The sequence below is a fragment of the Brassica rapa genome, chromosome A01 (assembly GCF_000309985.2).
Source record: "Brassica rapa cultivar Chiifu-401-42 chromosome A01, CAAS_Brap_v3.01, whole genome shotgun sequence".
NCBI classification, from domain to species: Eukaryota; Viridiplantae; Streptophyta; class Magnoliopsida; order Brassicales; family Brassicaceae; genus Brassica; species Brassica rapa.
The window spans coordinates 17,165,716-17,285,651 of record NC_024795.2 but is presented as its reverse complement, the minus strand read 5'-3'; the positions used below and the strand labels follow the sequence as shown (position 1 = coordinate 17,285,651).

The 119,936-nt window shown below is 36.8% G+C and overlaps 10 protein-coding genes, 2 non-coding genes and 2 pseudogenes across 16 annotated transcripts; 8 read left to right on the top strand and 6 right to left on the bottom strand.

Annotated features, from left to right (window-relative positions):
• Positions 1-5,904: 5,904 nt before the first annotated feature.
• On the bottom strand, positions 5,905-7,700 carry LOC103847630 (transmembrane emp24 domain-containing protein p24delta4). Its single transcript, XM_009124719.3, has 4 exons — positions 7,410-7,700; positions 6,493-6,705; positions 6,290-6,366; positions 5,905-6,208 (listed from the first exon to the last, which is right to left on the bottom strand). The coding sequence occupies exons 1-4, from the start codon at positions 7,620-7,622 to the stop codon at positions 6,064-6,066; spliced, it is 648 nt and encodes a 215-aa protein (XP_009122967.1). The 5' UTR covers positions 7,623-7,700; the 3' UTR covers positions 5,905-6,063.
• Positions 7,701-29,880: 22,180 nt separating this feature from the next.
• Positions 29,881-43,396, top strand: LOC103847631 (UPF0057 membrane protein At1g57550-like). The gene is made up of 3 exons (XM_009124720.3): positions 29,881-30,070; positions 30,168-43,261; positions 43,358-43,396. The coding sequence occupies exons 1-2, from the start codon at positions 29,996-29,998 to the stop codon at positions 30,249-30,251; spliced, it is 159 nt and encodes a 52-aa protein (XP_009122968.1). The 5' UTR covers positions 29,881-29,995; the 3' UTR covers positions 30,252-43,261; positions 43,358-43,396.
• On the top strand, positions 40,491-41,210 carry LOC117126775. The gene has a single exon (XM_033275852.1). The coding sequence runs from the start codon at positions 40,491-40,493 to the stop codon at positions 41,208-41,210; it is 720 nt and encodes a 239-aa protein (XP_033131743.1).
• LOC103847633 lies at positions 42,868-44,383 on the top strand. The gene is made up of 3 exons (XR_004456898.1): positions 42,868-43,261; positions 43,358-43,882; positions 43,983-44,383. It is a non-coding gene; the product is annotated as an uncharacterized LOC103847633 (transcript).
• A 132-nt stretch (positions 44,384-44,515) lies between these two features.
• On the bottom strand, positions 44,516-47,180 carry LOC103847664 (annotated as a pseudogene).
• Positions 47,181-55,311: 8,131 nt separating this feature from the next.
• Positions 55,312-55,417, top strand: LOC117129117. Its single transcript, XR_004452699.1, has one exon. It is a non-coding gene; the product is annotated as a small nucleolar RNA R71 (small nucleolar RNA).
• Positions 55,418-56,975: 1,558 nt separating this feature from the next.
• Positions 56,976-71,928, bottom strand: LOC103847666 (ABC transporter A family member 12). Of its 4 annotated transcripts, XM_033289061.1 has the most exons (8): positions 70,162-70,277; positions 59,642-59,699; positions 59,062-59,401; positions 58,895-58,974; positions 58,660-58,792; positions 58,438-58,557; positions 58,222-58,346; positions 56,976-58,140 (listed from the first exon to the last, which is right to left on the bottom strand). In XM_033289061.1, the coding sequence occupies exons 1-7, from the start codon at positions 70,176-70,178 to the stop codon at positions 58,234-58,236; spliced, it is 861 nt and encodes a 286-aa protein (XP_033144952.1). In that variant the 5' UTR covers positions 70,179-70,277; the 3' UTR covers positions 56,976-58,140; positions 58,222-58,233. The 4 variants fall into 4 exon arrangements, with proteins under 4 accessions (XP_033144952.1, XP_033144950.1, XP_033144955.1 ...); XM_033289059.1 differs by having other exon boundaries at positions 56,976-58,346; XM_033289064.1 differs by lacking the exon at positions 70,162-70,277 and adding an exon at positions 64,581-64,795 and having other exon boundaries at positions 56,976-58,346; positions 59,642-59,710.
• On the bottom strand, positions 61,804-63,633 carry LOC103847668. Its single transcript, XM_009124751.3, has one exon. It carries the CDS (start codon positions 63,591-63,593, stop codon positions 62,886-62,888), a length of 708 nt encoding a protein of 235 aa, XP_009122999.2. The 5' UTR covers positions 63,594-63,633; the 3' UTR covers positions 61,804-62,885.
• Positions 70,235-72,035, top strand: LOC103847634 (ABC transporter A family member 11). 2 transcript variants are annotated; one of them, XM_033289052.1, is made up of 5 exons: positions 70,235-70,508; positions 70,603-70,834; positions 71,032-71,393; positions 71,486-71,581; positions 71,662-72,035. In XM_033289052.1, the coding sequence occupies exons 1-5, from the start codon at positions 70,296-70,298 to the stop codon at positions 71,989-71,991; spliced, it is 1,233 nt and encodes a 410-aa protein (XP_033144943.1). In that variant the 5' UTR covers positions 70,235-70,295; the 3' UTR covers positions 71,992-72,035. The 2 variants fall into 2 exon arrangements, with proteins under 2 accessions (XP_033144943.1, XP_018511308.2); XM_018655792.2 differs by lacking the exon at positions 71,486-71,581 and having other exon boundaries at positions 71,032-71,111.
• Positions 72,036-74,757: 2,722 nt separating this feature from the next.
• On the top strand, positions 74,758-75,837 carry LOC103847669 (uncharacterized protein At4g02000-like). Its single transcript, XM_009124752.1, has one exon. The coding sequence runs from the start codon at positions 74,758-74,760 to the stop codon at positions 75,835-75,837; it is 1,080 nt and encodes a 359-aa protein (XP_009123000.1).
• A 9,270-nt stretch (positions 75,838-85,107) lies between these two features.
• On the top strand, positions 85,108-89,497 carry LOC103847670 (calcium uniporter protein 5, mitochondrial). Its single transcript, XM_009124754.3, has 2 exons — positions 85,108-88,722; positions 88,804-89,497. The coding sequence occupies exons 1-2, from the start codon at positions 88,363-88,365 to the stop codon at positions 89,326-89,328; spliced, it is 885 nt and encodes a 294-aa protein (XP_009123002.2). The 5' UTR covers positions 85,108-88,362; the 3' UTR covers positions 89,329-89,497.
• A 4,608-nt stretch (positions 89,498-94,105) lies between these two features.
• LOC103847635 (UPF0057 membrane protein At1g57550-like) lies at positions 94,106-96,749 on the top strand. Its single transcript, XM_009124722.3, has 2 exons — positions 94,106-94,194; positions 94,303-96,749. Exons 1-2 carry the CDS (start codon positions 94,120-94,122, stop codon positions 94,384-94,386), a joined length of 159 nt encoding a protein of 52 aa, XP_009122970.1. The 5' UTR covers positions 94,106-94,119; the 3' UTR covers positions 94,387-96,749.
• Positions 94,251-96,041, bottom strand: LOC103847636 (annotated as a pseudogene).
• A 7,975-nt stretch (positions 96,750-104,724) lies between the features above and the next one.
• LOC103847671 (uncharacterized protein At4g04775) lies at positions 104,725-105,213 on the bottom strand. Its single transcript, XM_009124755.1, has one exon. It carries the CDS (start codon positions 105,211-105,213, stop codon positions 104,725-104,727), a length of 489 nt encoding a protein of 162 aa, XP_009123003.1.
• Between the last annotated feature and the right edge of the window lie 14,723 nt (positions 105,214-119,936).

Here is a 119,936-nt window from a genome sequence, read left to right as displayed (position 1 = left end):
CTTTTGTTAGAATATCAGCTCGTTGCTCGCTTCCTGCTATGTGATGAACCTCGATCAAGTTGTTGTCAACACATTCTCTTATGAAGTGATATCGTCTATGAATATGTTTGCTACGACCGTGGAACACTGGATTCTTGGTGAGAGCTATAGCTGATTTATTGTCAATGTAGATAACCACTTTTTCACACGATTTACCAACTATCTCACTAAGAAGTTCTTGAAGCCAAATAGCCTGCTTTGCTGCCTCAGTTGCTGCCATGAACTCTGCTTCACATGATGATAGAGCCACTGTTTCTTGATTCTGAGAACACCAAGTGATTGGTGAGTCTAGAAAATAAAAAACATGACCAGTAGTACTTCTCCCATCATCATCATCAACGTTGTGGCTTGCATCACTGTAGCCACTAAGTTTCGAATTAGTTCCCCTTTTGAAAGTAAGACCATAAGAGCGAGTTCCCTGCAAGTAGCGAAGCACTTGTTTCATCGCTGCTGCGTGTGAAGTTCTTGGCTCTGCCATATACCTACTCATTACCCCAACTGAGTAAGAGAGATCGGGCCTGGTGTGAAGAAGATATCGGAGACACCCTACGTTTCTCCTGTATTCCTTCTCATCTACTCGTCGTTCTTCACATGCCTTAGATAATTTAAGACTTGGATCCATTGGAATATAGACCATGTTACAATCTTGCATTTTAGTTTCTTCCAATATCTTCTTAGCATATCTCTCTTGCTTCAAAGTGATCCCTTCAGCATGTTGATCGACCTCAATCCCTAGGTAATAAGTGAGCTTTCCTAAGTCACTCATCTCAAACCGTGCGGACATCCCTTTCTTGAATTCAACGATCATCTCCAAACTTGTTCCTGTTACTAGGAGATCATCAACATATACGGCTACAAGAAGGAGATGCTCTTTATTTTGTCGTCGATACAGAGCCGGTTCCTTGGCGCACTTGACAAATTTCATCTCTCCAAGCACTTTATTTAACTTTTCATTCCATGCTCTTGGAGCTTTCCGCAACCCATAGAGAGCTTTGTTTAACTTGTATACTTTGCTCTCTTGTCCTTTGACTTCGAAGCCTTCGGGTTGTGAGACAAAAACTTCTTCTTTTAGATCGCCGTGAAGGAATGCGGTTTTGACATCTAGATGATGTACTTCCCATCCTTTTGAAGCCGCCAAAGACAATATGAATCGAACTGTTTCGATGCGTTCAACTGGCGCAAACACCTCATCAAAGTCAACTCCGTGGCGTTGAATGTAACCCTTTGCCACCAACCTTGCTTTGTATTTGTTGATGCTTCCATCGGAGTTTCTCTTCAACTTAAAAATCCACTTTAGACCTATTGCTTTGCTTCCAGCAGGAAGGTCTGTCAGATCCCACGTCCTGTTCTTTACTATTGAAGCCATCTCGTCTTCACAAGCGTCTCTCCAAACCTTCTCTACCCTTGCTTCCTCAAAGTTCCATGGTTCACCGTTTACGCTCAGTAATAAACGTTCTCCTTCAACCTCTGCGAGGAGAATATAATCATCTAAGTAGCTTGGCTTCTTAGTCTCTCTTTGTGATCTTCTTAATCCAGGTTCAGTGATCTCATCATCATCTTCTTCCTGTTCTTGATCGAGATCATGATCCTCTGCCTCAAGATCCTCTGTTTTTACTATCTCACTGCCGCTAACTTCTTTACGAGGTTCATCATTATTTTTCTCTTCACATCTCATCTCATTATCTCGATCAATCCCATGATTTCCATATTCTCCAAACTCGACATTGAGTGCTTCTGTACTGTCTTCTTTCTCGCAATTCTTCCAATCCCATCTTTTACTTTCATCAAACATTACATCTCTGCTAACCACCACTTTCCTATTTATTGGATCAAGTAGCCGATAGGCTTTCGATCCTGGTTCAGTACCAAGATGTATCAGTAGACGTGATCGATCATCTAACTTTCGCAAGTGACCTTTCTCAACTTTGGCATATGAGATGCATCCAAAAACGCGAATGTGATCAAGTCTTGGCTTTCTGCCTTTGTACGCTTCGTATGGTGTTTTGTCCACAAGCACCCGTGTGGCTACTCTGTTAATGATGTATGTAGCATGCCTCACTGCTTCCCCCCATAGGTAATTAGGCACGTCCATATGCTTCAGGATGCTTCTGGTCATACCTAAGAGTGTTCTGTTTCGTCGTTCCACAACGCCATTTTGTTGAGGAGAGTATGGGGCCGTGAGCTGTCTCATGATTCCATTGGTTTCACAGTAGGATTGAAATTCATTTGACACAAATTCTCCTCCTCTATCACTCCTGAAAGTTGTAATAGTTGTTCCTGTCTCTTGCTCAACGATTGCCTTGAATTTTTTAAACTTCTCAAACGTCTCTCCTTTCTCTCCAAGAAGTATCGACCACATATACCGAGAATAATCGTCAATAAGAACAAATATGTACCTCTTCTTTGATGGTGTGATAGGTGTTATTGGGCCACAAAGATCTCCATGAATGAGTTCAAGTGCTCTCTTAGCTCTAAAAGACGTTGCCTGTGGGAAAGGATGCCTTGCTTGTTTCCCAAGTAAGCAGCTTGAACATGTGTCTTTCTCGATTGCTATCTTAGGTATTCCGTCGACAAGTTCTTTATTGATCATTGATCTCATTGATTCTCTGCCTATGTGCCCCAACCTTGCATGCCACCTTGCTGACTCACTTAGTATTGAGAGTTGCAAGCATCTCTCAGTGACAATGTCGATGATAACCTTGTATAAGCGATTTGGTGATCTCTTTGCTTTCGTAATCAATTTGCCGTCCTTGTCTCTGAGCGTGAGGTACTCGTCTCTCATCCTGACATCACAACCAGCTTCCGTAGCTTGCCCGAGACTGATTATATTACTTTTCAGGTCTGGTATGTAATAGACATCGGCCAAGAGCTTCTTTCCTCCATCTTTGCTGTAAAACAATATTGAACCCTTGCCTTTGATATCAATACGCGAGTCATCACCAAACCTTACTTTTCCTGTGACAGACTCGTCAATTCGTTTGAAGTACTTGCGGTTTCCAGTCATGTGGTTACTTGCCCCATTATCTAGATACCATACATTATCTTTGCTTGCCTCGAACGCCTTAGGATTGACATTCTTCTCATTAAGATATACGACCTCTTGTACCATTAGTTCTTCTGCCTCTAGTGTGCTTTCATCCTTGGTCTCAGTAGTCTCTTGTAACTTTAATAAACGATCAGGGCAAGTAGATGCATAATGACCATAATTATCACAGCGGAAGCACTGAATCTTTGAGTAGTCGAAAGTCTCTTGGTAACGTTCATTATATCTTCCTCGTCCTCTCCCGCGATTATAATAGCGTCCACCGCGTCCACGGCCTCTATAGTTGTTATTGTAGTCGCGGTTTTGTGAGTTTGAAGCAGGCTGAGACTCGTTATTTGCATACATGAGTTTACTCTGTGTTTCCTGTGTTTCTTCTTCTTCTTGTACTCTTTCTTCATATGCTTTCAATCTGCCGATAATATCTTCGAAAGTTGTAGTTTTGAGGTCAAGTACTTGTTCTAGTGATGCAACGATGTGTATAAACTTTTTTCGTGGAAGACTAGACAAGAATTTCTTCACAAGTTTGTATTCTTCAATGTCTTCTCCTAGAGCGGTTGATTTCGATGAGATTTCTGCTAGCTTTCCAACAAAATCATCAATAGATTCATTGTCTTTCATCTTCAATCTCTCAAAATCAGACATTAATGTCTGTAGTCTCGCTTCACGAACGCGGTCTGCTCCCATATATCGTGATTTAATTGAGTCCCAAACCTTTTTCGCCGTATCTAGGTCGCCTACTTGCAGCACAAGTGTTTCTGGTATGGACTGAAAAATCAGGGCTGTGGCCATGTCGTTCTTTTCTCCGTTATCTGACTCATTCTCCACTGCATCCCAGACTTTATGTACTTTCAGCAAGAGTTTGATCCTTATTGCCCAGACTGTGTAATTAGTTGTCGTAAGCATAGGGCACTTTATCGTGGAGGAAGAACCTCCTCCTTCCTTAGGTTTCGCAATAACAATGCCCCCCATGATGATCTCTTAAGTGTTTCCTGTAAGCTCTGATACCAAATATAGTATGAGTTTCTCGATTGTATATGCAAGACCACAATAATAAGAATTTGCTCTCTTATTAATCTTAAGGAAAATCCTCTCAAAACCTTAAGCTATCTTTCTAACAATCTTAAAACTCACAAGGGATGCAACAGCTTTGCAACTCCTTTATATAAGACTTAGATATCTCCTAATCTTATTAGTAATAGCTTTTATAGATATTTCCTAATCCTCTTAGTAAACCATATCTCGGTGGGATTAGGTTAGCTTCTTCTTCAAGCTAATTCAAGCTTACTCCAACAATTGTATTTGTTACATTGTTTACAAGTATAAAAACAAATCAATTGCCTAAATGCCTATTCAAAGAGGGAACCAAAACACAAGTTAATAAGGCCAACAACAATAGTTGCCGAGCAACAATCCTTGTATTGGTGAAGAAGTCCACTCGAGATTGTCCACATATAAAGCTCCAAAGCGTGCCCAGAAAAAGTTGTAGAACTCGTTTGAATTCATGATTGTTGTCTTTGAATAGATTTGTTTCATATTTGGATTAAGATGTAGAACTCGTTTCACTATTCTAAAGTATGTGTTCAAATCAAGTTAGGATAAATAGTGTATAAGTCGTTTTACAAGTATATTTTTTGTTTCAGAAATTATAATGAATAATAGTGAATAAGAGTTCAGCATTTCTACTCAACCTTAAATCATATAGGGTCCAAACCCTATACTCTAAATCAAATAGGGTTCAAACCCTATACCCTAAATCAAATAAAGAGCGAATAAGAATTGTGTGTTTAACAAGTTAGAATTTTGTATTTAACAAGTCAATTTTAGCGTTTTGGAAATTATAGTTTAACGTATATTAAGTTATAGTTTAATGATTTCGAAATACAAATTAGTGTCTTGGATTTTTGTGTTCTTATACATGTTAGGGTTAGAGTTTTAAGGGTTTGGAGTATAGTATTTAACAACTCGATTTTAATGTTTTTAGAGTAACACCATTTGCGGTTTATACCTGCTTGGAGGCACCCAAAAATTTAAAATACCTGACCCGAGACCCGGATCCACACACCCCAAAAACTTGTGAATTGTTGTCATTTGCTGAAACAAAAGAAACCAAACAATAGAGAAAATGGGATTAGGGTTCTTCCTTGGCAAAATCTAGAAAAGAGGATAACTTAGGAAACACGAAAATTTAGGAAATTATTGATTTAAAATATATTCTCTTAACACATTTTAGAGAGATTTAGGAAAAATATACATTTCGAATCTGGCAGAACATACATTATGTTGTCCGAGAATATAGAAAACATGGTAAATTGTGTAACCCGGCTGCGGTAGGATAGAGTATTTTGGTAGATAAAGTAATCATACTTTTGTAGAGTATTGGTACCTGGGCAGATTTCGTGATTTCGTCTTCGTAGATATATTGAAAAATAATAGTTAATGAAATCTACTATAGTTCAGAAATAAAAGAAATGACAGCCGATTTATTCTACGAAGGTAGAATTATAAGCATTGGTTGATTTTACGTTCTACAAGCTTATCCATGTCGTTAAACAAATCTACAATCTACGAGCTTGTAGACAGTAGATCATGTTTTCTGCCATCTATAGATTAAAATATGAAATTGTGTTTTACAAATATTTAGTCAACCAAAATATTTTTTATATGATTGTCTCTTGTTTATCTACATTTTATATATTTTTCCATATTTTTATGACTCTTAAAATAATTGACATGAATTTTTAAAGTTGACCAGGGTATCTAAATCCAAACCAGACCAAAAAAAGATTTATGGTAAAAAGACAATGTAGTTGTTTTTCTGTTTCGTTTTGGCAATTTTTTCATATAAATATAACCCGAGACAAAGTACAAGTTAAATAGGTGAACAAAATTGTACACTAACAGGTTCGAAACAGAGTGTAACAAGAAAAAAAAAAAAGCAAATGAAAGTGGCCTCTCTAGTACCCACGGATCACCACTCTCATTTAAATAAGCTTCTTCCTTTCAAAGTATTGCTTCAAGTACAAAATCTGTAAACCAGTGACTAGAATGCAGATGCCTAGAGACATTATACTGTACCATGCGACTCGCGAGTTTGTGTTTTCACTCACAATCCTCATGTCTGCTTCTCTGCAATGTGTGAAAAGAGAGAAAAACTTTATTCTGATTCCTCTATAATTTCAAAGAATATAGCTTTTAATTAAATATTACCTGTTTCTGAGGTATAGTAGGTTTTCATGTATGGCTTCAACTGCAGCTTCGAGTTTCCTAAGCTCCAGCTCCACACCCTACGATTTAATGCATAATAATGCTTCGTATAGAGACTTAACTTTATTCCACAAACTTCTCTTCTAAGTGTGTTGAATATTTTTAAGTGCAAATTGCAAAATTTTATTGGGAAATGGAGAGCTGACCTCGATCTTCTCTTTTCTGGCAATGGAGTCCCAATCCTTGGCCGCGATTCCAGTTTTCCAGTCAAGGTTGATGCTGATATCGTTGTTGCCGTGACTATTCCCTACAGCCTCAAAACAGGCCAAGTAGGTTCCTGATTCTTGGGTTGTAAACGCAAACTGACCATGCGTAGCGTTTTCACTGTGGTGCAAAACGCTGCCATATGGTGATGTAACCTACAATACAAGATAAGAATTTCTGGTCAGTTTCCTAAATTCATATAAAACATGTATGCATGCATCTGCTTTGTGCCCGTATTCATATCAAATATGACTAAACTTTCTACGATAACCCATCAAGCTATGTGGTTGCAAAAAGAGTCAATTGCTACTAACTAACTAATAGAACATATGAAAGTGATATTTTGATGAGACATAAGACATAATAAATATCATTCACATTTGCAAGCAAATAGAGAGCACATTGTCGTCACTAATCATCAGTTCCAACTTCCAAACATATTCACTCTTTGATAACGAAAATCGTTAACAGACCAATCTACTAACCAAGTCAAAATATGTTGAGCTAGCTATGCCCAAGAGTGCGATATATCAAGAATTGATGAATATACATTATATTCACAAAACGGTCTCTTTGCACAAACCTTGTGACAATATGATTCTCTTATCAAAATCACATAGAAATCTCTTTTCATACATTAGTGAATCAGCTATATGGTTTTGTTCCATTACCTTAACAGTAAAAGCACAACTTGAACAATCAAAGAACATTAACGCCAAATCATTAGCATAAACGTTTTCAAGATAAGGAAACTTGAATCCGAGCAATTAATTCATATTAATAGATAGAGAATTCAATGAAATTACTTCAAAGCACAGAGTTCGTCGGACAAAATGATCCGAAAATAGAAACGAATTACCTTGACGGAAACAGTAGGGAAGATGGAATGTTCGTCGGAGATGACGAGGTAATCGGCCAAAACGACGACCTTGCTCTGGATTTCCTCCGACACGCACTTTGTTCCGGTCTTGGGTATGTTGAGCCACACGCCTTCGCCGACCGGAATTAGCTCCGGCACCAGAAAGGAAAAGAGAGTCGAGAGTAAGAGCGTTGTCGCAAACTCACGCCGCATCTTCTTCTCAGATCTCGCTTCTGGTTCTTCTACCAACGAGATTTAATACTAAACTCTTTCAAATATAATAATGAAAAATTATATAACAAAATACTCTAAAACTCTTTTAGCTAAGCTACTCAGAATATTGTTAAACTTTTTATTATGGACAATTCTTTCGAATAATCAATTTTAAATTTTTGTCACAAAATAGTCTTCAATAAAAAAAATGATCCGAAACTATATAACCTAAGTCTAGATTAGTTAACACTAATATATAAATGTATTTTTACTTTTTAATTAAAAACTTTTTGGTTATTCTTTTTATTGAGAGCTATTTTTGTGATAAAAGTTTGAAAAAGGTTATTCTAGAAATTTTTTTTTTATAATATTCAAACTATTTACTACCCAATTTAATATTCAAACAATGTTTTTTCATTTAATACACTTAATTATCCTTTTAATAACATAAGTATGCTCATTTTAATAATAAGTTTCTAAGATTAAAAAAATAAATCTTAAAAATTTCAACTTTATTTTAAGTTTAAGAATAAAAGTAACAAAAGTTTGGATAATCTTAATTTTTTATCATATTTATTTAGCCTGAAATTTAGTTTGTTTTGTAAGTTTAAAATTATTTATTTATTTTATTCAAAATTAATTTTTATAAATTTTAAAATATTATTAAAACTTAAGTTACTTTATTTTAAAAACTTAAAGTAAAATTTGAAATTTTTTATATTTATTTTTGAATTTTAGAGACTTTTTAAGTTTTGTTTGAAACTTATTAATATTTTTGAGTAAAATTAGCATAGTTGGGGTAGCAAAATGAGCACCAATTTAAAAGTATCTACACTATTAAAATAAAAGTCATGACTTCTTTTATGTATGATTTTTTTATTTGGACCATTCCTTAATTTTTTTATGTAATGTATTTTCTTAATGCTAATAATATAAAATCTTTGTAACTATTTTAATCATAATATCTTTTGATATCTTTTCATTTAGTAATATAATTTAAAAATTGTAAAAATTTGTTAAAAAGATTTTGACAAGATCTTAATTACTAAGAAAATATTATTATACATTCAGTTGTCGTTTATAAAAAAAAATATTTTATTGATTTATTAATATAATTTATTTTCAAAAATAGAAAATAATATGTTAAAATAATCCGTTGGAAAACAGAGTAACATACTAAAATATATAATACATGCATAAAAATTAAAATATATTAATTTTTATATATATAATAATGTATTATCTAAAATTAATAAACATAAAAATTACTAAAAGTTAATCCAACGCTTTAAAGTACGGATCAAACTTTAGCATAAATTAAATAAAAATAAATTTGAAATATGATGTTTTATGGATATATTAATTAATTTAATAATCAAATGTAAATCTAATAATATATATATATATATATATATATAATAAGAAGCGAAAAATACATATGACAGTTTGAAACAATTGATTTATTACGATATGTAAACTATAAAATTATTTTATGTTAAATAGTTATATAAGCATTTAAATATATGACTAGCCTTAAAAATATATACCACTATTGATGTAAAACAAACATATATATATAAGCAAAAATAAACATCCGCGTAGTTACGCAGATCCAAATCTAGTGTGTATTAAAATGAGAGATATATTTAATTTAGGTATTAAACCGAATAGCAAAAAAAAGTATGGGTACTAAAAAATTTAACAAAATTTTGTTGGAGTATATTTATGGAATTTTTCCAAATAATGATAAACAAAAAGTCAAAGAGATGAAGTTAAAAACTTCTTTTTTTTCATAAGTTGGTTTCATTTATAAATCTACCCGAAGTACTAAGGTTAGAATAATCACACCTATAAGGCAATAGACTAAATATCCACGACATCAACAAGATCAGAAGAACCATAACCCATCCCCAATGGACTAATTGGATATCTACTTCTAATTGGATATCTACTTCTAACACATCAATCCAAACTTTAACTGCATTAGGTTCCAAGGGAACAAAGTGAACTGTGTGTTCTTGGTTATCTGAAGCCTAATGTCCTGCTGCAACCACCTGCTTTTTCCTGGGAATGGACATCAACTTGCACTTATGATCCTCTTTGGCATCATTTTGACAATGACGCTACACTATTTGCAAGACAAACCTGTTTATGTCAATGCAAGATATACAACAAACAAACATCTACTTCAACCATATACTACAGACTTTACCTGAGATCTTCGAACAGGAGACACGCCTTGAGTATTCTTCGGAATAGCTTTTGGAGAAAGTGGGTACATTGGACATTTAGAACTTGGTGGCGATGCCGTAGATGTACCTGGTGTTAGAGATTTGTTTGTAGCAGATTGTGATACAGATTTGATTGCAGTTGATGCTTTAGGAGATGTACGGCTTGGTGAATCTGTGGTGATTTCAAACACACACTTACTGGCAGGCCATGCGACAAATGCATCACATAGTCCCGAAGGTATGTCATTTCTGGTCTAGGTCTCCATAAAAATGTGTCAGGTTCATGTACCACATCCACAAATACATTGTCTGCATTTGGTCCAAGAGGAAGACGATCAACCTATGCTTTTGGTTCTTGACACTACCAACGGCCTTCAGCAACAACTTCGTCAATACTTGACCACGGTGATAGGAGTTTGCATTTGGTTAAAGAATTGGCCGTTGGGGTCTACCATACACTTGTAAAAGACAATAAAAAATATGTTAATTAGAACAAGTGAGACAAGAACAACAAAGTAAACTGTAAAAACATTCTTCTGGATTAGATATCTTACTCCTAGAGGAATGTCTTCAGAATACATCATCTGGTCTATAAAAACGAATTTATTGACATACTATGCAATCATCTCGCTGACCTCTTGCTCAACAATGCACATACCGGTTGTAGGCCTCCAAAGAAATGCAATCCGATTTGATTGCAGTTTCCACCAATACTTTAACAGCAAGAGGGGCTAAGGGGATGTCATTCACAAAGTTTTCCGGTTCAGATGAAATAATATGGCCTTCAGAAAAGTTTTCATCAGAACTAGACCAATCCACCAACACACACTTAGGTTGTGATCTTGTTAAAAATCGACATAAAAATATTGTTTTTTAAATGCCAGTAGTTACTAACCAAGTAACATTGAGGATTAATGTAAATTACTTACTTTTGCTCTTGCAGTAAATTACTTGCATATTGATCCGAGAGGTACTCTCCAATTGGAAGAAACGGAGTCGTTACTTTGCGCTGAGCACAAATTTCTCTTGCACAGGGAATATATCATAATCGATTACTAGTAGTAGCGATAATACCGCCTATCCAAGGTAGATGCTGTTATACATATGAATCTTGGAAAAATCAGGAAATCTATTCGGGCCAAGGGTTGTATATAGCACACTAGATGGGTTTGATGGTTTAATGGTAGCGAGGAATACAAGAGCAAGTCAGTCTCCACTTAATTCAGAGATAGAGGCTCTCATTTGGGCAATGGAATGCATGAGGAATCTAAGGCAGTTTTCTGTTACATTTGCAATGGATTGTTCTCAGTTGGTGAAGATGGTTTCAGAACCAGAAGAATGACCAGCCTTTGCAAGTTATTTGGAAGACATAAAGTTTTTGAAAAGAAGTTTCAATAGTTCAGAGATCATTCACATTCACGAACGCATATTTTAAGGGCGGACAGTCTCGCACGCAGTGCCAGAAAGCAACCGTCATTTTTTTTCATATGGATACAGAGCTATCGGTTTGGTTTGCAGAGTCTATATGAGTCTATTTAAGTTGCTGACTAAAAAAAACTACATTTTTACTTTATCACATGTATGCAAAATATATCAAATAATATATAGACAAAATTCAAATCTGGAAAGTTTAAATAATATATAAGATCCTAAAACAAAATATTTATAGAGTTTAAACTATATATCTAAAAAAAATTTAAACAAATTAAGATCTATATAAATTAAAAAAAAATTATCTTAGTCCTTGCATTACTAATTTATAGAGTTTTTACCGTATTTACCATTATTTTATAATTGAATGACCATAATGCCGATGATCTTCACCTGATCTCCCCTGCTGATACGACAGTACAGAATGGAGCATCTAGGTGAAGATCTTTCTTCCAATGTCGAAACGAGCTGCGAGCCACACCGTATATGTCAAAAAAGCTCTTACGAACATCAAGAGAAATATCCTTGTATTTTTTTCAGTATTTCTTCCCTCTCACAATCTTTGAAAATGTGTTTGATTGGTTTTTCGGATTGATCGTACACCTAATGTATATTTTTCTCTCATAGATTCTTTTTGAGTTGTGGTGGTAAGTTTCGCTCAATCGAAGGTTTTTTTATCCCTTTCTCTGTTTCTATTTGCAGTTTGATTCTTTCAAGTTATAGATCGTTTTATTTGAATTCACAAAAATTCCACTTTATACGACTAAGCATAAGAAGACGGTGACCGGAGAGGTGATGATCTATTGAAGTGCATCTATGAGCTTTTGAAGAAGAAAGGCCCAGAGCCCCTGGTATGTTCTGATAGCAGATTTCTTGAACTGGTGCATGTAAGGTGTACAGCCAAACTTATACATGATAGTTCATTGTGAAACTTGTTGATCGCGGAAAAACTCTAAATATTTTAGTTAAATGAAAATGTTTGCTACAACAGGCCCATCAAATCTCTATGGACGAGAACATTTTGCCCATGACAGAAGTATGTCAGATGTTGCCATAGACCTTGTCATTTAATGGTTGATCAGTTTTTCATGTAAGAATTTTCTACTATGCCTCACTTTTAAGGGACATTGTAGAGTCAGTACCCCATGAAATGAAATTTGTTGAAATTGTCTCATTAATTCAAAATACCAGTGCTACCCTTAAGAATTGGCAAGCTAAAGGCAATGATACTAAATGGCAGATTAGCGGCAAGCCTTCAAATGGGATCAATGGCAAGCTAATGGGAATGATACAAAACTTTCATTTAATAACAAGACATTTGTTCTTCTTATTAATCAGCTTTCGCTCCCAATACTTGATATACCATGGATTTTACCACTTTTGACATGTTATATACGTGGTTTAGGAGTTGTTTATTATCTTTTGGAGTATTTTTAGAGTATTTACAGGTTCATGAGTGTTTTGGAGATATGTGGTTATTTTGGAGCATTTTAGAGATAAAGCTATAAGAAACTTGTAGTTTTCCATCGAAACAGTACAAAGTCGACATTCAGAGTCAAACATCGATCGACTGACATCTCTTGCCGTTGATCAACAGCGAAGCGCACAAGGCCCGACTTGGTTCCCAGTCGACTTATAGCCCAAGTTCCACCTTAATTACAGAAATACCCCTGGCCGACTTTAACCTAATATGTATGTGCTCTGCCAATGTTTTGGGCAACACACGCTTTCATATTTTATCTTTTCACAGCAAAACATATTTAGGGTTTTTAGTAGTTTGGAGAGAAGATCCAAGACTCCTTCAGAGCTTTGTATCTAATATTTGCTATGTTCTGCTTTGCTATGTCTGAGTAGTTTCCTTTATTAGATTTAGGGTTTAAAGTAAGGTTATGTGGGATTAGCCCAAACTATAGATACGCTGAGGTGATAAATGTTTTCTTCAAGGAATTGTTTGTAATGCTTGTGTTCTAGAGTAGCTAACTAGAACCCTGAACTTAGGATAATTAGACGCACGTGACAACATAGTCTTTTATCTGAATTAATTCCCTTGATCTAGTATTGCTAGAAATAAGCGACATCGGATTTAGTTAATACTAGTAAACCTATCGAACAGTTCGCTAATGCTTGCCGAGGTAAACATCGATCGACACTAATCTCATAGCATCGATTGACGTTCGAACCGTATCAGCAAGCGACAGTTGAGATATTGGACTTAGTCAAAAAAAAATTTTCGCATGCGAAAGCTGGAATAATTATTAGAATTCGAGTTCTATGATTTTTTACAACCTCAACCAATCAATCAATCAAGTGAACAACTGTCTTTTTCACCCTTGCTCTTTATTAGTTACTCTGTTTGCCTAGCTTAATCTTAAACTGATTAGGATCTATTGTATGTCATAGCTCCTTGTGGATTCAAACCCTAAGTACTACGACTGAACCTCTTATTTGAGAGAGTACAAGTCACTCATTGGGGTAATTTGAATGATACCAATACACTTTCTTCACTTTGTTACTCTCTTAAACCTTTTCTATGTTGGTTCATAGTGTTGTCTTATTTTGAAAATCTTGTTCTTCTTTCGTTGAACCATGTCGTTGTCTACTGTTGTGTGTATTCTAGGTTTTTAGTGACTAGGAACATATAAAAATATAGTCTCATGATGATTTGAAGATAAAAAATTCATGGGTTATTAGAGACCGAAAGATAAAAAAGATGATTTAAACGAAGATAATTCAAGCTTCAATTGTGTCCTCATGGGTTATTAGAGAAAGAGAGATAATCTCTTTTTTTCATTTAATGGGCTCCATCCCTCAAATGGGCACTAGTCACATGATTGTTTGGATGGAAAAAGTAAACAGCAAAATAACATCTCGCATACAGCAGCGTGTATCCTAATAGTCTGATAAAACCGTGAAATGCCTAAACAATGTCATCATTTCATTAGACATGCTCAATCCTTCTAATGGGCACTAGTCATATGATTGTTTGGATGGAAAAAGTAAACAGCAAAATAACATCTCGCATACAGCAGCGTGTATCCTAATAGTCTGAGAAAACCGTGAAATGCCTAAACAATGTCTTCATTTCATTAGACGGGCTCAATCCCTCTAATGTGCCCAATTCACATGATTGTTTGGATGGCAAATGTAAACAGCACAAGAAAATGAGAAATCATTTCGAATCTCGTCTGTCGCGTTTATCCTAATTATCTAAGAAAACCGCAATGGCATCCCTAATTTAAACCGCTCACGAGTTTTGAAAGGAAGTTATAAAAAAGAGAAGATTTTTAAATCTTGTCTCCTCTCGACTGTCTCCAACGGTTCCCACGTGATACTAGGTATAACTTGTATTTCGTTTGCTCCATGTTGAAAGAACTCTGTCTAGTTGGTTTGTTGATGTCGTTTATTTGTAGGTTTTGAAAAATGGTTAAGAGTAGATGGTCAAAGCATAAGATTAAGAATTCTAAGAAACTAAAGGGAAAGACACCCCCTACTCTCCCTGAGGAAGAAGAAAGAGATACGTAATTGGTCGCTGCGAATGATAAATTAAACCCGGACCCTGTTGAAGAAGAAGAAGACGTGAATTTGGCTGAAGAACAATATGGAGATGCAAATTGCGTTGAAGAAAAAGAAGAGGACGTGAGCTCCAGTGAAGAAGAAGAAGACGCGAACTCTGAGAAGAATTCTGTTGAAGAAGAAGGAGAGATAGGATCTGAGGAAAGGTCGAGTCACGAGACTTTGGTTGTTGATGATATTCAGTCCCATAAAGAACAAAGAGATAAGGATGAGGGAAGAAGTAGCCGAACCTTAAGAACTGTGGAGACACTAGTTTTAGTAGTTCTATGTCATTCTCTTAGTTTGTAAAAGAAATTGGTATAACTAGAGATGACTACTTCGTTTTTCATAGGAAGAAATGGTAGTGATTTATATTAAGTGGGGTAATCGGACTAAAACTATGCTGATATGTATCCATGTTCCCACTGTTTGCCTGTTGTAGGATTCGGAGGATGAAAAACTTGGTTCTCTTAGGTTAGTAATTATTATTTATGAATATATTTGGTTGACTTTCTATGTTTAGTTAGTCTTTATTCATTTTTAAATGAAGGACATTGAGTGCATTTTAAGCGCTTCGACTGATGAAGAAACTTTACTTGTTCGAATAACAGAAAAAGATGACGTCGATAGTAAGCATGATGTGGTTGTTGATATTTGGATGAACTAGCTTGGTAAAGGATATACCATAAGGTTTAAAGGGCTGTTCGACGAAGACGTGGCTGCCCGAAAAGCCCATATCATTGAGAATGATGTGAACGAGACAAGATCCACTATTGGAACACCAGAGATCATGGTAAAGTTAAATATATTGGTAGAACTAGTTAATGGTAAGGACAGGAAATGGGAGAGTGGACAAAAAGAATTTAGGGGTATGCATGAGACTCGCTGCATTGGAAGCTTATGTGAAGGAAGTAGGTGAGAATCACCTTAGGATGTGAAGAAGAGGAATAAAAAAAGGAAAGAGTGTTAAAAAGGCAGTGCACACTAGGATGACAACCTGAGAATGCTAAAGTCGAGGTCTAAGAAGCAAAATTGAGATCCTTGTAAATAGTTTAAAACTTGATTTTTCTTGGTAGTTGAAAGTATGGTGAAAAAGTCATACTACTACTATAATCTACTACTACAATGATTATCTCTTTGTTGTTTTATGTTTAAAACTTATGTTTCTTGTTATTGGTTGATGTAAAACTTATTTTGTTGTTTCTTATTTGATGCTGTACTACTGGTAAAACTTAACAATTAAGGAAAACATGAGAACACCCACCAGTTTCATAACATAGATATGGAAACACACAAGAAATTCAGGAAATCCTTGACCAATTTCTTCAACTCTGCAATCTTTTCACTCATTTGTTCAATCTTGAATTGTAGGTTAAAGCGGATCTTGACCTCGTCATGAGCCTCTTTTTTCAAATCAGTCACCTCATCTTTGAGTGCATAAAGACATCAAATTCGTAAGTGCAAGACAACTTATTCATTTAGCACAAATCGATTCTAACCTCAAACAATTTGTATAAAAATGACTGCATGTTTGATCAGATACCTGAATGGGTAAGAGGCAAGTGTCTTTTGACCAATACTCCCAAGATGAGCCTGCACATTAATCTCAAAAATGAGGTCAGTAGAAGGGTATGTCACATTGTATATGTTGAGTTGTGGGATGGATGGTCATGTTGCTAAGCTGAGGCTAAGTACATGTAAGTATATTCTAAAAATAGTATTATTTGACGTGGCTTGAAACACAGTAGAGGTGATGGTGGTGCTCTATAGAAAAGGTGAGTTCTCGTGTGTTCAAACCTCCCCCATGCGTTCATTCTATGTTTTGTTGAAGGGCAAGTAAAAGATAAGTCCAGGGAGTTGAAATAGCTGGTTTTTACGGGTTTTTACCATGATATAAGTCCGGTTTTAGAGTCTCATATATATATGTTTGGAGTCTCTTTAGAGTTTTTTCAGGTTTAGGTATGTTTTGGGAAAATTTGAAGAATTTGGAGCTATTTGAGATGCAGAACTGTGCAGATGAGCCAGAAGTTTTACAACGTGTGGAGGACTTCCTACCGATAGATTTCCCTCCAATTTGGTAACAAGATATCAAATTGAGTTAGCTTTCAAATGCTACCGGTTTGAGATCGATCCATCATTTTGATCAAGCGTTATCCTTGTTTTTACTGACAAGTGGTCTGTCTGACGCGCGAGATGAAGCTGTCGAGCTTAAAGCATGGTGTATTCAGGCATTACCTTGGTGTCTAATGACACCCTCCCAATCTTCTCCCGACAATTTTTATCAACTTTCAAAAATTGCAGTTTGGCCAAGAAATTTCTATTTGTTTATAAAAGTGTCCAAGTCGAGTTTTAACTTATATTTAATGAATCTAAGTTATTTTTTACGGCTATGCTTTGTTTTAGATTTGGAGAGAAGATCTGAACTCCTTAAGAGATTGATTTTAACTCTTTTTGATTATTATTTATGCAATCTATTCAGAATATGTCTTGCCCTTGCTTGATCATATCTATGTAGATCGACATTTTAGATCTAGGTATTTCTAACTCTTAATGTCAAATTGTTGATTGATTGTTTGATTGCTAGGTTTATTCATAGAATTATACACCATGATTTTTTTATCACACTAGGATCTATAACTAGAACCTAAAATTATAGGAAAATTGAGAGACAAGAGAGTGTACTCGACTAACATAATTGAATCCCGCTGAGCTAGATATATATTCGCAGAAAGAGCTGGCCTGTAATTTAGTTGAACAATATCAATATGACTTATTCCTTGTTTGATTCATCCAATTCAAAATGAGAGTTGGTATTTGATTAGATTTATGCATCTGATAGTTTATAGTAGCGAGAGTTGGATAGTTTACTATTTGAATTCGAGTTTTGGAATTAAATCTAATTAAACCATTGACATCGATTGATTTATGCTTTTGAATCTCTTTTTGATAAATTCATGGATCTAGGCCTTTCTCTTGATATTTACAACCGTTTAGATCTTTTATTTTGTTTATTGCTTTCTTATTGTTGGCTTAGCTTAATCAGAAACCGATATGCTATTGCGTGATCTTGTGTACGTGTGGATATGCTCTTCAAGTACTACGATGACACTCTTATTTGAGAGAATTGCTTGAGGTTAATTTGAGAATATCACAAATATACCATATTATTCATGGGAGTGGGTCTCAATCCAATTTCGGGTCTTCAATAGAGTTATTACACAAGAATAGATAATCTATATTTGTATATTAACTCAAATTAGGAATACAGAAGCGGAGGAAGGTGTTACTTCTCTAGTCCATGTTCATACAGATGGGGACATTCAAAAATAGAGATCTTTGTTTCTCCTCTGCTCCGCATCTGGGGCAATTATTATCACATCTCATAATATGACGTGTTAAGTTCCTGGTCAAAACTAGGTGTCATGATATAACTCTCCACATAAGATGAAAAAAAAATTCAGTGGACTTTGATATTCCAAGAGAAGACTTGAAGTTTTTTGATGCTAGGTTCTGAATACATCACACTAGTCATATTGGTATATGTCGGTAACTCAAATCAATTTGACTAATGTGATGTACTCAAATATTAAGCAATTTGACTTAGTGTACAAATTATAACTAGATTTTGACCCGCGCTTTTAAAAGCGCGGGAGTGAATTTTGGTTAATTTTTTTTGTAATGAAGATCACAATTTATATACAAAATCTATATATTTGAGTTTATGAAATTTTATGTTTAATTTTATATGTGTAATTTATTTTAGTTATTATTATTAGCTGGGATATAATTCTTAGAATTTCGAATGATTTAGATTCGTGTTATGGGTAATATTTTTATGTAACCCATTTCTTTAACTTATTTTGCTGTAATTTTATTTTTAAAGAGTTACACTGAAATAGGATGATATAATCCTCTCATACTGATAAAAATTTATCTAAATTCTTTTTAGTAAAAATTATTTTAAGATTATTTTTCAACCAATTTTAAATTATATATATATATATATGTTGTTTACATATTTCATTAATAACCCGCAAAATCATGAGTTTATTTAGTTATTATAAGTAAACTAGGTGTTTTGCCCGCACATGCGGACATGATCGTTTTACTAATAATTAGTAATATTATTATGATTTAAACATCATGATAACTTATTCTTTATATTCTTAATCATTTTACTTCTTTTTGATTTTTATTTTGATCTACGTTTTCTTAACACAAATGAAAGCTATAAAACTATGAGGCCAGAAGAGCATAATTACATATCAAATACTCCATAAAATAAAGTAAAGTAAGAATATGAACTTTTGGTCTCTCTTAATCTATTTTGTATTTTTGAACCACAAATATGAATTAACTTACCAAAAAAAGCTTTAAAACACACAAAATCCAAATAAGAACAAAATATGTAAATAAAAACTAAATTTTGATTATAATTTTGAAGATTAAAAAAAAAATTGAGATAATGATAATATTTCATTGGTTTACTTGATCAATATATACATCGACTTATCTTAATATTTCATAAGTTTACATTTAATAAAAGAAACAAGGGGAAATTTTATGTTTACTACTTTCATGGTACCACTTTTCATCTTTACCATCACTAAATGGACATTTTCAAAAATATTTTCTTCATTAAGTGGTAAAAGACTCTCATGCCCTTGTTCTTTATATAAAATAAATATTTAAAACATCAATTCTAAATCCTAAACCCTAAACTTCAACTCTAAACCCTAAACCATCAACACTAAACCCTAAACTATCAACCGTAGAAAGTAAACTCTAAACCCTAAACCCTAAAAAGTTAATTCTAAACCCAAAAATACCAACCCTAAACCCTAAACCTTCAACTCTAAGCCCTAAACATAAATCCTAAAACCATGAAACATCATCTCTAAACCCTAAACATCAATTCTAAACCCTAAACCCTAAACCTTCAATTCTAAACCCTAATCCCTAAACTTCAACTCTAAACAATAAACCCTTAAACCCTAAAAATTAACCCTAAACCCTAAAATATCAACTCTACACCTTAAACCTTCAATTCTAAACCCTAAACCCTAAAATATCAACTCTAAACCCTAAATCCTAAACCTTCAATTCTAAACCCTAAACCCTAAAACATGAACTCTAAACCCTAAACCCTAATCCTTCAATCCTAAACCCTAAACCTTAAAACCCTAGAGTTGATGTTTTAGGGTTTTTTTTTTTTTAATATATATATATTAATTAACGAAACCAACCCCGGAGGGCGTACCGGAACAAGACCTCTGGTTAGTCGATGAAGAAACAGTGAACGTTGAAAATAGATTGGGCTTATCGCTAAGTACATGGGAAAGTAAATGAAATAAACAGCGGAAGGGAAAGATTTCCGGCTCGAAGGACCAGAATGGTCACTCGTCATCACCTGAAAAACGCGGCCAACGACACCGACTTAGCCAAGGCCAAGCCGAACACTGTATCTTCATATCCTTTTCAAAAGAGGCGCCGACACACAGATTCAACCATCACCAGACACTACTTTCACCCGTCGGACCGAAACCGTGGAAGTTGAAACAGACCGCACCATCGGGGTTACCGCCTTCCTCAAATGGTCCATTTTTATGTCCAAAGCTCTAACCCGAGAAGGTGCTACCCTCCTAAACCGCTGTCCCGCACCACGGAGATTCAAGAAGGTCCACTCCATCAAACTAATAAGAGGCTCATTCACAAAAAAAAAAAAAAAAAACGGATCCAAGATAGCAGCAGCGCCCAATACCAATAGGCTCCTTAAGACCTGAAAAGCTACTAGAAAGCAACACTATTGATGTAGGGAGCGAGACATCAGAACTGGGATGTGATGCAGCCAACAAGCAGAGTCATCGAGGAAGGGACATGAAGCCGGAGACTACCCAAGCTAAGCCACCACCTCACTGCTTGCCGTTTCCGAGAACCAGAACGCAGCTAGCTTCATATCGTCAAACTGTCGCAGCGATGACAAAGCTACGACCCCACAAGGAAGCACATGAGCAAACGCCAAAGAAAACTTACCGGTAGATTCTGAGGCGGACTGAAAAAGGACACCGAATAGAGACATTGCAGATGAGAAAGAGGTCTCCGGAACCGCAACGACGTGGCCATAGACGACCAAATCGGGACGCAGCCCATTGAACCTCCACACGCCAACACTAGAAGCTCTAGCACGCACCAGAAACCCCCTAGGAAGAGACGCACCTCCGAGATGAGAGTACCTCCAGAGCTCTCATTACGCCGGGTCAAAAGATAAGGCTCGCCAAGACGCCGAGGAAAGCCACCAACCTGGAAACCCAACACCGCACCTCAAAACCAGACGACGACGGGCAGATCTAACGATTGAAGCCCAGATCCGGAGGAGGAACCGCCACATCTCCACACGCGCCACTGTCTTGTACGAGTGAGTTCAAACGGAGATGGAAAAAGAACCCACTCTAAACCCTGAAAAGCCGACCCCTTCGACCCGTCACCGCATCTCCAGCCTCGTAGTCACACCGGAGAGCCAAACTGAAGAACCCTAAGGAACGAACACTCAACCGGTAAGGGGGATATGAACTCGATCCGTAAGGAAAGAGAACTGATGGTATGAACGGTGACACTAAGGGTTACGGAATAGCCCAAAGATACTACCAGACTTCGATCGTTGCCGGATGTGACGCACCGGTCCAACAAAAGAAGGATCGAAACTTGGAGATAACCTCACCAAGAAACTAAGAAATGTTCTAACAAAGAACAAAGAGAGTTAAAACTCAAAAAGAATGAAAGCAAAACGAAATTATCTTATTCAGATCTGATGGTTACATTATATAGAAGTTCTAGTCAAAAGACTTAAAGAAAAATGTGGGAAATCTAAACATAGAAAATGATAAAATTGACCAGATCTGGTCAAGGCACGAAATCACACTTTGACTAGCGAAAAACCCTTCAAATTCCGTCCAGGTTCATTGCTTCCTGAAGCATGTCCTGCGGACTGGGCCAGTACACAAGCAGGACAGTCCAAAGTAGCCAGTTTTGAAGTGTCACGGCCTATCTTGAGTTCCACTCGTCCGAATCCAAATCTGTCTCGACCGTTGCTCTTAAAATGCCAATCAGTACGGGAAATACGAGCTCCAGTTCGGTGAATTCGATCGTCTGGACATGGGTATTGATGAAGCCTCAAACTGGACATCCGGGCGGTACATGTGGTACTGTCCAGAAATGTATAGCAATGACCTAACTCAGGATCCGTGCGTCCGAATGCGATTCCGTCTCGACTGTTCTTCATCAAATGGAAAACAGGACGGTGAAGACAAAGTCCAGTACAGTGAAATCGATCATCTGGCCATGGTTCCAGCCAAAGCTCCCATCCGGATGCATGTGGGACAGTCCGGTCAGTCTGGCCAGTATGGTGAAAATCATGAACCTCGGTTGAAAACTTCAGAACGTCCTGATCTTCATGCTGGTTCGGCTCCATGTACTGATCCGTGGACCGCGGTCTATCATTCCCTCTTTTTTCAAAAGGATTTGTCCTCAGATCCAATGTACATATATCAAAAAGAGATAAATCAGATACAAAGGAATTAAAATTCAAGGGAAATTCAGTAAATGAATAGAATGGACAGAAACTTTCTTGGAGTTTTGAAGTCATTTTTATCAAGGAATTCCAAGTACTTTGGCGTCCATTGGTGCTTGCTCTCCTTAGAAACTGATCATGCTTATCCTGTTTATTCAAAGCTACTAGAGAAACCACATCAAATCTGCCAAAGAAATAATCAAAGGGTTTCTCTATCCTTAAGACATCAAAATCAGGATCCAAGCCTTTAGGATAATCATCAAGGACGTGGGCAAGCATTAAGCAAGTAAGCTAGTTGCCAAAAATTGATTTATCAATCTCAAAATCAGGCCAAGGTGAGAAACTGTTATGGAAATAAAGAGACAATGCAAAATTTGAAAAATTATCATCATGAACGAAATCAAATGAATTCTTTGGCCTAAGCAATTTTAGTTCATGCTTTTTCCTACACCAAATCTCTTTCAAAGCACAGCTCAATGAAATCAATTCATGAAAAGGTTTGAGTAAAACGTTTTTCAACCAAGTAAGAATATGTTTTCTTTTTGAAATTCTCGGTTTCAAAACATTTTCATGAAGAGTAGAGGCAATCAACTCATGATCCTTACAGTGCTTTTGGTTTAGACAGGAGAATGACCGAGGAAACACCTTTGGTTCATGGAGGATCGGTTTTGGCTCAGATCGATTCTTTCTGGGGCATGAATCTCCTTTAGAAATCTGGTACTCGCGGATAGATGGACTGAAGAACCTCCGGTTTGGAAAATTCATAACTTCTTCATCCGTGAAGCTTTTCATGCGATTCCAAGCCTCAGTGAATCCTTGATGAGTTGGCTTTCTTTTAAAATTGTATTCAAGACAAAAGACCTTCGGACTGTTGAGATATCCGTCTTTGACTGAACCTCTGTCGCTGGCACCAAGGTAGCCGGTTTGAACAACAAAGCTTCTCCAAATCTGAGGTTGTTGGGCACGGCCAATGCTTTCATTCAGAGGCTGAACCTGTCTTTCCTGGATACTCAAAACAAACAAGTGCTCTTGAAGATCAGGAAGCAAAGGGGCAGGAGTTGTGCCGGGATCAAAGCATAGATAATTCTCCATAGCAATGGATGTGATGCTTGTTGCTTCATCAAAGACTGGACCAGGTTCGTCCTCCTCATCAAAGATAGGACCTAGATCATCATCCAAACATATCCTAGTGTCAAGACATGGGCACTGATGTGGAAAATCCAGTGGCTCTTCCTCAAAAACCTGTGGAGACAAAACAAGACTACTCGGAAGCTCCGGTTGCAAAACAGTTAGTTCTACAATAGCTTGTTCATTATCAAGATTAAACTCAGTTTCAAGAGAAGGAAGATCACAATCTTTTTCACAAAACATCAAGCTTTCAATTAGCTCTTCATCAGATCATCAAAAATGGGTAGAGAATCTGAAAAATCTTTAAGTTCTTCAAAATGGTTTCCAGATTCACCTTGGGCTTTCTTACTGATGAACAAGGATGGCTCAGCTACTGGGGCACGTGTGGATGTGCTCTTCTTTTGGCTCTTGCTGACGTCCTTGAGGGCTTTGTCCACACCCTTCACAAAGTTATCACAAAATTGTTGGACATCAAACTGAAGCAATCGCCTTCTTGGATCAGATTCACCTTTGGATGTATTGACATGCTCTTTGCTCCACCTGTTTGGTTTCTCCTGCACATCAACAAACTCATCAAAAGTATTCAAAGCATATTTAAAGGAGGTTTGAGAGACAGAAAGTCGTGGGTGCTTCTCCTTGTTACTTTTCCTTTGAAGACCAAACATCATAACCTGAAAATCTCAACACAAAAGTTAGGAAATAAAGCCTCACTCTCTCAAGTGTTTTATTCTCACCTACTCAAGTGTTTCTCTCAGATTTAGGTGATCACACACAAGTTTCTACTCAATGTTCTAAGAGAACAAATCAAAGAATCCCAATGGGCAAATCCAAGCAAACACGGGAATTTTCTCAAGATAGAAAGATAAGAGATTTTGATTTTTTGAAATCCGTTTTAACCACCTCAAAGGCTGGATTTCTCTTCAGCCAGCAGGCTTTCTCTTCCACCACCAATCCACAAAACAAACTTCGAACTTTTTCTATTAAATATATATTTTTTTTTGAATCAAATCGTAAATCTTTTTTTTTATATATATATATATATGGATGGTAATGAGGGGCCCGGATTTAAGAAAGGTAGAAGAAGAAGTGTTTGAAGAAGATGGAGAGATGAGAAGGTGGAATGAAATAGAGTTACCGGAAGAGTGGCTCTGATACCACTTGAAGAACCCTAAGGAACGAACACTCAACCGGTAAGGGGGATATGAACTCGTTCCGTAAGGAAAGAGAACTGATGGTATGAACGGTGACACTAAGGGTTGCGGAATAGGCCAAAGATACTACCAGACTTCGATCGTTGCCGGATGTGACGCACCGGTCCAACAAAAGAAGGATCGAAACTTGGAGATAACCTCACCAAGAAACTAAGAAATGTTCTAACAAAGAACAAAGAGAGTTAAAACTCAAAAAGAATGAAAGCAAAACGAAATTATCTTATTCAGATCTGATGGTTACATTATATAGAAGTTCTAGTCAAAAGACTTAAAGAAAAATGTGGGAAATCTAAACATAGAAAATGATAAAATTGACCAGATCTGGTCAAGGCACGAAATCACACTTTGACTACCGAAAAACCCTTCAAATTCCGTCCAGGTTCATTGCTTCCTGAAGCATGTCCTGCGGACTGGGCCAGTACACAAGCAGGACAGTCCAAAGTAGCCAGTTTTGAAGTGTCACGGCCTATCTTGAGTTCCACTCGTCAGAATCCAAATCTGTCTCGACCGTTGCTCTTAAAATGCCAATCAGTACGGGAAATACGAGCTCCAGTTCGGTGAATTCGATCATCTGGACATGGGTATTGATGAAGCCTCAAACTGGACATCCGGGCGGTACATGTGGTACTGTCCAGAAATGTATAGCAATGACCTAACTCAGGATCCGTGCGTCCGAATGCGATTCCGTCTCGACTGTTCTTCATCAAATGGAAAACAGGACGGTGAAGACAAAGTCCAGTACAGTGAAATCGATCATCTGGCCATGGTTCCAGCCAAAGCTCCCATCCGGATGCATGTGGGACAGTCCGGTCAGTCTGGCCAGTATGGTGAAAATCATGAACCTCGGTTGAAAACTTCAGAACGTCCTTATCTTCATGCTGGTTCGGCTCCATGTACTGATCCGTGGACCGCGGTCTATCACAAACTCCACCAAGTCCGGTCGCGAATCCGTCGTTAATGAAGCTCCTCTTCGAGGGTGACACACATATCGGGTGGAAAACGAGAGTGAGGACAAAGGAGCAAAGAAAAATAAGCAAAGGGGGGAGAGAAGCCCTCCGGCGGCGGCGAAACGGAGGCCACGCGCCGGAGGCAGGCACAGATCTGACGAGAGAGAACTTAGAGCGAGGAAGGGTTAGAGAGAGACTATGTAATTTTGATGTTTTAGGGTTTAGATTGAAGGTTTAGGGTTTTAGGGTTTAGGGTTTACGTTAAGGGTTTAGAGTTGATGTTTTAGGGTTTAGATTTGAAGGTTTAGGGTTTAGGGTTTAGAGTTGATGTTTCAGGGTTTAGGGTTTAGAGTTGATGTTTCATGTTTTAGGGTTTAGAGTTGATGATTTAGGGTTTAGAGTTGATGTTTTAAGTTTCGCTTTAGGGTTTACATTTGATGTTTTAGGGTTAAGATTGAAGGTTTCATAGTTTAGGGTTTATAGTTGATGTTTTAAGTTTAGATTAAATTCATGTTTTTTTGTCAAAGTTAATTCAAGGTTTATAAATGTTTTTTATCCTTCATTAAAGATGAGGGTAAAATTGATTAGTGTAAACATGAAAAGTGGTACTTTGAAAATGGTATTTTTGGCAATTTCCCAAGAAACAATAGATAATGATAGTTTTATTATTAAAGTTAATTTATGGTTAATAATATAATGATAATTCTAATTATTCGTTCAAAATATATTTACTTATAGCCGTTTTAGAAACTAAACCATTAAAGACATGTTACATAGACAATTCTCTAAATTTAATATCAAAGCATATTTTTCTTATAGATTTAACAGTAATAAAACATACACATGAAATAACTATTGAAGTAATTCGGAATACCTAATTCATAATTCCAAATTCCATGTAACAAAATCGATTTGATTCTAGTATTTCAAGAAAAACATAGAACTCCAACTATAAAAAACAAAATATCAAAAGTACATAAATATAGATGTCAAAAACTATAATTAAGATAACTTGGAATGAATGAGAAAATTGAAACTATAGAGTTTAAAACATCTTACATCATATCATATGAAAATAAGAATTGGTCCTAGCTTTTATAAAATAATTATAATTGTAATTCCAATTCGAAAGTTTGATATAGTAATGGTATTTAAATTAATAAATTAATAATTTAAGCTAAAAACTAATAAAAATCTTGTGAAAGTTAAAATAATTATAATCATAATTCCAATTAGAAGTTTTGAAATATTTAATTTATATTATTTATATTAATAAATTAATTAGAAATCAAAATATTTATATTGTTTAAATTAATAAAATGATGATTTAATTTGAAAACTAATAAGAATATGACAAATAAGAAAAATTAGCTAAATTCATTGAGAATGTGACAAATCAGCAAAATCACTTCATAAATAATAGTATAGATATTAAAAATCATTAAATTTTATGTTTTTTCCTATGAGTTGAGTATATTTATGCAATTATGGAATGTAATTATTAACTAGGGGAGTCGTGTATGTATATTTATGAAATGATAATATTTATTCACATAAGATAATAATGAAAATATCTTGGTAGTTAAAATTACTTTTCGTAATTTTAGTTAAGATGTAAATGCAGTGGAATGGATATAAATCTTATATATTAAAACAGAAGTCACAACCTTGATTCATGTGTGATTTTTTTTTTTAAAATGGACCTAATGGATATATTCCTAAAAAGTCATGTTACATTTTATCTCTAATCTTATCATTTAAATTTTGGGCCTAACAGAAATTTTTATTGGGCTACCAATAATTGGATTTAAACAATAAATGATCTATTGGATTTATAGATAGTAGAAATTAAATAAATATAATTTAATGTTATAATATTATACCTCCATATGTTAATTATTTAAATATTTGTCGATGTTAACTTTTAAAATCATCAAGATTTTTTTTAAATAACAAAAATCATATTATCTAACAATGATTAATCTTTACTACCTTAAACCAATGAAAATAAATTTGAAACTATAGTTTTTATTTTAAAAATTAAACAAAAACTAAATGTTTAATTATTTACTCGATAATATAAATCTATGAAGCGAAAATTTTAATTTTTTAAAAATTTTCTAAATTTGTAAAATGTTACAATATTTTTGAATATGACAATAGAATAATATTTTATTAATCTTTATATATATAGTTACGATTTTAATAATGAAATAATAATCCGAAAATATATATATATAGAAGAAGATACAAATACATGTGAATGTTTGAAACAATTTATTCAATGAAAAAAATATACCATAAACTTATTATGTTTTAAAAATTTATAGACACATATATATTATCATAACTTATTATGTTAATTTTTAAAAGTATAAAGATTTTTTTTTAAATAACAAACATCATATTATCTAACAATGATTAATCTTTGCTACCTTAAACCAATGAAAACAAATTTGAAACTATATATTTTATTTTAAAAATTCAACAAAAACTAAATGTTTAATTATTTACTCGATAATATATATAGAAGAAGATACAAATACATGTGAGAGTTTTGAAACAATCTATTTAATGTAAAAAAAATATACCGCAAACTTATATGTTTTAAAAATTTATAGACACATATATATTATAATATATACCAATTTAGAATTGAAAACAAAATGTTTATATAAAAATAAATGAAAACAAAAACTCGCGCGGTTGCTCTGGTGGAGATTTAGGATATTTTAAAATTAAAGGGATGTCAAAAAACGTACTTCAGTTTTAATGGTATAGATTCATGGGAAATTGCACTAGATAGCAAAAAAAGAGATATAAATTAGGTAGGTGGTAAAGGTACTGTACATTTTGAAGTAATACCAAAAGTGTCCCTAATACTATAAGAAAAGTAAATTAAAGGACATGTGTTTCACTTACTTGCTCGCTCTCTTTGTTTGACCAACTCAACGCTCTCTTTCTCTTCCTCCTCCTTTCCTCTCTTTTTCATTTTTGTTTATTAAAATGAATAATCCCAACCCCCATTTCCAAATCCATCATCGACCGTATTCCTCCTTTTGAATCGTTTTCTTAGTTTAAGCTTAAGCGCCATCATGGATGTGTGTTTCTCCCCCATTAGAGTCACTGGTACCACCAGCAGCAGCAGCAGCAGAAGAAGTAGTAGTCAGACCAACAACAACAAGAAGAACCCTAAGTCTAATAATATGACTCCTCCTCCTCCGGAAAACAACAACGACCCTCAACAACCACCAAGCGGAGAACCGGGTCCGTCCCTTGCGGGAAGCGTACCGAGTTTGGATACGCCAAAGACTTCCACGAGCAGTATAGCATCGGGAAGTTGCTGGGTCATGGTCAATTCGGGTATACTTACGTTGCCATCCACAAATCTAACGGCGATCGTGTCGCCGTCAAAAGGCTCGATAAGAGCAAGGTATTATTATTTTCTGCGGTTTAGAGATTTTTTTTTTTTAAATGGGATTCTTTTTGGGGATTCTCTTTCCTGCAAAAACCCAAAGAGATTTGATACAATTCATATTTCAATATATTGTCTCTCTGTAAAAGTAAATCTCATTTCTTAGTTCTGTCTGAAAAATATATCTGCAAAATCTCATTATTTGACCCCTTCCGGATCACCAAAACTAATCTATGTAAAAATCATCGTTTTATATCTAACAATAATAAACTATTCCAGTAACATATATTTGTAACCGGTTATTTCCGTTTTCTAAATGCAATTTTAGGTTTCGGCCGCCATTGAACATATATCCGGTTTTAATATCTAAGTACTTCAAGTATCTCAAATGTAACCGGTTTAGTTCATAGATTATGCTTCCTCTTCACTTGTAATAAAAATCAATTTTGTTTTTCAATCCCGGTAGCAGGTCATTAAATACGTCTCAGTTCAAAGACAGAATTGGCAAATCAACACAAAAATTACTTGGTTCTGCAAATAATTAAAAAAATGCATAGATCTGCAATTACCACGCTGAATTTTGATTTCTAGCTAAATAGGCCTAGATTTATAGCCAAATATTTTTTCTTTATTATAAACTTTTATTTGATCATCTCATTTCTTCGACCACGAGAAACGGGTGGTCGCGTTGAAAACGAAAAGGGTATAATAGGGTAGTTATTGGTATTTAAAACAGCTCCTTCACTTTAGGTATAAACAGAGGACCATATACAGTCAAACTCAGTTTCTTCCCTTATTAAACGGAACCAATATATTCCTATTTTCTTGCTTATTAACAGAAAAAAAATTTACAAAGGAAAAAATATACAAAACAAAAATTACAGAAGAAGAATGGGGAGTTTCCTTGAAATTCTTTGTGCAGTTCTCATACCTCCTGTCGGTGTATTCCTCAGATTTGGGTGCGGGGTAATATGTTTTTCATACATATATCACTTATATTTAACTTTAATTGTTGAAGATTCGAATCTCTTTTTCTTAACTTTTGGTAATACATTTTTTGCAGTTGGAGTTTTGGCTCTCTTTGCTCCTGACGTTCTTTGGTTTTATCCCTGGAATGGTATATGCTATATGGGTTCTTACTAAATAGAAACCAAGGATTTTTTTTTTTTTTTTAATATTTTCTTTCCATTAAAACAATTTATCACAGGTTTTCAGATTGTCGTAATATGTACTCAATCAGTTGTTATCTTTGATCTCTCTGTAATCTAACAATAGTTTTTTTTTGATATATTAGTAAAGTAAATCCAAGCAATTCCCAGAAATGCTATGAATATCTTTTTTTTTTTTAACGTCGAAAGACTATTCTATTACTCAAACTTGAAGTAGTCTGGGTAACCAAACTGGAATAGAACAACCAATAAAATGTACTCTCTATGGAAGGATCTAGCAGTCTTAGCTAAAAAATCTGAAATATGATTACGCGCTCGTGGAACATGAATGATATTGAAATCCAGGAAGCATATCTGTAGCGTCTTTATCCTCTCAAATTCCGTTACAAATCTTAGCGAAGCCTGAGGTTCCTTTATCATTGCGATCAGCTCATTACAGTCTGTTTTGAAACTCTGACATGTTGAATGATGATGCATATTCTCCATCGCCCATCGCAGCGCTTCTACTTCCGAATGCAAGGCTGATTCACGTCGAGTGAAATTTCTTGTCCCCATAAGTTGAAAGTTCCCACCACTGTCCATCAAGACCCATCCGCATCCACTAAAATGAGCAGTGGATGTCCAAGATCCATCAATCAAGCATATATTACCCAAGCTTATGACTTGAGGTTCTTCAGTATTGTTATCTTGTATCACTGGTTGTACCACTTCATTAGCATCAAACCATGCTTGGCATTCACTTTCTGCAGGTCGAACTAGCTCAAAAGGATCTCTATCTATCCCTCTGAAAAGTTTGTCATTCTTACCCTTCCAAATATACCAGATTATCCAGGGATAAGGATCCCTATCTTGTTCTGGCTCGATAATATTGTTTTTTTCTCCAGAATATGTAGTCCATATTTGTGTAGACGCTTGGTACTGAAAATATATTTGGGCTTGTTGGAGTTGATGATAATGACCAAACTTGGAGAGCAGACGGACACTCGAATATGGCATGGGTTACAGTTTCTTCTGGTTCTCCACATCGTGGGCAGTAGTTGTCACACCTCATATTGCGTCTTGTTAAGTTCCTTGTTACTGCCACATGACCAATTAACAATTCCCATATAAGATGACATATCTTCGTATGCGCCTTTAACTTCCAAGCAAATGCTTGAAGCTTAGTGATACTTGGCTCCAAAACTTCCTTGTCTTCCTCTGTCTTTAATAAATTCTGAGCCACCCAATATCCTGATTTAACCGTATATTGGCCATTCCTTGTGTAGTTCCAGCAGAATGTATCACGACGATGAGTTGTGCTTATGGCCAAACTTCTTATGAGTGGTATATCCTCAAGATTGACATAGCTCTCCAATTAACCAACATCCTACTCCTTCAGTTGCTGATCAATGAGATCACTGACTCTCATATTAGGATGCACAACTGGCGCTAGGGGGATAGCAGGTCTCGTAGGGGTCGTAGGAATCCATGGGTCCTCCCACACCTTGACTTCATAACCTGAATATATCTTCTGTCTGATTTCCAGCAGTAACAACTTCCTTGCACAAGAAATGCTTGTCCACACATAGGATGGACTGCTAGCAGAGTTTAGTGGAGACCGGATCTGTAAGGTTGTCATTCATTGCTCCAGTGATCGTCATAGGAACCTGAGCTAGTGCCTCTTCAATGTCCTCTGGATTTGATGATTCAAAGATCTGCCTAAAGTAGCTAGTAGCAATGGCTACTAATCTTTCTTCATCCTCAACTAAATTTCCATTTGCATCTAGGAGCTGTGTGATTTTATTCTTTGCTCTTCTTTTCTTTGTTAAGTCTTGAATTTTTTTTGTATTTATCTCTCCTTCTCTCAGCCAAAACACCCGACTCTTCTGTTTCCAAAACATTACTTCTGCTTTAATAGCATCAGAGAGTTCCTTCAACGCTACTGTAATTTCCTCAGTTGTAGCGTTATCATCTGCATATAAACCCTCCACTAATTTTGCTGAGTTAACATTATGTTGTTTCCTCCATTCGTTCATGGCTTTTCTGCAACTGGAAATATGTTCTATAATACTCGCATTGGGAGGGAGATCAGGAGATTTCCATCCCTCAAGAATAACTTGCATCAGCTCTTCATTATCCAACCATCTTTTATCAAACTTGATTTTTTTTATCTCCTCATTGGCTTTATGAGTATGTCTACACGAATCGGACGATGGTCCGATCCTCATAACCTCATATACTTCACAGTCTAGTGGGGAAACTTATCATGCCAATCTGCATTTCCGACTGCTCTGTCTAAGCGACATCGAACAGTTGTTCCTCCTGCTCTCTTCCCTACCTGATAGACCATGGATTTTACCCACTTTTAGTCATGCTGTATAAGTGTTTTAATACATATTTACTAGTATATAGAGTCTATTTAGAGTATTTACAGGTACATGTACGTTATGGAGAAATATGGTGATTTTGGAATCTTTTGAGGTGCAGAACAGCACAAACGTGTCAGATGTCTAGCTATGGATGGAGACCTTCCCACCGATATATTGAGCCTATCTATTTAAAAAAGCTATAGATTTGAGTTAGCTTTCCAATGCCACTGGTTTGAGGTCAATCAGCATCCTGTAGCAGAAGTTATACATATTTTACTGAAGAGTGGTCAGTCTGCCTCACGAGAGGAAGTTGTCGAGAAGAGGAACGTATGTCGATCGATGCAGAACTCATGATATCGATCGATATGGATGCCAGAATGCGGGCCGAGCATATTTTATGACCGACTGAAGCCCAGAAGCAACCCCAAATTACCATAATACCCTTGGACGACCAGAAATCCTATTTATGTGTTTTGTAAGCCATTATTGACGGCTAAACTTTATTTTTATTCATAGTTCTAGATTAGGAGACAAGGGAGGAACTCCTTCAGAGTCCTCTTGGAACTCCATTGTTTTGGTTATCTATTGCATTTTCATCTATTCATCTATGATTTATGTGACAAACATCATGCATGAGTAGATCCACCTTCTAGGTTTAGGAATTTCTAGGGTTTTGAATGAATTTCTGAATTATATGATTGTTAGGATATCTAAAGATCTCTACATCTGGATTGCTTGTAATACTAGGATCTAGAGTAGTTGGAAAACCACGAGAGTGTGACTAATTGCTTGAACCTAGAATCATAGGACAATTGAGAGGCCCGAGAGTGCAATCAATTAACGGAACCCAAATCCTGCTTGATAAGATACCTAGGCGCATTTGAGAGTTGGTCTAGGAATCAGTTGAACATAATCGATCATATCGATAACGCTTGCCTAAGGCAGTGTCGATCGACGCATATACAGTAGCATTGATCGACACTCAATCCGTAGCATCGACCAACGCTCATACCATAGTATCGATCGACGCTCGATCTGTGTTAACATGCGAGAGCTGAAACACTGAACTTAGTCAATACATTAGAGTCACAGCGAGAGCTGGTTGTCTTTTGAATTAAATATCGAGTTCTAGAATCAATCCTTAGCATCTATAGTGTAGAGTTCTAATAACCTGAATGAAACCCTAAGTCTAGTAACCATCCTTCCATCAAACAACTCTTTGTCAAGCTGAACAATTGTCTTGTTCAACTTGTTTACTGTTTACTGCTTTGCATATCTTTATTTACTGCTTTAAACCTATTAGTCTAGCTTAATCAAACTGATTAGATTTAAATGGTTCCTGAGCTCCCTGTGAATTCGATCCCTAAGTACTACAACTCGACCTCTTATTTGAAAGAGTATAAATCACTCCTTAGGGTAATTTGAGTGATATCACTACCCAAGAAAGCATGTCCCCCGTGAAAGGAAACTCTAGCATCCCATAGTCATTAAGCATTTGCTTAAAGGGGAGGAATGAACTATCAGGACGTTGTATCCCTCCTTCTTTCTCATTATGACCTGTGATTTCATTAAAATCTCCTATCATGAACCAAGGTCCATTTTTTGTTGTTGAGAAATGCGTAAGACGTTTCCAAACTTGATCTCGTTTTTCTAGTACAGGATCCCCATAAACAAACGTCATATAGACTTTTATTCCATCAATTTTTATGAAATTGATAATTTCTCCAAGAATTTGTAGTCCAGTAAATTACATTGTCTTTCTACTCGATTTTCATTGTGTTTTTCGTATTCATTTTCTGTGAAGAACTGATTTGAGACTCAAAAAGTGTCAGTGTATTTGCTTCTTTTCTCGGATAAATGTTTGTATATGTTTTCCAAAATTCTGTTAATGTTACTTTCTCTTTTCAAACTGTACATGTTATTAATCATAAAAGTAGCTGAATTATTAGAACAACACCCAATTACATTTGCAAGATTTGAATAAATCTCTTTAAATAACTGAACGTTAAATGGATATAAATGTAGGAAAAACAGAAAAGTTGTAAAAAAATTGAAACTAATAAATCTTATAATGTGTTCTAAGAATTAGGCAAAGGTCATTAAATGGCGGTCTACCAAGGGCTATTAGTAGAGATGTCAAATGGGGTTAACAAAGATCAAATCCAAATGATTTGACTATATTAGACCCAAAAATAAAATTATGAATTGGATTGAAATTCATTAACTCCAAATTAGATGAGCTAAAACTATTTGGACATATGCGTCCAATAAACCTAAGAATATAGAGTTTTTTAAGTTGAGAAAAAAATTTAAAAAATAAAAATCAGAAAATAAAAAAAAAACATTTTTCCCACCAAATTTGGAAAACTATATTTTCCCACCAACTGTAAATCACATTTTCTGCCAAAACCATAAAATCACGTTTTTCGAAAATTTTGTAATAGCCTATTAGTCTTTCGTTGAATCATGGTAGTGTGGTGTTGCAACAAACTGGTCATGTCTTATCATGTTAACCATCTCAGGAATGATAATCTTATTGAAGAATAATGTTTTTCAAGTTTATTACTTCTTTCTAAACTCTTATATCCCGACTTCTTTTTTCAGTGGAATGCTTGCAATTAACTTTGTGTTGTTGATGTATGTTCCATTCTTCATGTATCCTTTTACGGGTATGAAAAAGGTTGACACAAATGGGAAGTAGCACATGATATTTTAAGAGGGCAAAACAATAACTCAAGAGTAAGATCATTCATAGCCCCGTCTTCGGGGCCCATGTCCATGTGCTACTCTATCTAAAATAAAGGAAAGCCTAGGGCTGGACCTGCTGTTCCAAGCGAGTCGTTAGTGCTGTTGTCAAGGCGTCGAGGCGGGCTGCTAGGGTTCCCACTGTGTCGCCAAGTTGCTGTATGGAGGCTTGCGTAACTTGCGTCGACACGTGCGTTGCCGTCTGCATCTCGACAATTAGGGCTCGAAGCTCAGTGAATTCTGTTGTGGTTCCTTCAGGGAGCTGTTCCCGATTGTCACTACCCGAACCTCCTGTTTTCTTTGTCATTGAAAACGAGAAATTATTTCCCAAAACGTACTGATTCTGATACCAACTGATAGAGAGCGGAAGCTTAAGTAACAAGTAACCTAACAAGAACTTGAAAAGAACATGTGAGATCAATAGATTCTTGGCGCGTTGATACTCTCAACGAAACAAGAAGGTCTTTTGATATTGACGATACTCTCGGCAAGATCAAAATAGGGCTAGAGTACTCCTCTAAGTGCTTTTGCAAGCTCTGTATAAAAACTGTGGTTTTATTATTCAAAGTAAGGTGGTTCAATACAAGCTTAGAGATTGCTATTTAAACTAAACGAAAGACCTAATGCTAGTCCGAAAAGGACGAAAGAAATCCTAAACAGAAAAGGAAACATAAAACTTAGAACACAAGTAAGGCCGTTATGTATAGAGGCCCAACGTAATGACGGTGCGCTGCATCACCCATAAGTAATTCCTTTTTGAAGCTTATACAACAACAACTTTATCAAGAGCCGCACTCGTCACTAGATGGACATAGACATGCGGTTTCAGTTTATTCAGTTATTTCGGTTCATGTATCTTTTTGGGTTCACCCACAATCCCACCGAAGTTAACTGGAAATTCCCGCACCAGTTTCTATTAGAATTCGACAGTTTTAAGTTACAAATCTGCAGATTGCAAATTCAAACATTATCTCTCGTAGTATAACATACATATGTATTAATGTATATTATATGCTTCTGAGTTTGGTAATGGTTAAAAATTCAGTCAACTGCCGTGTTCTTTGTCCCTCAACAAAGAAGTTTTGTGAAGTTTTAGATTCGATGATTCTTTGCAACGTATGAAAGAAAACCTAGCCTCACTGAGGAGCAGGCCAGCGGAGAACATCATGATGAGTGAACATTGTTAAGAGGATTTTTTTTACACTGGTTAATTATGATGTATAATTGATCAGGTGTCTCTGTACCTATACACCATTCTTTTTATTATTCGGTATCTTAGTTATTATTGTTATCCGCTGATGATATTGCAATTTTGTAACAAATGGATAAGATCTTTTCTTTTATACGATTTTATATATATCATCAAATTGTTTAGTAAAGGATGTGTCCTTTTCCGATGCACCTTTTGAAAAAACCTCTTTTAATTTCAAATGATGGATGCTTTCACACGCCTCTCTTAAAAAGAAACACATTTTCATATATGCTTTTTTAATTTCTGAACGACACAGTCTTTCACACTTTTCTTTTGATTTTTGAAATATGCACATTTTTAGTAAGTTAGAAATTCTTAACTTGAGAAAGAAAGAAACAAGAAAAATGGAGAAGCGCTTAATTGAGAGTGAGAATGACAAAGAGAGAGATCATCAAATTGTTTTAGCAAAAAACGTATCCTTCTCTGACAAACCATTTAACACACTTCTTTTTATTTTTAAATGATGCACCTTTTCATACGCCTCTTTTATTTGTATTTTAAATGATGACTTTTTTCATGTTCTTTTTAAAAGACATTAGAATTTTTAACACATTTTACATATAAAAATTTATGAGTCTATTAGAAGTCTATTTTTAATGGGTAACATGTTTACCACTTTCATCCTACCACTTTTCATTTTTACTACCACTAGACATTCTTTTTATAAATAAGAAACTATTTCCTTATTAGAAAAGATCTTCTCCTCTTCTTAGACTAACAATATATTTTCATAGAGATTTTATATTTTAAGGTTCAATTTACTTTGTAATCATCTTTGTAATGAACCTTTAAATCAATAAAACCTCTTTTATGTTCTTTTTCCATTTGATTTCATTTCAAGATTCTCCTAAACCTCAAAAAATCTAATCACTATCATTAGATTTTTTTTATTGTATTGATTCAACAAAAATCACCAGCATAAACACCATTTTGGATCAAACAAACTTGAGGTGTTTGTGAGTAAAAAATTGCTCTAGAATAAGAGCTCTGATGAGATTGAGTTAGAAGAAATGGTTAGAGTAGCTTTATTGTGTTTGAATGCTCGTAGAAAAAAACTTTTTTCCTGGACATAGACCAAAGAGGTCAAAAGTTTGAATGCTCGCAGAAAATGGACTTGCCGAGAGATGAGAAGCTTCTTTAAAAATCAAACAGTTAAAAAACTTGAAAAAGAAGATGTTTATGTTCTTGAATCTGACAGCTTCATGTTTCTCTTCTTTTCATTTGTATAATACGTAAAATATAAGGTTTTTTGTTGGTAATATTGTCTCTGTAATTGTGTAGGTTAAATTATTATGTAAGAAGTTTTGATCTATTGTATTAAAGAGTTAGGGTTAGATGATACTTGTTTTCTTGAAATTCAAAGTTCAGCGTTTAGAGTTTCAAATTTGAGAATGCAACTTATTATATTTATACCACATAAACTAAAAACAAAATAAACTAAAGTACCAAATATGCATTAGCTTTTTGACTATTGAGTTGGGTACGTTTACAATTGTTTTGTCATTCTTTTCAACTTACGAATCCACAAAATTAAATTCCAATTTGCCAAACGTTTAAGACCATTCAAATAAATGTGTTTTTGCCGTCGGGTGGCCGGTGGCTCGTCTTGACAAAAGACAAAAACAGAGTTTAACCTAGATCTCGTCGGGTGGCCGGTGGCTCGTCTTGCCGTCGGTCACCCCGCTGTTGTTCTTCTTTTCTTTTGTTCGTCCTTCTTCCTCAGTCTTCTCCCGTCAAGATGTGTGCTGCTCTGGGATGGCTCAAGCTTCTGTGGAGTTGCTCGTAGTGCTCCGTTTTAGGGAGTTCAGGCCGGATCTGGAGTTGCTGTGAGGCTGGTGTCGAGGGCTGGGTGCAGAGGGTCGTCGCGGTTGGGAGATTCTTACTCCTAGCTCCAGATCTGAAGTTCTGAGCGGATGGGTGTTGTTGCGGTGGGGTTCGTGAGGCGTTTGAGGACGGCGTCAATCTTCTCCACCAGTCTTTAACTCCATCATCTTAGGTCTTTTAGAAATTTTAACGGTTGCTGGTTGTTGAATCTTGGAGGTTTATGGTTCGTGGTCCGTCGAAGGTCGTGGTAGAGACCCTTATCTACAGCGGGTAGGCGGTGGTTTGGTTCCCGTTTGGTTAGATTTGTGGTTTTTCTGTCGCGTTGGCTTGTCTGTTGTTTGTGGCGACGAGCAGCTTTGCCGCCTTCTGTGTGGCTTGGAAGCGAGGTGTGCTGCTGTTATGTGGTGGCGCGTAGGATGCTCTAGGCACGTCTAGAGTTGTTGTGGCAGCGCGTCGGACTCTGACTCTGATTCCTCGGTGTTAAAACCAAGTCATCAGTGGTTCAGTCCTTATCTTCCTTTCAGTGTCTTGGCGGTCTTAGAATTTCGGTAGTACCATGTTGGTGCGTGATTAACCTGTTTGAGAAGATTATTTCCCTGGTCCTCATGGACAGAGCGAGTGCGGAGCTTTTGGTGATTGGAGTAGTGTTCTTTGGTTCCTGGGCTTCGGTGGCGGCTCGCTAGAGCTTTTTCTTCCTTCTTGGTGGTCTTTAGGCCTGCTTTTGGTAGTTTTGGCTCTCTCTTCTTTGTGCAGGTTCCGAAATTGTGGTGTTTGCGATCCTCTATCTCCATCCTAATAAGAGTACTATTTGGTGTTTGAGGCGTTGAGGACTGCTCCACTCAGCAGTTGGATCTTTTCTCTATGAATTTGTGCGCAGCGGCTCTTTCAATCGGCGGTTACCGTTGGTGGAAGAGCATAATTCTCATGCGGTGGTGCAGAGTCGCGATCCGTGCTGCAAAGGTCCCCGCTAGATCGGTGCGGTTGAAGCACAAGACCAAACCTTTATCCGGGATCTCCGGTTTCGATCGGGCGGAGTTGTCTGTTTTCTTGTGCACCCATCAGGTTTCCAAAGGGTGTTTGTAGCTGTTTGGGTTGTTTGGTTTGTTAACTTTGGTTAGGACCTCAAAGAAGCTGCAGGAGCGCAGATGGTTTTTGAGGGCTGGACTACTCTCTGTAGCTTGCGGTAACTTAGAGGGACTGAGCTTGGCGACTTTGTGGGCAGTTCATTGCAATCACGTCTTGAGAGTAGGTTCATTTGTTTGTTTTGTAGTCTTCTCCTCTTCTTCTTCTTCGCTAATTGTTATGTTTTTCATTTATTTTTAGTAGTTGTTTAGTTTTCATTTTATCTTTTTTTTTCTGCTACCAGTTTTCATTGTAACTTCTGTAAAAAACAAAAAATCGGTAATATATTTTAACATGTTTACCAAAAAAAAATAAAAAAAAATAAATTTGTTTTTTTCTAAATAATAAAATTGTAAAATATAGTTAAATTTCACGCCAATTTATCTCTATTTATTTTAAATTTAAATCAATGTTACTTTTAATGATAAAAATAACTATTTTTATTTTTAAAGTGAATTGGTGTATATTTCCTAATAAAATTAAAATACAAATATAAAGATATTCAGAGATGATATAATGTATTATTAATTAACTAAATTTTTAGTCGTGCTTTGAAAGGATATAATTATTTTAATTTAATGAAAATAAACATTAATACTTGAAAATATGTAACTTTTATGTGTATAATTACTTTAAATTTAATTTAATAGTATACATAATACATGTAGTTTTAAAATTTAGATAATTATTAAATAAATTTAAAATGTAATGTATGTAAAACTATATAAACTATATAAATTTTTAAAAGCTCTTGGATTTGGAGGAAATTATTAAAATTGAGGGATATCGCTTATCACTATCTCAAGGTGGACATAAGGGATGGAAGAAGCTGCCACTTCTGGTTTGATGATTGGTTGGGAAGGGGTCGCTTGTTAGATATCACTGGAGCTGCAGGAACTATTTATCTTGGAGTCCAAAGGCACGCCATGGACAGTGACGCGGTAACAACGGCTGGATGGAACATACGGGGTGGGAGAAGCAGACATTTTCAAGAGCTTCACAATGTCATAATGGCAACAAACGTCCCTCAGACGGAGAGAGGCAGAGATGTAGTGCTATGGAGGCACGGAGATGATGATGACAGGGACACTTTTTCATCATCTAATACGTGGGATCAGCTTAGAACAAAGCGCACTAAAGTAGACTGGCACAGAGTGGTGTGGTTTCCACAAGGAGTGCCACGCTACTCTTTCATCACCTGGCTAGCTATAAAAAATAGGCTATCTACTGATGATCGCATGAGGCAATGGGGGATGATCCAAGGTTGTGAGCTATGTGGGGAAAGGGATGAGACAAGAGATCATTTGTTTTTTGCATGCCCATATTCATACACTATTTGGGAAGTAACAGCGCGTAAATTGATGGGCTCTGGTGTCAATCCGGATTGGCAGTGGACAATACAGCGTTTGGAGACAATGGGTACAAAAGGAGTTGATTCATGCATTGCTCGACTCCTATTTCAGACACTCATCTATCACATATGGCGAGAGAGGAACGCTAGGCGCCACCAGCAACCTCGAAACTCCATAGGACAGATGCGCAGGCTCATAGACAAGGCTATGAGAAACAAGATATATTCCCTCAAATATCAGCCAGAGCACAAGCTAGGAGGAATGTTAACAAGATGGTTTGAAATCACACTTTGATTTTGGTCTTTTATAGCTTTAGCAAATAGATAACCTCTTAGAAGGCTCCTCGTTGTACATAACAATTCTTTTTGATTAGATCATTAAATTTGAAATTTCATTAAAAAAAAACTATATAAACTGAAAAAAAAAATTGTACATACTTCAGTCACCAATTCATCTCTCAAACTTGATGATAATTTAAAAAAATAAATATAACTATATTAAATTTATTAAAACCCCATTTACCTTCCTTATAAATTAATAAAAAAAATAATATTCTAAATCTATTTAACTTCCTTATAATTAATTTCAACAACTTCCAATATATAGCGATTTATTACCTAAAATACAGCTACTTAATCCTTATTAAGACTAAAAAAATTTTACTTGCAAAAAGATAATGGTTTATTCTGATCATAGCTGTTGAATACACATCTTGACTCTATTACATAGATGTACGAAATTAGCATATATTTTATAATTGGGTATATAATCTTGAGATATACGAACTCCCTACACATAATTAACATGTAAAGACGATAAAATATAGCTACTTAAATTAGAATCAAGATCAAAAACTCTATATCTATGTTCAGATCCATACACTCGAATTGAGCATAAAATTTTATCGGGTTCCTAATATTGTTATTTGAACCAAACCAAGATAATAAACCCTGTTAAACCCAAAATTAAAAATAACCAAGCCATTACTATATTTTTTGAACCAAAAAAATCTATAATCGGACCATAATCAAACCAAAAACCAAAAAAATACAATCTTAACGCAAACCGAAATTTATAAATTATCATCAAATTATAATTTTTTTTATTAAAAAAAGATATATATATATATATATATATATATATATATATATATTAATATAAATAATCCCGCGCAACTGCGCGGGTTAGAATCTAGTGTTTTTCTTAAAAGACCATTGTTCTTTATATTGGCCCGTAATAAAATAAAAAATTTGTCAAATTATTAACACATATAGCTCAGTCTATTCCTTAATTTATTTTCTTCATGTTTGAAAGAATTTGTTTTTAAAAGATATTTGTTTTTAACTTTGAGGAACAAATTGACCAAAAAATCATATTCTCTATTTATTTGGTTCTTTAAATGAAAATTGTCAATTATATTCCTTCATACGGTTCTAACAAATTAAAATTTAAATAAATTACTAAAAGAATATTCTAATAAAACATGATTAAATTATCATAATAATAATTAATATTTTGTCAAAACACCGTCTCATAAATTTTAATCAAAAACATACAACCATAATTTCCTACCTTAAATATCATTTCACAATATTTTCGATATTATGAATTGCATGCAAACAAAATTAGTTCTCATATAAGGAACATTTTGTGTAAGCATGTTGATTGTTCATTTTAATTTGTAAGCATATTATATCAATCTGGTCTAACGTCCAACTAAATATAGTTTGACGAAGAAAATGACCACATCTATAATAGTAAATCTAGAGAATAGCAAATAGCCTTCGAAATTTTAGCAAATCTCTTTTACTATTCATCCATGACCATAAATTTATATAAATTTATCGGACCATTTTTCGCTTTAATACCTAAATTTAGGCTTCATAAACATCTATATAATTTACTTCTCACAGAAAACACAATCATATAAAACAAAACAAAAACAAAAAAAAAAGATAATAATCTCATCTACTTTTCTCTTCTTCAAAAATAAAATGGCAAAAAATTCATTAGCCATATATCTAATGTTACTAATTGCATTGAGCACTGTTTATGAAACACAAGGAACATTCTCATTACCTCTTTACTTGAAGAATTTTCCAAAAGTAGGCCAAGATTTTGAGTCTTTCGCTTACAAAGGTATGAAGGATTTCATGGGAGACTTGGAAGGCAAATGTCCTGAGACCACAGAGTTTAAGGATTTTTTTGTAAAGCTAAAGGATTACATGGCATGTTACAGTTCGACATCACCCGGGTCAAAAGATCTCCAAGTTGAGCTGTCAATAAAATCTGAGAAACTATACAGGGCTATGTCTGCTTTTAGTGGAACTAAAGGGGGAACATCAGTAAGTTTCACTTAGAAGTTAACATTGGTATCGTACGTTTTCACAATTTAACTGGAAAAGATTGTGTTGTTTAATTTTGTTCCCTTTTGAGGATAGGAGGATTCATGGACGCTGGTGGATGGCTTATTGTCAATGGGAAAAAGTTTGGTTGAGATGAAAAAGAGCGGTTCTAAGGAAATAACTTTTGAACAAAGAAAAGAAGTTATTCAATCTATGGTGAACTGGACTCGAGGAATCGGTCTATTCATAAAGAAGGTCTCTGAGAATAAAGGAAAATCTATTGATTTATCATTGTTTGGAATTGACTATGACACCAATGTGTCTTCTCCATCTGAGAGAGCTCTTTACGAAACACAAGGAACGTTCTCATTGCCCCACTACTTGAAGGATTTTCCAAAAATGAGCAAAGACTTTGAGCCTTTTGCTTACAAAGGTATGTCGGCTTTCATGGGGGCTCTGGAGAGTAAGTGTCCTGCCACAGCAGAGTTCAAAGATCTCTTTGTAAAGGTAGCGGACTACATGGCCTGCTTCAAGTCAGGCATCAAGGTCGAAATGCAAGAGAAATCCGTGAAACTCTTTAGGGCTATTTCTGTATTGGATGGTACTTACGGCGAAACATCAGTAAGTTATAGTCCAATATATTAACATTCATATGGTACCCGGGTATGTTTTCTATATTAAAAAAAAAATTGTGGTATTTTTGTTTTCTTTTTGGCGATAGGTGGATTCTTGGAGGATGGTCGACGGTATGTTGTGAATGGGAATACTTGTGACTGAGATGAAGAAGAATGTTTCCCAGGAGATAACTTTTGAACAAAGAAAGGAACTGATCGGGGCTATGGTGAAATGGGCTCGAGCTATCGGTCTACTTGTTAAGACAGCCTCCGAGAAAAAAGGACAATCTATTGATCTAGCATCTTTTGGAGTTGATTATAGCCCCCATGTTGCTTCTCCTATCAAAGGAGCTAACGGTGAGCTATAAAAATAATCCCAGCAGTTTCAATTTTAATTCCAATAACACAAAAAATAAAATATTATTTCATCAAGAAATCTTTAATCAGTCGTACAACATTAAGCTATTGTAAATATAATTCTATATTAATAAAAGATTTATCAAGTCTACTTGTTTCTCAATCGACTACCTTCGATGGTAGTTAAGGTTCATTTTTCTATAATCAACAAAATCTCTATTCTCGTTACTGCTATTGGGACTTGGGAGAGTGTAGTTTAAGAGAAAAACAACTTTATTCACTGTAAAAACCATGCAATCTAAATGTCCCCATAAACTAATTTTAAAACTCTAGCATAATATATTAATCGCTAGATTCATAAGCCATCACGGAATCCCGAACTCGTCGCTGCCCGCGTCCTAACACTTGTGATGGTGGTTCATATAACACCGAAACATTCAGTGGTATGCGCATCTCCGGGGAGTGTCCAGATATGCACATCGATCCAGAACCATCTTGTTGCCAGTACACTTCCACCATCATTCCTCTAGGATTCTCCGCGTTTTCCGTTCCTGGTATACCTAAAAATCTTGCTCCAAAAGGTATCTGCACATACAACGAGTTTATTTTCATTAATAACTAGAACATGTGAAACGTGAATTTTTTTGGTGGAACGTTATAGATGATTTACCTCGACCAAGATGCCTGATTCTAACTCGAGAGTAACCACACTTCCTTCAGCTGTTGCACTTTCTAGTTCAGTCCGTCTTGCGATGTTCAGAAACACTTCTTCTAGAGTTGCAAGCCCAAGCTGTATGTCCGAGATTCCAAACTCAGATTCTCTGAATTGTAGCTCTTCGAAAAAGCCCTATCCATGGAGAAACGATGATGAACCTCATAGACGAAAATCTAAGAGATTGCTAGAGCTTTTAAAGATAGTTACCGCCAAAAGTTTCTCTTTGTCGTGGGAGATAACAAAAGTCATGAAAGATTTTTTCTCTTCTATTGGCTCAACTTTCAGATGCTGCAAGAAAGATATTGTTCCAGGCTCAGCGGCACTACCTACTTAAACAATTGCCAGTTGAAAAAAAACACAACTTAGGCCTGAGTGTACATACCTTCTTGAAGAATCTTTTTAGTGGTTCTGGTGAGGTTCCAGCACCGTTGTTTTTGTTTTCAAGGAAGCTAACTGTAGTAATGAAACCCGTGCCGAAGCGAGATTTTAACCTGATGGAGGTTCCAATGCAGCGGAGCCTGCCTTTAGCCATGATCCCTATTTTATCACCTAAAATATCAGCTTCTTCCATAGAATGCGTTGTTAGTATGATGGCTCGGCCTTTCTTTGATTCCTGTATAATGTCCCACACATGTCTCCTTGTGATAGGGTCCATACCAGTAGTCTACAATCCAAAAAATATGTGTTAGTGTGTGTGTGTGTGTTTATCTTTAAACACCAGAGGAAAGTATCAAGTTGCATGTCATACATACCGGTTCATCTAGAAATACAAGCTTAGGATCACCAATGAGTGCAATTCCAACACTGAGTCTGCGTTTCATTCCACCACAGTAGCTTCCTGCTCTAATTTTAGCTGTTCCTGTCAGCTTTACATCTGCATGTAACTTCTCTGCAATCTGTTTAACCAGAAAGAAAATTCTGTAAGCAAATTATATAATAAAAAAGAGAGGGAAAGTTAAATCAGATACCATTTGTAAAATACATGAATAACTTACCGGTTTGATAGATGCAGGTGGCAACCCTTTGATGCTAGCAAAGAGGTGGAGGTGTTCTTCACTTGACAAAGCATCCCAAAGGATATCAAACTGTAAAATAGTAAGAGTGATGATGAAACAAATCATTTAAGCAGAATATAAAGATCCCTGTGTAAGGAAAAGAGAAGACAATGCAGGGAGAACTTGACCTTACCTGAGGACACACTCCTATCAGTTTACGAATGTTGGACATACCAGCAGAGCTTCTTATGGAATCTCCATAGATAAGAGCTGTTTTAAGTCAAATCAAATTGAACTTACTAATTATTAGTGTTAGAATGGTTTAAAAAAAGTTTAGAAAGTAGCTTCTTGTAAAACAGATCCTTACCATCCCCACCAGTAACTGGATTTATATCAGTTAAACAGCTGATAGTAGTTTTCTTCCATGCACCATTGGGTCCAAGAAGACAAAACAACTGGTCTTTGGCTATATTCATCTACAAACCCTAAACATCTTTCATGAGCCAAAAAGAAATGTAATAATACATTATAAACAACTAATGAGCATTAGGATTTGTTGAATAGTCTTGACGCCTTAGAACACACACAACAGGAATGATTGATTACCTTTACAGCATGAAAAGGGGATGTTTTGGTGCATTTTCAACAACCAAGCTTGGTCGTTCCAGGATACATCTTTGCAAGACCATGAATCTGAACAGCAATGTTAGGAACAACTGTTCCATCCATAGCTTGTTTCTTAACTAGTGTCTCCTCTTCAAGCACATCTTGGTCATCTGGTGTTAAATGATCTACAGGTGGAACTGAGCCAAAGCAGCTACAAATGCTCCCTTCTGAAAAAAGTGTTACATAGGAACATCTTTTGGTTTTACACTTTCCAAACACCCACTTCCTTATTTTCTTGGTAATGAAAGAACATGCATAAGAACTGTAAGAGAGTGTTTACTCGTGTTGTGGGCAAACGCCCATGCTAGTGTATACTTTGTTCATTTCCTTGCATATGTCCAAACCCTGAACCAATGCAGTTCCAGATGAAGGTTTGAGTAGGCTTGTCATCTATGGAAATAAAAAAATACAGTAAAAGATTACAACCTTTTACACTCTATAACCTTTGTCTGTGGAACTGTTTTGGTGAAACTGACCATACTGATGAAGGATGTTTTTCCAGCGCCATTAGGTCTAAGCATGCCGAAGCATTCTCCTGAAGGAACGTCGAGATATAACCCTCTTACTGCCATTTTTGGAGGGTTTCCATCTCTACCTGGATACACTTTTTTTCAAGTTGTCACACAAGATGGCGTGCCCTGGGCTACCTTCATTTCTCAATTGTTGCACCTTTTCCCTTTGTTTATTATCTCATTTTATGTTAATATCAAAGAAACATGGAAAGGCTAAAAAGATGACATTTTAAACAAACCTCCTGAGAGACATCTATTTTTCCCATATCTATGGAGACCTTTTTAGAATCCACCCTCTGCACGGTAGGCTTACTTGGTATAGATGAAGATTTCTTGAAAGGGTTCAAGAAAAAGAAAGGGTGCTTCCCAGATGAGAAAACTTGATCAATATAGAAAGCTATGATGAGAGCCAGAAACCACTCTATTGACATGATGCATAAAACATCACCCATTCCACTATCACTGAGATCTTGCCACTTCATCCCATTTCACCATGAGGCATATTGTGAAAACTCATACAACCCGCGGTAGAGAGAAAAACCAGGATACAATTCCAAGGAAACAATCCATTCCTCTGTAAAGCATATAGATATTATATACCAAAAATAAAGCAGTGAGTAATAAAAATGAACATGGCTTTTATTGTTAAAATTAAGTTACCTGGGAATGACTGATTTTCAAGCATCGTTTGGAAGAGAAAGCTGCCTAAGAGGCCAGTACCGTACACCAATATGTAAGCAACTACTACATTTAATCCATAAAGACAAACAGACCATTCAAATTTTTGAAAACTGGCATGTTTTTGACGAGAAATATAATATGTTATTATTTTACCTGTTGATACCACTCAAATTACCCTAAGGAGTGTTACTCTCATCAAAAGAAGTTCAGATGTAGTACTTAGGGATCAAATCCACAAGGAGCTAGGGAACAATTAAATCTAGTGTTTATAAATTCTAAAGGTTGTAAATGTTTAAATGAAATAGCAATAGTAACAAGCGAGTAATTAATAAATGTAACTTGGTTGGAAATGATATTAGATGCAGGGCCACTATTCAGGTGTTGGAGATTATAATACCTATAGATGCCTAACTGTTGCATGCATGATATATTAGAGCTCATTCGCTTAACTCAGTGATCAGCTGTCGCATGTGCCACTGGTTAACAGACTAGATCTCGTGTCTCACCGGTTAGTATGCAGACAACGAGAGAGTATCGATCGATAGTCTATTAAGACGTCGACCGATACACCTTTGCCAACGTCGATCGATTGTCAGTTGAGGACATCGATCGACGGGTTCTAGCCAGGCCTATGCGCGAGTATGAAATGCCCTACTAAGATTCTAAATTGGCGGTTATCCCTCTCTAACAATCCTAATATGAAAGATAGATGTCAGGATGGGATAACAAGGGTGCTTGAATATGCAATCCTATGATCAAGTTCTAGTTAGCAAGGCTAAAACGAGCAATGAATACAAATCTATCATGAATATCACAACAAGGCAGATCTATAGTTTGGGGCTAATCCCACAAACTTATCTGAACCCTGGATCTAACAGTTGAACTACTCAGACATAGCAAAGAAATTCATATCAATAGAGAAATAGAAACTCATAGAATAGATGAAAAGAAATAGAAACAAGGAGTTCCAATCACAAGTGATCTTCTCTCCCAAATGAAACTTGTAACAAAACTAGATCTAGAAAAAAGCTCAGTTCTTCTGCCGTCAAAACACTTAGGCAGTATATATTCTACTAGGTTAAAAACTCGTCAGGGCATTTTCGTAATTTGGCTTCGCCTTGGTTTTTAAGTCTGCTGAATCCAAAATGTCGCGTCTGGTGTCTCGACATCGATCGATGGTACTTGTGTACATCGATCGATATTAATCTTCATCTGTCGAATCATTTCCTGATATCGATCGTCAACACTGATGCACATCGATGGATTATTCTTCCTCTCGTCGACCTCTAAGTGGTCAGCTCGGGTGAAATGTCCTTTAAGCTCCAAAATGCTCCAAAGTCATAGCTTTACTCCGAAATGCACTTGAACCTGAAAACATACCTAGAAGAGTAGAAAACATAGATATATATATATATATATATATATATATATATATATATATATATAGATATATATATATAGTAAATACTTATATACCATGGATAAAAATGGGTCAAATCCAAGGTATATCAACTCCCCCAGACTTACCCTTTTGCTTGTCCTCAAGCAAAACATATAGGCAGTCTCTCTGAAAGAGGTTTGAAACTATTTGAGAACTTAAGATTTTAAAACATAGAAATCTTTCCTCAACAATTTTGCAACCACATTTAAAAAGTCCTAATCACAAAAGCACGCTATGCAATATCCTAGCTTAGCAACCATTTCTAACATAACACAACTCATCAATTCACGTCTGACATCCCCTCTACTGATTTCATTTCTTAGCATAAATATAAAGTGAATGCTTTACCTTGGGAGTATCGATCATATGATGCAAGGATTTCAGACATGTATCTGGAGCTGCAGCTAAAAGTTAGTTCCTAGTTTCTCTCTCTCTAAATTTCTCTCTTGAGTCAAAGTCTGCTTCCATTGCAGGATCAGTGACCAAGGTTGGACAGGTTTTCATGAATCAAAAATTAATGGTGGTTGCCACCAAGTTCTGTTCACTTCTTTTTGACCTATATCCAAGAGTTCTTTGCGAAAACGAGCCTTGAAGATTGCCGCCTCCAAGTCCCGTTTCGAACTCTTTTATTTGAGTCTTTATGAATCAAGCCTTAATGGTTGTAGCCACCAAGTCCTGTTCAGACTCATCCTAATTAAACAATAGATCTTTTTTTTTTTAATATACTCACTAACTAATCTAGGGTCGAAATTTAGAGAGAGAAAATGTGATAAATAATCTAAACCATGCGTTACCTTCCAGACCTGTCTGAAGAATCCGATCCCATGTATACCAAGCCCCAAGACAAGCAGTTATGTCATGTTTAGTGTTGGAAATCAGCTTTGGTTACTTCATACGGTTCAAGGCAAGTGTGTAGTTGATATGTTGATCCGCTTTAGCATCTTTAGTGCTATCTGCAATCAGTAAATCTAAAATGGTGGTAAAGATTGGTTAGATATTCATGTTTAAATCAATATAAGATTATAGTCCCTATTTTCAATAGATAAGCATAATTTATTTGAAATTCTTTTTTACATAAGAATAAAATAAATTATATCAGTAAATCTTTCCCCAGACTTAAATTACACTGTCCCGGTGTAACTCAACCGGAGTTATGATGAATAGTTTATGATGTACAAAATGTAACAAGTATGGAAGATACATCTGACCGGATTAGATATCGATCGATGTGTAAGTGTTACATCGATCGTCGTGTGGTTGTCTATGTCGAACGATGTCGACGTCTCGTCGTCGGTCGATATTCAGTTCCTCCTACTTGGGTCTCCTAAATCTGAAAGAAATAAAACGAAAGAAATTAAATGTTAGGTAATAAAACCAAAGTAAAATACCTAATAGTGGGTTGCCTCCCACTCAGCGCTTGGTTATTGTCATTTAGCTTGACTGTGGTAGTGATTGGCTATTGGGTGGAGAAGGAGCTGTTTGTTGGAAAGCAAGCATCCACGTCATCTCTGTGCATTCTGGACCAAGATGCAATGAAACTTCTTGTGGCCTCATCATTTCTTGTCCATTTGTCATCCATCTTCTCAAGTACATTGGAGATGTTCTGTAGCCTTTCTTGAACGTTGTCAATGCTGACCTGGTGTCAGCCTATGTTGTCATAGGCGTATGCTGAAAGATCTGTCAGTTCCTTTTGCATTGACTCTACTGTCTTGTGTATCAGCTGTTCGCCGATTGGTATAGACTCGGTGTCGATCGATGCGATTATGTGTTCGTTGGTCGATCTCGGCGAGTTGCCATCGATCGATTTTGCTAGTGTCCTGTCGATCGATGCTGATATCTGGTGTTGAGCTGCGAGTTACCTCTGAATGGCTTTGACTTCTTTCTGTAGCCATTCTGCGTGGTTGTCTAGTCCACTGATTTTGTTGTCGAATGGAAAGTAGATGTCATCGCAGCGTTTTTCAAGTCGTTCCTCCATGGTGTCTAGAGCAGTGTAGATCTTGGATGTGATCTTGTCAACCTCTGCTGCTGTGTAAGGAAGTAACTCCACAGGTTTCTTGCCATCGATTCAAGGCCCTCGTAGCTTGTCGATCGATGCTGATTTTGCCTGCAAAAAAATTTGATTAGTAATGTTCTCAATATCCTTTTGGGCATGAAGTAATTGACTAGACAATTTGTTTAAATCTATCATGACTGGTGATATAAAGCGGTCATGCATATCCTCATAAGTCCTCAGCCTCTCATTCATGGCTGAGACTTTAGCGTCGAGCGATGTGAAGGTACACATGTCGATCGATGTGGCTGGTTGTTGGTCCTTCTTGCGAATGGTGTCCAGATCTTGTTGTAGTAGCTCGATTTTAGTGCTTAGCCAGTCCACGTTGTTGTTGAGAGGGCAGTAAACGTCGTTTATCCTCGTGTCGATGTATGAGACTTCCCATTCATCCCTGTGTTGTGTTGAACATTGTGGTTCTGCAGGGATATGAGCTGTAGGAAGACTGACGTCGATCGATGTTGCATGTGGTGCGTCGATAGATGCTGAGTTCGTAGCTTCCTTCTCAAGTTGCTGACGTAAACTCTCAATTTAGGTCCTCATTTCTGCCATACATCTGAAAAGCTCATTGTAGCCTCTATCCAAAGGCTGATGTGTATCTTCTACCAATGTTTTGAGCTCCTCTCCCAGTTTCTCCTGAGCTCCACAAATACCAAACACCATCTCATCGATTTCATCTTTGGTGTAGAGTTCTGGTGCCAGTCTTGTGAGTGTGAAGGAAGTGGCATGTTCTGGAAGACAGATGTGGCTCTCTTCAAAAAGAGATGCTCTTTCCAGTATTTTCCTGATGTTGTCCTTTGTGACAGGTATCATCTCACCAGCTACGCCTCGTGCGTGTCCACGCTCATCTCTGTAGACTCCATACTCGTCCCTTTGTTCCCAAGTGAACTTTCTGGCTCCGTACATGTCGAAAGCGCGGTTCCCACATTCATACCGTCTGTCGATCGACGTCGGTTCATCCCTATCGATCGACGTTGGTGTTACCCTGTCGATCGATGTCTCCGTTGTACCGTCGATCGATGCTTGCCCTTTTGGTTGGCGTGATAGATCTGGGTTGATCTCTGTTGTGGCGACTCCTGCGTGGTTGTTAGGATCTGTTTGAATGACGTCTGGAGTGCCACGTTGCTGTGAGAATAGGTTGTCAGGTCCATTGGCTACTTGAAGGATGTCTGCTATGTCCTCTCTGGACACTTGTAAAATCCTTCCATCCATTGTACGTGCGTTGCCATCTGAGTCCCTGAAAATACCAAATTCATCAGGTGTTAGAAAATCGTAATCAATGTTTGCATAATCATTCAATTTAGAAATAGAAAGATTAGGGTTTAGAGTAGTATCGATCGATGTAGATACAGTTGCATCGATTGATGGCAGAGTAATTTCTGCAGAACTTGTGTTCTTGAGAAGATTGCTCTTCATGGATTTTCCTGTAGATGTAGAAGGAAGAGTATTCATCTTTTTTGATTGTGTGTTTGCTCTGATGTGTGTAGGTGGTTTCGAAGGTGCAAAACGATTTATATAGGTATCTATAAACCTAGTTGGGGAGGGAATATTCTCCTGCTCCTGAATTTTCGCTGCGGCGCGAATATCGATCGATGTTCCTTGTGGGTGTCGATCGATGTGAGCGGTTGTTTTGCTGGACGAGGGTGGGTATCGACCGATGTGGAGTGCACAGCGTCGAACGATGTTGGAAACGTGTTGGTGAACTTATGTGTTTCAAGTCTTTCATCCTGCAAAGACATTTCTATTGCACGTTCTTTCCAATAATCCTCATCGTATTCCTCGGTATGTTCCTCATTAGGTGAAGTAATTACAGTGTCAACTGCAAAACTTTCATGGAAACCACTGTCTGCCCAACTGCCTATGGAATAATCATCATGTCCTCTCTTGCTTGGAGGTTGGAAGGCAAATGTTGGTAACAATGATTAGGTGAAGCGAAATGGTCAACTGGGTGCATTACGTCGAGTGACGTGTTGTTGCGGTCATCGGTCACCGTTGACACATTGGAATCGATCGATGGAAAGGTTGGGGTGTCGATCGATTCCGAGTACTCTGTTTCGTACTCCGATTCATACTCTGCTCCACAATGGCATGCGCCAATGAAGCCAAGTTCTTTCCCATAATCCACAGAATTAATGACCTTTCTCTTAGGTCGGATGGGGTCGTAGTGGATGTTTGGGTCTATGAGCGTTAGACACAATTTGTTTTTGTTCATGTCACATACAGCTCCTACTGTAGCTAGGAAAGATCTTCCAAGCAGAAGTGAAGAGTTCCAGTTAAGCTCGATGTCTAGGACATGAAAATCTACAGGGACAAGGGCATTACCAATCTGTACCTCCAGATCTCTTATGATACCTCCTGATCGTTTCTCTGAAAGATCCACGAAGGTGAAGGATTCCGTTGAGGGTTCGATGGTCAAACCAAGCTGGTCTGCCATGATCCTAGGGAGGATACTAACTGATGCTCCTGTGTCACACATTGAATGGGGAAATTCAACACCCTTGACTACGCATGGTATTGCAAACTTCCCAGGATCACTCTTCTTCGTCAATGTGATCCTGTGTTTCATCTTCTCTCTGACTTGATGAAACATTCTCCTAATGTCCTCCTCAGTTACCTTTGTTTCTCTGAAGAACATCCACAACCGGTGTGTGAAGTAAGCTTCATCAAAAGGTTTTTCGATTGGGATTCTGAGGACTCGTTTAGTGAAACCATCCATCTCCTTATCGTTAGCTTCCCTCTTAAGGTTTTTAGGAATCTTCTCCTTTCTTTTCCTTAACCTTCTCCCTTCAGATTCTTGTTCTTCTTGAACTGATTCTGGTGAACTATTTAAAGGGTTGGGTTTTGGTTCGGGTGGGTTTGCTAATGGTTTAGGTGGTGGTCTGAGTGCGTTGATGTAATCATTATCGATTGAGGGTAACCGCACTCGGTATGTCAGAGGTGCCTGTCGATCGATGGGAGGTGTGTTGTGACGATCGACGTCGGACTCACTCTGTCGATCGATGGTTGGCTCAACCGATCGATCGATTTTATCATAGAAAGGGGAGGGTGGGTGAGGATGCTTAGCTGCGAATTCTTCATGAGTTAGAATTCGAACCGTATTGCATTCAGTCGATTTTGCAGACGACGTCGATCGATGACTGGAGTAATCCGTCCATCGATCTTCATCATGGTCTGTCGATCGATGCGAGTTCATCGACATCGGTCGACACCATTGGGATCCGCCGAGACTCATGGAGCTTTCGATTTCGAAATCTCCTTCCTCAAGCTTTTCATTTCTCACCACTTGCCAGATATCATCATCTATGATGGCATTTACGTGGTGTTTTCCTTTGTCGGCTCCTGACTCTCTAGCGAAAGCTTCTTGCCTCTTTATAGTCTCGCCCGTCTGAATTACTTGGGTTTCAAGTTTTCTCACCTGAGTCCCTAAGGTCTCGATTTTGGTGTTCAGATTGTTGTAGGCGGAGTCTATCTTACCGTTGAAATCCACGGTGATTTGTTGTTGTCCCAACAGTACTCGATCAAGCATCTCTTCGATCTTGCTTTCCTGAGTCTGAGGTGGTGGATTTTGGTAGTAAGAGTTCGAGTAGCTCTTGCTGTTGTTGAAGGGTTTTTGAAATTGTGAACTTTGGTTACTTCTTTGGCCATTTCCAAAGAAGTTTCTGTTTCCGCCCTGGTTTCCAAATTTCTGGAATCCGGTACCTCCGATGTAGTTCACATTTTCTTCTCCTTCCGTATCTGCTACTTCTCCTTCAGCTGAACAGACTTGCTTCCTAAGAAGCTCGTGCACCACATCTAACTTAGCTCTTACTTCGTCCATCTGTTCCTTCCCGATAGAGGCTACAGACTTCTTCCGTTCAGAGTCAGTGTTTTTGGTGCTGCTGCTGTTAGCAAGGTTTTCGATAAGTCTCACAGCTTCCAACGGATTCCGAGTAGTGAAGTTTCCTTCACTCGCCGTATCAAGGGCCATTTGATACTGTAAGGCGAGACCTCGGAAGAAAGTGCTTAGCAGCTGCACTTCGTTAAATCCGTGGTGTGGACAGTCTCGCTGGAAGAACCTAAATCTAATCCACGCATCTTTGAAGGACTCTCCAGCCTTCTGCGAGAATGTGGAAATTTTGTTCCGAAGTTCTTCAGCGCGCGCCTCATCGAAGAAGTTTCGTAAGAAAGCATTCTTGATGTCGCTCCAGGATGTTAAAGATCCTGTGGGTTGCTGCCTAAGCCAGTGCATCGCTTCTCCATTCAGCGTGTATCTGAAGAGCTTGCACAGCAGGTAATCTTCGGGGACTCCTTCCATCCGAATAGCAGCGATTAGATCCTCGAACCGTTCCAAATGGTCCATAGGATGCTCGTGCGGTAACCCAGAGTAGGGTATCTGCGACACGAGAGTGTAGTATTGAGGCTTCAGCTCGAAATTCTGCTTCTGGATCTCCGGAAGTCGAATAGCTGATCTGTTGGAATAGTACTCATCTGGGCGATTGTAGTCGGCCAGTGGTTTCGATCGAGCGTCCTCATCTACAGGTTGAGCAGCTCCTGTAGCATCAGCATCAGGGATTACAGTTCCCTGAGCATCTATTTTCTGACCTGTTGCATTACGCAGATGACCGGCCTGGTCATACAGGTTTCCGTTCTCGTCCTGAGTTAGAATAATAATGTTTACCATTTTTGACGACACGGTATCGATCGACGTACGCGGTGTAGTATCGATCGTTGTCGAACGATTGGGATCGATCGACGATGATGGTCTGGTGTCGGTCGACGGTTGGTTGAGCGTATCGATCGACGACGAAGTGGTTGCGTCGAGCGATGTGGAACGTTGACCTCTACGGATGGTGCGTTCCAAATGAGCAGGATCGTCTGAGAACAGCAAGTCTTTCTCCTTGTTGCTTCTGGTACCGCTGGGCATGCACCTGAAAAGACAAGAAAAAGATTATTAGAAAGGGGGTAAAGAAAAGAATAAAAATTAATAAAACTAAATCTAATGGCGATCTTCGATCCCCGGCAACGGTGCCAAATTTGATACTACACAAATTACCCTAAGGAGTGTTACTCTCTCATCAAAAGAGGTTCAGATGTAGTACTTAGGGATCGAATCCACAAGGAGCTAGGGAACAATTAAATCTAGTGTTTATTAATTCTAAAGGTTATAAATGTTTAAATGAAATAGCAATAGTAACAAGCGAGTAAATAATAAATGTAACTTGGTTGGAAATGATATTAGATGCAGGGCCACTATTCAGGTGTTGGAGATTATAATACCTATAGATGCCTAACTGTTGCATGCATGATATATTAGAGTTCATTCGCTTAGCTCAGTGATCAGCTGTCGCATGTACCACTGGTTAACAGACTAGATCTCGTGTCTCACCGGTTAGTATGCAGACAACGAGAGAGTGTCGATCAATAGTCTATTAAGACGTCGACCGATACACCTTTGCCAACGTCGATCGATTGTCAGTTGAGGACATCGATCGACGGGTTCTAGCCAGGCCTATGCGCGAGTATGAAATGCCCTACTAAGATTCTAAATTGGCGGTTAGCCCTCTCTAGCAATCCTATTATGATAGATTGATGTCAGGATGGGATAACAAGGGTGCTTGAATATGCAATCCTATGATCAAGTTCTAGTTAGCAAGGCTAAAACGAGCAATGAATACAAATCTATCATGAATATCACAACAAGGCAAATCTATAGTTTGGGGCTAATCCCACAAACCTATCTGAACCCTGGATCTAACAGTTGAACTACTCAGACATAGCAAAGCAATTCATATCAATAGAGAAATAGAAACTCATAGAATAGATGAAAAGAAATAGAAACAAGGAGTTCCAATCACAAGTGATCTTCTCTCCCAAATGAAACTTGTAACAAAACTATGTCTAGAAAAAACTCTGTTCTTCTGCCGTCAAAACACTTAGGCAGTATATATTCTACTAGGTTAAAAACTCGTCAGGGCATTTTGGTAATTTGTCTTGGCCTTGGTTTTTAAGTCTGCTGAATCCAAAATGTCGCGTCTGGTGTCTCGACATCGATCGATGGTACTTGTGTACATCGATCGATATTAATCTTCATCTGTCGAGGCATTTCCTGATATCGATCTCAGCACTGATGCGCATCGATCGATTATTCTTCCTCTCGTCGACCTCTACGTGGTCAGCTCGGGTAAAATGTCTTTTAAGCTCCAAAATGCTCCAAAGTCATAGCTTTACTACGAAATGCACCTGAACCTGAAAACATACCTAGAAGAATAGAAAACATAGATATATATATAGTAAAATACCTATATACCATGGATAAAAATGGGTCAAATCCAAGGTATATCACCTGTACAGTCTTAACCTTTGAGAATATTGAAGAAACTAGAAAGCCAATGGCTATTTGAAGATTTAAGTAGATAAAATAGAAAACGGACTGGATGGTATATGAATTGAGCCAAAAGTGCTTGAGTCCTATCACTGACCCAAATATCACCAAAGAAGCAACGTACAACACGGATATGGTTAGAAAATAGGCATATAATCAACCAATATGGACCATCGCCTAGGCCGTGCATTTTCATCATAATCCTTAGACGTTCTTGTTTCTCATACACCAATGATGTCAAGATCACCTGCATGATTTATAGCTTGTCATTTCACATACAATGGGATAAATTAAAAAAAAAAACATCCAAGTGATTTGTAAGAGAGAACTTACGGGGAACAAAACAAGAATAACCCAAGTGAAGAAAAGTGGGCCAAGCAAAGACGCAATGTCAGTATTCAATCTAGTTGCGTGTTTAGGAACTTCTTTGACAAAGTCAAATAATCCTTAGCCCAGGGCCTTTCAGAAACTTCAGATAAGCATTTGATATCTGCAGAGGCATATGTTACAATGAGAGAAACATGATTGTAAGTGGATGCATGACTTGACTCTTGAAAGTTCAACATGGTACCAGATTGACAGATCAGGGAACTCGGACCAGCTTAACAGGCCCAGTTGAAAACTCGTCCTTGTAGGTAGAGTTATACCAGATGGTCACATTGAAGTTTTTCTTATCCGTACTCATGAGATCATATGCTAATGCAAAGAAACAATGAGGTGGATCCTAAGCATACGCTATGAAGATAATATATAAATGTAATAAGTAAATGGAAGAGAATTTTAAAACCTGCAGCGATCTCATTTGTAATCCCAGCAGGGTTTCCCCTATAACTACCCTTGAAAAGCTCATTATTGAAATATGCAGAGTTATTTCTCCAGAGACACAACCCTTGAACACACTTCACCTCTGAGATATTTAGACACAAATCACTTCAGATCAGTTTATCATCTTTCAAGTCAAACTTTTCATTCGAACATCACAAGAAAGAAGTAAAAGAAAAAGTCACACCTGTCTGAATTTTTTCGAGAGAGAGTGGCCATGTAGAGTTTGCACTGCACAGAGGTTGGATACTGTAGATAGGGAGACCTGGGGCAAGACCTGGATCTGCGTAATTGTCTTTATCTGCTGCTATTGGTGAACCCTAAAATAAAAAAAAGGAGATGGAATGAATGTAGACTCTAGCACTCAAATTCAGACATCTATATATATATATATATATATAGCCTTTAAAAGAAAGACATACCAAGATATTATTAGCTAAAGTAGGCAAGAGGTCGGAGGAATTAACCGCAAAAGATGTAGCAAATATATTCGCGGATATAGCTAAAAGAGAACACGCTTGGGTAAGTTTCACATGCACCAAGGATAAATGAAAGAGTTACGTATCAAACAAGGAAGAGAAGCATATACCTTTACCAAGGGGCTGTTTGTCACCAGTCATAAGTATAGTTACAGGACAAGATCCTCCCATTGTTCCTCTACATGACTTGTCAGGAAGGTCTTTGTAGGGAAGAAAATCGATTTTAACAGAACGGAGTTCATGTTGTGGAATCTGCAACATGGCAGGCAACATTGGAGGGTTTGGGATGGGACAAATACCGCCAAATAATTCAGCGTTACTCTTACAATCACCAGTCATATCAGAGACTCCCTTCATCAGCGCATCGAGCACGTGTTGAATCGCTTGGATAATTAAGCAGAGGAAGAGTGGAACTAAGATGAGCCTTACATTTGTCCATATGTGTTTCCTCTGCATTTAGATTTCCATGAATTTAATAAAACAAAATAATCTTACACCACAATTATATATAATAACCAGGGTTGTCCTGGATATATGGAAGTGAAACATTGGTTTACATCTCAAATTTTAAAATTAAATTATATAAATATACGTTTCCAAATTTGTAAAAAAAAAAAGAAGAATTCATACTACTTTCCTATAAACCTTTAAAATTTCAAGACCGGCCTAATAATTATCAGAGAAACCGACCTGGTACGTTAAGTTTTTCCTGAGTAACGCATTTGCCTGCGTCCCAAAACTTGCCAGACTAGGATCAGCCTGTTGGAATGAAAAACTTTGTAGAGATGGAGAAAGTGTTTAAGTGTTTGAAGAGAAAGTGTTTTGTGTGAAAAAGAAAGCTTTTTATAACTTAAGAAGATTTCTTATTACTTGAAAGTTTCTTACAAACTTGGATACTTCTTGATGATACAAAATGAAGGGAAGTGGAGGTATTTATAGCCTCCAAATTACAAAATATCTTACATATTTTAATCCTAAATCTAGAGAATTCTAGCATAATATCTAAGATTTTTTATCCTAATTATCTAGATAATTCTATGAGAATATCTAGATTTTTATTCTAAGGGGGTGGAGGATAATTCTAGATATTGGCTAAGTTTGGGCTAAGCATGATTAGTGAATTGTTAGCCCAAAATGTGATCCAAATCAAGTTTAACTTTCAACACCCCCTCTTAAACGTGATTTGGTTACTCCTAGTAAGCTCCTCATCTTGATGAAGTCTTCTCGCTTGAGTGACTTGGTGAAGATATCATCTGCTTGATCATTTGTCTTCACATACTCCAATTCCACATCCATCTTAGTAACACATTCTCGAATGTAGTGATAACGAGTGTCGATGTGCTTACTTCGATCATGGAAAACTGGATTTTTTGCCAATGCTATTGCCGACTTTTTATCCACAAAGATCTTCGTTGGCTCCTCTTGTGGTAGGTTCAACTCCTTTAGCAAGTATCGTAGCCAAATAGCATGGCAAACACATGAAGTAGCTGCCACATACTCCGCTTCACAAGTAGAAAGGGTGACTATTGGTTGCTTCTTTAACATCCATGTGAAAGCGGTTTCTCCAATGAAAAACACAAAGCCACTTGTACTTTTCCGGTCATCTACGTCTCCACCCCAATCGCTATCGCTATATCCAACAAGCTTGTAATCGTCAGAAATAGAGTAATACAAGCCAAAGTTGATTGTACCGTTGATATAGCGTAGGATCCTCTTGGCTGCCTTGAAATGAGTTGTTGTTGGATGCTCCATGTATCGACTCACAACTCCAACTGCGTGTAGGATGTCGGGCCTTGTGCACGTTAGATATCGTAAGCTTCCAACCAAACGCTTAAAGAGTGTTGGATCCACACTCTCTCCTTCTTCTTCCTTTGACAACTTGACTCCACATTCCATTGGCGTGCAAACTGGATTTGAGTCATCCATCTTGAACTTCTTAAGTACCTCTTTTGCATAGCCTTCTTGAGTAATGAAGATTCAATTTTCTTCTTGCTTTACTTCAATGCCAAGGTAGTATGACATTAGTCCAATGTCGGTCATCTCGAACTCCTTTGTCATCTCCATCTTGAAATCTTCAAACATAATCAGCTTGTTGCCAGTGAATATCAAGTCATCAACATATAAGCATGCAATCAATATATCATTGTTTTGAGTTTTGATATAAAGTGCATGCTCATATAGACACTTGATCAAGCCATTCTCCTTGAAGTACTTATCAATCCGAGTGTTCCATGCTCTTGGTGTTTGCTTTAATCCATAAAGCGCCTTCTTCAGACTTAAGACTTTGTCTTCTTCTCCTTTGACTACGTAGCCTTCTGGTTGCTCAATGTAGACTTCTTCTTCAAGGTCTCCATTTAAGAAGACATATTTTACATCCATTTGATGTATCCTCCAACTCTTTTGGGCCGCCAATGAAATGATTAGTCTAATCGTTTCAAAGCGAGCAACTGGAGCAAATACTTCATCATAGTCGATCCCGGCTCTTTGACTATAGCCTTTTTCCACCAATCTTGCCTTGTACCTTTCAACTTCTCTTTTAGAGTTCTTCTTTGCCTTGTACACCCACTTTACACCAATTGCCTTGTGTCCATTTGGAAGTGAAGCTAACTTCCATGTATCATTCTTTTGAATCGACTTGATTTCCTCATCCATTGCACTTCTCCATGACTTATTTTCTTGGGCTTTTTCAAAGTTCATAGGCTCGCAATCCGCAAATAGACAAAATAGAGTAAGATTGTCTTGATTTTCGGTTACCTCGTAGATGTCGTGTAGACTTCTAAAACGTGGAGTCCTTTCACTTGAGCTTTCATCTCCTTGAGAACTTGTTGTTGGTGAAGTTGGTGGTGTAGCTGGCTCTTCTCTCGGTTGCTCCACATTCTCTTCTTCAAAGGATGGAAAGAAGTTGTAGTCTTCATTATTTGATCTCCACTCCCATTATCCTTCTTCATCAAAGATGCCATTCTGACTAATGATTGTCTTCTTTGTTTCAGGATTGTAAAGCTTGTAGTCTTTGGAGTTAGCGTCATACCCAATGAAGATGTACTTCTCACTTTTATCATCTAGTTTGCTCCGCTTCTCGTCTGGAACATGAGCATGAGCAATGCTTCCAAAAACTTTTAAGTGCGACACACCGGGCTTCCTTCCGCTCCAAGCTTCTTGTGGTGTCTTTCCTAAAACACTTTTTGTTGGAGAACGGTTTGATAAAAAAACCGCACAAGCAACTGCTTCTGCCCACAACTTCTTTGGTAGCTTCTTACTCTTGAGCATGCTTCTTGCCATCTCAAGTATTGTCCTATTCTTTCTTTCCGCTACTCCATTTTCTTGAGGGTTTCTTGGCACCGTTAACTGTCTTCGAATGCCATTATCTTCAAAAAAATTTCAGAAACTCCTTGGACATAAATTCTCCTCCTTGATCCGATCTCATGGACTTGATCTTAAGACCATTTTCCTTCTCAACATGGGCTTTGAACTTTTTGAAATTTTCAAACACTTCTGATTTTTGTTTCAAAAAATAAACCCATGTTTTTCTTGAAAAGTCATCAATAAAGAGAAGGAAGTAGTTACTCTTACCAAGTGAACTTGGTTTGATCGGACCACATACATCTATATGTATGAGTTCTAGTGGCTTTCTTGCTCTTGTCTCCGACTCCTTTGGAAAACTCATCTTGAATTGCTTTCCAAGTAAGCAACTTTCACACAATTGATTGGATGATTGATGCAAGGTAATCCTTTCACCATTTCTTTCTTGGAAAGTAGCTCTAAGCATCCAAGGTTGAGATGCCCAAATCGAAGATGCCAAAGCCAAGATTCCTCCTTGTAGCATATCTTGAGACATCGTGCAATGTCATTTTGAATGTTTAGGACAAACATTCTATTGTTTGACATCGGCACCTTTGTAATAAGATTATTTTATTTATCTCTTAAAGAAAGGCTATTACTTTTTTAGTCGAATGTCATAACCTTTCTCTAAGGGTTGTCCTAGGCTCAAGATGTTGGTCTTCATGCTTGGAATGTAGTAAACGTTGGAAATGAATTGATGATCTCCATTCTTTAAGCGGATGAGAATATTTCCTTTACCTGTCACCTCCATCTTCGATTCATCTCCCAAAGCCACATTGGTTTTCACCGATTCATCGAGCTCCACGAAAATGCTTTTATTCCCACACATGTGGTTGCTTGCACCACTATCAAGGTACCACTTGTGAACCTCATTTGGTTCATCCTTCTTGTAAGCCATCAATAGCATATCTTCTTCTTTTTTCCTTTCTTCAACATAGTTGAATTTCTCTTCAACTCTATTGTTGTTTGGAGTTTTGCCTTCAGAAGCATAATGTCCAAACTTCCCGCAACTATAGCATTTGATGCTTGATTTATCATACCTTGATTTTGGATTTCCTCTTCCACGACCTCTTGATGAGTTCTCTCCTCTTTGGTTGAAGTTTTCTTCATATGGTCTCCAACCTCGTCCATTTACACCACGACCTCGTCCTCGGAAATGACCGCCACCACATCTTGGATTGCTTTGGCCACTTTCTTCCCTGTAATCAATTCTCATCTTGAGAACTTGCTCCACAATATCTTCTTTCTTCTTCTTCTTTTCTTCATAAGCTTGTAGTGATCCAAGAAGTTGCTCCATCGTCATAGTCTCCAAGTCTTTTTCTCTTCAACCACCGTAACAATGTGCTCAAATTTTGAATCCAATGATCTAAGAATTTTCTCCATGATTCTCACCTCATCTAACTTCTCACCATTTCTTTTTAGGTTATTAGTAACCGTCAAGACTCTTGAGAAGTAATCTGAGATGAGTTCTCCTTCCTTCATTTGTAATGCTTCAAATTCTCCTCTTAGAGTTTGAAGTTGTACCATCTTAACTTGTTCCGCTCCCTTGTAAGATGTCCGAAGCTTCTCCCATGCTTCTTTAGACGTCTTTGCTCCAGCAACCTTCTCAAATGTATCTTCATCTAATCCTTGATAGATTAGACAGAGAGTCTTCTTGTCTTTCTTCCTTGAATCTCTCAAACCATCCTTTTGAGTTTGAGATAGACCAGCATCATTCTCCGGTTCACTGAAGCCTTTCTCAACTATCTCTCACACATCATGTGCTCCTAAGATATCCTAAGACTTCAATTGTCATAGTTGCTCTTTGTGAGCAATGGAACTTGGAAGGGAACACCACTATTTGCCATCTTCAAAAGGAACTTGTAGCTCTGATACCACTTTGTTGGAATGAAAAACTTTGTAGAGATGGAGAAAGTTTTTAAGTGTTTGAAGAGAAAGTGTTTTGTGTGAAGAAGAAAGCTTTTTATAACTTAAGAAGATTTCTTATTACTTGAAAGTTTCTTACAAACTTGGATACTTCTTGATGATACAAAATGAAGGGAAGTGGAAGTATTTATAGCCTCCAAATTATAAAATATCTTACATATTTTAATCCTAAATCTAGAGAATTCTAGCATAATATCTAAGATTTTTTATCCTAATTATCTAGATAATTCTATAAGAATATCTAGATTTTTATTCTAAGGAGGTGGAGGATAATTCTAGATATTGAGTTAAGTTTGGGCTAAGCATGATTAGTGAACTGTTAGCCCAAAATGTGATCCAAATCAAGTTTAACTTTTAACACAGCCATCAATGAAGAAAGAAAAAACGTGGGAGAACAGTAAAACTCTTAAAAATTGAAGATGAAAGATCACAATATATAATCTAATATAAAGGAAAAGAAACAAATAGAACTGCCCAAAAATAGATCATATGTGAAGTACACATAGTTGGAAAAAAAAATCATACGTGAACCTTAAAAATTAGAAAGAAAAGATCGCATGTCCGCAAACCTTTTTTTTTAAAAAAAATGTTACCTTACGTGTGGAACCTAATGCTTCTTCTCGCCTAGATCTACTTGATTCTTGTTCGATTGACTTGAGTAACTAAGCAAGAAAGTACACAAGATTTTGTTACCCAGGTTCACCGCACTCTCTTAATGTGGGAAAGCCGCTATATCTCCTGGGGCTGATCTCTGATCAGCAATCCACTACTCAGCTCGATCTTGAGCTCGGATTACAATCGTAACCGTCAGTCTCTTTACTCTCTCTCTTTCTTCTCTCTATCACTCTGAATCAGCTCGAGCTAGAGTTGAGATAGAACGACTTATATAACGTCGCTATACCACTCTCAACTCACGTGATAATACACGTGACTCTTAGCTAACCAAAACCGGTTAAGCTAAACCTAAATGAGAGACTGACGGTTAGATACTTATATACATACTAATACATGGAAACATATCTTCAAATCTCCTCCTTGTCCAAGTATCATGTATGCACTGACTTCACTTGTTGACTCTTGAAATCAACTCCTCCTGAAACCAAGAAACTTCAGATCTTCTTCTTCTGTTAACTCTTCTTGTTAACTCCTCCTGAGCAAGCTCGCTCAACTTCTTATCTCCCTGATAAACCCACCAGGCCTTATAACTTAAACCAACGCTGCTTAGGTTTCTGTGATTCTGAGAAACGTCAAGGCTTCCCGCATTTTCCCGACTGGTAGAACTTTAGTGTAGATATCAGCAGGATTATACTGTGTTGCTATCTTCACAACGTCGATGATCTTCTCACTGACAAGCTCACGAACAAAATTGTACTTCACATCTACATGTTTTGTTTTCTCACGATGAACCGGATTCCTAGAAAGTGCTATTGCACTTTGAGAATCACAAAAGCCTTTCACCAAGTCTTGTTCAAACCCCAACTCATTGATGAATCCTCTTAGCCACATGGCTTCCCTTGAAGCTTCTCCTAATGCTATCCACTCTGCTTCTGTAGTTGATAACGCAATAGATTTTTGAAGACTCGATCTCCAACTCACAACATTTCCACCAACTTTAAATACCATCCCAGTAACAGATCTCCGCTTATCCAGGTCTGCTCCATAGTCCGCATCACAGTAGCCCTTGACTACGAACTTTCCTTCGTTCGTGTACGCTAGCTTCACTTTAGTAGAACCTCTCAGATACCTGAGGATCCATTTAACTGCTTGCCAATGGATCTTTATGGGACTACTCATGAATCTACAAACCATCCCAATAGCATAAGCCAGATCAGGTCTTGTTCCCACCATCGAGTACATTAATGAGCCCACAGCACTCTGATAAGGAACATCTCTCATGTGAAACTCCTGATCCTTCAATTCCTTCTCAGTCGCTGAGCTTAAACGAAAATGTGCTCCTAGTGGTGTTGACACACTTTTAGATTTCTCCATGCTGAAATTCCCCAACACCTTCCAAGCATAATCCTCCTGAGACACGGTTAAAGTGCCTCTCTCTCTATCACGCGTAATCTCCATGCCTAATATCTTCTTAGCATCCCCTAGATCCTTCATCTCAAACTCCGAGCTGAGTATCTTCTTCAGCTCAGCCACTTGAACCTTACTCTTAGACGCCAAAAGAATGTCGTCCACATATAACAGCAAATAAACATAACTGTCTTCCTCATATTCCTTATAGTACACGCAGATGTCATACTCACTCCTCACAAAACCTTGTGACACAATGAACTCGTCAAACCTCGTATTCCACTGACGAGGAGATTGTCTCAATCCGTAAAGAGACCTCTTTAAAAGACACACCTTCTCTGGATAATCCTTATCCTCATACCCTTCAGGCTGTTCCATATAGATGTCTTCGTCAAGATAGCCGTGTAAAAACGCAGTCTTCACGTCCATTTGTTGAAGCTCCATATCAAAATGAACCACCATAGACAACAAGAACCTGATTGACACATGCTTAGCCACAGGTGAGAATATTTCTTGAAAGTCTACCCCTTCTATCTGTGCATATCCCTTCGCCACCAAACGAGCTTTGAACCTAGGATCCTCAACGCCTGCAATGCCTGCCTTTCGTTTGTAGACCCACTTGCAACCTATCGTCTTCTGACCTTTAACTCTGTCAACTAGAATCCATGTTGCATTTTTCTTCAAAGAAGTCATCTCTTCTTGTTCTGCTCCTGTCCACAACTCACTGTCAGGATCCTCTAACGCTTCCTGATGACTGCTGGGCTCAGGTCTTCCAGCATCCTCCATTATCAAATATGCGAACCCGGCAATCACCTCATCTCCTTCATACGTCTGATAGTCTTTAAACTTTGAAGGTTGTCGTATCTGCCTCTTCTCCCTGTCTCTAACCAACTGGTAACTGCTCACATCTTGTTGACTAGACGTCTCAGTTGCTTCAGTCTGAAGCGCAGCTTTACCTCCACCAGTTGAGCTTGAAACTTCTTCTTGAGTATTAACCTGTTGTTCTTGATCACCTGCAAGATCAAGACTCGAACTTTTATTAGTTAAATCATATGGAACAAGGATAGAAGTACCTGAGGATTCTATCTTGTTGATGTCTTTGTACATCAAGTCTTCTCGAAATATGGCGTTCCTGCTGATGACACACCGTTCATCATCCAACAACCAAACTCTAAACTCCTTTACTCCCTCAGGATAACCAGTGAACACTCCTCTTTTCGATCTCGGGTTCAGCTTCCCTTCGTCTGTGTGCACATACACCACGCACCCAAATCTCCTTAAGCCTGACAAGTCTGGTAATGCTGTAGTCCATCTGTTCAGGAATCTCAAAATCTATAGCTGACGATGGAAGCCGGTTGATGACATATACAGAAGTAGAAGCCGCTTCTGCCCAAAACTTGAGCTCCAAGCCGCTCTCACTCAGAATACTGCGAACCTTGTTCATTATGCTTCGGTTCACTCTCTCAGCAACTCCGTTTTGCTGAGGAGTATAAGTACATGTTCTGTGTCTTACTACTCCTTCTTCTTTACAAAACTTGTCGAATCTCAAGTTGCAATACTCGAGACCATTATCTGTTCTCAACTTCTTCACTTTCCTCTCGGGCTGTATTTCAACCATCTTCTTCCACTCCACAAACTTCTCAAATGCTTCGTCTTTTGTCCTGAGAAAATATATCCTCGACCAATCATCAATAAAAGATATGAAGTAATGACAGCTACTGAGACTCTCTGGTACGTTTGGTGACCCCCACAGATCAGAGTGAACATAGTCAAGTTTCTCTTTGGTAACATGCTTTGCTTGCCAAAGCTCACTTTATGAGCCTTCCCAATTACACAGTCTTCGCAAAAATCGAGACTCGTGAGACTTGACTTGTCAATGCAACCTTCCTTGTCCAGCACTTCTAACCCTTTCTGGCCTACATGTCCTAGTCTGCTATGCCAGAGCCTTGTTGCAGCCATCTTAGCTTCCTCGGAAGACACTTGATTAGACGCCGTAGCAGAGCAAGCTTCCACTTTTACTGCACTGCCTTTTAGAATGTACAACGTATCATTCCCTTTACGTTCTCCTTTCATAATCACTACACACCCTTTAACAATCTTCACAACTCCTCCAGAACCTCTGAATTCACAGCCTTTCTGTTCAAGAGTGCCTAGAGATATGAGATTGCGTGCGATCCCTGGCATGAATCTCACCTCGTGTAGTACAAAGGTAGTCCCGTCCTGATTCCTGAAACGTACAGAGCCAATGCCCTTGACTTCAGTATGACTGTTATTAGCCATTCTGACCTTCCCTGATGCTTTCTCCTGCAGATTGATGAACACTTCCTTCCTTACCGTCATGTGAAACGAACATCCAGTATCAAGTACCCATTCTTCGAAGTCGTTCTGACTCTGAGACAAGTTTACCTCGCACGCTATTAAACCTACCAGATCTTGAGCATCATCTCTAGCCAACGATGACTCAGGCTGGTTTCTCGATTGAGGCTTTCCTTTGTTCCTCTCAAGCCACTTGTAGCACTGTTTCTTGAAGTGACCTTCCTTGCCACAGATCCAGCAAATTTTCTTTCCTTCCGCAGACTTTGACCTTGATCTTCCGTACTTCTTTCCTTTGCTTGAGGACCAGTTCCTATTCTCTGATCTTCCTCTTACGAAGTGACCTTCTGAACTTGTCCGAGACCCTGAAGTGTCCTTGAGTTCCTTCTCCTTTGACTTAGCAGAGCTGGTAACATCTTCCACTTTTATCACATCCCTGCTATATTTCAAGGTCTCCTTCAGCTGATCATACTTCGACGGCAACGAGCTGAGCAGCAGTACTGCTTGTACTTCCTCTGGAACCTCAATACTTAGATGACTCAATTCTCCAACTATCTTGAGGAAATCATCTACATTTTCATCGATTGATTTCCGTCTTGCATCTTGAATCCATAGTGTTGGAGCTGCGCATGAACTCTGTTAGGTAGAGATTTTGGTTGGTAAAGAGTCTCCAGTAATGACCATGTATCTGCTGCTGTTGTACATCTCTCGATCTTCCTCAGAACATGATCTCCTACGTTCAGGAAGATCATATTCATCGCTTTTTCGCAACGCTCCGATCTCGCATCTAGCGCTGCTTGCTTCTCTTTCTTCGCATCAAGATCATCATCATCCGAAACTTCATCTTTAACCTCTGAGCTTGAGGTCTTAGCTTCTAGAGCGTCTTTCTATCCAGATACGCTGAGAAAAGCGTACATCCTTCTCTTCCACAGAGAGAAGTCACCATCTCCATCGAACCGTTCGATCTCGATCTTAGATCCAGTCATCGGTAGCGACATGGATCACCTTCAAGAGCACCTCGAATCTTCAATCGCGATCTCCTCGAAGCTCAACACAGGCTCTGATACCAATTTGTGGAACCTAATGCTTCTTCTCGCCTAGATCTACTTGATTCTTGTTCGATTGACTTGAGTAACTAAGCAAAAAAGTACACAAGAGTTTGTTACCCAGGTTCACCGCACTCTCTCAATGTGAGAAAGCCGCTATATCTCCTGGGGCTGATCTCCGATCAGCAATCCACTACTCAGCTCGATCTTGAGCTCGGATTACAATCGTAACCGTCAGTCTCTTTACTCTCTCGTTTTCTTCTCTCTATCACTCTGAATCAGCTCGAGCTAGAGTTGAGATAGAACGACTTATATAACGTCGCTATACAACTCTCAACTCACGTGATAATACACGTGACTCTTAGCTAACCAAAACCGGTTAAGCTAACCTAAATTAGAGACTGACGGTTAGATACTTATATACATACTAATACATGGACACATATCTTCATTACGTATTTTTAGATATAGAATAGGTATGAATTAACAGAAGAGAAAACGTTCCTTATGTTTTTTGAAAAGTAACAAAAAAATATCTTGATAATGATTTGCAACAAGGCTTACCGCTTCTGTATCAGCATTTCACGGCGTTGTTCAAGAAGAACCTGCTACTCTCATGGAGGAACAAGAGATCTACATGTCTTCAGCTCTTCTCATCATTCTTCTTCATCCTTGTCATAATCTGTATCGAGGAAGCTATGAAGGCGAGCGAAGCATCCTCAAGTGCCTACAAGAACGTCACGGATCCCATGCTTCTGTTTTCGCTGCCTATTCTTCCTTGTGAGGATAAGTTCTTCGTGAAGCTTCCTTGCTACGACTTTGTATGGAGTGGTAACAATAGGCGTCGTGTGACTGACATCGTCTCTGCAATCATGGCTAACAATCCGGGGAGACCAATTCCGACCAACAAGGTTAGGTTCTTATTCTGTTTGGTTCTTTTTAGTTTTAACTTAATATAGGTTCTGAAATGTTTCTCTTGTGTGTGTGCCTGTTTTTTTTTCTCAGGTTCAATCGTTCAAAGCGCCTGAGGAGGTCGATGCATGGTTTATGTCACATGCTTTGCAAGTCCCAGGAGCTTTGCATTTTGTGGAAAGGAATGCTAAAATAATCAGCTATGGAGTTCAGACAAATTCCTCATCGGAGAAAAAACGTGGTCGTGTTGAAGATCCAACCTTTAAGTTCCTTGTTCCTCTTCAAATAGCTGCAGAGCGTGAGATTGCAAGGTCTTTAATGGGAGGTACCATCTTGAAATGTTTGAGCTTAGAGACAAAGTCTCATATTGAAAGTTGAAAAACTCATAACTAGTACTAATAAGTTGAAAAGTCTTCGTCAGTTAGTTTTTCATTACTTTTTAGTTGGAAATTCATAAACGTACATGTCTTCTTTTGACTTTTTTTTATTCATAAACGTACATGTCTTCTTTTGTTATTTCAGATCCAAAGTTTGGTTGGGATTTTGGATTTAAAGAATTTGCACGCCCAGCTATTATAGCTGAAGTTATCTCTGCACTCAAAGTAATGGGACCAATCTTTTTTCTTGCCTTCTCCATGTTTGGTTTTGTTCTCCAGCTCGGTTCTCTTGTTACCGAGAAAGAGCTAAAACTTCGTCAGGCAATGACAATAATGGGAGTTTTTGATACAGCTTATTGGTTATCATGGCTCACATGGGAAGGACTCCTTACGTTTGTCTCCTCACGCTTCTTAGTCCTCTTTGGAATGATGTTCCAATTCGATTTTTTTTTGAAAAACAGTTTCGTCGTTGTCTTCTTACTTTTCTTGCTTTTTCAGTTTACTATGGTAAAATTAAAGATCCCCATCATTTTTTAATTATTTTCCATTGATTTTTGCTGGATTATCACTTAAAACTTATCTATCCTTTGTGTTACTAGATTAGCCTAGCGTTCGTGCTATCATCTTTCATTAGCAAATCATCTTCAGCTACAACTGTTGGTTTCCTTGTGTTTCTCATTGGCTTTATCACACAGGTTTGATTCTCTTGGCTTTAACCTTAGCTCCTCAAATCGTGACGACTTCTTCTTACTAGTTACAATTTCTAAATACTCAGATTGTATCAGCTACTGGATTCCCTTACTCTAACGCTTATCCTACTTCTCGCCGCGTGATTTGGTCACTCCTCCCACCCAACACTTTTTCTGTGGGCCTTAAGCTTCTTCTTGATGCAACTTCAACTCCTGCAAGTTCTGGAATTAGCTGGAGTGAAAGAGCTGTATGCGAAGGGGGCATGTCAACTTGTGTACTTTCAATTGTATGTGGACGGACATTCATAAAACATGTTTCATTAATTAATCAAGGCACATTTGCTAAAACCAACCCAAATATTCAAGTCAAACCTAAAAGTGTACCCCACTTTCAGTCAAATGCAAAACCAACCTAAAGGATAGTGAAAGTACTATTTAATCTTTATGACCAAACAAAAAACAGAAATGTATTTTACGTTTCTATCCTTTAGAAGTCTACACATAATAAACGAAGTCTACATATATATAGGGTCTGACTGGTTCAAACGCAGCGGTTGCGGTTGCGGCTGCGGGCGTTTGCGGATGCGGGTGGTTGCGGTTTCTAGCGGTTTTAAAAGATTTGTACGACTGGTTCTGCGGTTAGAAATTGGTGCGTTTGCGGGATACTTATGACTGGTTAACTACCAAATACAGCAGCGGTTAAATAATAAATTAACAATATTTACATTTTATATAATTATAAAAATATCAAAATCATAATATTATAATAAATATGTAAATTATATTTTCAAAGTTATAGTTTTAAATTTTTTAAATTATAGAAAATATTTTTATTTTTAAAATTTATAATATTAATTAAAATATAATAGATATATTTTAGTATTTTTATAATTCCATTTTAAAAAATTTATTTTTATTTTTATTTTTGTATTTATATGGTTTTAAAAAAAAAGAAAAAAAAATTTATCCTCCCGCAACCGCCCGCAACCGCAAACGCTAGCTGGAACCAGCTTTTGATTTTAAGAGGTTCGGAGCGGTTTGAAGCGATTTGTAGCGGTTTGTATGATTGTTTCGAAACGCTGTCAACCGCTACCAATCGCAAAAGCTGCGTTTGCGGGTAGTAGCGGGAAAACCAATCAAGCTAATAGACTTCCTACGAAGTCTACATTATAGACTTGTTTTGTAGTCTACACTCTAATTTAATCTAATAATTTAGAAGTCTACATTATTGTGATATTTTTAACTAATCATCAATATAATAGATAATATGAATAAATAAATTAAAATTTCATATAATTAAACAATTTTGAAGAATATATACTAATTTGGTTATCATGTGTTAGACAATGTTCATAGTTTAGAAGCAAAAAGTTCTAATATGTTATGCCTTTTAGTGGTTGATTTCATAGGGTTAGATTTTAGATTTTATTCTTTTTTTTGTTTTATTAACTTAAATCTGCATATTAATGTTTAGTAGTTTATATTTTGTATAATTGAGACTTTTTGATTATCAAGCAAAACATTTAGGGTTTCCGATTTGGGGTTTAGGGTTTCGTAGACCTACAATAAAGTCTATTTATCTGAAGACATCCTTTTCACTCTATATTTTGCAATTTTTTTAACAAAAAATCATTATATTTAAACTAAGTTAAGTTCCTTAAGAATAAAAAAGTGAAATCATATATTATAAATATTAAAAAATAAAAAATAAATGTAATAAATCATATATTAAAATTATTAAAATAATAAAGAATAACCAATAATGAAATTATTATAGTAGACTTCCAAAAAGGTCAACTATGTTATAGTAAAATCTACTCCAAAATTTTAATTTTAGTAGACTTCAAACGGAGTCTACTGTGTCGTAAATTTTAGATACAGCTAGCGAGAGAAACTTCAACACCAGAAATCCGGTGGAGGCTATGAGACTGATAGAATATCTAGCAAACAGCAGCAGCACCAAGAACACTGACTATGAGAGGAAGAAGTCTGTTGCATCTCTAGGAAAGGAGCAGATGGACGAAGTTAGAGCAAAGTTAGATGTGGTTCATGAGCTTCTTAGGAAGCATGTCTGTTCAGCTGAAGGAGAAGTAGCGTGCGGGTATTAATTTTCATGTTTATATATATTTTACATAATTAGAATATATTTTTAAAGTTACTTATATGTTTAAATGTTTATATATAATTATTTTAAATATAACAATTTGATAGTTTTCATGCTGTAAATTAATTGATTATTTCAAATAATCACATATATTTGGTATTTTTTATTATATATATTTTAAAATTATTTTTATTCAATTATTATGATCATGATCGTAATTAAAAGCGCTAGATTTCCTTTATCAATATTTTTTATGTTTATTCATTTAAGATAATAACTATATATATATATATAAAAGTTTAAGATAAGTTAATTTTATTCATGAATTATCTAATTTACTAATGTTAACCCGTTCTACCAACATATTATATTTCTAGCATAAATTTTTAATGTTTGTGAAAATAAAATATATTAATTTATCAGTTTAAATTAATTTTATCATATTTAGTTAAATACAATGTTTTATTTTAAAATGATAGATATAACTATAAAATAGTAAAATTTGATATAATTTTTTCTTTTTATAAAAGATAACTGCATATATATATATATATATATTAATGTATATTAACGTTAATTTCATTACTAATTACAAAATTAGTTCTTCATGGCTCAGACTTGTGGTGTTAGATCTTTCAAGTTTAAAAGTGAACTAAGTTATTGATTATTACAAATCTATCTTGGTATATCTCTCTCTTTCCTTGGTTGAGGCGATTTCCGGTGACTCCCATTTGGGCAATTGTTTCTTTTTTTAAGTTTTATTATTCCCCCTCACCTTGAGTGGACCCAATTACCGGCCCACCAGCCACGGTAGTCTTTTAATGTTTTGAGATTCTGCTTTCCTTATTGGCCTTTTCACCGTGTTAACTGTTTCCTTAAATTTCAAATAGAATCAAGTTCCTTCCTAAATTTCCTTTGTCTTCTCGAAACTTTCCTTTTTGGAATGATTTCGCTAAAAATTGTGTCTGAATTTAGCGTAATCAAAGGAAAATTCTCCTCAATCACTGTTGATTTGCTCCCAAACAATCTTCCTCTCCGGCGTACGATTTTCTTAATCTTCGGCGAAGTAAGTACGATCATGGCTGATTCACTGCATAGGGCAATCGGTGCGATGTCTTTGGAGGAGGAGGAACCTCTGGACCTTGGTGATGACCCAAGCTTCAGGGTGTTTGGTGAAAACGAGATGAGTCTGATTGGGCGTCTCTTGAATCCCGAGTGCCAGTCGATGGCTAGGATGATAGACTACATGCCCACTGCGTGGAGAGTGGTGGGGAGAATTCGGGGTATTGCGCTGTCAAGGGACCGGTTCCAGTTCATTTTCCAGAGGGAGGAGGACTTGCAAACAGTGCTAAAGGATCGACCTTGGTCCTACAATCATTGGACCTTGGCTTTGGAGAGATGGACAGAACATCCTGATGAGGACTTTCTAAAGTCAATGATGTTATGGGTTCGTATCCGGAACATCCCTGTCAATTTCTTTATGACAAAGACGATGTTCAAGCTTGCTTCTGAAGTGGGATTGGTGGAAGAGATCGCTTATGATCCTGAGATCTCCCATACGAAAGAGTATATCAGGGCCTTCATCAAATTCAATGTGGAAAATCCTTTGAAAGCATCACGGAAACTGACCATTCCTGGTGAAGTAGTAACAATTGAGTATGAGTATGAAAAGGTCCATAAGAGATGCTTCCACTGTCAGCGCATGACACATGAGAAAATCCGATGCCCACTGCTTAGAAGAGGTGCAAACAAGGGGCATCAGTCGGATCCCAAGCGAGTGGGGGGCCTTAGCAATCAACTGTCCCAGGCTGCTACATCTAGTGATAAGTTGGAAAAGTGGGAGGGCCCTCCAGGTTTTCCTCCAATGTTCCCGGAGCTCTCAAAGCAAGATCAGAAGATGGCAATGCTATACATCTCTCACGCTGATGAGACGGAGAGGATGGCGAGAATAGAAAGGGTGAAACAGGGCATTGTGGAGAGTCAAGAAAATTCTTCAGCTATGATCACGAAGATTACGCGAGACCTCGATAAGGGGAAAGGTCATGTTTACTCTTTTCTGGAACCTGCAGAGAAACGCCACCAAGCAACACCTGTGCGCCTTGGAAGTTCAACAACTCATTATGAGACGTTGGAAAGTGACGCAGAATCGGGCTCATAAGCGTTTCATGGTCCGGTGTTTTCAGCTCCAGCTATGGCTTCTGCGGGTTTTCACTTAGGCCCTTCTTCGGAGGGGCGAGTCACTGGAAACCAAAGCTCAGCCAAATCTCAGAGGAAACACCCACCTTCATGGAAGAGAAGGACGGGCACAAACACCAACAGTGGCACATGCCTTGCCTCATTCTTTGGTTGCTCCAAACCCAGCAACAATGAAAAGAAAATCTTCTGCTCCCTTAACTCCAGCAGACTGCAAAACTCCAAAAACCTCAGACCCTACGGTGGCTTCCGTATTGAAGCCGCTGCTTCCCCAATGAGCATAATGAGTTGGAACTGTCAAGGCGCAGGAAGCACTGAGACAGTTCAGCAAATTCGGGAGTATCGTCGCAAATATTTCCCGGATTTTTTGTTTTTGATGGAAACGAAGCAAAAGTTTGAATTCATTAATGGTTTGAAGAAGAGTTTGGGGTATGATAAAATAATGACAGTGGAGCCTGAAGGTTTGAGTGGAGGCTTGGCGTTATTATGGAAAGACAGTTATCAGGTGGAGGTGTTGTCGAGTGATAAAAGGATTATTGATCTGAAGGTATCGATCGGATCAACCTCCTTTTTCTTGAGCTGTGTCTATGTAGATCCGGTGAGAGCTAGAAGGCGGGAGGTTTGGGATAGATTAACACAAATTGGCTTGCTGAGAGATGAAGCTTGGTTGTTAGCTGGAGATTTCAACGAGCTGTTATCTAATGATGAGAAGAGTGGTGGAGCAGTACGTGAAGAGTCTACGTTTTGGGACTTTAGAGACATGATCCAAAACTGTAAACTCAAGGAAGTAAAACATACGGGTATTAGTCTGTCTTGGGGTGGTTGGCGTGAGAAGGTGTGGGTCCAGTGTCGCCTTGACAGAAGCTTTGGTAACAGTGAATGATTCTCCTTATTTCCTAGGTCTAATATGGAGTATCTTGATCTTTGGGCCTCAGATCATAGACCAATTCGTATATGTTTCTCATTGGAGAGGGATGAACCTAGTAAAGGTCGATTTTTCTTTGACAAGAGAATGCTATTGAGGGAAGGTTTTGAGGATCTTGTTCGAAGAAGTTGGGACGGAGATGGTAATGATCATTGTAGTACGATGGATCGTATTAAGAGATGTCGCAGGAAGATAATGGAGTGGAAGAAGAGGGCCAACCTAAACTCCAGGGACAAGATCGTTCGGTTGAGAGCGGCTTTAGGAAAAGAAGTGGTTAAAACTTTTCCAGCATTCCAGTTGATGCAGAGACTCAAACAGGAGCTCGCAGTAGCTCTAAGAGAAGAGGAGTTGTTCTGGAGACAAAAGTGTAGAGAGGAGTGGCTCAAGGCTGGGGATCGGAACACTAGCTATTTTCATAATTGTGTTAGAGGCCGCAGAATACAGAACAGAGTGCTGATGCTGTTGGATGATGATAACCAGGAACTCTTCTCTGAGGGCTCAAAAGGCAACTTAGCAGTCGAGTTTTTTAGGGACCTCTTCACAAGTTCCAATCCATTTGATTTGGAAACTTTATTCCAAGGGTTCTCTAGTAGAGTGACTGCAGATATGAACGCGCATCTTACTGCTCCAGTTTCGCCAGATAAGATCAAAGAAGCAGCATTTTGTGTCAAAGGCAGCAGTGCACCAGGAGAGGATGGGCTCACGGGTATTTTCTATCAGAAGTTATGGCACATCATAGGTCCTAGTCTCTCGGAGGAAATAACTCAGTTCTTTCAGACATCTATTTTACCGGAAGGATGGAATCATACACAACTAAGTCTTCCCCCAAAGATACCAAAACCGGAAAGGATGAAGGACATGAGACCAATAAGCTTATGCTCAGTTCAGTACAAGATCATCCCGAAAATCTTGTGTAATCGCCTGAAACTGATCCTTCCTGATATCATCTCTGAGACACAAGGGGCGTTTGTAGCTGGTCGGCTCATCTCTGATAATATCATCATCGCCCACGAGTTAGTCCACGGCCTGCGTACAAATGAGAAGATTGCTACAGAGAGTATGGCAATTAAAACTGACATGTCAAAAGCTTATGACAGAGTGGAGTGGAATTTTTTGGAGGTTTTGATGGAGAAGATGGGGTTTGATCACATCTGGATTAAGTGGATAATGGCTTGTGTTAGCTCTGTCACATTCTCAGTGCTCTTGAATGGAAACTCTCATGGTTTTATCAGGCCAGAACGTGGGATCCGGCAAGGTGACCCGCTGTCACCTTTCTTGTTTATTCTGTGTGCTGAAGCATTAGTCAGTAGACTAAACAATTCAGAAGTCTCAGGCCAGCTGCATGGTATCAAATTGGCGACCTCCAGCCCTGCAGTACACCACTTATTGTTTGCAGACGATAGTCTGTTGTTATGCAATGCTACTGCAGCAGAAGCGGAGGAAGTAATGCGGTGTATCAGGTTATATGGGGAAGCTTCTGGCCAAATGGTGAATTTTCAAAAATCATCTATTATCTTTGGCTCTAAGGTTCCTGAGAGTTTGAAGGGGACGATACAGAACATAACGGGTATTACAACAACGGGAGGAGAAGGCACGTATCTTGGTCTTCCGGAATGTTTTAGTGGATCCAAGAGGAAATTGCTGAGTTTTATTCGCGAAAAACTCCAGGGTCGTCTCAATGGCTGGTTCTCTAAAGTCTTATCTCAAGGAGGTAAAGAGATCCTTCTCAAGTCAGTTGGCCTTGCCTTACCAATCTTCGCTATGTCTTGTTTTAAACTGCCTAAGGAGGTCTGTGCGAAGTTGACAAGTGCGATGATTGAGTTTTGGTGGAGTAATGGGACTAACAAGAGGAAAATATCGTGGGTGGCGTGGCAGAAACTATGTACAGATAAAGAGGTCGGCGGCCTTGGTTTCAAGGATTTGGAGAAGTTTAACCAGTCTCTTCTTGCTAAGCAGGCGTGGAGAATATGGAGTAACCCAGATTCCTTGGTGGCTCGAATACTCAAGTCTCGTTATTTCAAGAGATCGGATTTCCTAGGCTGTGGTATGGGCACACGTCCATCGTTTGCTTGGAGAAGTATAATGCATGGTAGAGAGCTGTTGGCACAAGGACTTATTAATGCTGTAGGTGATGGAGAGAGTACCAAGGTCTGGTCAGACAAATGGATTATAGACATTGTTCCTAGAGGGCCGAGATACCGTCAGGACGCTAATGTGGACCTTACACTCAGAGTATGTGACTTGTTGGTTCCACAATCCAACAGGTGGGACACTCGCAAGCTCCAGGAGCTGTTTGTAGATGATGATATCCCGCTTATTCTCCAAGTTAAAGCACAAATAACAAAGAGAGATGAGCTGAGATGGGGTTTCTCGCGCAACGGAGTGTATGACTACAAGAGTGGCTACAAGTTAGCAGAAAGCATCTCTACCATCAACTCTGTCCATCAGACCTCGCTCCCACCCCTGGAGAAACAGCTATGGAGAGACCTATGGAAAACAAAGGCATCACCTAAACTCCGGCATTTCCTTTGGCGTATTTTGTCTGGAGCTCTGGCGGTAAAGCAGCAACTAGCATACAGAGGTATTCCGACGGATGCTAGATGTCCGAGATGTCATCAAGGCCCTGAAACTATCTGTCATATGCTCTTTAATTGCCCGCTGGCTAAAGAAGTTTGGGAGCGCGCACCTGTTCCCCTGCCCCAAGCTGCAGGTTTCTCTACCTCCTCGACGTTCGTAAATATGCATTATCTTATGGCAACGAGTAAGAAGCATTTCTTGGATCCCAAGACTCGTCTAGCGTTTCCATGGCTGTTGTGGCAGATATGGAAGGCCCCAACCTATTCTGCTTTGAACAGAGAAGCTTAGACGCGGAGACAGTTCTGGATAAAGCCATGGAGGAGTCCTCGGTTTGGCTGCAGCTTCATTCCTTTATCCCACCTGAAGCTCCTCCGATCTTAGTAGAAGAAAAGATGTCAGAAAGTTGGGAGAACCCTCCACAGGGTGATATTAAATGCAATGTGAGCTCAGTGTGGAACCCACAAACAAAAAATGTTAGGGCGGCCTGGATCATTAGAGACTCAGATGGGAAAGCTCTCTTCCACAGTCGCCGGTCCTTTGCTGGTGTTCGTTCTCCTTTTGAAGCTAACTTAATTAGTTTGGTGTGGACAACGGAATCTCTCAATGACATTCAGATGAAAAGAGTGCAGCTTGAATCTACAGATTCATATTTAAGGAATTCCTTCTCTCAGGCATCGGTTCCTTGGAGCTTGCAGCCATTATGGAGAAGATTTCGTAAGGCCCTAGATAAGTTGGAGACATATCGGGTGGTGCGTATCACTGATAAAGGTAATATTGTTGCTCAAGCTATTGCACAAAGCGCCTTGCAAGGTCAGTGGCAGCAATCGTATCTGGCTATAAGTGGCCCATATTGGCTCCAAACTAGGATCCGAATGGAAGCTCTGTGAATGGCCTAGGACCTCTTGCTATGTTATCTCGGAGCAGCTAAAAGTCTTCGAGTTGTTGACAAACTCTTTTCTTCCTTTTGGCCCGTTTGTTGGGTGTGCAATGCCTACTGGCAATTGTCATTTTGCTTATGTTGTTCTTTTATGTTACACTACAACTGGTTTGGTTGTTTGTCCCTTGTGGACACAAGACAAAAAGAAAAATTACAAAATTAGTGAAAATATTTATATACAATTTTTGCTAAGTAAGATATTGTTATAATGTTTTTCAACACATTTGTTAAGAAATTTGAATATTTATTTATATTTTAAATTAAAAGATATCAAATTATATTATGATTTAAGTAGTTAAAAGATTATATATTAGTAGTAAGGAAATACATTTAATAAAAAATTTAAATGATAATCCAAATAAAAATATCACACATGAATCAAGGTGAGTTTGTTAACCAATCTCGGTTATTTAGAGTCGTTGTTATATTATGAATGATATATTATTAATCCATATTATTAGTAATAAATGAATGATAACTGATTTTTAGTGAGAGTCCATTTAAAAAAAAAAATCACATATGAATCAAGGTTGTGACTTATATTTTAATACATAAGATATATATTTATATTTTAAATTAAAAGATATCAAATTATATTATGATTTAAGTAGTTAAAAGATTATATATTATCATTAAGAAAATACATTTAATAAAAAATTTAAATGATGATCCAAATAAAAATATCACACATGAATCAAGGTGAGTTTGTTAACTAATCCGAGTTTTTACGATTCGTTGTTATATTACGAATGATATATTATTAATCCATATTATTAGTAATAAATTAATGATAACTGATTTCTAGTGATGATCCATTTTTAAAAAAAATCACACATGAATCAAAGTTGTGACTTTTGTTTTAATATATAAGATTTGAAATTTAATAAAATATGTTTAATTTCTTTTTTCAAGAACCTTTAAATAAGAAACTTGCAATGAACCACATAAATATACTCATCTCTTAACTAAGTCTCTTAAACCACTTTTCCAACTAAAAAATATTAAAAAAAGATTAAGAATCCCCAACTGAGTATGTGGGATAATGATGCTCTAAGGTTACAATGATCAGAGCTACCTGGCAATAGACCAAATATCCACGACCATTACACCAAGATCAGAAACCATAACCCATCCCCAATCCACTAATGGGGTATCTACTTCTAACCAAAATATACCAGTCTAAACTACCAAGAAAAAGAACCAGAGAGTCTCACAAAAAAAGAGATAGACCTTTGTTCCTATATACATCAATATACTCAGATACATAAACCAGTGGAAACACATTCCTTTTTTTACAAAAACTTCTGCCAACCACAATGGATGACCATTTTCAACATAGGATTGCGACAAGCCATGCCTATTTACACTGTCTGCAATGAGAAAGGCCCCTATGTTCTTTATCTTCACTTCATGTTATATTCTCCACCATTAATGTTAGTAAACTTCTTTAAACATTATGTTCTTTGAAACTTGAAAAAGGCCAAGTTTTCGGTCTAAGTAGAGCATTAACTAAGTTTGAATCTTCTAAAGAAAAGACCACTTTGTTTTTCCTGTGATGAATGCTTCCACTAGCCCATTGTAACACTTGAAATCTGAGCTTCTGGGCATTTGGAACAAAGTAAAATGCTTTTTCTATTATGCATTAACACTTTTCCTCTATCATCTCTCAAAATCTAAAAACCTCCTCCTCTTCGGTTGGAGGATTTCCAGTATTACATTTCACCCACAATGGCTTAGGAGCTGTCCATCTTTTGCATGAGATCTCTTTTTGGATATTCTTTTCAGCATCCACTTTTTTGTCCTTTTCTTCCATAGCTCCACCTCATCTATGGTTTTGTTTACCAGTTCATTTGCCAAAGAGGATCTCCCTTCAAATAAAAAATAGTTTATGTTCTTGCACATATACCATATAACCCATGGAAAACATCTTGTAATTTCCTTCGGAATCAACTTGCTCTGATCAAGAATTAGGAGGTGCTGGAAATTTAAAATAGAAAGACGTCTCATCAACTCCATCATGAGGGGTAGGGACGTTACAAAAGGCATGTACTTGCCTAGTAATAGAGCAAGTAAAGACTATATGATTCACTGATTCTTCTCTGAAACCACATAGCTAACAACAAGCATCCACATTTATCCCTCTCTTTGGAAGGAGTTCAACCACTGGAATAACATTTGAGAAATCTCTCCACATGAAAGATTTGATCATATGACTTGTTTGCAGCTTCCAAGTTGCCTCTTTGAGTTCTTTTAGATGGTCTCATTTCAGCCAGTAACCGCTCCTCCGAGATATTAGCTCTACAAGCCATACAGTAGCTAGAATTGATAGACTACATCTCATTTCTATTATGGAGCCAAACCCAAAAATCCTCTTTATATATCACTGGTTGAATCTTTTTTATCAAAATTTTGTCATCCTCGTAAAAACACGTTGTCGGTGTCATGACTACACCAGCGTTGTCGGTGTCAGTATTAGAATGGTTGTTGTTAAAAGAATCAGAGACCTGCAATCATACTTTGACATTGTTACATTACAATTCAAATGAAAAAAGGAAAACGCAACAAAGAGACCAACTCCAACAATCAAAGATCTCTTCACACAGGGTTCTTTGATCAGATAATAAATAGGAATATCAAAGATTCAAAATTGCTTACCAAAAAGTAAAGTCACGAGCTTGTCTTCCTCCTTAAGCCAAAGTTATCAGTAAAAGAAGTTTCCTGAAATTTCTTCTTTGTAACTCTTATTCTGCTATCCATGTTCTATTCAAACAACAAAACAAGCTCAAATGTATCACATGAAGAACAACACAATATTTCAAATATCAATTCCAAAACCCTAAATAAAATTAAGATTTTCTTTGTAAACCATTGATAAAACCGATTGAAACGTACCGATTCACACAGCTCGCTTCGTCGACAGTGAGAATCATAAATTTGTTTATCGCCGGAGCTCGTCGTCGAAGACTACTTCAAGAGTCCGTCGTCGTTGTCGTTTATTTTTTGTGGTTGCAATTTATTACTTCTTCCGTTTCAAAAAAATCTTTATTTTAAAAAAAATAATTGTTTCAAAAAGATTTATGTTTTAAATTTTCAATGCATAAATAATTGCAAATTGTAAATTCAAAAAAACATAATGGTGTTTATAAAAATTTATTGGTTAAAAATTGTAGGGAATAGTTGACAACGGAAAATAATGCATTGATAACTAAAATCTGATATGTTTTCTTAATAAAAGTGAAAAACCTACAACATACATCTTTTTGAAACGGATGGAGAATTTGCTTTATCTAATTACAATTAGACTTTTGATCACTTAATGAAGGTTATTTAGTTGAGTTTCAGTTTGAAAGTTTATTTTAGAGACAAAATTTTAAAAGAGGCTATTAAGGAGAATTGACCAATTAAAAATACTAATAATAATAATCCTCAGTTGATATTTTAAGTATATACTTCAGAAACTAATTCTCTCAGAATAGAATCGAATCAAATCAGGTAATACATTTTATTAAAAATAATTAACTTCATATATAAACTAAAATATTGAAAAGTAGGCATAAAACCTTAACTAACCAAAATGAACGAATTTAAACGTCAAAAAGATTGATAAAAGTTATGTCGTAAAGTATGTCAAAACATTAAAATAGCATGTACATCAAAATAACACAGATAGTTCTTACAAATTATTTAGCCTAATAAAATAAATAAAAGGTAAACTGAAATTTAGTACTTAAATTTTTATTTAGTACTTAAATTTTCTTATTTATATTATTATTGGCTATAAAAAATTATCTAAATTTATAATAGATTATACAAGTTTCTTTAAAAAATAATGTTAATTTTGTCCTTTTTTATCAAGACAATTCATTATTTGGCTTATAATAAGTTTACAAAGTTTTATTAAAAATAAATGATAGTAAATGTAATTCACCTGTGTAAGACATATATTTTTAATTATACCATGCATTTCAAACTTCTTTTTATCAATCAAATGAATTTACATATTTATTTATTCATCAACATTTAAAATTTTAATAATACTGCTATATTATGTTTTGACACTAATGTTTCTGACAAATATATAATACAAATAGGGAAATTACCAAAAATATTATTTTTAAAGTACCACTTTTCATGTTTATACTAACCAATTTTACACTTATCTCTAATAAAGGGTAAAAAACATTTATAACCTTTAAATTAACTTAGACAAAAAAAATAAGGTTAACTAATATAAACTTAAAACATCAACTCTAAACCCTAAATCATCAACCCTAAACCTCGAAACCCCGAAACATCAATTCTAAACGCTAAACCCCGAAACATCAACTCTAAACCCTAAATCCTAAACCTTCAAATCAAAACCCTAAAACATCAAATATAAACCCTAAACCCTAAATCTAAACTTAAAACATTAAGTCTAAACCCTAAACCCTATATTTTTTTGAAATTCGAACCCTAAACCCTAAGACCCTTAACCTTCAAATCTAAACCCTAAAATATCAACTCTAAACCCTAAAACCTTAAACTTTCAAATCTAAACCCTAAACATCAACTCTAAGGTTTTAGGGTTTAGGGTTTAGAGTTGAAGGTTTAGGGTTTAGGGTTTAGAGTTGATATTTTTGGGTTTAAGGTTAATTTTTAGGGTTTAGGGTTTAGAGTTTACTTTTTAGGGTTTAGGGTTTAGTGTTTATGATTTAGGGTTTAGAGTTGAGGTTTAGGGTTTAGAATTGATGTTTTAGGGTTTATTGTTGAAGGTTTAGGATTTAGGGTTTAGAATTAATGTTTCGAGATTTAGGGTTTAGAGTTGATGTTTCAGGATTTAGGGTTCGTATTTAAAAGAAATATATGGTTTAGGATTGATGGTTTAGGGTTCGTATTTCAAAAAAAATATAAGGTTTATGATTGATAGTTTAGGGTTTAGAGTTGAGGTTTAGGGTTTGAATGTTGAAATAGGGTTTGATGGTTAAGGTTTAAAATTATTTTTTATTTTTTTTACATTTTTTATTTATTTAAATATTTATTTATTATATATATAAAGAACAAGGACACAAGAGTTTTTTGTCACTTAATGAATAAAGTGTTTTTGACAATGTCTTTTTAGTGATGGTAAAAATAAAAAGTGGTATCATATGAAAGTGGTATCATATGAAAGTGGTAAACATAAAATTTCCCTATACAAATATTCATTAAAATAATCAAATAGTCTTTTTTTTAATGAAACAAACCTAAAGATTTTTATAATCTACAATATTTTTTTAACTAAGGTCATTAAAAATAAAACAAAGTGCATGGTCCATGTTTAGAAAACATTATTAAACTAATCAACATTAAATACAAATTGAAAAAAGATTTCACACGAGTTCTATCAGAAAAAATATTTAAAGAAAACTGCTAATAAAATATATGAAAACATAAAAAAACTAAAGAACTTCACCAAATAAATTAGTTAAAAATTTATTAATATTTACAAATAATATTAACATAAGTGTATATTAGCTACAACAAAAAATAAAGATATAGAGAATATTTATTATAATCAATTGGAGGCTATGTTATCTAATAATAATAATCAATAAACTAATAAAATGAAATTTTGACAAAATTCTAACAATTAGAAAAACATATATATATGTGAACTAATAAAACATCATAGTCCTGATATTAATTATACTATAACTAGATCAAGTAAAAAAAATGTTTCTAATGTTATAGATTTTATATGTTCTTATTTTAATTAAAAAATTACTTAACGTTAATTACAATTTTATATATTTATTTCTTATTTTATTATATCTAAATAATATTTAATATTATTTTAAATTTCATCAAAATATTTATTATGATTAAAATCAAAATCTAAAATTGTAAGGATAAATTTCAATTATACCACAAGTTTGATACCACTTTTCAAATTTACCATCAATGGATGACTATTTTCACAAATAACCTAAATTTGTGATAAAATAACACTAAGTTAATTTTTTTAATATTTATAAAATATTTATTAACCTAATCTGAATCCCTTAATACTAAACCCTAACAATAATTACTAAAACCTAAATCCAAATGTTAGTATATTTTTTGATTGGTGGTATTTTTGTAAAGTGGTACTTAATTTGAAGTATTTCTATCAATTTTTGAAATTATAATATCAAATATGTATTTACAAGAACTAAGTAAGATTATTTGAAATACATATATGCACATAATAAGTATATAATAATCATTGTTTCATGGTAAAGGTTTGGTAAATAAAAAGAAAAAGTAGACATTGTGCATGTGGAGTAATTTTTAATGTCATTCAAGGCCAATTTGGCTAGAAAACCATGAAAGCAAAGATAATTAGGCATCAATGGAAAAAAATTCTTCTTTAGGTGATCGGTTAAAAGCACCAAAGCAAAGTTATCCCTTGTCTTTGAGTGAAAGTAGATATGCCTTGCTTGAGTTATTAGTGACGTTTTGTGTTACACATATTTCCACTTGTATTTTTGCTATTTTTTTAATCAAAATTTCTATTTGCAGTTCAGATTCAAAAATCACAAAAAGATAATCAAATAAAATGACGGTTATTTTTTCATGTTCAGATCAGATTTTAGATCAAAATTTGAGTATTTTTAAGGAATTAATTATTTTCAAGTATTTTATGGATTTCACATATTTTGGGTCTTCAAATTTTTTTTTTTGGATTTTAAATGTCTGAACCAATCCGAAACTTGTAAGAACCAAAATCGAACTTTTTTTATTTCACATGTCACCACTAAAAAATAATAAATAAAAATTACTAAAACCCTAAATCTTAAACCGTAAACTCAAAACCATGGAGAGTGAACCCTAAACCATAAATCCTAAAACTTAAACCCTAAACTGAAAATTTTAAACCCTAGTGGATGAACCCTAAACCCTCAATCCTAAACCCTAAACCTTAAATATTAAAATACCCAAAAATTTATCCAAATACCCAAATTATAATTTTGAAGATCTAAAATTTTATCAAAAAAAACCCAAAATACAAAAATCATAAACCCTAAACCTTAAAGCCCTAAACTCTAAATCGTAAACCTTAAACTCTTTGGGGGGGGAGGGGGGTGAACCCTAAATCTTAAACCCTAAGTCGTAAAATATCCAAAATGTTATCCAAATACCCAAATTATAGTTTTGAGAATCTAATTTTTTTTTCAAAAAGATAATCTAAAATACAAAAATTACATTATTGGAGGTGATAGGCATTTTTGCATTTTTCAAGGAAAATGAGGTTTCATAGAATTATGATAATTTTGTTGACTCCTTTAGCTACAGTTGTTGCCTCTCGATTTGTCAGACTAATGCACAAAACTAAATATAAATGTAATTATGGCATATAGAAAAAGTTGCACAGTATATTTGAATGACATTACCAAATGCCTAAATAATCTTCCAAACGTGTAAATCATGTGCAATTGCCCGTCATTCAAATAGAAAGATGGATAGAAAAACTATAATGAAAATATTTATGACAGTGTAGTAGTAGTTAGCATGCATCGAACAATTTATATAACTTTATAAAACTTATTATTAATAAATAATATAGATATGTTTATCAATACACTTATACATTTACATATACAAACAAAAAAACAAGAGGACAAATACCAATTGATCGTGAGAAAAGGAAAACCAAGGTCGACCGAGAAAATTTATTCGGTTAAGATATAACCGAACCGAATCATATTTCCTTTTCTTGGAGTTTAGGCCGGCCAGCCCTAAATAATGCCTCCTCAAACGTCTCCTCTCCTTACAAAATGGATTTAGGGAAATCGAAAAGCCACGGCTAGTCAACAATGTCGACCAAACTTTTCTAATTCCGGAAAGTAACACAAAGCTTGCTTCTTCCTCTTTTCTTTTTTCGTAAATGCATTACTATTTTTGACCCCTTCACGTTCTTGGTGGAGCGCGTATTAAACACTGCGTCAGATTCGAATCTCACGCGTCTTTCTTTTCCTTAACTTTTAGTTCTTCGAGCCCACAAGAATCTCATATCTGTTTTCATCTAATTCGTGGGTCCATCCTAAGAGATGTGGTCGGCGGTGGGTGCTTTGAGGCGTAAGGCCGCGAGTAAAAGTTTTCCGATAAGGTCATGGCTCGGCGGTGGCGGTGGTTACAGATGTCTCACAGTCGAACCAACGGATAAGGCGGAGGAGATAACTGTAGCGGAAGCGAAGAAGCTAATGAGGTTAGTGAATGTTGATGAGATGAAGAAGAAGCTCGGTTGTATGGGGAATGATGAAACTGTCTCTTACACTAAACTCATTGAGGCATCTCAAGGTTTTGGTATCGCTATATCTCTCGACGAAGCTCATGCGTTCGCTCGTATACTCGATGATGCTGGTGTGATTTTAATTTTCCGTGATAATGTCTATCTTCATCCAGATAAGGTCTGCAATCTCATGTTTGTCTTGAAAAAAAAAACTATTGTTTGTTTGAAATCGATCTTTGTCTTGTGGGTTTTGTTATAGGTGGTGGAGTTGATTAGAAAGGCAGTGCCTTCAGGTTTAAATCCAGAGGATGATCCAGCTAAATTCGAGTTCGATAAGCTTAGGAGAATGAAGGAAGAGATTGATGTGTTGGCACATAAGCAAGTGAGGAAGATTCTGTGGTGTGGTCTTGGCTACTCAGTGGTTCAGATCGGACTCTTCTTCAGGCTAACCTTCTGGGAGTTTTCATGGGATGTGATGGAGCCGATTACGTTCTTCACTACAGCGACTGGGATTATTGTTGGTTACGGTTATTTCTTGATGACGTCGAGGGACCCAACTTATCAAGATTTCATGAAGAGGTTGTTTCTTTCTAGGCAGAGGAAGTTGCTCAAGAGTCGCAAGTTTGATGTTGAGAGGTTTAAGGAACTTGAGAAGAAGTGGAAGATGACGTCTTGCTCTTCTTCTTCATCTTCGTATCATTCGTGCCATGCGAACGCATCAATTCGGAAATGTGTTGGGGTTGATCTTGATTTAGAGGATTCTTTGCATAGTCGCAGCAACTGATTCATTCGGTTTCTGGTTTTCTAACCATTATTCACATTTGGTTTTATATGCTATAACCAATGTCTCTGGAGGCTTCTTCATGTTTGATTCCTTGTTGTTTACAAAAAAGAATCCAATGGGTGTTTAGTTTTGCAGTAGTCAATGGATATTGAGAATTTTTATTTGATAATCTTGAGCTCTAAAATCACTATAACTTTATTTTATGGAATTCGTTGATTATTGAATCTACCGAACAATTTTTAGTTTAAGTTTGTTTTTCGTTGTTAATCCTTGTTTAAAGTTTCCGAGGATCCAACGCTTCGAGGGTCAAATGGTACAAAGAAAATTGAAAGGAAGAGAGGAAAAAGGTGAGGACTACCACATGGATAATCGTTGGAATGAATATACAATCCCAATAAGTTTTATTATGCCTCGTGTCATGTCTATTCGAAAGAATCACGCATATGGTATTTTGACCATCCATCACAAATAAATCAATTTTTTATTAAGAAATAAATTTTGTATTATGGTGATCATTATTTTCCTATAACTCTTATCTCATCTTTTGTTGGGGTTAAAAACATTAATCTCAAAATCAACTACATCTCTTAAAGTGACCAATCCAACTCATCCGATGGCAAGTTGGATGAACCATATCTAACTCGTCATCGGGCGAGTTGGATCGACCAATCCAACTTGCTTGATGGCAAGATGGATCAACCCTGTCCAACTCGCCATTAAGAGACCTGGACCGATCCGATTTACCATGTCCAATTTGCCACAAACGCTGGAAACTTCTAAAAATACATAAATTAGGAAAGGTGAATTCATTTTGTTGAAATAATACATCACATGCTCGATATCCTTCATATTTTGATCAAATTCATATCTTCCAAAGGAAACATCCTACACATTACAAGATTATCCACCGTCCTTACAAAAAACGGCTCTACAAAAGGCGCTTTCCCCCTATCTTTTTTGCCCCTGTGAGAATGCTCGATAAGAAGTTGATGACACACATCTTCAACCTATCTGGACCCGTTTTTCATTTTGAGCAGCTCCACTCCCACATCTTCTTATACATACTTGTTCCTTCATTAAATTGCCTTCATGCATACCCTACGCCGTCCAACTTTTCATACTTATGCAAATAATAGTGACAATCTAAACCAGACATCAAGACATTTTCTCTAAGATTACACTAAATGGTATTCACCCGAACCAACCTTCTTTTTCTTCTCTTCACAGACTAAAGCAAGAGCATCCACATTCCAATAACCTTGTGGTTTTGTCCCAGGCATGTGTAAGACGTGTTTGAACTGATCATGGTTCTCAAACCATCTGCAATCTTTACTACACAGCGGATGTTTTAATGAACCCAATGTCTTCACTATTTTTGTAATAAAACACCTCATACAGATCTTGTTTTGCTTGTTATACGCCATTGGATTGAAGTATTTTTCCGTGGATGCTTTAGTTCAGTTTCATCCTCCTCTTCTTGTAATAAAAATAGTGCTATTATCACAAATCATTTTCATCTAGTTGTTTTACAATGAACAGTTGCATTTCCCATTTTTGCTTAGTTCTTCCATAATGTACAATCTAGAGATTCCAATTAATATCTAATTCTACCTTTTCTATACATACGGTTGCATGAGCTGTTATTGGAAAGCTTTCAGTCCCCTCTACTAGGAGAATATATAGGGTGATGGCTATACTACTCTCTTGCCCAACTCCATCACACTCTGTAGTTGTAGGAGAAACTAGTTCAAAATGAATTTTATTGCAACACCCTATCAACAATGTGTACACCCACCAGCCATGTATTTCTCATTTTATAAGTTCAAATGCTCAAATCCAAAACACAAGATTCGAATATAGAAAATAACTTTGAAATCTCTGTCGAATTTATTATGTGGGTGGAGAAAAGGGAAAGTGAAGAGACAAGTAAATAAGATTTGGATTTCGGAGATCCGACGAAATTTGAAGATTTTATGGAATTTTGGGATTTCCAGACCCGAGAAATTTTTAGTTGATAGTGTCGAGTTTGAATTTTATTGGTTGGTTTTTTAAATAGGATGATATATCTTGGTTGTGCACAAAAAAAAAATCATGGTTGAATTATTTGATTTTTTTTTTCTCCGTGAAAACAACTATCATTTACCACTCTCATGAATTAAATTAAATCATCCCCTTTTTATTATTTGGGAAGCATTTAAAATAAATAACTTTTAGTTCATGTGTTTATTACAAGTGTACCATTTCTTACGTGACAACTCTACAAGCTCTCTCACCTATTCTATTTAAAAACCATTTATTAACTAGAGTAATTACACAACATGCCATTGATCAAAACATTATAATTAACTTAGTTTTGTCTATATGTATTCGTATCACATATATACGTAACACATTAAAAGTTGTTATCATTTATTTCTTACGTTTAATTACCTTAACCGAATTTTTTTCATTAATTTGTTAATTACCTTAACTGAAGCTTGTTCATTAATTTGTTTCAATACAAAAACATTACTCTTTTCTGGACATACCTATTGGTCTAATTTTTTATTCAAAATGAATATAGATGCCAATAACCAACTTTCATATTACAACAAAGAAAATTATAAGAAACGAAAAAGTTAATGTTTTATGATCAATCAAAGTTTGTTTTCTTAAAAATACTAAAAAGTATTTGATGATCAATACATGCTCAAGTGATTGATTTTCTTATAAATACCAAAAAGTATTTGTTCTCTTAAAAATATATCAAGAAAAAAAGTTTATTTTCTTAAAAATACTAAAAAGTATGAGGTGTGATTCACTCTGATCCATAAATGATTGATTTTCTATCATTAGTATTTTTATATAAAGTGCCAGTAATGTTTGAAGATCAATTAAAGTTTGTTTTCTACATGTTTCCTATACCACCTCTTTCTGACTGATTTCTTTTACATGAATTTTCTATATTTCCTCTTGATGTTTCCTATAACATCTCTGCATTTATCCCTAAGCCATTATGATTGATTTTTTTTTTTAAATACACATTATATTCATGATAATCATGCAATACTTGCTGCACAAGTTCAATCTTTGAAATAATGCAAATTGACAAATTTGCATCTTTAGGGAACTTAGTAATTCGAATTAGCCAAATATGGTAACAACTGATTGATTGCTCAATCACATTGTACACCTTCCGTTTAATTAAAACGTGTAGTATATTTTTTGAAGAAGAAAATAAACCTTCCGTTTTTAAAACTTGTAGTATACCGCTCAATCAAATTATACACCTTCCATTTAATTAAAACGTGTAATATATTTTCATTTTAAGGTCAACTGAAGCACGTTACCAACATTGATGGGTTTTCCAAAATTATTTTTGAACCCAAAGATGTTCCAAAAATCAATGCTTTCGGAAAGAGGTATATCCCAGTAGTTCTTTTGTTTTATAACAGCAATTTTATTTATACTGAATGTGATAGTACATAGTCTTCATGTAGAAGATTTGTTATTCCTTTTGGTACATAGTAATGAAAATAAAAAGAGTTCATGTTGGTTAAAATAGTTCTTGCTAGTCGATCAGCCGGTCTATTACCTTTCCTTTTGATCCACTGAAATGTGATATCTTTAAACTTCTGCTCCCACCACCGTATCTCTCTTATCCAATTATAACCATTAAATGTAGTGTCTTCTTATTTATGATGTCAATAGCTTTCCCGCAGTCACTTTCTATTATAATCTTACGAAACCCTTGAGTCCAGCAGTGTTGAATAGCCATAAGTATGGCCTGTAGTTCCGCTTCCAATGCTGTATTGACCTTCATACCTCGTGCCTGCACTGCTCCCTTATACTGACCTTCTTCATTGCGATATAACCAACCTGTAGTAGCCTCTGTGTTCTCATCCCGGAATGAACCATCTACATTACACTTAATCCTTCCATTTGTTGGTAACCTCCAGTAGTTCATTTTGTGAATTTGGTAAGTAGGTATGTTTAGTTTGTTAAACTAATTCTTAGTTTTTTCTTGGTATAGAATTGCAAACCAGGAGTTCTGAAGATCCTTTTTGCGGTATTTTGTTTTTTTCAGATTTTTATTTATTTCTTTATAATTTGGGACAGTTAGTACTTTGTTTTTTTTACCTATGTTTCTTCTAATATTATAATCATAATTTTATTAGGACAGGAATACTTCTTTTTCTTATGTTTTGTTTTGTCTTAAATTCATAATAAATTAATATAAGTTATTACACACTATTATACATTTTTTCCTTGCAATATATATAATTTACACATAACAAATTACACAATCTAAAAAAAAACAATTATGTTTACGTTATATATACATGCACAATTTATGGATTAAAAAAACTCTTTTCGGTCACTCACGCCTGCGCGGATTATTAACTAGTAATAATCTATTTTAAGTGAGAGTATATGAAAAAAAAATGGAAGTATATGGGATAGCATTTTCAGTTTGGGGACATCTCAGCCATTGTCCAACACAATAAAACTGAAATCGAGTATAAATTATAATTCATAACCAATTTTTTTAAATAAATTATGTACTTTTGTCTATTCATCTCATACGTTGGACCGGTGAACAACGGGTGGTCGCGTCGAAAATGCAAAAGGAGTTGTAGGGTAGTTATTGGTATATGAAACGGAGCTCCTTCATTCTAGGAATAAACAGAGGACCTTACACAATCCAACTCAGTTTCTTCTCTTATTAAACGGATCCAATATATTCCTTTCTTGTTTATTAACAAAAAAAAAAAACAACAACATAAGAAGAACAAAAATTACAGAAGAAGAATGGGCAGTTTCATTGAAATTCTTTGTGCAGTTCTCATACCTCCTGTTGGTGTATTCCTCAGATTTGGCTTGGGGGTAATATGTTTTTCATACATATATCACTTAATATTTAACTTTAATTGTTTAAGTAAGATTCAAATCTCTTTTTTTTTTTTTTTTAACTTTCTGTAATATTTTTTGCAGTTGGAGTTTTGGCTCTCTTTGCTCCTAACGTTCTTTGGTTTTTTCCCTGGACTGATATATGCTATTTGGGTTCTTACCAAATAGGAGCCAAAATTTTTTTATTTAATTTTATATTTTCCTTCCTTTCAACCAATGTATCTCAGGTCTTTTTTAATCGTCGTATTATGGAGTCAGTCAGTTGTTATCTTTGATATCTTTGTAATCTAACAATATTTGGTTGCTAAATTAGTAATGTAAATTCAAGCAATTCCTAGAAATGTTATGATTATAGTTCTTCATTTTGTTGCGTGATTGTGCTATTATGAACAATAACTAAATGTTAAGTTTAATACAACAAAAAAAAAAACTAAATGTTATGAAACAAAAGTAAAACTTCAAGACGACACTCTTTGTGACACAGAAGGAGTATAATACATATCATTCATATAATGGACCAGAGTACAATGCTTTTTATTACAATCCAATATAGATTTCCCATCAAATTCAATGCTTTTCCTCGCCATTTCCTGCATTCTTTTTATTGTTCTCCTTCATTGGGGGCTGTCTCTGCTTTCTCTTTCTCTTCTGTTTCTCTCTTCTTCTCTTCCACATCGTCCTCGACCTTCCTCTTTGCTTCTTTCAACACTTGGATTAAACGCTTCAAACATGTCTCTGATCCTTGATAGAGTAACTTTGCTATCCGCTGTATTCTCATCTTCATTTTCCATCATCTTCTTCAGAATGCTCTTCTCGTCTCCATCTTCCTTTTCCTCTTCTTTTTTCCTTCTTTGTCCAGTGAGATCAAGTGAACAATCAATATCTTCAATCACTATAATCGATTTCGCCGAAGTGTCGATTAATAACCTCCTTAGCTGTGTATTATCCCTCACCGTTGTCAACTCAAGATCATAAACATCATAATCCAAGAAATTCGCCATTGCAGCAATCATTGTTGATTTCCCAGTCCCGGGTGGTCCATAAAAAAGATACCCTCGCTTCCAAGCTTTCCCAATCTTCTTGTAGTACTCTTTGCTCTTTTACTGAACTTGACCAGATCTCTTTTAAGCTCCTCCTTCTTCTTCTTATACATAGCTAGAGTATCAAATGTGGCGCGATGGTCGAACGCAACATGGTTTCATTTTGTCTTGTTTCCGTTGTCCTCGCTTGAACTATTTGAATAAATCTTCCTCTCCCTGTTCTTCAGCTTTATTGACTTCCCCTCCCGAAAAACATGGTTGATATACCTTTCTAGAATTACTTCCCGGTCACGTCTATGGAACCTGAGCATGTAGTATCGCTTCTCATCGGCACCAGGGTAAAATGAGAAAGGCTCCTTCCTGGTTTCCTCTTTATTCGACTGCCACCAAACCTTGATGCCCTCGAAATCGTCAGTTATCTCCTCATAATCATCCATGCTAAGCACAAGAGATTTGCTTCCTTTAACAGTGTTGGCCTTAAGCCTCTTGGCCCGAGCAGAGGAGTCTTTGCTGAGATAGTTCTGAATAGCATCGTAGGGCACGCTTCGCTTAAAGTTTTGTCCGGTGTATTCAAAGAATGTTACTTGGATGTAAGGGTCGAATAGAGTAGTGAGGCGTTGAATGAAGGGCTGGAGGTTGTCTCCGAAGGTGGGGAAGTATTGGTTGAAGATTGTATATATGAACATAAGGGTTGCTAGTGCAGACCCTGTGTTAGTCCACAGCTCAGCCATTGTTGCCATTTATTACTTTAGAGCTCTGTTTCAGGGTTTTGGAAGAGGTTTCTTGGGCTGTAAGGAAGGTTTCTGATATGTGTTTTGAGTTGAGATGTTGATTAAAGATGGAAGTGTGGTTTGCGGTACACAAAAACTTATAAACGATACTTATATATCATTAAGGATGGATTAGATTATCAATAAATATACTGGAGAAGCCTTAGTCAACAACATCATATACTTAACGTGTGAGTACGCATATGTGACATAACTTGGAAACAACGTAATGACGATAATTATTTATGTGAAAGAAGAACATAAGAAAGCAAAAATCGAAAAGAGAGGGAAATTGCCGAATTAAAAACTAAAAAGAACTATTCTTTAAAATTCGACAACATGTTTCGGATAGAGAAAATACTTCAAATTTAAAAGAATACTGCTTCACCAGTAGAGACGTGCCAAAAAGAATCCAAGTGTATTGCGTTTGTTTTAGTTCTTACGTGTAGTGGCAACCCTAAAGCATCTATGAACTAAAATAAGTATATATGGAGAATCCATAGCTAAAATTGAATAATAAAAAGTTAACCAAAATTAATAAAGAAATAAACAAAGAATCAAACGTTTTGACAAAAAAAAAAAACAAAGAATCAAGGGTTAATTTGCCAAATGGCTAAAATCGCAAGTAAAATTAAGTGGATGACATTGATTTTGACGTAATTGAGTTAATAACATTTAAGGTGAAATTGATCCGGTTATACCCTTTATTGCAACAAATAACCGGTGACAAATGAAATAGAAATGACAACGATACTAACTTATATAGCCCACGATTTAGGCGCTCTGTTCATAAAAAAAAAGTTGACATTCAAATTACTATACCATATTGATTCATAAAGTTATGTACCATATCATCAAAACAGTACAAGACATCATTCGTATCATAACCCCTAAATACTAAACCATATCCTAACTTCACCTCTAACTTTTAAATACTAAACCCTAAATCCTACTTTTAAAATACTAAACTCTAAACTCTAATCACTAAACCCTAAACCCAAATATAAAAAATTTCAGATAATACATAATATTATCTAATATTAAATTATATTGTGTAATATTAAACTATACATTACAAATCATTCATTGTAATAATCTAATTTTAAATATAAAATATAATAATTACAACTAGAATTATTCATTGTAATAAATCAGAGTATTCTATTTCATATCACCAAAATAATATAGAACACAAACCACATTTCAACTCCTAAATAATAAATCATATCCCAATACACCAACAACAATCCATAAATACTAAACCAACCTTATTTACTAAACCCAAATATAAACTTTAAATCCAAATATAGTCTTTAAAACCAAATAGAACAGAACAAAATATATAGTATAGTAAATTCTAAGTACTAAACCCTAAACCTTATTAACTAAATCCAAAACCCAAATATAAACCTTAAATCCAAATATAAACCATGAACCCAAATAGAACGGAAAAAAATATATAGTATATATTGATGAAATTTTGAAATGTTTATGATTGCATGTAAGAGTTAATGTTGACCCCAACCCCCACATGTCAAATATTAAATACTAAACCCTAATCAGTAACCCTAAACCAAAATATAAACCTTAAATACAAATATAACTCTAAAACCAAATAGAATTGAACAAAATAAATAGTATAGTATATATTGGTAAAATTATGAAATTATCAAAATAGTACAGGACTCTTACCCTACCCACAACCTATAAATATTAAACACAAATCCAACTATAAATACTAAACTATAAATTGTAAACATTGGTGATAAGATGGAAAAAAAAAGAACAGAGAAGGAAAAAGAGATATAACCGGTAAGAAGAAGAAAGGGAAAGGATAAAATTGCTATTATTATAGAATATACATAGAATATCGGTTTGACATTTTCTTTGATTAGTTTGTGAATTATAATTTTTTTGAACGGCATAGGGTGCAATTTCCCAAGAATCAAACGTATATTAAGAACTCTGACAAGATAAAAAATAACAGTACCTTATTATTTAGACAGAAATTAGGACGGAGGTGATGTGTAGGACGGAGACGATGTGGCTTGAAAATATATATTTGGATAACAATCATTTATTCAACTTGAAAATTTTCATTGATTTGTTTAGAAAAAAAAAGTGAGAAAGCAGAACCTAATTCATAAAAATTTAATGTTTGTTTAGATATTAAGAATTTTTTATCATCAAATATTTTCAAATTTTCAATACCAAATTATAATAATCGTACAATTATAGAAGATAATTAAGATCCTTTGAACAACTCGTATATTGGAAGAAAAAGAACAATACTAAAATTATTTTTATCATTATCAAAAAACAAGGAATAAAAGGAAAAATGAAAGAAGTTAAAACACATAAGTGATTTCTCGAACTTACAATAGGCAAAAAGGTTGGTCCACAGACCACTACACTAAAGACAACTAGCAATATTTGGAGCCCTCAAATTCTATATAACCACTGGCGCCTAAAACCTTTGTTTTAGGGACTTTAGGTCAGGACCGGTCCTGCACCTAGGACAGAGACAATGCACCTAGGACAGATGTAAAGCGTCTAGGACTGATGCTCGCATCTGACTAGGAGAGAGGTGATACCTCTAGGACGGATATGATGTCCCTCTGACGGAGGCGATGCTCCTAGGATAGAGGCAACTGTTGAATCTGAGTTTGGTCGGTCCTTAAAAAATGAACAAACTCAATTATGGGTTATTTCAAAAATACTTTTATTGATCAACATGAGATATTACAAGGGTGAATTTGGCGAATATTCATAGCAAGGAGAAGAATGTAAAAAATGACCATGCTACAGTAATCCCAACAGGGTTTGGGCGAAAATTCCCAAAACACTCCCTCCGTGGCGCGTGCGCGTGAAGATAGAGGAAGACGTAAAAACCATGTGCGCAATTCTCCCTTGTACCAAACCTATAGATAGTATAGGATATCATTTCAATAACATAACCACATGTTTAAAAAATTCAAACGCTGAGAAATTCCCGCTCATAAAGAACGTGTGGCTAATATTGATCACGGACTCTAACCTTAAGTATGCATATATATTTTAGAAAACGAACTATACTGAGTGGAAGGTAAAAATAGACAGTAGAAAAGTGAAAATGTCTGAAGAAGAAGACAGCGTTGGAGTTAAAGCGCAAGGAGACAATGATCAGGTTTGGAGCTTTCTTCTTTAAAGCGCTTTTATTGTTGGGACGCTGGTTGGTTGGTTGTGGACTATGATAGGGAGGGTGACTTATTATAAGTAGTGTGATACCACTCAAATTATCCTAAGAAGTGTTACTTTCATCAAAAGAGGTTCAGATGTAGTACTTAGGGATCGAATCCACAAGGAGCTAGGGAACAATTAAATCTAGTGTTTATTAATTCTAAAGGTTGTAAATGTTTTAATGAAATAGCAATAGTAACAAGCGAGTAAATAATAAATGTAACTTTGGTTGGAAATGATATTAGATGCAGGGCCACTATTCAGGTGTTGGAGATTATAATACCTGTAGATGCCTAACTGTTGCATGCATGATATATTAGAGCTCATTCGCTTAACTCAGTGATCAGCTGTCGCATGTACCACTGGTTAACAGACTAGATCTCGTGTCTCACCGGTTAGTATGCAGACACAAGAGAGTGTCGATCGATAGTCTATTAAGACGTCGACCGATACACCTTTGCCAACATCGATCGATTGTCAGTTGAGGACATCTATCGACGGGTTGTAGCAGGCCTATGCGCGAGTATGAAATGCCCTACTAAGATTCTAAATTGACGGTTAGCCCTCTCTAGCAATCCTAATATGATAGATAGATGTCAGGATGGGATAACAAGGGTGCTTGAATATGCAATCCTATGATCAAGTTCTAGTTAGCTAGGTTAAAACAAGCAATGAATACAAATCTATCATGAATATCACAACAAGGCAGATCTATAGTTTGGGGCTAATCCCACAAACCTATCTGAACCCTGGATCTAACAGTTGAACTACTCAGACATAGCAAAGCAATTCATATCAATAGAGAAATAGAAACTCATAGAATAGATGAAAAGAAATAGAAACAAGGAGTTCCAATCACAAGTGATCTTCTCTCCCAAAATGAAACTTGTAACAAAACTAGGTCTAGAAAAAGCTTTGTTCTCCTCTGCCGTCAGAAACACTAGGCATTATATATTATACTAGGTTAAAAACTCGTCAGGGCATTTTGGTAATTTGACTTGGCCTTGGTTTTTAAGTCTGCTGAATCCAAAATGTCGCGTCTGGTGTCTCGACATCGATCGATGGTACTTGTGTACATCGATCGATATTAATCTTCATCTGTCGAGGTATTTCCTGATATCGATCGTCAGCACTGATGCACATCGATCGATTATTCTTCCTCTCGTCGACCTCTAAGTGGCCAGCTCGGGTGAAATGTCCTTTAAGTCATAGCTTTACTCCGAAATGCACCTGAACCTGAAAACATACCTAGAAGAATAGAAAACATAGATATATATATAGCAAAATACTTATATACCATGGATAAAAATGGGTCAAATCCAAGGTATATCATAGTGATAGATCCATACCTTATCAGTTTGTTGCTCTGTTTATAGAGATAAATGAGATAAGTGTGTGACGAGTAAATGGAAAAGCAAACAAGTTGATGAGATGTCTATACTATATATTTGAAATGAATAGATATACAGCAACTAACCATGTGATCTGAATCATGCGCATACAGATACCGGATCAGGACACCGTTAGGATGATAACAGGATCGTGGGTCCATGAGGAACACGGACAATGGATCTTCGATTCCCTTGCCGAAGAAGGCCGTTTCAGTGTTACCCTTTTCCCTGACCTCGAGTATGAAGAGTTAGTCAAAATGGTGATATCAACCCTACGTATCGTCGCCCCCAACGTCAGCATCAAACTTTCGTACCAATATCCCTCCTGGATGCAGATTGACGCGGGGGATGGGTCAACACCGCAGTTCATATCAGACGACTATGACGTTGAGTCATTTGTGCATATGAGGCGCAAAATAGAGGAGGTTAATTTGTACGTAACCATCTCGGAGCATAACAATGGCTTGACAACCGGGAAAACTAGACCACCATTTGCGAGTGTCACTGACTAAACATTAATCCGAAACGAAGATGAAGAAGAGAGCGACGCAGATGATATGTTGGAGGAGGAGTGGCTAGAGTTTGCGATGTCAGAAACCCCACTGACTTGTCCACACAAGAGAAACAACGTTGGGGGTAGTTTTGCTGTTCCTGGAAGCGAAACCATTCCAAACCTCCAACGTGGTATAGTCATACGTGAGCCAATAATCAGGCTTGCAAGTCCTCCCAGGGAACGAGTAAACAAAGGGAAAGGAAAAGTGATTGCAACGGAAGGGGATACAAATGCTCCGACTCTGAACTGCCATCTCCCAGAGTTGTCCATCAACAGAGGACCTTACGGGGGAAACGGGGAAAGTAGTAGAGCCGTTAGGCATCGTTTGTTTGATGGTCCAACTGTACCCACCAACCGAGCTGTTGAAGTGGAGGAGCACGCGGAAGCAGAAGGGGAGACAATAGAACCACAAACTGTTGGACGTCAATCCGGAGTCGTGCAACCTAGCAGCCTATACACATGGACACGTTTTCAAGACTCATTACATGACCTCCTAAATGACGAAAGCTCTGAGCCGGTACTCTTCGCACGGGATGCGCCACCGGTTATTGACAGCCTCGAAGAGGATGGTACATACTACTGCACACTATACTATAATTGTAAATAGTCTAGACACGTATATGACCACCGTCGGCCTCTATTTGCATGGATTGGTGCTGCGTTAGAAGCTGTACCCTATGAAGGCGACAACCTCTTTGTTGGCCAAGTTTTCAAGTCGAAGACGGACTGCAAAATCAAAATTGCTATTCAAGCCATAAATAGGAAGTTTCACTTCAAAATAAAAGCGATCAACACCAAATTTTATGGTACTGATATGCATTGCCATTGACTGTCCATGGCGCGTCTACGCAGCAAAACTTGATGGAACCGGCAACTTCCAGATAAGGCAAGCAACACTGAGGCACAGTTGCTCCGTCGATGCACGCCGCAACTATCATAAGTTGGCAACGACACAAGTTATTGGGGAGATCATACAGTCTCGTTTCATTGGAATAAAGCGCGGGCCCACCCCAGCGACAATAAGGAAACTGATGCTCGACGACTTCAATGTTAATGTCTCCTACTGGAAATCATGGCGTTCCCGGGAGATTGCAATGGAAAGTGTGTTAGGATCCATGGCCGGAAGCTACGCCCTCATGCCGGCGTATATGGGCCTCCTGCAGACCACAAACCCGGGGTCTATTTGTGCACTCAAAACAACTGAAAATTCTAATGGTGGTACGCTGTTTAAGTATGCCTTTATAGCGTTTGGGGCATCAATTAAAAGATACAGGTACATGAGAAAAGTCATAATCATCGATGGGACCAGTTTGAAAGGGAGGTATGGGGGATGCTTAATGTCAGCTTGTGCCCAAGATGGGAATTTTCAAAATTTTCCACTTGCGTTCGCGGTGGTCGATAATGAGAACGATGCATCTTGGGAGTGGTTCTTAACACAATTGAAGGAATTTGTCTTCGACTCAGGACATTTGGTGTTCGTCTCCGACCGCCATGGTAGCATATACAACGCGATTGGAACAGTAAGGAGTATTTATTATATTTCATTCTATAAACATGCATATTATAGTTTTATCAAAGTAACCGAAATATTATGAAGCAGGTGTTCCCGGCGGCCACACATGCAGCCTGCACTGTACACTTGTGGAGGAACATTAAGGCGAGGTTCCAATCGCAAAGACTAGCATCTCTCGTGGGAGCAGCAGCGAGAGCATATACTGTGGAAGGATTCAATAAAATCTTCCTTGCCATTCAACGGGTCAGCCCTGGATGTGCAGCATATCTCGTCGACATTGGTAACATCATCCACATACTATCACAAGTGTCCATATAGTATAGTAACTAAGCTGACTGACCATTTGTTGCCTCTCAGGTTTTGAGCATTGGACGCGTGCGCATTTTTCTGGCGACCGTTACAATATAATGTTATGTACAGCGCTAATGAGTTAGTTTGCACTTAGACGTGCAAAAGAGTTGGAGCATAAAGGGACACTAACACCAAAGGTGCCAGGGCAGGTTGAATTGAACTTTAAATCCTCAACTTCGTTGGCGGTTAGTGGAATAAGTGAAACCGAGTTCCAAGTGATGGCCCAAAGTGGGGAGTGGTGGCTGCAGCAGGACGCGCTAATATCGTAACTGACTCTTTGGTGGCTGCTGCGTATTATGCGGACACATGGCATAGTGCTTACGAGGCGAAGATTTACCCCATTCCATCTGTAGGTGAAAACGAAATTGGAGGAGAATATGCGGGGGATCTACTACCGCCTGAGGTTAGGCGCCCACCTGGGAGGCCACAGAAGGTCTGCATCTTGTCGTGGAGCGAAGAGAAGGTATGTTGAATATAGTAATAAATATGTATACTATAACATTTGATGGAATAGAGTGATTTCCATAATTAAATGCTTCTCTCCGTTTTACAGCTTGCAGGATTGAAGGGAAGTAGAAAATGCACAAGATGCAGGGGGGAAGGCCACAACAAGGCCTCCTGCCGTAGTGCTATATAAAAAAAGATGTAAAGACGGGTGGGGGGGGGGGGTTGGTTGAAGGTGGGCAAATGAATTCCTTTTTGACCCCGGCGCAGTCAGTGTTCCACCCATCTAAACCGATGGAGTGATGTTGCGGGAGCAACTATGGTATTTTCACGGACGCGAAATACTTTTGTATACACAAATCCATTTGCAGTATACATAAGTATTTTGTCACATTCCATAAGTTGTTTGTATAAGCATCTGTAAATAGTGTGTCCATGCTTGTTGTAAATAGATGCGCCATCATGTAATCTTCTTTTTTTGTGTAAGATAAATGAAAGCCCCCTATTCCCGTCAATGTTCTGAGTTAAAAAATTTCACATAGTATTCAATGCGCGACCACCACCATACTACAAGTACAATAGTATAGTCCAACATAACCAAAAAAAAAAAAGAATAAGCCTCCAAGTACGCTAACTGTTGGTACGAACTGAAGGAGTACTTCAAGGTATAACAGCAGTGAAAAACAACGTTCTCAACGTGGGGAAAGAGTTCGAAGCCTAAATTGGACTGATAAAGACTTCACCTATATTATGTGGGAGAAGAAGTCATTGGTCACCTGCGAACGTTACAAGAAGTAACTCCAGGAGACCATACCATGTAAAGTGTAGTCCTTGTATTGTGTTTACAGATGTTGTTCAAATGTGGCCCTTATTGGGTACTGTTTATTGTCGTGATTGTGGTGCATGGATCGGTGCAGGAAGGAGAGAAACAACAAGGCAGATGTGCAAATGGTTTCCTTCCCGAATAACTAATTGTTCCCAACCCGGGACATATGAAAAGCAAAATATGACTAGACTATCAAAACTATAGTATAGTATGCATTAGCCTTACAAAAAAGAAATGTTATTGACGTGACACATAAAAGACCGCCCAATAGACAGTGTTTGCTGATCAAAATTGGGCATAAAATGAAGACCATAACATAACATTAATATAATACAATCAGCTTTCTCCATCGAAAGAAGTAGTTATGGAATTAAAACCAGGACAACACACACTTATCAATTACTTCAGACACCGGGATGCAATGATAGCTATCGCAATTATAAAACCCGCCCATGAGATGGTCAAATAGTGGCGGAGAATTTTCTCCCTCTCACCCGCGTTGATAAGTTCGACCTCCACCTTCTTAGTGGCATCTACCGTCGCCACATTATCCTCCGCATCGACTTTAGTGTGTTGAACACAATTCCCTTCCCGCATGAGTTTCGCATTTGCTGCTTTCAGCTGTCTAATTTCGTCTCGTTGACGCCGCATTATGTCGCGTGCCTCTAATAAGCTCGTCTTCTGCCACTTACATGGTGTCTCCTCATCAGCCCACGCGACGAAAGTATGGACAGCACAGCGGAAGTAAAGCCTACCTGGATTCTCATCTGACCATGATTTTAGTATCTCAATTTTGCGCCCACAGTAACACATAGGGCCAACCTTGTTGCTGCCCTCTGTTAATCGAAAAGAATTGGCATCTGAAAACTCACTCACTGAACTGGCCATCGGCAAAGAAGAGATGTTGAAAAGGAGGAACTGGGCCGTTTCTTAGGCGGTGGTTGTGGAGGTGAAAACGGCACAAATAGTATACGCAGCCTTTTGCTAGTCCTTTTCTGAACAACTTCAGACGGATTAGGATTACCTTTTGTTTCCCCTTTCTCTATTGAAATCAATACAGCAGCGCCTCTAAGTGGGACGTTTGGCAAGGTTGGGGTCAATAATCGGCAACTCTGGCTTCTCTACAGGAGGTTGCTGCAAATATAAACACTTTTAGAACGTTACAACCTACTGCACTTACTACATGGGGGGGGAAACATTTTAACCATAAACTTATAGCTTACATCATTTAGAAGCGTACCATCCTTAATAGGGGAACTGTGGGGTTGAAGCTGAACATCCATAGATGTCGGTTCAGATTCCTCAGCTGGGGAAGGAGGGGCACTGCAGTCCTCCTTACTAGTGTCCTCATTCGGCGGAGGTATGATCTCGAGATTTTTGGCCGAACCATACTGCAAAAATGTTATTTTTTGAAAGTCAGTTGAAGACACACATACACACAGTAACATGGTGAAGTTTGACATGACAATATGAAGTTACTCACTTTCTTCTCCTCATAGTACTATAATTATGTACTTGTAGTATAGACTAACAAAGTCAGTACGCTATAGTAGTGTACACGCACCCTGTCTTATACGTAACTCTAATAACCTTCAACTTATTTTAAATGACATAGGCCTGATTCACAACTTACATCATTTTTGCCATGACCACCATCTGAAGTGGACGTCTCTTCGCCGCCATCTTCCCGAGCCTCCCCCATAGCTGGGCAATGGTCAACAGAATCCAGAGGAGCTACTTCATTGGTGATTGGGCCACCAGGATGGGGAGTGGCTCCCCTTCCATTACCACCGGAGAACTGCTGCAAAAAAACACGACACAGTTCGCATGAGTCCATACCATTAGCAATTATAGTGTAAAAAAACGAGGACACAGTTCGCCTGAGTCCATACCATTACCAATTATAGTATACAGTTCACTTACAGTTGTTTTGGCAGACTCAGAAGTTCCATCACCCAATTGGCCACCTCTGTGCTTCTGTTGCTCTGCACCCCCACAGCCAGTAGAAGTGTCTGATGATACGACTGGGTTCCTTGTTTGTACTCTAGGAACGGTAATTGGACTACCAGAATTCAATATGTCTGCATCTCCTACGCGCACACCCAAAAAAATATGACAACAGTAAGCAGATGTGGCACAAAAGATTTACTGATGTATATACCGCACACTACCTCTTGCTGGATCAGCCATTCCGTATGGTGCAGATATCCTTCCCCGTGCGAAAATTTCGTCCTTTAGTGAACGCATTTCTTGCGTAATGTGGGTTTTCAAAAGGGCTAACAAGGGCCCTGCACGTGCTTCTAGTTCATTTGCCAAACCATGGACGAGATTTGATAAATCCACCGTAACCCCAAGACCACCCCCTCCTCCATGACCATCTGTATTTACGGGTTGACCATGTTCTCCCCCCCCGAGTCTCCTAAACAGTCTGCTCCATAACCACTCTTCCATTGTTTTGCATTAATTGCCTTAACACCCCCCCCCCTCCCTGCTAGGTATTGATTTCGAAGGGGAAGCCATCCCGAATCAACGATACCATGTGAGCAACTGCCATATCTTCCACCTCATCAGGGAAAGGAGGAATGTCAGAACCGTCGCATAGTATGGAACGAACTGAAGCCTGCCAAAAAAATATTATACAGGAAATGCAAAATGTTTAATGTTCATGTAAAAAGATGGAAGAATTAAAAGCAAAGGGAATGTGCACAGCGTACCTGCCCAATAAGCTCTAGATTTTGAACCGTAACAACATTTATTTTAACGCTTCTCGCACAAACATCATCAACAATGTCTTCTATGGGAAGCTCCTCATTCACCAGATCCTCCCCTAAGCGTGGCTCTGCAATAATATGGGGGAAGCTGCAGACTGTTACTAGAACCATAGCGTGTGCAAAACCTTGTATTGCAAGGGTGTCTTGCGCCAACTGTCCGGCTCCCCTAATCTTCCCGCTTCCAACCGTTAACAGAAACGACTCCCTCCCCCAAGGATGTTCCATAAACATAGGAATATCGCTCAACATCTCAACCACTTCTGGTCTGATCTGCATTGAACCACTAGTTGGGCATAGAATGTCTTCTACGAGGAGGAGAAGACCCAAACGCAATCGGCTGTCATCATCTTTGTATTCGTCTTTCTGCTCAACCTGCATATGATCACCTCTGGGTTATCGTCTCTTCACTGCCAAATAATTCTCGCCACATGACTCCATCACCACCTACTTGTTTTCCCTTTGCTTTGCCCTTTTTTTTCCCTTTCCCCAACCTCTGCGCACCTACGTTCGGGGTAGGAGGGGATCCACAATTGAGACCCGTCACCAATTCAAAGTCTGCAATACCATATCGAATTGGCTTCCCTGCAAACAACCACCACAGCTCGTACAATTTCCTCGCCACCAACTGACGTGACAAAATCTGGTGCGCGAACATGACGGAAAATTTATGAGTCCCCATAAGCATCAGTTGTCTAAACTGAGATTCCGCCAACATCTCCTGCTGAGCATCTGAAAATGCTGCTTTTACAATCTCAACCCACCGCAATTTGAAGTAGTTGTTAATTCTCTTCCGGCCTGTGGGTTCATACCCTGTCTGAACCAAACGTTCTGGCAAACCTACCTCCTCCATCATGCGAAACGAAATTACAGTATATAAGTATCACACAATGTTTACTCTTTAAATTATACTATACTACATAACCATGACAATAGTAAGTTGTAAGAATAAGAGAAGGGATAATGTTTGGAAGGATTCCAATTTCCAATTTCTCATAAAAATGGAGTTTTACACAATGCAGATGCATAAAGAAAGCGAGGAAACAATTATAAAACGAACATCATCTAACTATACTACGTAGTTATATCGAATAGACTACGCAATAAAAGGATAATGTTTCGAAGGATTCCAATTTTGAATAGTCGATTCTTTACAATACAAACTACCCACATGCAAACCAACTTTAAGGAGGATCTACTTCAGTTTCACATAAAAATGAAGTATTACACAATGCAGGTGCAGAAAGATTGCGAGGTAACAATTATAAAACAAACATCATCTAACTATACTACGTAGTTATATCGAATAGACTACACAATAAAACACTCATTGTTCTTTGTTCACCTAGACTATACTACATAAAACAACTAATAGTCAGACAATACTCGTCGCAGTCGATTCTTTACAATACAAACTACACACATGCAAACCAACTTTACGGAGGATCTACTTCAGTTTCACATAAAAATGGAGTTTTACACAATGCAGATGCAGAAAGAAAGCGAGGAAACAATTATAAAACGAACATCATCTAACTATACTACGTAGTTATATCGAATATACTACGCAATAAAAGGATAATGTTTCGAAGGATTCCAATTTTGAATAATCGATTCTTTACAATACAAACTACCCACATGCAAACCAACTTTACGGAGGATCTACTTCAGTTTCACATAAAAATGGAGTTTTACACAATGCAGGTGCAGAAAGATTGCGAGGTAACAATTATAAAACAAACATCATCTAACTATACTACGTAGTTATATCGAATAGACTACACAATAAAACACTCATTGTTCTTTGTTCACCTAGACTATACTACATAAAACAACTAATAGTCAGACAATACTCGTCGCAGTCGATTCTTTACAATACAAACTACACACATGCAAACCAACTTTACGGAGGATCTACTTCAGTTTCACATAAAAATGGAGTTTTAGACAATGCAGGTGCATAAAGAACGCGAGGAAACAATTATAAAACGAACATCATCAAACTATACTACTTAGTTCTATCGAATAGACTACACAATAAAACACTAATTTTCACTCAATCACTGATGCATTGTCGAAACAGAAACAGGAGGTTCTGTTCATAGGAAGATACTTTCAACAGCAATAGTTGATCATGACATCATGGCAGAAATGGAAATTAGAAGTTCCAATGGTTTCAGTATTACCCTTGAACGTTTCCGTCTCGCACCTCCGTCACCCAGTTCTGCAACCGACAGAGGCGGTGTTTATCAATTTCGAAAAAGCACAGGGGAGATTTCGCGAAAACAGAGGACGCTGGTGCGATTATATCGCAAGAATCAGACTAACCTCGAGTCAATCTGTCGAAGCCCCAACAGAAACCGGCCACCGTCGCAGTGTTACGAACGAGTTCTCCGACCAAAATTGAATCGCAATGCTCCCAAATGTTGCCGCTCTGTAAAACGTTAGGATTGTCGCTTTTGTTGTGTTAGAAGGGAAGAGGAAACTGTTCAGTTCACTAGTGGGCCCATCCCTTTCTCACGTGCAACCTCGGGGTTTTTGGGCATTATACATAAATATGGGCTCTATATCGTAGCCTATCGTGTGCTATGGTTACATTCTTAGTTTCTATTTTCCCTATAGTTATACACTCCAATTCCCCATATTACAATGGTTTTTGAACAATATTTAAAGAGAATGAGTGAAAAAAACTCAGAATTGAGAGTACATTTTATATCCTTATACTTAGAGATTCTGATATACCATGGGTTTTAACATCTTTTAACCATGGTATAAGTCCTATTTAGAATCTAGATTATACATCCGGAATCGTTTTGGTGTTTTTTTAGAATCTTTTAATGTTCAGGTACATTTTAGGGACTATGGAGATTATGGAGCTATTTGAGGTGCACCACTGTGCAGTCGCGTCAGAATTTTAGCTATATATGTAGGAATTCCCAAGGTGTGATTAAGGTCATATTTTGACACATGAAAGAACTTTGAGTTAGCTTTCCAATGCCACCGGTTTGGAGGTCAATATGGATCCAAGATCAAATGTTATGCTCATTTTACTGAAAAGTAGTCCGTCGGATGCGCGAAGAGGAAGCTGACGACCGACACCACATAAGTGTTGATCAAAACTCCTCCGGAACAGTGCCCGACGAGTTTTTATCAACTTCCAAAAATTGCAGTTTTAGGCCAGAAGTTTTCCTTCTTTACAAAAGAGCCCAAGTGTTTTACACCTTACACTATTTTTTCTAAACCATTATTGACGGCTACTCTCTGTTTTAGGGTTAAGCTTGAAGATAAAAGAAGAACTCCTTCATGGTTTCCTTAGAGCTCATGTTGATTCTTTATGCAATTATTTTAGAATATGATTTGTGTTTCTGCTTTCTTATAGTAATCACCCGTTGGATTTAGGGATTTCATAAGCTTAATGTCAAATTGATAATCATAAGGTTGCTAGGGTTATCTATAGATTTAGACACCAGGATTATTTATCATACTAGTTTGTAGCTTATTTTGAAAAGCACGAGAGTGTGAATGATTACCTAAGAATCATAGAATAATTGGAATAGCGCGATAGTGTGACCAATAACCCTATTTTATTCTTCGCCAAGAAGAAATGTCAATAATTTCCTAAGCGTACCCCGGTTTGAGGATCGGAAAGATGATCTGGAAATCTGACAACGAGATCTTTCCAATGATATCTCGCCCGTTTCCTGGTTCCTTCTATATCAACGGATAAACACTGATGAAGTTGACTATCAGCGGATCTGATCTAAAGAGAGCAGCCCCAAAAAAAAGAACCATAACCATTAGAGAAGATATGCAAATGATTATCCGCTTTCTGATAAACATAGACTTATGAGTGTAGAATATAACCTCAAAATTTGGCTTCGAAATTCGTGGTTTTGATCGGTAGTTATTCTGTTCTCCTAAACCATGTCTGTTGAGCCTTAATCTCTCTTTTTCGATGGTGTGATGGCTTCTTTTTTATGGTGGTTATTGGTGGCTGTTCCTGTGAATTTTCAGTAGGGCTTCGCCACTCCAAAAGTTTCTGCCAAAGGCCACCACGAAATTTCTCTTTAAATAAAAAAAAATTAGCTTTTTTTGCCACACTACTGAAATTAGCAGGGCCGAATTAACTGGGCCGGGTTTTGGATCGTGACAATATCATGGCAAAACCTTACTATTATTGTCATGATTACATCCTTATCATTACACACGAAAGACAACGTAACGATATAGTGGCTAAATAACCACGAAAAAGATAATACTCGTGTCAAAACGTAGCTATAGTAGCCACGATAAATTCGTGACAAAACGTGGAAAATTATAGCCACTAATCGATCGTAGCTAAATCATGGCTTTATGGCTATGGTTAGACACAATTTGAAATGGCTAAAAACGTACAGAAACGATTTTTTCGTAATTACAGCCTTATATAACCACAAAATTTTGTTTATAACCACACAATCTGTCGTGCCTATAGCTGATAAGTTTATCAGTGTAAATAGAAATATACTTGATGAATGGATATGGCCATAAAATGAGAATTTAAGGACAACTAGATTTTGAGCCCACGCTTTAAAAGCGTGGGATTATCATTTATTGAAAATTTATTAACCCGTTAGTCAACTAATATGTTTAGCCTTGGGTATTCGATTTTAGGTTCAGTTCCAGTTTTTTTTATCAATTTGTGTCAATTTGGTTGTGATTTTTGTCTATTTGGTTCAAGAGATGTATGAACCGTTTGGTTATTTATGAATATAGATTTAGTTTCGGTTTGGTTATTTTGGTTTGATTCGAATAATAACATTAGGAAACTGATAAAATTTGAATTTAATTCGGTTTTCGGTTCCCATTTTTGGATAATTTTGAATAATTTGGGTAAAAATCACATTTTGAATTTTGTTGGATACAATATGGGATAACTTGAACAAATTTAAATATTTCGAATATTTTTTTTTTGGTGATTATGTTCTATCGGGAAAAAACGAAAATTTTAAATGTCTCGGATAAAAAGTAAAAGGGCAATCCATTTTTGGGTTGTTCGGTTATATATATTAGTGTTAGAATATTTGATAATTTTAAGACTAAAAATAATTAATATTTTAAAGGTGTATAAACTGTATTTAATATATTCAGGTACCCATTCAGTTTTCGGTTTAGTTTCAATTTGGTGTCAGATTTTCTGTTTCAGCGATATAGGAACTGTTAAGATATTTGTTAACATTGACTTAGTTTTGGTTTTGGTTTTGTTTTTATATTATTTTGGTTCGATTTTCCGTTCTCAATTTATTTGCCAAAACTTAATTCTTTTTGTACAATTTGTCTTGTATTTGATAAATAACTGATTTAAACTTACTTTTAATAATGGATTTTGATCCGCGCTTTGAAAACGCAGAATTTATTTTTTATATTATTTCATACGAAGGTGATACAGGTGACCCAAATCTGATCCGAATAAGGGCCTGACTGGTTCAAACGCAGCTGTTGCGGTTGCGGGAATTTGCGGATGCGGGTCACCCATAGCGGATGGTTGCGGTTTCTAGCGGTTTTAAGAAATTTGTACGACTGGTTCTGCGGTTAAAAATTGGTGTGTTTGCAAGATACTTATGACTGGTTAATTATCAAATACAACAACAGTTAGATAATAAATTAACAATATTTACATTTTATATAATTATAAAAATATCAAAAATATAATATTATAATAAATATTAATCTATATTTAGAAAGTTATAGTTTTAAATTTTTAAAAAATGTAGAAAATATTTTTATTTTGAAATTTTATAATATTAAATTAAAACTTATAAACACCTTAATGGAACTGATATCTTTAACTCTGAAAATCTAAAACCGGAGTAGATCCGAACCAAACCCAAATGGATACCCAGACGCCCACCCGTAATATTTATATTATTTTTGCATTAAAAAAAATTGCTTAGAAAACATTATTATTCATTAACTAATATAAACTAACATCAGTACATTTTATACTAATTAAACGTTTTTTTATTTAATGGGGTTTAATTGCTTATAATGTGTTTTAATAATTTGGGTTTTGACAAAATAATAATGTTATTAGTAATGGGGCCGTGAAATAAAATTTTTGCTAATAATTTTGTTTTCCTTCTCAACTCATAAAAACATTGGTTAAAATTGGCATTATTTTTGATCTATTTATTATTTTTAGTTTGAAATAAACATATTTTTAGCACCGTGGAAAGATTGGAAATGGTATAATCCCTTTAATACCATGACCCACGATTAAGAATCTATAATATAATCAGTTGAGTATTTTCTGAGATGCCATGTCAGCATTAGGTAGGTTCTACAGAAATAATTTTAGTTAATTGTTTTATGTTAATTAAATATTCTTTATTAATTACTTTTTGTTAATTATGCTAATTGATTAACTATGAGATTATAATGGGCCTAAACGAATTTCGCTTTAGGATCAAATAGCTTCCTTCAACCGGGCCTGCAAAAAAAGAACAACAAAGATATGATGCTGATATGTCCTAAATTAGGGAAGGATCACTCAATCGGACTTAAAGGATATGAACTCGCCAAAAGGGAGAACGGTGGAATAAATGGTAAAACAATGGGTTGCAGATGGCCCAATGATACTACCAGACTTCAGTTAGTGCTTTGATATGACTCACAAGTCCACCAAAAGAAGGATTTCTAAACGTTGCCTGATATGACGCACAGGTCCAACGAATTAGAGGATGTTTACTCGGAGATAACCTCACCAAGAAACGAAAAGTGTTCTACAAAGAACAAAAGAGATAAACTCAATAAAAAGATAAAAATATTGTCTTATTTCGTGGCTCTTAAGCATTGATTATAGGATTACAAGTTGTAGAAATTCAAAGAAGAATGTGCTAAAAAAAGACATTGGAAATAGAACACAAAGACTTGACTAAATAAAGTCTTTGACTGAAACTTGGACTGCCTCTTGATATAGCCACGACCAGGAGTTCCAAAAGTGAAGAATATGCTCTTGATATGGCCCAAGGCAAGTCCCTTTAAGGTCTGGTCGAAATTCATCTTTCCCTTAGCCAATATTTTATTGGTTTCTCTATTTGGCCAAGACAAGTCTGTTTTTGAATATTTTTGAAAACCATCAAGCCCAAGACTTTCTCGGACATTTAAAACATGAATAATCACCTTTGGCATGATTGAATTAGTCGCTGGTTCATCAGAAAGAAGGTTAGTCATTTCCGCTTCTCGGGTGGTATGAATTCGCGATAACTAAATAACTCCTGATTTGTAAATGGAACAACTGTTACATATGCACTCCGTTTGATCTGATACTTCTTCGAGGAACTCCGTAATTGAGTTGAGAACATTCTCCAAGTGATTTCATGCGTAGAAGCCTCGTGGTTTGGAAGATATGAGTCAAACAATGAACATATATCGTTACTGCTTCTCATGATCAAGCCATGCATGTCTGTTTTGCCCGGTGCGCTACCCAAGGGTACATCATTACCTCTCTCTTGAAAAGGATTTTACCTCAAATCCATTTTACCTGTATTAAAAGGAAATGAATCAGGAAAAAGGAATCTAAAGAACATGTAGAATATAGCGAAGGAAAATGTTGGAAAGAAACTTCTTTGGAGTTTTGAAGTTGTTTTTCTCAAATACTTCCATCTCCAAATCTTAAGGCTGATAAGCATGGTCTATGCTTTTGTTCCTTACACTTCATTGAGACTGAACCTGCTTGTCCTGGACACTCAAAACAGAAACTAGAATACCAGGATCATATGTGCAAGACATGTACTTGTTCAAATAAGAAATCAAAGTTTCTTTCCCTAGAACATGTAGCACACGTTTCAGCCTTTTAAAATTCACATCAAAGTAAGCATTACAGACCAGAGTCGTATCAAGGCACAAAATAATTGAACATTTTCAAAACGTGCCTATCCTTCTCAAAATCAGAACACAAAAGAGTAAGTTCAGATTGAGAATCACTTATCAAAGGCTCAATATGTTTTTAAAGAATGTGTTGTAAATCAAAATATCATCAAAGCTCAAAGTGACACAATTCTTAAGCAATGATTTCAACACAAGCCAAAGTCTATCAGTTTCAACACACAAGATATCATACTTCAAAATAGAATCACAAAAAATCAGTTTCAACTCTATATAGGAGATTTCTGTCCCAGCAAGGTCTTAACCATGAATTCGTCCAAGGCACAAGTGGATACAAACAATTGACCAGTGATCAGTGCATGTGTATAAGAACTTAGATTAAAGCTATTTTCTTTGAAGACAAATGAGTCAAACGATTTTCTAGTACATAAAACAGATTGTTGCAAATCAAGCTCTAATGACTTTTCAAGATGATCAAAACCTTTGCTATGTTTCAAAAACTGATCAAAACTCAAAACCAGATCAGAATGGATGTCATTCCCATTTTGAAAATGTTTTTGATCAAAAAGTTCATCAGGTTCAAACACTTTAAAAGAATTAAGCATGTTTTTGAAAACTGAGCTTGAAACACAAAATTCTTTCACTTTGTCAAAACCAAATTGTTTCACATCTTGAGAACTGACCTTAACAAACATTTCAGGCAATACATTAATCAAATCAAGTTCCTTACAGTGATCTTGTGAACCTGTGGGAAAAGAAGTAGGAATTGTGCCTGGATCAAAGCAATGATGATTCTCCATGTTGATGGGTGTCATGCTTGGTGCTTTCTCATCAAAGGTATGACCAAGTTCGTCTTCATCATCAAAGATTGGACGTAGGCCATCGTCCAAGGGTCTCCTAGTGTCAAGGCGTTGTCCTTGATGTGGGTAGTCCAATGGCTCTTCCTCAAAATCATGTGAAGACAAAATTAAACTACTTGGATGCTCTGATTCAAAACAGGTTAGTCCATTAGTTTCTTCATCATCAAACACAAGATCAGATTCTGAAAAAGGAAGTTCACAATTATCTTCACAAGTCATCAAATTTTCTAGGGCTGGGCAAATAAACCGAACCCAAAAATCCAAACCGAATCCGATCCGAAAAAAATGAATCCGAACTGATCCGAACCCGACGTAAATACCGAATGGATCTTGTTTTTTGTGGTATTTGGGGTTATGGGTATTATCCGAACCGAACCCGAATCTAAATGGATATCCGATAGAACCCGAAACATTCAAAACCTCGAAAAGATCTTGTACCAAACATGATCTCAATTCCAAATATTTATCCAAAATACTCTAAGAAATATTGAACATCTAAAATACTTATCTATTACATGAAGGTTGTTGGTTCTATTACATGAAAGTTGATGGTTAAAGATGGCCGTTAAATATTGAAGTATTTAGATTTAGATTTTGTTTTCGTTAAACAATGTTTCTCATTTCATGAGAAATTGATTTTCGTTTTATGCTTTTATTTATTTTGTTTTCTTTTTATCAGTAAATATGTTTATTTTTCGTTTGATTTTGAATGATCACGGTTGATGTTCCTTATTTTTGAATCAGTTTTACTTAAGTTTTGGTTACAAAATAGATACAAATCAAGTATTTAAAAACTGAAGAACCAATTTTACGCATGTTTTGGTTATAAAATAGGTAAATATCAGGTACTTTTAAACCGAAAAACCGATTGGGACTCGAACCCGAAAATATATTGGGTTGTACCGGTTCTTTGAAGATTTACTAACCCCGACCCAAACCCGATAGAACCCGAACCGGTCCCGAACCGAAATTCCATATAATCCGAGTGGGGCTGATTTTGATAAACCCGAAAAACCGAAACCCGATTGGATAAAACCGAAACCCAATTGGGACTCCGAATGCCCAGGCCTAAAATTTTCTATCAGCTCTTCATCATACTCATCAAATATTGGTAAAGAATCTGAAAAATCTTTTAGATCTTCAAGGTTGTTTTCAGATTTACCTTTGGATCTTTCATTGATGAATAAGGATGGCTTAGCTACAGGTGCACGTGTGGTTGTGCTCTTCTTTTGGATTTTACTGACGTCCTTGAGAGCTTTCACCATACCCTCCACAAGGTTGTCACAAAACTCCCGGACTTCAAACTGACTAAAACGCCATCTTTGATCAGCTTCAAACATCCTAACCTGCAAATTCTTAACACAAAAGTTTAACAGATAAATATAATCTATTGATAAAATCAAGTTCTATAGCCGTGATAGAATCGGGATTTGCTAAGGAGATTTGCTCGAGATATGATGGCAGACGTGAATACCCATCTTCTGCTGATCCTCTCACCAATGTTTGTGCATATAAAAGTGCTATGTATGAAGTGGTGTAATCAAGCTTCATGCCAAACATGTTCTTCATTGCATCAGTGATATGCTGCAGATTCAACCCATCAATGATTCCAACACGATCAATGAAAAGCCTACCAACATAATTCGGAGTACAGTGTCTCCGCTGAGCGATTCGGTCTCCCACTGAGCATGTATGTCTTTCCACATACTTTGTTATCCAAAGCGTGTTTGTCCCATGTTTCACACTCGCTCTGATCTTCCATTCACAACCACTTACCACACATGTTGTCACAAGGAGAGTTTTCGTTGACTTGTATATTCTGAAGGAGAACCTAAGCCTCACTGCTATCAACCGCAGTTCTGAAAGCAGTGCATCCTTGCTAACAAAATCTGGTTGACATAGATACTATTATCATTCGATTTCCTCCTTCAATCTTATTGAAATATTCAAAACACATATCATCATCATCCTCATCTTCATCTTCAACCTTTCAATAAACATTGTAATCCTCACCATTCTCGTCCGCTTCAGCAACAATAGAGATATCAGCATCCTCCTCCCCATCATCCTCCTCTCCATCGTCCTCCTCCCCATCATGATTTTCATCTTCAACCAAATCATCATCATCATCTTCAAAACAGTCATCAGCTTCATCAGCTTCATCATCTTCTTCCCTGAACTCTGAAACCGTTTCCACCTTGCTACGACTTGATACACAAAGCCGTACTCCATGCGTTTTGGTTATCTCGAGCAAGTTTCGAACTTGTCTATCACTTGTAACATGAATAGGAGGAGTGTCTGGAGCCAGCATCATTTCTCCTGGTAATGAGTAGGTTATCTGCACAGATTTTGTGTTCATGTCCAGGTAATAATCTTCTTGAGCCATTGCAAAAAGTTCAGCATGTGTCAAACCTTCACTCAAAAAAAACATTCATGCTCCTTTGACATTATCAACCACAAAATCTCAACAACAATATTTCAACAACCTTTCTCCATGCACTGCACGTAACTGACGCATCATCTGCATAAAATTCAAAATAAAACACATTAGTAAACATAGAGAAAATGAAAGTTTACTAAACATTGACGCAGACGACATACCAGTAAGTCGTCCACATAGGTCATTATTGCAATTGAATTTTAAATAGGACGACTTATAAGTACGTCGTCCAGCTTTGTTTGTTAAAAAAAAACTCTAGACGACTTACTACCAGTAAATCGTCTGGGATAAAACGGGTTGGTTTTGCATTTGACCGAATTGTGTCAGATATTTGACTTTTTCTGGACGACTTACCAGTAAGTCGGCTCTGTGTAAACAAAATTTTAAATATTTTATTAACGACTTATTTGTAACTCTTCTCAGGTTAGTTTTCAATTCGAAAAATAAACATAAATATTTAACTTTACCCAGACGACTTACTTGAAAGTCGTCCACGTAGACGACTTACTAGGAAGTCGTCCAAGATAAGCAAGGTTTGACCAGAATCTAGGAAATAAATCTGGACGATTTTGCTTATCCTGGACGACTTTCGAGTAAATCGGACGACTTTCAAGTAAGTCGTCTTACTTGACGACTTCTGCGTAAGTCGTTTGAAAAATGTTAAATAGTTAAGTTTTATTTTCCAATTGCAAAAGTAACCTGAGACGACTTACATATAAGTCGTCTAGCTTTAATAAAATATTGAAATTTTTTTTTTCGCGGAGAAGACTTACTGGTAAGTCGTCCAGGAAAAATCAAATATCTGACACAATTCGGTCAAATGCAAAACTAACCCGTTTATCCTAGACGACTTACTAGACGACTTACTAGTAAGTCGTCGAGGGTATTCTCTAGATTTTTTTAACAAACAAAGATGACGACTTACAAGTAAGTCGTCCATTTGACCAGAAGACTTACCCGTAAGTCTTCTACAGCCAGACTACTTACGGGTAAGTCTTCTACGCGAACAGATCTGGAAATTTTTTTAATTTCATACCTTAAACTAGTCAGATGACTTCCTTAGCACACAAAGTCTTCTCCAGCCACCCAGAACCTCAAACGAAAGTAACCCACCAAGAATAGTATGCTTGAATGGCTCTATGAACCATAAAAAATTTTGAATCAAAAGCTTGAGTTTTTTGGATGAATATGGAGACAAAATAAAAGAGATGTTGTTTTTAGTTCATAGTGAGAAAGAAAGAGTGTAAATCGATTTTAGATGTATTAAGAGCATCAAATAGGTTGTTCATTGTGGTTGGGGTATTGATGGCAATGTCAATCTTGTAAATACTTGAAAATGATGAGGTTGAGAGAGTAAAAAAACCATTTTCGAAAAAAAAAACTCAATGGCATTTTCGTAATAATATGAATATATGGGGTGAATAGATCAAAAATAAAATAAAAAAGAAGGAGATGTTAGTTTTGCGTTTGACTTTCATTTTTGAGTCAAATTTGCAAAAAACTCTTTTATTTATATAATTAAAAGCATATGTTTAAATAAAACTAGTGGCATAAAGTTGTAAATACTTCAAAACTCCAAAAGTACCTAAAAACTTGACCAACAATGTATTTAGTTTTGGTATGATTATTTCATTGAGCATGAGGCTAATTTTAGTTTATGATACTTCTATTAATAAT

Coding starts and splice junctions, on each gene's coding strand:
- LOC103847669 (XM_009124752.1), top strand. CDS start 74,758: ATGGCTGATTCACTGCATAGGGCAATCGGTGCGATGTCTTTGGAGGAG.
- LOC103847668 (XM_009124751.3), bottom strand. CDS start 63,593: ATGACGATGGAGCAACTTCTTGGATCACTACAAGCTTATGAAGAAAAG.
- LOC103847630 (XM_009124719.3), bottom strand. CDS start 7,622: ATGCGGCGTGAGTTTGCGACAACGCTCTTACTCTCGACTCTCTTTTCC. Junction 6,706..7,409: donor TCCCTACTGTTTCCGTCAAG/GTAATTCGTTTC, acceptor CTTGTATTGTAG/GTTACATCACCATATGGCAG. Junction 6,209..6,289: donor CTACTATACCTCAGAAACAG/GTAATATTTAAT, acceptor CACACATTGCAG/AGAAGCAGACATGAGGATTG.
- LOC103847670 (XM_009124754.3), top strand. CDS start 88,363: ATGTGGTCGGCGGTGGGTGCTTTGAGGCGTAAGGCCGCGAGTAAAAGT. Junction 88,723..88,803: donor TCTATCTTCATCCAGATAAG/GTCTGCAATCTC, acceptor GTTTTGTTATAG/GTGGTGGAGTTGATTAGAAA.
- LOC103847631 (XM_009124720.3), top strand. CDS start 29,996: ATGGGGAGTTTCCTTGAAATTCTTTGTGCAGTTCTCATACCTCCTGTC. Junction 30,071..30,167: donor TCCTCAGATTTGGGTGCGGG/GTAATATGTTTT, acceptor CATTTTTTGCAG/TTGGAGTTTTGGCTCTCTTT.
- LOC103847666 (XM_033289059.1), bottom strand. Junction 59,402..59,641: donor GGAAAAACTTAACGTACCAG/GTCGGTTTCTCT, acceptor ATCTAAATGCAG/AGGAAACACATATGGACAAA. Junction 58,975..59,061: donor CAAACAGCCCCTTGGTAAAG/GTATATGCTTCT, acceptor GTTCTCTTTTAG/CTATATCCGCGAATATATTT.
- LOC117126775 (XM_033275852.1), top strand. CDS start 40,491: ATGGACAGTGACGCGGTAACAACGGCTGGATGGAACATACGGGGTGGG.
- LOC103847671 (XM_009124755.1), bottom strand. CDS start 105,213: ATGGCCAGTTCAGTGAGTGAGTTTTCAGATGCCAATTCTTTTCGATTA.
- LOC103847635 (XM_009124722.3), top strand. CDS start 94,120: ATGGGCAGTTTCATTGAAATTCTTTGTGCAGTTCTCATACCTCCTGTT. Junction 94,195..94,302: donor TCCTCAGATTTGGCTTGGGG/GTAATATGTTTT, acceptor TATTTTTTGCAG/TTGGAGTTTTGGCTCTCTTT.
- LOC103847634 (XM_033289052.1), top strand. CDS start 70,296: ATGAAGGCGAGCGAAGCATCCTCAAGTGCCTACAAGAACGTCACGGAT. Junction 71,394..71,485: donor TGCTTTTTCAGTTTACTATG/GTAAAATTAAAG, acceptor TTGTGTTACTAG/ATTAGCCTAGCGTTCGTGCT. Junction 71,582..71,661: donor TCATTGGCTTTATCACACAG/GTTTGATTCTCT, acceptor CTAAATACTCAG/ATTGTATCAGCTACTGGATT.